Below are 144,179 nucleotides of genomic sequence, written 5' to 3'. Positions count from 1 at the left end.
AACTAACCCTCCAGTCACTAATAATAAAAGCATCCAGCTCTTACTGACCAACATAGAACTCTGGGATGTCGAGTACTTCTCTCCTTTCTAACATATCTTTTCTTTCTAGTTGAAATTTCAGAGGATCTGTTCTTCCTCTTGGAGGAATGAATTCAGGACTCAAGAATCTGCAGGAAAAAAAAATTTTAAGCAAACTTTAAAGGCCGTTATGAAAGAACCTGTTGCTTTCTTTAAAAAAAAGGAAAGATTATGATTTTGAATTGTTTTATTCTTCCTTCTCTAAATAAGAAAAATCGATGTTATTTCTAAAATTGTTGTCAGTGCTTTTGAAAATAGCTAATAATCCTGAGTACTCACCTGGCATTGTGTTAAAAGCTTTATTAAACATCTATAGCATAAATTAATCCTTACAGCAACCAGGTGGTTGGATGTCATTATCTCCTTTTCACAGATGAAGAAAATTAAGCTTGGAGAAGAGAAATAATTAACTTATTATTATATTAGCTATAAACTTATGAAGTCAAGATTTAAATGTCTGTCAGATTCCAAAGCCTATGATCATAACCATGGACCATATGTTGAACTGTACATGTTATAATAAATTATGTTGGAAAAAAAACTAAACAGAAATAATCAATTGCAAACTGACTTTAAAAATAATCATCCTAGTCTCTTTAACTGATTTAAAACTCATTATAAAATGTTCTGTCTACATAAAAGTATAAATGACATTACAATGCAAATTCACATCCCTAACACCCATCTCAAGAAATAAATTACCAATATGGCTGAAGCCCCTGTGTACCCCTCCCTACCCCTATAATTACTATAAAGTAATTAACTAAATTTGGTGACGATTATTCCTATGAATTTCTTCCTTTTTCTCAATTCCTTACTTTAAAAATGTTCAAATCTACCGAAAGTTGAAATAGTAATAGAATGAACACCCAAACATACTTCACCTAGTGTCACCTACTGCCAAGATTTTGCCGTATTTGCTTTACACAAATATACCATAATTTTTTACCCTGAACTACTTGAAAACAACAAGCAGCAAGGCATTTAATCCCACTAGACTCTGGAAGGTATCTGCTAAGAATAAGTCCATTCTCTTACATTTATCACAATTCCTTTATGACACCTTAGAATTCCAGCATTAATTCAATAATATAATCTAATATATAGTTCATATTTAAATGTACCTAACTGTCCTGGAAAAGGTCTCATAGCTGTTTGTTGTCCAATCCAAGCTACAATCAAGCTTCACACATTGTCTGGTTGTTAGTCTCTTAAACTAGAACTATACCCCATGTTTGTATTTTTATAACACTGACTTTTTTGAAGAGTCAAAGACTGTTGTCTTATAGACCATCCCTGGAATCTGGATTTATTATTTCCACCTGCCTCGACCTGGTAAAAATATTAGAGGTGATGATGTGATCTTATTTTGCCACATTAGGAGGCACGTAATGTCAGCTTGTAGAGTCATTGGGAAAGCTAGGTTTGATTGATCTGTGAAAGTGGAGAATTTCCCCTATATATTTTTTTATACCTTACATATGCATGTATGTCTAGGCAATATAAAAGTGCAATCATACCACATAAATTCTTCTGCAGGTTGCTTTTTTTCATATGTATTTGTTAAGTTCATCCATGCTGGCTCCAGTTCATTCACTTTTCACTGCTGTATAACAGTCCACCGGCTGATGGATATCTAGGCTGCTTATTTTTTGTTTGTTACAAACAATACTTTCGTGTGCATTCTTATACATATTTCCTCGTACGTACTTGTTAGTTCAAATTTATACCCTTCTGGGCGGAAAAGTATACACAACCTCAAACTTATTAAATTGTGTTAAATTGTTTTCCGAAGTTGTTATACAGTGTACACTCCACTTAACTGAATGACATTAAGTGCTGAGATTTGAGGGAGATATTCCTTTTCCACCTTAAAAAAACACTTGTGTAAGGAAATATTTTCTTAGTTACTAAGTTCCATAAATTCAACTTTATTTCAATTCAGAAGCACAGAATATTTGAAATGTTAAACATATATACACGCACGCACAAATAATCCTGGAGCCTCTTCAAGAAGCATATGATCAGATCACGTCCTTAGCCCCGCCCCCGCCCGCCACGTGGCTTGCTGATTAGGTCTACAGAGACACCAAGGCCTTCAAATGTGGGGAATCCGTATCTGAAGTTCTGATTTAATGGGACTGCGGAGAAAGTTCCGCTTAGTTTGTTAGAAGCGAGGAAGGCAACCCTGAGTTGGGTGTGCTTTACACATGCGGACTCCAAAACTCGGCCCCCGAGTTCGTGTGGCAGGAGTTTGGATTCCCGCTTCAGAGGCCGCCCGCAAAGCCACCACGACAGGTGCCGGGCCGCACAGACCCAAACAGTGAGAATCGCGCCAGGCCCGGGCCTCACCTGGCTTTCGGGCGCGGCGGCCGGCGCTTGTCCACGATGACAGGTTTCGGAGGCGGCTGGAACTCGCCGGACTGGGAAGGTCCAGTGCTCTGCTGCCGGCGCGGCCCCGCGCGGGCCCCTGCAGGAATAGTCAGCAGAGATCGAGGGTGCCCGAGCCCTGTCCCGACCTCCCGGGGAACCCTGTGATCTCCCCTTCCTCGAGGTCCTACAAGGGGCCTCCACCGAGGTCACCCCTGACTTCCACGCTCGCCTACTGCCAGCCTGGCCCTGCGCCCCTTCTGCGCCCCGGCTCTCAAGCTTCGCTGCACTTACGGCCGGCAGCAGAAGCCGGCACAGGGAGCAGCGCCCTGGCGACTCCAACGCTCCGGGTCAGGCCAGTTGCTGCTCCAAAACACCATCCGATGGAGGCCGCCATGCCAGCTCGCACAGGTAGAGACTACAACTCCCAGCAACCAGTGCGTTCAGGTCGCGGCCTCCTACGGCCCTATGGCAACTGCAGTGAGACAAAACAGCCAAGTGTCTGTGTGTCTCTGTCTCTGTCTTTCTGTGTGGGTCTCTTTCTACCTCTCTACCACCCGCCCCGCGCCCTCTTTCCCCACCTGGCCTGGAATTTTTTATGGAAAGTGAATATTTCTCTAGTTCCCTATAATGTACCAACGTATGTCCCTATACAGGGATGATTTCGCAGCCTAGAAAGCTTTTGTCCTTTGAATTAACTCAATCTTCACTTTCCAAGGCAAGTCTTTACGACGTCAAAACCCCATTATGGGCTCTCATCTCACTAGGTACCTTCTGTTAGCAGCTCTTCTATCATTTGCAATTTTAATGTTTAACTTAATTTTTAGTTATCTACGTAATTGTTGGATTAGTGTTTAACTATGTCATTATACTGTAAGGTCCGCAAGGGCGTGGATGAGGTCGTCTTTTGTTTACCATTTTATCCCATTACCTTACCTGGCTCTCACTCTTCATAGGATGCAAGGAGAATATAATAGATCCTGAAAGGACAGGTGCCACAAAGTCCCTGAGACGACAGAGAGCATTACCCCTTTGAGGAACTAAAATTGAGTTTGGGCTGGGAAACTGGGTGGAAATAAGGGACAGAGATGTAACTGAAAAAGGTAAATTAATTGTAAGCCTTGTTAAGAAATTTGGAATTGTACCCTTGGCAATGGTGAGCCCCCAGAAAGATTTCACACGGAGTGGCATGATTTATTATTATTACTTATTAGTTATTCCAGTTGAATTGATTTCCAAAAGCACCTGAAACTGAATATGTCCCCACTGAATGCATCATGTTCACCTCCAACCTTCTTTGCAGTATTGGCCATCTCAAGGAATGGCTTCAGCATCCAATCTGTTGCTTAAAGGTAAAAACCTCAGAACCATCCACGGTTCCTCCCTGTCTTTCTATCTAGGTAAAGTTCCTAAACCCTACATCTGGTACCAGATCAAGAACCCTAATACTTCCTCATCTTCTCATCCACAACTTTAATCTAGGTCACCATCATTTCTCCTCGGGATCACTGCAAAGCCCTGCAACTGTCTTCCCGTTGGCCTTCCTGTCCCCAGTTCCCTCCACTTCCTGCCAGTCCTTCACTCAGAAAGCTAAAAGGATGGTGTAGAATGCATACCTAGTCCTTGTCTTTTCCCAGTTTAAAGTTTTCTATAATTTTCTGTTAACCATGGCATAAAAATCAAGTGCTCAAAAAGTAACCAACCTCTGCAGCCTCCCCTCACACACTCTGCTTCACCATCCTGAAGATGCATGAACTGTTACATCAGTCTTAGAAAGAAAGCCATGTTTTGAGGACAGAAATCAAGGTATTGTGACTATATATATATATGTATATAGTCAGCAGCAAATTCTTTAAAATGTGTTACATATATCTTTATTACCCAAAACAGATCTTTATAATCTTTCCTAGATTGTTCCTCCTCCTGATTCTCAATTTTAGGAAACAGAAAATCAAACTCCCTGATTACCCTCCCAAAGAAGTCTGAAATTCTTCTTGTCCCCTATTTTCATAGCATTTAGAAAAGCATAGATATTCTTTCTGGGGTTCATTTCTTTTTCATTTGTGTCCTCCATCAAACTGAGATGGATGAAATCAGTGATCAATTCTGTAGTATTAATTTGCATTTAACCTGAGAAAATGAGGATGGAGAGGTGAACTAGGTCCAGGCATGAAGGGATTTGGAAGTTATAATAATGACTTCTTTCTTAGGAGGACATTGAGTATTCAGAGATTAAAACAAACAAACAAACACTAGCACATTCAGGATTACACTAAAAAGGTACTTGTCACTGCAGAGTGGAGAAAAGACTAGAGCTTCAGTTCAGGGAGAAAGGCAGTGATCCCCAGCAAGATATGACAGTGTCTTGGATTCAGGTGGACCTGGGAGCAAATAGAAGTGACAGTGATATTTAGGGCAAAGAATGAACAAGTTCTGCTGATTAACAGGGGATGAGGGAAGCTTCTGATTTCTTCCTGGGCTATTTGGTGGATGATGGCATCATCTGTTGAGATAGAGAACATAGGCAGAGGAGCAGATTTGTGGGAACAGGAGAGTGGGCTTTGAAACAGTTGAGCCTGGGGTGCATATGCCATATGTAAGCAGAAAAATCCACTAGAAAGCCAGAGGGGAGTCTGAAACTCCAGAAAGATGCCTGGATGAGGGCAGTAGTGACTGAAACCATTGGAATAAGGAGGCCACTTGGGAGGGGCTGAGATGTGAGACAGGAAGGGGGCCTAGGGAAGAGCCCTGCAGAAAAGCAACTTTTAAGGGACATGCAGATAAAAATGAACCATGAAGGATCCAGAGAAGGAGCAGCCAGAAAGAGAGGAAGGAAACCTGTATTTGTTGGTGAGCTGATGAAAAAGAGGAGGCAGAAGAGGAAGTGTCAATAAGTGCTGAAATGTCTGATATGGTTCCAGAGTTGAACGATCGCCTTAGTGAGCACTGTTCAGTGAGAAGCCACATTGATGGTATGTATGTATTATATATATACTTTTTAGAGTGTATGGGAGTTGAGGAATTGAAAACATTGAGTACAGATGTTACAAAGAAACTTGATGAGATGCAGCTAATTGGTCTTAGAGCTTCCTTCTCCCATTCCTATTCATAAGCAAGCCTCCTTTGTGTTTTTAAAGATGTGAGTTGGCCTCCCCTCCTTCTACCTCCAGTGAAGTCCAGAGCTTGTGGGTTTCAGGATCCTGAGGAGATTATAATTCTCACTGGGGAAAATAAAGTAAAAACCAAAATTTAGAGGTGAGGTTGAAGCCCCTGGACCTAGAGAGATTAGCAGAACCAGCTGCTACTGAAGAATGAAGTTGAGGGTTGGAGTAATGCATATTGTGTGGGCAAAGTCCAGTGCCCACTATCAGGTATGTAGAAGGTAGATGGAGAAATCACAGCAGGGTGCCAACCATGGATAGACATGGCTGCGGGAATCAGCCTCCAACTATCCAGAAGAATTATTTTTACTAGAAAAGTTAATTTTGCTGAGATTTGAGGAATACTAGCTGGAGAAATGTGTTTTCTTATCTGAAAGTAAATATTCTAAAAACCTTAACGATGTAGGCTCCCATTTTCTGTCTTTTAAGGTATTTGTTTATAGAAATATATCAATGCATTCTAATCAATGATACTTACAGAGTCATGGATGGAAAGTAGCAATTTCCTAGAGAAGGATCTTTTCTAATTTAATAATAATGATTGGTTTGCTATCAAAAAAGTACCTCACACTTGAAGGAACTGGGATTTGATTATATCCTACTTACAAATGAATAAGTTAGCCTGTTGTTGTTTCATGGACACTGGTAAAAGACATGAGACTCCTGGGTCAGAGACAAAGAACTTTATTACCCATAACACAGGAAACAGCATGAACATCAAAATGTTTGCAAAGTTTCCCTTTGCCCCCTAGCAGAACACTCACATTGAATCCTGAGCTCAGAACACTCCCTGCTCTTCAAGCTGTATCATATTTCAGAGCAATTTCTGTTGCTCCATCATGTGTTTATTAGTTATAATGAATTCATTTTATTAAACATGTATTGGGTTGTTAGCAGGCTGGGAACTCTGCTAGGCAATGAAAGCCCACACTTCTCCCACTCAGGAAACAAAACCTGAGGAAATCTTGGGCAAGTATTTTTAAACCAAGTGTTCACTATTATGGAAGTCAATGATGTTATGTGATTCTTTAAACAGGTAAATAAGATGCTATATAACAGCATGCAAAATTAAACCTGTAGGAAAAAACAATTGCTTGATCTTTGAATTTTGGGGAGGAAACTACAATATTTATATGCTTTGACATTATTAGCAACGATGCACTTGTGATTTTAAAAATGTAATAGAAAATGAATTATACAGAAAGTATACAAGAAAACATCAACAAAGCTCTTGGCAATCTTTTAAAAAGGAAGAAAATCCACAGATCGAACAGCTAAGTAAATAAACCAAGATGAGATCTGAGTAGGATGTGACTTCTCACTTTGCTGAGAGTAGAAGAGAACCACCATGCAGACGAGGACACAGGCCAGTCAGCAGTATGGTCTAGAAATAGCTCTCCGATGACACACATTAGGAATAATCCCTCACAGGGTAGTCATGTCACCTTTCCCCACCTGTGCAACACACTCTGCTGGCAAACACTTTGAAACAAGTTGTATTTTGTTTGTTATTTATTTTTACTTAAGAGAAAGGTAAAAATGCAACTGAAACACACACATAAAAAAGATTGTGCAGTATATGGAAGGTGCTGTGAGTGACTGGACGTGTCAAAAGTGGTTTGCAATGTTTTGCGATGGAGATTTCTCACTAGATGATGCTCCACAGTTGGGTAGACAGTTGAAGTTGATAGCAATCAAATCGAGACATTTATTAAGGACAATCAATGTCTGCTACAAAGGCGATAGCTGACATACTCAAAATATCCAAATCAATAAAGTTATTAGTGAAAATGAAAAATGTGTCTTTTATTTTATGGAAAAAACCATACGGACTTTTTGGCCAACCCAATACAAGTCAGACTTTAGCCTACAGCTCTAACATTCCTTAGATCAATTTATCAAAAAAGATGTGATTGTAGGAACATGTAGTGAGTAACTCTTGGAAGTGGCAGAAATCTAACTAAACAGTAATCAATTACAGTATTCCCTCACTTATCGTGGGTATTACATTCTAGACCCCCCCACGATAGGTGAAAATCCGCGAAGTAGGAACCTTACATTTATTTTAGAATTTATATATATTTTAATGCTTTATAAACCCTTCCCACACACTTATAAACCGTTCCCACTCCCTTATTAACCTTTTCCACACTTTTATAAACACTACTTCTGCTCTTAAACATATTCTACACTCTGAAACCTACGTAACTATAACAACATACATATACAGTACTGCAAAATCCCACGATATAGCAAAAAATCCACAATAAATAATTAAATATAATATTTTTAAAATCCCGCGATACAGTGAGGCCACGATAAGCGAACCGCGATATAGAGAGAGACTGCTGTAAACCTACTCCCTGCCCTTTCCTCTGATGGGCCCAGTACCAGCCAACTAAGGGGATACCTTCAGGTTAAGACTGTGCAAGTTATGGTCTGAAGGCTGGCTACTGACCAGTCCCTTTCAGCTGAGAGCAGCCTTCTGAGACTCCTTCCTCCTTAGAATCAGCGTTGCTGACACTTCCCTGCAAGGATTAAAAACAAGAATGTGATGTGCACGAAACAACAAGAATGGGATTAGAAGAACCCCTAGGTTTTTGTTGCAGGAAGAATTAGATGCAGCAATCTGTGAGTAAGGGGAATTTGAAGCTGTGTTTGTTGAGGACTTGATATGACATTGACAAAAATTATAATCTATATCAAATTTATCTTTCAATTGGACATAAGTAAGAGGGGTTTGTGGTTTCAATGCCTTCTCCCAGTCACCCTTGCACATGGGATAGAACTTGATTAGTTTTACTATCTTTCCTCCCCTTGCTGTTTTCTTGTGGAGTCACAGAAGCTATGAAGGTGCCACTGTTATTGAATTTGCACTTGCCCAGGCTTGGTTCAGCTCACAGCAGTCAGGGCCTCCTGTTGCTGGTGCAGCCAGGAGCCTGGAAGCATGCACACTGAAAGTCAGAGTCAGCCCACATTAGCTGGGGTGGATCCTCAAGGCCACAGGCAGGCTTCACTATGGAAGCATGGCTGGCCTCGAATTACTGGTGGTCTGTGTATGTTGCTGGGACATTTCCCACAAATACTCGTTATCCATATAGACATGTAGGCCACGAATGGGTCCCAAACCTGGCTGTTTCCTCTCTATCTGTGTGTGATTTTTTCTGTACCTATATCTTACACATCTAGAGGCTTAATTCCTGGTTCCTGGCAGGGTAGCCAACACAGGGACCTCAAACTCACTATGTTCCAAATTGAATAAATCATATTCTACCTACCCAGATCTGTGCCTGTATTTCTATCTTGATAGGTACAATCCTCAGTCACCCAGCTGCCCAAACTACAATCTTGGGAATTTTCACTGACTCCTCCCTCTTATTTACCATGGATCATCCAACCACAGCCGAGTCCTGTTGATTTTACTTCACAGTTATTCCTTATTCTCATCCCCTCCTCTGGCTCCTTTGCCACTACTCTTGTTCATGTCTTCATTATTTCTTTAACAGAATTGCATCAGTTTCCTTGCCATTATCTCTTTCAGGCTTTCTCAAAGGAGATGCTATGGCATTTGGGGAAAGACAATTGTGCATTTGTGAAAAAAGTTTCCAGCATCCTGTGATTTTTAGCATCTTGGCCTGCATGCATGAAATATCAGTCATGCTTCCAGTTGTAGGAACCAATCTCTCCTACAAGAAGTGGTGCTACACAGGAGTTAATGCTGATCAGAGAGTGGGTGATATCAAGGGGCAAAGCAGAACCTCAGGAACCATCAGGGGTGACCTGAGCCAAATCTGGAAGTAGGATCCTGTGCTCTTGATGGGGCTCCTATACCAGCCTCAGATAGAAATGCAGCTCTTCCAAGGAGCTTAGATGCAGCAGACATCACATCTCTAGTTGTATTTTCAGTCTCCTTTATTTTCCTTCTTACTCAATACAATATCCTCAGAAGCCTGATTTCACTTGCAAGCTCCAAATGTCCTGTAAATACCAGTTCCTCCCAAACTTGCATCCCTAGCCAGAATATCTCTTCTGACCTTGAAATCCTTGTATACATTGATATTCGTTATATGAAAAAGATGGCTATTCAAATTAGTTCAGAAAGAAAGGTAAACTATTCAACAGGTTCTATCCATACATACGGAAAAAGTTGAAACAGATCCTGAACAAATTAAAGAAATTAATATGGAAATTATAAACTGGTTTCGGTTCAAGATGATAACTGAACTCACTTCGTCCTAGAGACTCACCAAGTCCACAGCTACATATGAAACAATTTCCTCTGGGAAAACCTAAAGGCTTGCTGAGCTATGACTACGCATTGGGCAAACAAGAAGAAAAACACATTGAAGCTAATAGGAAAGGCTGGATCACAATCTTGTCATAAACCTCATATCCCGGTGTGGGAACCCACAGTCCAGAGAGAATCCAAAACCCAAATATTCTTACTGAGGGGAGAAGGATTTGAACCCCACATCAGGACCCCAAATTTTAAAATCTGCAGCAGAGACATGAGCTCTCAAAACATCAGTTTTGAAAACTAACAGGGGTCCCATCCACAAGACCCACAAAACTGTAGCAATCTGAGTAGTGTCTCTTCAAACTCACCCAACCCAAGACCCAGAGTAGAAGCAGCCAATGGAGCCCAGACTATAAGTAAAGAGGCTCATTTGCTTATGTAAAGTATTGGCCCTGGCTGGTGTGGCTCAGTGAATTGAGTGCTGGCCTGCAAACCCAAAGGTTGCTAGTTCAATTCCCAGTCAGGGCACATGCCAGGGTTGCAGGCCAGGTCCTCAGTTGGGTGCGTGCGAGAGGCAACCAATTGATGTATCTCTCACGCATCAATGTTTCTCTCCTTCTCTTTCTCCCTCCCTTCCCTTCTAAAAATAAATAAGATCTTTTAAAAAATTAAAAAATAAAATAAAGTATCAACCTGAGAGGCAGGTATCTAATTTAACACACACATCTAAGGGCCTCCTGGAACACTCTCCAGGATGTAGAGTCTGGTGGGCACCACCTTTGTACTCTAGCAGGTGGAGGGTGGGAGAGATGGGGGAAGGGGGTGGTCAAAAGGTACATACTTTTCCAGGATGCTGCTCAACCCACTAAGCCACGCCAGTCAGGGCAAGAGTTAAACCTTTAATTTACCTTTTTGAGAGTTTTGTTACAAAAAAACGCCCTTAATATTGCCATAAGAAATTGAAATAAAAGAATATAACCATATGTTACCCCTTCCCTTGACTGGAAAGGAAATAAACCATGAGAATGAAGAACAAAATTCAAGCATTTACATCAGAAAGGAATCCCTCAGTCTATGTCCTCTTTTAAGGAAGAAAAGAACAATTTTCAACGGAAAGCTGTAGGTCCACCAGGTGGCACCACTGGCCAGTTTCACACAGAAGAGAGCACTACAGCTCTCCGTCAGGGTTTCTGATGCCCTGGTGCTCTACCCTCTTCTTCAGAAACACTTCTCTGTTAACATACTGTTAAAAAAAAAAAAAAAAAAAAAGTCCCCGAAAATGTAGTCCCTCACCTGAGGATATGTTTTTTAATTGATTTTAGAGAGAAAGGGAGAGAAAGAGAGGGAGGGCAGGGTGGACAAGGGTAACAGTGGAGCATATCCAGTAGAGAGGAATATTTTATTACTGACATCATTTAGAATTGCTGGTGCATGGTGATAACAGAAAACAGACCAACTTTTAATTAGTTTTATTATTATTTAAAAAATTTTTAAATTCTCACCTAAGGACATCTTTTAAATTGCTTTTTTTAGAAAGAGAAGGAGGTAGGAAGAGAGAAAGAGAAGGAGAGAGAGAGAAACAGATGTGAGAGAGAAACATCAATTGGTTGATTAAACATGCAACCTGGTTATGTGCCCTGACAGAGTATCGAACCCATGATGTTTTGGTCTACAGGACAATACTCCAACCAGCTGAGCCACATAAGCCAGGACTATTATTGCTTTTAAATTCTTCACCAATAAGGCACTCCCTTATTGCTTGCACCCACTCCCACTCTCCATTATTCCCATAGCACACCACTGAAATGAGGAACCTATTATGAACATTGCGTTTGTCCAATATGGATGAGTTTGGGACAGGCAGAGAGAAGTCCAGAACTAGAAAGGAGAAATCTAAACTTATCTACATAATAAAGCAAGTTATTGATTCTTAAGGCATGTTTGAAGAGAGTCATATCTGACCTAAACAAAAAAACAGAAACTGAAAAGTAGATAATATTTAGAAGAGAACACCTAGAAATATGGTTCTATAAGCACTTTCCATCAGCCAGACCTTTGAAAGAAGCCTTGTGGATTGGTTTGAGGTTGGGGTAGATGGCAAATCATGAACATGGGGCAAAGAAAATAACAATCCATCATAAAACATAAACACAGTGATATCAAGAATTCTTGGTGATTTGGGACTCAGAGCCCTTCAGGAATCTGCAGGAATCTTGGAGAAGGCATCAACTTCACAACAGCATCACATAAGAGGCAGAGACTTATGGGTATCAGTGTAAGGGGACAGATATCCATATGTTCCCTCTTGACTTCAGTGTAGTAAGAGGGACAGAGAAGTGCACCCAGGTGGGCTCAAGAAAAGGAAGTGTGGAGCAGGCAACCCCACCTGGTCTCTATGCCTTTTGCTCATGGTAGACCAGACAAAGGGATCCAAACTGGAAGACTAACAGTGATACAGTGTGGATTTTACTGGTGGGTCCCACTGGATGAATTTCTTAAGAACTAAATCTGGTGGATGGACCAATAGAAAGCAATTTGGGATTTTGATTTCAAACATTACTCACGGTATGCCTTTAACAAAAGTTAATTGCATGAATTAAAAAGAAAATGAGAGAATCAGGACTTCTGGTCAAGATGGAAGGCATAGGTAGACACACTTCACCTCCTTGTACAACCATAAGAAGGATCAAAACTAACAAACAAAAAAACAAAACAAAAAAAAAAATGACCCAGAACTGCCAGAAAATCAAACTGTATGGAAGTCCAACAACCAAGGATTTAAAGAAGCCATAAGGAAGAAATAAGCATTCAACCAGAACAGAATGAAGAAACAAGAATTCAAAAAAAAAAAAAAAAAAATGAAGAGAGAATAAGAAGACTTTGGGACATTTCAAAAAGTGCCAACATCCAAATCATAGGGGTGCCAGAAGGAGAAGAGAAAGAGCAAGAAATTGAACTTATTTGAAAAAAAGAAAAGAAAGAAAACTTCCTTAATTTGGCAAAGGAAATAGACATGCAAGTCCAGGAAGCACAGAGTCCCAAACAAGCATAGAGAGACCCAAAGAGGACCACACCAAGACACATCATAATTAAAATGCCAAAAGTTAAAGATAAAGAGAGAATTTAAAAAGCAGAAAGAGAAAAGCAGAGAGTTACCTACAGGGGAGTTCCCATAAGACTGTCAGCTGATTTCTCAAAAGAATCTTTGCAGGCAAGAAGGAACTGGCAAGAAGTAGTCAAAGTGATGAAAAGCAAGGACCTACAACCAACATTACTCTATCCAGAAAAACTATCACTTAGAATGGAAGGGCAGATAAAGTGCTTCCAAGACAAAGTAAAGCTAAAGACGTTCATCATCACCAGGCCCTTATTATATGAAATGTTAAAGGGACTTATTTAAGAAAAAGAAGAAGATCAAAACCATGAACATTAAAATGAAAACAAACTCGTGACTATCAACAACTGAATCTAAAAAAACAAACAAACAAACAAACAAACAAACAAAAAACTGAACAAACAACTAGACCTGGAACAGAATCACAGATGTGGAGATCATTTTAGAAGGTTATCGGTGGGGAGGAAGAAGGGGGAGAATGGGGGGAAAAGGTACAGGGATTAAGTAGCAAAATTGGTAGGTACAAAACAGAGGGGGGGATGTTAAGAATAATATAGGAAATGGAGAAGCCAAAGAACTTACACACATGACCCATGGACATGAACTAAGGGGTGGTGGGAGGAGTTGCTGGAGCAAAGGGAGGGTACCAGGCAGAGGGGGGCAACAGGGAAAATTGGAACAACATTAATAGCATAATCAATAAAATATATTTTTTAAAAGAAAAAGAAAATGACCCAGAAAGAAGTGAAAAATGGTGAAAGGAAAGAAAGAAATGGGCATAGAAGCTCAAATTTACATAATTTAGTGGTGGATAGGTTTAGGCCCAAGTAGGTCTTGGAATAATTACTTTTGGAAATACAGCAAACACTTAGTGAGCACCTAATGGTGCCAAACATGCTAGGAACTGAAAATAAACAATTGAGGAAGACTAGTCCTCAGCCTCGTGGAAGTTCTGTTATATAGCACGTATTTCTGGAATGGAGTGAATCCTGCCTTTCTCTTCTGTACTTATGATTTCCTGACCATCCTTCAAGACTCAATTCAATTCTTACTTGCTCTATGAAACCCTATTCAACAACTCCATGTAAAAAAATAGCTCTTTTTCCTGTTTACTCCTAGAGCATTCTTTTAAATTTGTATTCTGTCATTTGTGCTTTATTGTTGCTATCTATTTCTGTATTTGTCTTCCTCAGGAGACTGTGCATAAGAGAAACATTTTGTATTGTCTAGATTGAAATCTGTTAGATGATGATGTTTATTAAAATGTGCACATTGACTCACAAGTGGATGGTGTAAACAGTAGATTATGAGCACTATATTTTAAAAATGGAAAAGAGAAACCATTAAAATGATCCCCGCATTATAAGGATGAGTAATGTTTCATAAAATTTGTTTCTGTTATTTATGTGGGTGTTCTGACTCACTATGTAAAACGTTCTTACTGAGGATTAGTTTTTAAAAATCAAACACTGGAAACTCAGTTACGTGCAGACCCCAGAAAGAAAGCCAAACCCAGAATCTCTCGGTTTGGAAAATAGCAGATCTATACCATGCACAGAGAACAATAGGTGAATTTACACAAGTTTATAGCTTAAAAAAGCAAATAAAATAACTACCATGTTATATAGGTTAGGGCAGAGGAAAAATTATATACAGGCCTCCCTCAGAGATATTTGGGGTTCAGTTCCAGGACACCATAATAAAGCAAGTATCACAATAAAGCAAGTCATAATATTTTTTGCTGGTGGAAAGTCTTGTATTCAATTTGTAAAAAATGCAACATTGTGAAGTGCAATAAAATGAGAAATTGGCTAACCATGGGTGGACTCATCAAGGCCCCAGATATCAAAGCATCAGAATACAGAAAAAGAAGGCACTGTTATTACACATGGCCATATAAAAATGGGGGGGGGGGCAGATCTGATTTGGCCCATAGGCTGGATTACCAACCAGTGGGCTAAGAAAACAACGGCAAAGTCAAATATTAAGGATGTAATCATTGTGAAAAATAAAGACTTTGTAGTGAATGGAGTAAATCAGGAAGCTTTTTGATCCTTGCTAGTAAACACTGAGGCAAGAAATTGTAATTTGTGATAATAAGAAACAACCTATGTCTATTTAAACTTAAGGAAGACCTTTTCCTAGTTGGTTGATGCATTCTGTTCATTCTGTTTCTGTTATGCTGAGGACGTAAACATTCCATAATCTGCTCACTCTTATCTTTATTTAGAAGAGCAATAGCCAGAACAGGACTTGGAATTCTAAAGTAGTTATCAACTTGATTATACCTTCACAAGCCCTCTAGTAAAATATTAGTATGATCTTTCATTTCACCTTTTTAACCAAGGCTAAATTAAAGTTTTGAAGCTCATAATCTAATCATAGCATGGTGAATCCCTTGAGGGCAAGGATGGAATTTTCCTTCTCATGTTACTTCCTTGTTCACGCCCTTTCACTGGCTTTGAATTGCAGTTAGGTGAAAACCCCAAGTCCTGTCTGTGGCTCTGCACCATCCCTGATCTGGTGCCTGCTCCTGCCTGTTCTAGGCACATCTCTTGACAAGTTCCCCCTTCTCAGTAGCCACAGAGATGGTCTCTACATCCACAAATGTGTCCGGCCTTTTTATTTGATGTTCCTCTGCCTGCAATAATTTCCATCCTTTCTTCATCTCATTCCTCATTCTGGAGGTCTTACCCATCTCATCTAAATCTTACCATCTTGCCTGCATGTCTTTCTCAGAGCTGCCCCTTCTTTCCTTTCACACCTTGCTTCTGTACAATTATCGCTGTAATCTCTTTTAATATTTCTTCTCTTCCATTAGGTCTCAGGTCCTAGAGGGCTGAGGGCCTGATATACGGTAGTTACTCAATAAACATTCACTGAGTGAATGAATGAATGAGTGAGCAAAATCAAATGCATAGCAGCTTGAGGAACAGTGAGATGTCATGAGTGCAGGGTGAGGAGTGATCACTGTGCTGTGTGCATGGCCTTGAGTATTCCTAGTGGCTTTGTAAACCTTCATTCACATTGGAGAGGTTATGAAGCAGCTGCAGTTCAGGAGAAAAGTGCATCACACACACTCTGAGAGAGAATTTTCAAGGAGAGGGGGAATTAGAAATTTAAGGCATTTAAGGATGATCGTCGTCGTCGTCGGCAGCCGTCCGTCTCGAGAGACGATGGTGTAGCTTCTTAAGAGTCTATCTGCACCGCCGAGAATGGTTGTGCAGTCCAACTCCGGAGTGACACGGTATCTGTCTCCTCCCGTGTTGAATCGACATCTTGCGATGACGCTGGAGTGTCCTCTCCAGTGGAGCTGAAGCTACAGAGCCTGGGCAGGGTGATATGGAGGGTCTGCTGTTGCCCATGCAGCAGACCCCCCCTCTCTTCGCAGCTGAAGGATCCAAGGGAAAGACGGAGTCAATACAGCTTGGCTTCAGGTGCGCCGCAGGAGTTGCCGGTGTTGACTACAACGTCAAACCGCCTTAGGGACTCCGGCTCCGGATTTTCTGTTGGGGTTTACTCCCTTAGCCTTTCCCCTGAAGAGGTATGCCGCAAGGCAGCGGAGGTTTTTTGGAGTCAGAGTTTTCCTTCTCTGATGTGCCCTGACTGGAAGATCGAACCAGCGACACTTAGCTCGCAGGCCGACGCTCAATCCACTGAGCCAAACCAGCCAGGGAATGATCATAAGCCAGGATGATCATAAGTGCACATATGGGGGTGGGCCAGGCCCCTCTGTGGTGCTCTGTGATTGTATGAAACAGGCAATCCTCAATTAATGTAGTCTGGCTAAAATTTGATATACTCTTTAGACACTTGCCTCAGCAGTAACCTCTTGTCACATTTGCCTCTCTATCACCCAAGCATCAATTGATGGCTTTACTAATATGCATAAGAACTCTGTTATTCTCCTGGATATTATGAGCTAGTGAGGAGTATTCACATTCGTTGGTAGACTTAGTGTCCCTCCTTTATTCTATTTTATTTTCAGCATGTTCTACAATATGTGTGTATTCCATTATCATTTGATAATGGAATATGAAATGGATGTGCATTTCATACTTAGCTCTTCTTTGCATCATGTGCTCTTCTTTGTATAGTGAGTGTTGCCTGGACAGCTGTGGCTAAGGTCAAGCATGTGGGCTCCAGAGTGATAGCACTAGGGTTTATATGTTGTGTTTTGTAATCTTGAGCACCTCCCCTAACCTCTCTGGGCCTCAGTTTCCTCATATAAAAATGGGGATAATAACAGCAACCTGTCTCCTATAGTTGTTATGAAGAATTAATGAGCAAATATACATACAATATCCAGAATGGAGTTTATAATATAGTAAGTAATAAAAGTAAATGCAAGCTCTCTTCACTACTATTTGTATATGAAGTTACAACGGAAAAAGAAAACATAGTGAGCCTAATTTGACACAACATGGTTATAAAACTGTTAGTAGAAACAGTACCCTCTGTGGTCCTGGGATCCGTGTCTTGCTTCAACGGAGTTTGGATGGAACAGACCTAGGGTCCGTTTTCTTTCCAAGTATCCTCCATCTTTTTTAGTCACCATCTTTGGAACCACCTCAGCGATCCTCAGCCTCCGAGACCAGCCAATACCATTTTTTTGGCCTTAAATCTTCATTGCCGAACGACCATGACCTCCCAAGTTCGTCAGAATTATTCCACCGAGGTGGAGGCCGCCGTCAACTGCTTGGACAACCTGCATCTGCGGGCCTCCTACACCTACCTCTCTCTGGGCTTCTTCTTCAGCCTGGACGATGTGGCTCTGCAGGGTGTGGGCCACTTTTTCTGAGAGTTGGCTGAGGAGAAGCGCGAGAGTGCCGAGCGTCTCTTAAAGCTGCAAAACCAGCACGGTGGCTGCACTCTCTTCCAGGACGTGGTGAAGCCTACCCAGGATGAGTGGGGTAAAACCCAGGATGCCATGGAAGCCACCTTGGCCTTGGAGAAGAACCTGAACCAGGCCCTTTTGGATCTTCATGCCCTGGGTTCTGCCTGCATAGACCCTCATCCCTATGACTTCCTGGAGAAGCATTTCCTGGATGAGGACGTGAAGATCATCAAGAAGATGGGCGACCACCTGACTAACATCCTACGGCTGGCCGGCCCCCAGGCTGGGATGGGCGAGTATCTCTTCGAAAGGCTCACCCTCAAGCGCGACTAGGAAGGAAGTCTTTGGAGCCCAGAGGCCTTTGAGGGGGCCCCTCTGCATTTCCCTGGCATCTGCATTTTGCCTGAGCCTCTCCCTGAAACGACTAGACACCCCCTTAACCGCCCTGGAGCCCTCTACCATGCATTGGACCAAATGGAAACAATAAAGCTTTTTGCAGCAAAAAAAAGCAAAAAACAAACAAACAAAAAAACTGTTAGTAGTATTGCAGTCATTTACAATACAGTTTAGAAGGATTTCTGTTCAAAATAATAAAAGTGAAACAGTTGTGTTGCTCAAAACTGTAGCTATGGGGAGAACCCAGTTCTCTAAGCCATGTCCGTCAGGGCTTTGGGACGCTGAGGGTTGGATCTGTTTAGACCTTGTACTACAGCTGCTGGCTAGAGAATCACCACATTCTCACTTAACACAACAAAACAAAAAAAAAAACATATACTGTACACACAACTCTTCCCTACCGCTTGAACAAAGTGATTTTTTTTTAACGAAACTTTCTGTCTCTTTAGTGAACAGCCAGAGAATGGGCTGGAAGAAGAAATAGTGCGGTATGGACGCTGGGTTCTAGTTGTCAGATGTGCCCCTGGGGAGGGCCACTGATCTCCATCATGCTCTGCTGTGCACAGAAGTGTTCGTCTAATCCTTACAGCAACTCTTGATAAGCACATTGATCCCCATTTTAATGATGAGGACACTGGAGGGCAATGGTGTACTCAACATCACATATCAATGTGTTGAGTCATTCATTTATTTAACGTGCAAAGTAGACCTGAGAACAAGGAGCTGAATCAGGCCCTCAAGAGGGTGCAGAGTATGCTATTGTGAAGTGCAATAAAATGAGGAATACCATATGGTGATGGCTGGGATGAATGGTGGGAGATCCCCAGTGAACTGGGTAACACTCAGAAATAGCATTTTATACAGATTTGGCAGGAAGTGTTCCCAGAAGTGGAGTGATTAAACTAAGTCTTGAAATAGGCACGGCATGTTACTAGGTGGCAAAAACTGGGGAATCCAGGCCTCCTGACCTTGTAAAATTTATCTTATAATAAAATACCTTGTAATTTATGTGTGATCCATGATAATCTAACTATAATACTATATATTTAATCTTTTGCTTTGATCAAGTTTACATTTTTTTAATTATTTCTTTTTTACAATTTGAGTTCGTTATTAAAACTTTTGAAAGTTACAGAAATAAGAAAAATAACAAATATTTTGGTTTACATATTTCAGATCATTTTTCTGCATGAAAAAACATTTATGTTTCAGCTTAACAAGCTGTCAGGAACATTCTACCATGTCAGAAAGCATGGACTTTTGACATAATTTTTTGTGTTTACGGAGTGTTAAATCCTGTGATTGCACCACAATTCATTTGGCTGATACCCTATTGATGGATATTAGGGCAATTTACTGAACAGCTCTGAAGCTATGCCAGGCTGAGCTGGAGAATGTGGCCTAGACAAATGCAGCTGGGGGCAAATCAGGTAATAATTATTCAGTGACCCACCCTTGCCTTCTTTGTAAGTTATTTGCCTTAGACTTAGCTGCAATTTTGAAGGCTAATCTGGGTGTTTTGCCAGAAAAACAAATAAGCAGAGGTGCCCTCTGGAGCTTTAGAAGTAGACGCAGTTTGTCTGCAGTGAGGTTTCAGAGCCTTGCTGGGGGCAGGAGAACAAGGGGGAACACAGGACTCTCCATCTTTCTGAGGATGAGTTCACTATGGGGGTAGATGCAATACAACCTTGAACAGAAAAACCATAGAACACTTTCCATGTCACTGAATCTTTCTTTGGAAATGAAATTTATATCCACAAAAATGTGTATTTATATCCTAATGGAGTTTCCTTGAAAAAGTCCTTGTAGTGTGACCTTGAAATCAACATACCTTGGTTGTTTTCCACTCTCTCAGAGTTTTATTTTATTTTTTATTTTTATTTTTTTGAGTGCCAACTTTGTTCCAGGTGCTTTGCGGACACTCAGGATACATAATGGAAGCAGGCAGACATTATTTGTGGGGTCCTTTTTCACAGTTCCTCAAGGCAGCAGGCTACAGAGACATCCTCCAGTGTGTGTGTGAGGGCGTGGAGCGGAGGTCTCACAGAGTGGCTGACGTTTGAGCTGAACCTTGCCAGGAGATGGGGGAAAGGCTTGTAAAAGGTTCTCAGGGTGAAATCACAAGCCCTATGTGTACAGAGAAATGTGCAAGGCACCTGCAGTGTTGGGGTCTCTACTGGAAGTGGGGCTGAGGTAGAGAGTGAGCACGGCTTTGTACCGCATGGAGAGAGAGCCGTCTAAGGATTCTTCATCAAGAAGTTACAGGAGTGGTCATGATCTTTCTTGGTTCCTTGCCTTCAAGCATACTCTACCTGGAAATTGCATTCCCAACCCCACCTTCCTTTTCATCTGGTGAACTTGGATGCATCCTTTAAGTTTCAGCTCAAATGCCACCCCTCCTTAAAGAATCTTTACACCCCGCCACCAGCAGGTTGATGGGGTGCCCTTCCCAGCACTCTTCTAGACTGCATCCCCTTTGGTCACTCACCACGTTCACTGGAGGTACATGTATAGCTATGAATGGATGACTTGTGGGCTGTGATCATCTGATTTGATTTTTACACCGCCAGTTCCTAGCACATAACCTGTGCTGAAAATAGGCATGTTTGTTTTAGGATCCTGTAGCTCCCTGCTTTGCATCACACTCTCCAACTCTTGCAAAGGACATATCCAGGATCACCTGTCAATTGGCTTCCTGTTGGGTTTGGCCCATGGGAAGCACAGGTGGGAGAGGGGAGGCCGGAATGTTTCTTTGCTTGGCTCTGCTCGGCTCTGCTCTGAACAGTACTACATACTGACAATAGCTGTAACTCCTCCCAGCCTCCAGCCCGCCGGACAACCCCTGTCTCCACAGTTCAAGTTCCTGCCATGTGGCCCTATCTTCTGAGCTCTGATAACAGACCTCCTCCTTTCATCCCTTCAACTTCAGGGACCTCCTGCTGCTTTTGCTAATTCTGAGTTGCTTCATTATTTTCTGCTTGCCTTTTCAGCTCATTCATTTTAACAAGTCCTCTGTATTCAGTTCCTTCTGTTGAACTCCCTGTCATGGACCCTGCACCTTGACAGGATGCTAATGCACAGAATGCCTGGCAGGGGTGCTCGATTAACACAGACTGGATGGATGCTCAAGAAGAACACTCTCCGATGAGTGGGGACCCAGACTGGTAGAAGAGGACTGATGCAAGGAGGTCATTTGGAGGTTATTGCAACTGTCTAAGCGGTGAGGTCTGAGCTGAAGCAGATGCAGCAGAAATTAAGAGGAAGGGAGAGAATCCCAAGACATTGATGAGAAATAATAGATGGTCTTTTGTTGTCTAGGAATGTCATGGCAGGCAAAAGAGATGGAAGCAGCAGGTACAATGACTCCCAAGTTTCTCGTTGGGATTCCAGGTATCCCAGTTCGGGCCACTCATAGGAACATGGAACATGGGACGAGAAGAGCCTCTGTGGGTTTAGGACACTTGGGAAAGGCATTTCATTCTCTCCTTCTCTGTGGCCTCATCTCTAAAATGGGAGTCATGCTGCATACAGCAGACCCCCTGCCCACTGTGCTGAGACCCATAAGAGTACTGTGGGCTGGAGTGGATAACTGAGAGAATGCTTAACAGCTGGGAAGTACAATAGTTGATGGATAAAGTTAGGCCTGGAGGAGACTTAACGAATGAAATGTTCTCCACCTCTCTAAGGTGGATCGATCAGAGCCAGAGACACTCCTTCTAGTTCTAATTCTGCTGCTACTCAGTACTTACATCATGGCCCATCTCAGTTGGGCCTCTGTCATCTATAAAATGAGGATCACAGGTAAGCACAGGACATGAGGAGAAAGGGGAGGGGGACTTCAGACAATATTTACTACTGACTGATCTGTCCCCAAAGTGTGGCAGCAGCAGGGAGGATGGGTATGGAGCCAGGTCAGAGTCTAAAAGGACTGGATGCTGGACAGAGGGACAGTCGTGGACAGATGCCAGACATGAGACTTGGGGGAGGAGTTGGTACCTTGCAGGTGGTTGGGGGATGGTGGTGGGGCAGGGAGAGCAGAGAACAGCTGTAATCTGGAAGAATCAGGGCATTTCATGCCCAGGATTGGCACTTCAGCCTTTTCCCAGGCACTGGAGAGCATTAACAGGTCTGGGGCAGCTCTGAGACAGCAGTGTACTCTGTGAATTAGACATGCCCTTGCCATGGAGTCCTCAGTGAAAAGAGGAAGAGAGAGAGAGAGAGAGAGAAAGACTCTGTGACCTCTGAACTCAAGGACACCCAGTCTGCGATGACCCTAGGCCGTGGACACTTGTGTTCTAAGTGTGTCAGTGGAGGCATGAGACTTTCCTCCAACATGACTGACTGGCAGGTCTTTGAGGGTAGGGGCTCCAGCTCCCCCTCCTCTCCTGTCCGGCACAGCCCCCGGGTGACATGGAAGGCACAGAGAGAGTGCTGTGTGGAGTTATTGCATGTGCCGCAGCCTGTGTGCTGAACAGACAAACCCAAGTGGGACATAGTCATAACATATTTGTTTTTGTTCTCCTACCATCTTTTAAAAAATTACTTGCCTATGACCTTTGACTTTTCTGTTCATACTCAGGTTTTTTAGTCACTTTTGTTGCAGTCTCACTCAAATAATTAAAAAGGCTATTTTGTGTAATAATAAGATACTTAGAATGGAAGTTGACATTTAGTCCTGTCCTCTCTTCTTAGCTGGGGCAGAAGATTGGTGAAAGCCCGCTGTCTGAGAGGCCTGTAGTCAGCTTCTCCCTTTCTCAGCTCATGTCTCCCCAGCTTGCTAAAGAAGGTTTGCTGTTGAGCTGGGGGTGAGTTAATCAGCGGGCAAGGAAAGGATCTCCTGTGGTGGGACCTGTGTCTGAAGCAGCCTCCTGATGACGCAGACATTGGGAACTGAGTCTTTCATTTGTGGTACATTCATGGGCTCTCAGAGACCCTTATTGTTCCCTCTGACCGCAGCCCCTGTGACATGGGTAGTTTGTTCTGTTCCTTTTTGCATCACTCCCCCGTGCCCCTAGTTCACTGATGGCCCACTCTCCAATGAATGTCACCTCTGGGGTCCCCTCGCCTCCTGGTTCTGCTCATAGGCAGGGCTTAAAACTCCTCCCACTGGGCTCTTTTGCCTCCTGGGGGTCTGGGAAGCTCAAACACCCTTGCTGAGGAATTCTGGGAGGGCAGCCCAGTTCCAGGGGCAGCCTCCTCTATCCCACAACCCAGGCTGCTTAGTGGTCCCAGCACTTCCTGTACCCCAGCCCCCAGGAACAAAAAGCAAGATCTTCATCTGCAACTGTGGAAGGCCCCTCATCAGTCTGGAGGGAAGGAGGTTGCCCCTCCACACTGTGCAAAGGCAAGTGGGGTCCTGGCAACAAGTGTCCTCCCAAGAAATCTTTTCCCTACACCTCCCCCTTCTCTCCTCTGTAGATACTGTACAGAGAGCCTTCTCACATTCTCAAGTAGGGGGTGAGCTCAAGGGTCATAGAGCCAGTTTAGGATGTTGCCTTTTTGAGTTAGGTACATTGTGAGCTGGCTCACACTCAGCTGTGGTCAGTGGCAGGTGAGCCTGAGACAGGAAAACTCTATCTAGCAGATCTGTTACGGGGTGGGTTGGTGTCAACTCAGAGATTCTCAAGTCATTCACTCAAAGGCTGGTGCCCTGGTCACTCCACTGCACCTGTCCTCTGTCAGGAAACTGGAAACACCCCAGGGACTGGATAACCATTCAATTTGGATGGTCTTTAAGTTACCAGTTAATTCTTAGGTAAGGCTTCTGACTGGGTCTCCATTCAACAAAGAATTTGGAAGTGATTAATACTGCTCCACAAATGTAGGCAGATGTCTCTCGTTTCTCCAATTTTATGGCACGTAATTTCATCTAACTAGTAGAAAGGCAACTTCTCCTTGAGGTCGCTTTTCTCACCTGTCCAAGGTCAGGTGTGAGGAAGAGAGCGCAAGAATAGCTGTGTCCGCCCCTGCCGCTGCCACACGGTGGCGCCGTTGAACAGTTCCTCCGCTTTCCACAAAGCCGCTTTTGTCCCTGTCCCTGAGCAGACTCTCAGGTTCTCCAAGGGCGGATGACTCCATTCCCCCAGGCAGTAACCTCAGCCAGGGGTGACCCCTCTGGAGCTCACGAGGTTGCCGCTCAGCTGAGTTGTGCTGCCACTTTTCTTTCACAGCCGCCGTGCAGGTGCCAGCTAGTCCCAGGAGCCCCAGGGCAGGCCAGGCTCCCAGAATCCCAGAGATCCTTTGTTTTCAGCTCGGAACACAGAGCGTCCTCTCATCACCTCCCCTTCCTGGATAACAAGGCTACCTGCTATCCATCTAGACCTCGGAGAAACGTACCCTCGGTAACTCTCTAGGGGATTCCAGATGCCCTACCTCCTCCCTTCCTGCTCTTCGCTGCAGGTTAGCAGCCCAGGAAGGCCGCGTTGGTTTTCTGTTGGAGTCTATGGACTAAGAAGTTGGCACTTTTCTCACTAAAGAAAGGGACTGCAAATGTAATCTTGTAATCTTTCACAGGCACTTTTCTTGTAAGTCACTCTCTCAAAGTAAAGGTGTGTCTAACAGGCTTGGAGATCTAGGACACCCTGACCTTCAGAGCAGACCTCTGGGAGCGCATGTGAAAACCACACAGCAGTCCGAGCCCTCTGACTTAAGGATGTGACTTCAGATTCCCAGGGCTTGTTCATGCATGGCCATTAGTTTTTAAAGCATCCAAGAGCAAAAAGGATAGGCTCCATGGAGATGCAGAGTGGGAACTCAGTGCTTTTGTTCCATCAATGGAATTCACGGAGTGCTGGATGCCACCAGGGTGACTAAGCCGCCTCTCACCTTTATTGGGTAGGAGCCAGGCACTGAGGGGAGCAGAGAGCTCCTGGGGTGAGACAATACACTCCACAATTCAGAGTAATAACAGTGGCCATCTTTGAACATGGGCTATATGCAAAGCATTTGGGGGAGCACTTTGCATGTGTTATTTCTAATCCTCCTGATCACTCTATTTGTAGATATTTATTATCCCCATTTTACAGATGAGGAAGTGTGGCTCAGAGAAGTTAAATAACCAGTCCAGTGTCACACAGCTAGCTATTAGTGAAGTTGGGATTCAAACCCAGATCTTAAGACCCTGCAATTCATTCTCTTCTCTTAAACCTATGTTATCTCTGGAGGATGGTGTTCCCCTTGGAAGAAGATGGCAAGCAGGTAGTTGGGGATGGATTTTTGTCATATTGCAGGTTACAAGTTTAGGCAAATGATACCTTTGCCTATGAGTCAGCCATAAAGAATGTTCTGATCTATAGTCCCCAGTGGAAAGAGAATTGGTGGGTGGGAGCAAAAGGCATAAAATAAATTTGACCATTTCTTTTCCTTAGCAGCGAGTGGGCTTCTTTTACATCTCTCTGCCTTTGCCCTGCTGCTCTCTTGCCTGGAGTTACCAAACCCCCCACCCCACCCCCACCTCTGCCTCCCGCTCCATTTGGGGAAAGTCTGACTGTCACTTCTGCACAAGAAGGCTTTCTTTCTCTGATGGCTCCTCTAACACACAAGTGGAGTTAGGCACTCTCTCATCTGTATTCCCATTGTTCTTGCCCAGGCACCAGAGTGTTATTCAACGCACAGTCATTGTTTGTTTAGGCCTGGGGCTGCCTGGTGGGAGGGGAGTTCACTTTTATCCAAAATAAAGCAGGTGCCAGGAATGATCAGAGCTCCAGTCATTCAAGAATGAAGATCTGAAGGGAGTCTGCAGAATCCCCAAACCAAAGGGGCCAGAGGGGTGATGCTGGGGGGGGGGGCGTTGGCCAGGAACCAGAAAGGCTAATGGGAGCAAGGACTAGCAGGTCAGGCCCCAAGGCACAGCATTTAGCATGGCCTCATACAGATGGTGGGTTCTCCTTGAGTGGGAGATGAATGGGGGAGGAATGGATGAAATATGATGAACAGCCTTTATTAAGCCAAAGCTGAGGCTGTATTTGTCACAGGCAGTTACCACAGTCTGGGTCGAAGTCATAATTCCCCTAAAAAACTCATCATGCTTCTGGAACTTCCCATGTGTTTCTCAAATGACTTCCCCACCAGTTGGACCAAAAATCTGGACCACTTGAATTGGTAACCGCACTGACCATCCTGGCCAGTCACACTCTGAGCAGCGCTTCCCTCTCCAGGCACCCGTGTGCAGAACTGGAAATAGCTGAGCTGTACGTGGTGGTACTCAACCCCCTCATTTGGAGGCCAGGCCCCACTCCAGGCCATGAATCTAACTGTGTCCAACATCTTCTTGTTTTTCTAACTGGATGTTGGTAATTTCCTTGGGTAAGCCTCCAGATCTTCCCTCTTTCCCGATTTTACGAGCTCATTTATTTTTCTTTTACACTTAATAGGTTTTAGGGCTGGTTAATGAGTGGGGGGTTCTCTTTAAGAGCCAAGTTGGGCTGAGCTCAGGGCACTTTTTTTGCCTTTTCTGGCTCTCTAGTCCTCAGTGTCTCCTGCAGTCTTTCCCCAACTCTGGCAGCTGCCCTTCCCATCTGTGGAAATTTCTGGAATGCAGCAACATGTAAGCCTCTGGGTTTTGTTTTGTTTTGTTTTTTCTTCATGCATCTTCCCTGGCACAGTTGCTTCAAGATCAGCTTGTGCTTTCTAGAGAATAGAAGCCATTGAAGCATCAGGAGAAGGGATCATCCATTTTTAAATACAGTTTCCTCTCTGACTTTTGTCAGAAGCTTTTGGTAGATTTGGGGGTGGGTAAATTCCAGGGAGACTTGCCAGAAGCTGTTTAAACCTCCTTTGTGTAAGGCTGTTGTAAAGAGCTGCCAGGAGGGAGCACTAATGGAAGGGAACTTGGAAGCCTTGATGTGGTGGTTGGCACTTGGGAAACTTTCAGCTGAAAGAGAATGGGAAAGAATGGAGTCCTCATGGCAAGAGCAGAAATCTGCAGACTCAGACTGACTCGGTTCCTAGAAGCTCCTTGAGGTAATGACTTCACAGATGCTTTATTGTATCAGGTACCACAGAAAGTTTATCCAAAAGAGTCTCCTGTGTGTTTGTCACCCGTCCATCTGTTTGTCCATCCATCCATCTGTTTGTCCATTCATTCATCCATCATCCACCCAGTAAACAAAGACTGAGCAGTTACTGTGAGGCAGGTGCTAGACCAGGTACTGGGGCTGCAGGAGAAATGGTTGGGCACTGCCCTAATGAATGCTCAGGTTCTCTCTACATATTTCCTAGAGTGAGGATTCCTGTGTGGTGGAGGCCAGCAGACAGTTGGGAGGCAGTAAAGGATAAGTCACAGAAACCTCAGCATGCCATGTTGAGTAGTTTGCAGAGCAGTTGTTAATTCTTTGTTTCCTGCTGAACCCCTGAAGCTTGGGCACAACACTCCCCTTCTGAGCTACATCCCCCACTGTGAAGCCACAGTCCTCAGCCTGCTTCTGCAGGGGACCAGGCTGTGGGTGGCAATTGGGAGCCAGAGGTGTTTCCATCCCAGGCGAGAGCCACAGCTCTTGGAGCCAGTGCCATTGTGACCGAAAACATTGTAGTGGTCTGACTCGCTACCCAACCCCAGTAAAGATCAGAGCGAGGGGCTCAGGTGGAGGGGCAGGCTGCCTTCAGCTATGTTGGGATATTAGTTTACCTGAGCTGCTGTAATAAGGTATCATAGATTGGGTGACTCAAACAACAGACATTTATTGCCTCACTTGTCTGGAAGGGAGAAATCCAAGATCAAGGTGTCAGGAGAGTTGGTTCCTTCTGAGAGCTGTGAGAGAGGATCTGTTCCAGGCCTCTCCCTCAGCTTCTGGTGGTTTTCTGGTAGTATTTGCTGTTTCCTGGCTTTTAGAAACTCCGTCCCAATCTCTGCCTTCATCTTCACACGGCATTCTCCCCACATGTGTCTCTATGTCGAAATTTTCCCTTTTCATAAGGACACCAGTCATAGTGGATAACAGCCCACTCTAATGACTTAACTAATTACATCTGCAACAACTGTTTCCAAATATGGTCATCCTTGAAGGTCCTGCGGGTTGGACTTCAATGTGTGAATTTTAGGAGGAGACAGAACAGCCCATACACCGTATTTCTGACTTAATCCTTCTCCTGCTGCCATAGTAGTGCCTATGAAGAGGAGGCCAGTGCGAGTCTACCTCAGGGGTAGTGCCCAGAGAGTATCAAAGAGAAACATCTGCTAGAAGGAGGCTTTTGTGCTAGAGAGAGGCATGGCACATGGGGGTCTTGTGGGCAGTGTCAGGAAGGAGGAGCAGTAGTTTGGTCTTCCTTGCCTTTGTGCTCAGAGCTGGCAGGAACCTGAAGGGGAGGAAAGTGCCAAGCAGCAGCCCTTCAGCCTGGGACAGAGTTGCCCGAGGAGAGCAGAGGGCAGGCTGTCCCTAGGATCTGGTGAGGTGACACCTGCCACTTGAGGGAATGGGGAGATCAGCGAGCAGGGTCCAGAATGCTAGGAGGCTTATGGGTAGTCTGTCGGGCAGGCAATCAGTGTACAAGAGTGCATGTGGGATGCCTGGGGCACCCTGGTTTTCATTACAGTAGCTACCGAGGCTTCGCTGAGACTCTCTTAACCACATCTTTTCTCAAAGACAGGAATTTGATTGAAAGCATAATTATAGTGGAACATTGTAGCAGAGCACTTGTAGACTTTGACAGATAATTTTGAAAAATAAAATAGGAGACATTTGCCTTAGCAAATATTGAAATTTAAAATGCATATTTAAAACAATGTGTTGTGATATGTGAATAAATAGCTCAATGGGATAGGCTAGATTTCAGGAATGGACACAGTATGTTTACATATTTAAAATTTGATCAAAGTGACATTTCAGTTCAGTGGGAACATTATGATTGATTCAAGAGATGGTGTTGACATAATTGGCTCTCAATCTGGGGGGAAAAAAGTGAGGTAGACACCAATTCTTACTATATCCAACAATCAATCCTAGATGGTTTGGGGTTTAATATCTAATTGTAAGTAAATAAATATGTACATAAAGTACTTAAAAATTTATTGTAAAATTTATTTTCTAAATTTATATAACTTTGAAGCAGAAGGGATATTTTTAATAATGGTGGAAATCCCAAAAACTGTGAAGGGAAAAAGAAAACAACATATGTTCCTACATTTTTTTTTTCAAATTTTAAGGAAAAAAGCAAAACAAAACACCAAACTACAGACTCAGGTAAACATTTTCAGCACATATGAAAGATATCCTTAATTTGCCCAGATCTTATATAAATCGGTAATAAAATGGAAAAAGGCAATGAGAACATAGGGAAAAAATATGAACAGGCAATTCCTAGAAGAGGAAATGAAGATTTAATGAAGTTGAGAAGCATCAGTCAGAGAAAATAAAATTTAATTATTTATTCATTAAATTGGCAACAATTAAAAAGACCAGGAACATCCTGTGCTGAGAGAATGCAGGGGAGCAAAGCACTTTTGTCCATTTTTCGTGGGAGTGTGAATGGCTGAAACCTCCAGGGAAGAATAATGTTTATTGAAGTTCAAAATGTGCACCATTGCCCGAGAAAGCCCATTTTGGCCCATCGTTTCAGTTGATATAAAAGCACCAGTACCTAAGAACATACAGACCAGGGTATTTACAGAGGCACTGTGTGCTATGACAAAATACTGGGCAATGCGTGATTGTCCATCAATAATAAAATGGCACCTCCAAGCTGTGGGATAGCATGTAACTGTCACAAAGAATGAAGCAGTTAGATCAACATATTCACATGGAGAGACACTAATATATTAAGTGCAAAAGTAAGTTGTGGAAAAATGTGTATATTATGGCCCCATTTTTGTAAAAAGTTGAGTAAGTAAATAACACCCAATATATATGTCCGTTCCCTGTTTGCATGTATTTACACAGCTTGAAGAAACAAGGCTTAACAGCACAGTTACCTCAGGGCATTGGGATGATAGGGAGTGATTTTTAACTTCTTGTATCTATTATATCCTTGACTTTTTTGCTTATTATAGGAATCATGTTTTTACTTTTTCTTAATTAAAAGCAATTGGGTAAAAACAATTTTGAAGGGGAAAGAATGACAAAGTGCCAAAAACACTTCTATGGCTCATTGGGCCCTCAGGATAAAGTGCACTCTCTTTAATGGACTTATAAAGGGGTCTGCATAAAGTACCAAACACTTTTCCTTTTGTTCCCCAGCTGTGCAGAACCAGGAGCACTCTTGACAGCTCTCTGTTGTGCCCATGGACCTGAACCTTTCCTCCCATGGCACTCCTGAGACTGGGAAAAGCACCTGCCCACCAATTCCTATAGCATCTTGTGCCTATGCCTCTGGCAGCACTGCTGGCCTTCCCTGTAGTCATCTGTTTACTTAGTTTTATTCCCTACTGGAGAGTAAATGCCAAGAAAGCAGGGGCAGCATTGCTCATGGTGTCACCAGTGCCTTGCCTAGCTCCCCGTAGATGCTAAATACATGTTTGTTGAATGAATTGAGAAAAGAGGAATGAAGTGAATGGAAACCAAACATTAGAGATACAAAGAAGAAAACACAGTTTGTGTCCTCAAAATGCTGTGGTGAACAGACAGGTATGTAAACAGTCCAGTTATGATACAAGAAGATACTTATCCTATGGGACAGAGGAAACATAAGCTACCCAGAATTGTCTGGGGAAAGATTCGAAGGATGAATTGTCACTTACCAGGAAAATAAGAGGGAGGAGTGATATTTATGGCACAAGGACCAGCCCCTGCAGAGGCACAGAAGCATGAAGGAGCATGACATAGTCTAAAAACCTCAAAAGATTTAGTTTTGCCTGAGCATAAACTTCAAGGTTAGGGAAAGGAGTACATGAAAGATGATAAATGGAAGCTGGTATAATGAACCCAAGTCATTCAGGTTATGCCCATGAGTTAGAGTTTACAGGGGGAACCTCCAAGGGAGGTTGTAAGTGGGAGTGTGACCTGAGGGGTTTAGCTCACAGTGGCAGAATGTGGAGGATGGGTCAGCCTGGGGACAGGAGAGGATATCAGATGGAAGGAGACTGGCAAAGTGTGCCAAATAGAAAGGTGGATACTACAATCTTTTATTGGAAGAGTTACCAGGGGCTGAACCAGGGCAGAGACTGGGCTCAGAGGAGGATTGGTGAAGTACAAAGGAGGTCAAGTTAACAACTATGAACATTAAAATGACAACAAACTAACAACTATCAACAACTGAATCTAAAAAAGAAATACAAAAACCTATTAAGCAAACAACCAGAATAGGAACAGAATTATAGGTATGGGGATCATTTGGAGGGTTAGCAGCAGGGAGGGGGAAGGGGTAGAAGAGGGGCAATGGTACAGGGATTAAGAAACACAATTGGTAGGTGCAAAACTGGGGATGTTAAGAATAGTGTAGGAAAGGGAGAAGCCAAAGAACTACACGCACGACCCATGGACATGAACTAAGAAGAGGGGGTATTGTTGGAGGGAAGGGGGGTACTGAGTGGAGGGGGGCAAAGGGAGGAAAATTGGGACAACTGTAACAGCATAATCAATAAAATACACCTAAAAAAATGTTAACATGACAGTGTTTGATGAGCTGGCATGGGAATGGGGAAGGAATCAAAGTGGACTCTCAGATTTCTGATTTGGCAACTTGTTTCATTTATTACAATAAGAGGTTCCAGAAGAGAAGCAAGCCTGAGATAGGCAGAAAAATGACAACCTCGATTTGGGTCACGTTGAGTGTCTTTGTTTCATAGGGTTGCTAAATTCCCAAACTTAATGGCTTAAAACAGAAATTTATTCTCTCACAGTTCTGGAGGTTGGAAGTCCAAAATCAAGGTGTCAGGAGGGCCGTGTCCCCTCTGAAACCTGGAGGGGCGAATCCTTCCTTCCTGGCCTTTTTCTAGCTTTTGTGATGGCCATCGGTCCTCAGCCTTCCTTGGCTTGCAGCTGTGCCGCTCTCATCACTCCCTCTGCCATCACATGACCTTCTCCCTGTGTGTCTCTGTCTTCAGAGGGCATTCTTCTCTTTTCATAAGAACACCATTCATATTGGGTTATGACCCACCCCAATGACCTCATCATAACTTGATTACATCTGCAAATTTTCCAAATAAGGTCACATTCACAGGTACTGGGGGCAGGACTTTTTTTTTTTTTTTTTGGAGGGACACAATTCAATCCCTTACACTGAGTCTGAAGAGCCATGGGACCTCGGGTGAAGATGCCCAGGAGGCCTCTGGATAGATGTGAGGGCTCAGGGGAGAGGCCTGAGCTGCGTATCTTTATGTGGAATCTGTCAGCGAAGAGACAACAGCATGGGGTGATCACACAAAGAAGGTGAGCAGCCTAAGAAGAGAAACCTTGAGGAAGGTCATGGTTAAGAAGCTGCTAGGGGTAGAGGGCCCGTTTAGGAGGTGGCTGAGAAGGAAGGGCCAGAGCATGTGTGTCTGTGAGGGACTCCGAGGGCATGGCCCTGATGGAGCTGGACAGCATCTATCCTTTGCTGAGAGCTGACTGTCACCCACCAGAGTGCTAGACTGTGTTTCCTGTTACCTGGTTTCTTCACATCTGAATCTCTCCCCCATGGGCAACATGGCCTTTTCCCCTTATTCGGGAAGCATTGGAACCCTGCAGCCATCTCCTGAAGGAGAAGGCAGAACTATTACAAGATGTTGGGGCACCCGCCTCCCTAAACCCAGCACTACAATACAGCATTGATCGAGCACACAAGGCCAGCTTGTTTGTGTTTTGCATTACTTCAGAAATGAGCTGGCAGTTCTGTAATAACATTGAGGAGTTACACTTTACTGCTTCACCAGAATACTCCCATACGGTCATAAAAGTGTTGTCCAGAGCAAATAGTCTTTCCCCTCCCATCACACAACCCCACCCCTAAGAGAGACTGCAAAGCAAGCTTTCAGGTACCATAAAAAGTTGCAGGTTCTAGAATGTGAGACTGAAGGTTATGTCAGACCAGAATGGCTCAGCCAAGGGACTTGGAAAGGAGAGCCTTTCAAATGTGGTAGAGCAATAGGATGTGCTCTCCACGAGGGTAGGGTCTTGGTTGCTTTGTTACTGCTGTAGCCTCAGCATCTGGTAGCCTTTAGGTAGTTGCTCAGCTAAGGCCCTGGGTGGCCTAGGAGGTGAGACTTTGCCCACACTGGAATCAGTAAATGCTTGACAAGTGACCATCACCTATGTGGCACACGCACTCCGATACTGGTGAGCAGGTGTGAGGTGCTCGCAGCAGTCATCTTTTGTTCCCCACTATCAGGAGGCCAGTGTCAGCAGCCAGGTCTACTGTAGTATGTCCTGGGCCTCACATTGCTCATCTAGCAAGACTCCTCTTCTGCCCTGGCTGGTGTGGCTCAGTGGCCTGAGCAACGACCTGTGAACCAAAGGGTCACTGATAGATTCCCCACTAGGGCACATGCCTGGGTGTCAGGTCAGGCTGTGCAAAAGGCAACCAATCGATGTTGGTCTCGCACATTAACGTCTCTCTCCCTTTCTTTCTCCCTCCCTTCCCTTCTCTCTAAAAATAAAAAAATAAATAAAATCTTTTTAAAAAATCCACCTTCACTGGTTCTGAAAATATACAACAAACAATGACTAAAGTGACTATTGCATTATGACAATAAAAACACTAAGAATATCAAGTGCTTCCTGTGGATCAGGGTCTGTGCTAAGTGCTTTACATACATTATCCCAACTCACCCTTGCAACAGCTCTATGAGGTAAGTGTATTTATATCACCATTTAAAAACAGAAAAGTAAAACTTTAAATGATGAAGTCATTTTACCCAATTCATCACAGCTAGAATGTAGTGTTGGGGTGTTTGGACCTGGATTCTCTGAAAATAGAGCCCACTCATTGAAGCCCTTCATTTTACTCCTGAGCTTTGCCCATATCGTATTTAAAATTTTGTCCATTCATTGGCATGTGTACCTTACGAATTATTGCCCAAGAGATGGGGTAAGAATGATGTGGAAGTGCCCAGGGTAGCTGCTCTTGGGTTCTGTGGATAAGGTTAATACTTTGGCTTTGGAGAGAAAAATAGTGAGTTTAGTGGGAAATACAGAGGATCCTGGATGCCCAGGGTCATCACTGGCCCATGAACTATACATGTCTCCCAGGCTGAATTTAGTTGTCACTACATGCAGCCCTACAAAGAGCAGAGACTCCCGGACTGAGCTTCTTTGTCAATCAGCATCAGAACCTGTGATTCATAGCGTTTGGGGATTGGCAGGGCCCTCAGAGATAATGCAATTTCACTCTTTGATTTCACAGGTGTGAGAAGCCTGAGGCCCAACGGGCAGAGCAAGGACTATGGCAGATTGAAGATGGGTGCAAATTCTTTACTACTTCTCCTATTGAGACTGAGAGCCATATCTCTCCCCTTGAATCTGGGCAGGCTCAGTAGCATTTAGCTAATAGAGAGCTGCCTGAGTGACACTGTGTTAGTTTCTGGGCGCAGGACTTAAGAGACTGGCAGCAGCCACTTTCTGCTCTGTGAACATGGACTCTTGGAACCCAGGCGCCGTGATGCAAGGAACCCGAAGTAGTCCCATAAAGACACACATGGAGAGGAATTAGGGTTCCTGGTCAACAGTCCCTGCTGACAGTCAGCATTTTGTGTCCTGCTTGGAAATAGATCTTCCAGGTCCAGTCGAGTGTCGCTTGCTGGAAACACTTGGAATAAGAACACCCATCTACAGGGCCCTGCCACAAATGTAGATTTATGAATAAATGAAATGTTCATTGCTATTTTAAGCCACTAACTTTTGGGATGGTTTGCTATGCAGCGGTAGATAATCAGAACAGGGACCAAGTAGTAGGTGTTATGGCCCTCAGCCAGGTTTCCTTTCACTCTAGTGCATTGGTCTCGGTGGCTCCCTTTGGGTCACCAAGGTCATTTGCCAGTCTCAGTGGTCTGTGAGGTTGCAAAGGCTGCATTACCAGCTGCATTACCTTTTATGAAGTCTGCGGAACTGAAACGTCTTCAGCAAAAGTCACTAAACTTAATAATTATGCGAATCCCTGGAGTCTGACGGTAAAGTATAAAGATTCTTGAAGTCCATTTCAGCCATGTATTGAATTAGAATCCTTAGGAATAAGACCCAGACATTTCTAAAATTTAAAGCTCCCTAGATAATCCTGATGATCAGCCAGCTTTGGAAACAATTGGTCATAAATTTTTTGTGAGCAATGGGAGAAATATCCTGGCATCACCTATATGCATAGATTATCCTCAACTGGATATTACTAAAATTTTTCTTTTTATGTTATGATTACTGGGCAAGATGAATTATTTCTACTTCCTGGTTAAGCCAACCTGAGGCTCCAAATTCTGAACATAACATGCCCTTCATTTAACATGGAGCTTGCCTGAGAATCTCAGTGTAGATGTCTCCAATGCCCCTGCACCAGGCTAATGTCACAGTCATTAGTTTTGTTTGCTAAATATTTATGCTTCTCTCCTCTTCTTGGCACATAATAAATATAATTATATTTCCTTTCCCCTGTGACTGGGTGGGACCATATACATAACTCTGATCAATGAGCAGAAGTGATCTGTGTTACTTCTGGGTCACAGCATTTTATTACAAATGCAAGACTCTCCAGAACCCTATCTTCTCTTTCCATCTGCATTGTTCTAACAACATGGGCTCCTGGTGAAAATTATGTACAGGACCTTCTTGATGACCTATAACAGACATAGGATATTAGCAAGAAAGAAGTTTTTATTGTTTGAAGCCACTGAAAGGATGTTTGTTGTTGTAGCATAATCTAGTTTAAGCTGACTGATACAGCCGATGATAGTAGGCTTATCACTATGAAGTCTCCTCTCTTGTCTGTTTCTACTGGGAAAGAGCATGCCTCCTAACCAATTTAAATTTTTATGGTTTTCCACTTTGAAGACTTATGAAGACTTATTAACCACAAAGTTCTATCCACATTCTTTTTTTTTTTTTTTTTAATCCTCACCCGAGGACATGAGAGAGAGGGGAAGAGAAGGAGAGAGTGAGAAGAGGAACATCAATGTGAAAGAGAAACATCAACTGGTTGCCTCTTGCACACACCTGGACTGGGGACTGAACTCACAACCTAGGTATGTGCTCTGACTGGGAATCGAACCTGCAACCTTTTGGTTTACAGGACCACACTCCAACAAACTGAGCCACACTGGCCAGGGCTGTTCCCATTCTTGCATGGAAGAACACTACTCCTCCCACCATTAAATTGGTCAGGGACCTATAAGTGTTCTCAGAACAGCCAGTAATTGTTGAGAACATGATATTATCAGTTGAAAGGCAATGGCTTTTGTTGGCCTATCACATGGGACTCTGATAATCATGAGTAGTGGGGTAGAAAGTACATTAAAAAAAATACTACTTGATTCCCAGTCAGGTCCCCAGTTGGGGGCGCAAGTGAGAGGCAACCACACAGTGATGTTTCTCTCCCTCTCTTTCTCCTTTCCCCTCTCTCTAAAAATAAATATATAAATAAACAAAACAACAAATAAACAAATAAGTAAATAAATTTTAAAAAATACTACTTAAATGTATAAAATACTTTGTGAAATAGTATCTTTCTAGAGACTGTCCTACAAGGCATGTTTCTGACTTTTTTGAAAGCAAGTGGTGAAATGAGTGTGGGTTTTCTACATTCAGCAAAGGTGAGTTCTACGTTAAGACTATTTTCAGAGATCATTTTTTTCTCTCATTTTGCAGTAGAAATGTTAAGAGCCCTGGTAGTCAAAGAGAGGAAGTGCTGTGTTGTCTCCTGAGCCAGGATGTGGTACTCTATACATGCAGCTGTGACTTGTCATTGATTATTATCGTTTTCCTTAAGAACATAAATTGAGTGGCTGCTTCCCTTTATCTTGTTTGTAAAATAGTCCCCAATGCTTTAAATTTATTTATTTATTCATTTATCTATCTATCTATCTATCTATCTATTTAACCGCGAGAGAGAAACAACAATTTGCTGTTCCATGCACTTATTCATTTATTGTTTACCCCCACTGGGGATCAAACCCACACTGTGGTGCATCAGGACAATGCTTCAACCAAGTGAGTTACCAATTTTTGGGGGTATCCTGGATGGTGGGTTTTCTTTATAATTAACAAGTAATTAACTATCTTTCTCCTTTATCTATATTTGAATTTATTTTCTGAATTTAGACACTTTAACCTTTTATTCAAGTAATATGTGTATGTATTCTGTTAATGATAATTCAAATATTGCAAATAATGCTGAAATCCCTCCTTGCCACCTCTCATTTCCCATTCTCCTCCCAAGAGTAAGTTGCTGTTATCAGTTATATGTGCACACATTTTTTATTTTAGCACAAATTTACATGCATATATGTACCTGTAAAATTACATAATATTTTTGTTTTAACTTTTTTACATATATGATATTTATTGTATATACAGTCCACAAATTGCTTTCTTTCCCTAATAACATACCTTACGGAGTTTTCCATGTAAGTATTGTATAAATACAGAAATCTCATTGTTTTCTCTTTGTTTTCTATAATATGCACACATCATAGTATATTTAATAATTTCCCTATTTGAAAACATTAAGGTTATTTCCAAGATTTAGTGGTACAACTAGTGTGGCCACAAATATTGTTACATATATAACTTTGTACACATATATCAATGTTTCTCTTGAGCTGATACAGAAAAATGTAATGGTCTTGTCAAGGGATCTGGAACTTTCATTTAATAGATGCTCCTCAATCTCTTTCCAAGTGGCTGGTTCATGACATAAGAGCAGCCATTTTCCTTTATTTTTGCCATCATTTTACATTAAAAAACTTATCTCAAAGGTGAAAGCAATATTTCATTTGCATTTCTCCACTTAATACTTAGATTAAACAGGTTTTATATTTTTATTTCTATAAATTACCTCTTTAGAATCTTTCTCATTTCCTATTGGATTGTATATATTTTTTCTTATGACTTTTTAGAGTTATTTATATATTCTGCATACTTGTCCTTTATTTGCCATATTCATTGCAATTATTTTCTGAGTAAGTCTTTTTAAGCTTCGTGTGTGTGTGTGTGTGTGTGTGTGTGTGTGTGTGTGTGTTTCTGGTTGCCTCATTACCTCTGTTGTCCATTGGTCAAGTTCTATTCCTTGAGTTTGGTGCTTCTTTTTAATAGTGTTAGCTTTCTTCAGATGTCTAATGATTTGTGACTGTGAGTAATTCTTTGTATTTGTTTTTCCCTGTTAACTGCTCTGCATGCATTACCTGCCTGCACACCTGCAAAGGACAAGGTGGGAGGTAGGAGAGAGGCTTTACATGCTGCTGTGCTTGTATGGTAGTGTGTATAGTGAGCCCAGGGGGAGCACATTGCTACTAGGTGTGTTACTTTGATAATTGGGCTCTTAGGCAGGAGAGTTCTTCATATTTGCAGGGGGTGGTAAGTTGCCCAAGGCAAGAGTCTGCTTCTTTTTCAAGCCCATGAGCTCATGGCTCATCTCTAGGCACAGACAGCACTGTTTGCTGCCAGGTCCACTTAGATAATAACTCTGTCAGTGAGTCCAAGGACCCTCCTCTCTACCCTCCTGGTAGGTTGTGCCCTGTCTTACTTCACCTTTTGTAGCTGCTCTCTGCTGTGTGCATTTTAGTTGTGGTTTTCTTTTTCACTCCAAGTTTATCTATATTCAATGTTTTTGTGATTTTTTCCCCCCCTGATTTCTAGTCCACTGAGGATACATCTTGATTTCCAGAGTAGATTATCCTTTCTAAGAATTTGGAATGAAGGGAGAGGTTGCCCTGTGAAATCTGTCAGCTGTCTTGAGTTAGGTCAGAAGTCATCCTTCCTGGTTCATGTTACACTATTCAGCCTCGTAGTTCTGGAATATTAGATGCATCTCTTGAGCAACAGAGAACAGAGGAAGATTAGAGGGTTTGCTTCATTAATGAAAACATTGTCATCTAGCTATAGTTGTGCTAACTATTTATATATGCTATAGTTGTGCTAACTATTTATATATGCTAAAGAGGATAAATAAAAGGAAGGAACCCAGACAGCATAAAAGAAATCTGTCTTCAAATTCATTTCTGACAGTTTTGTGTACTAGGATTTTCCCAAACGCCCTCTCCTGACTTATGAGCTGCATGTTCCAATTGTGTTAGAATATAATTTACATATTCATATCCTAGTCAGTTTTCAAGTTGCAACATTCCTGATACGTCCGCTGAGAACAAAACTGTCCTCTAACAAATGAAGTGAAAATGAACTAGCCATAAGTCACACAGAACAGCCTTGACTTGTGGCTTGTGGCTTGTGGCTTGTGGCTCAGGGCATAATTTTTATAAGTTGCTCACAACCATGACAAATATGTGCCCCTGAAAATTCTCCTTGAGTAGGCCTTGCACAGGTAGGCAGGAAAAATTCTGCTCATGGACCATGGGCCTTGGCAAGCAGTTCTTAATTTCTCTTTCTCACTCCCTCCCACCTATGAGAATGGGAAAAGATAAAGAAGATAAACTCTCTATTTCAGTGAATTTCCACATTATTCGATCCTAGGTTGATACCCCCTGGGTTTGGCCCCTCCCTACTAATATACATAATACCTTGGATAAATTTAGTTCGCATGTCACAGATGGGCCACTATAATAAAAAGTAGAACTGGCATCTACATTTACATAAACAGAGAAGGTGGCTGACCCCAGCTTCCCTTAATCTTATATCAGGAAATTTTCTCTGTGAAGGCTTTCCTACATGCTGTAAAAAAGAGAATTGGCAAGGCTCAATTTTACTCAGGACTCTACTTTTGGAGATACTTGAATTAGTTGAAGCAGAGAATTAAAGTTTATTTTATTTAATGTCGTCGGAAGAGGTTCACTGAATTTTTGTTCTCAGATCAAGAATTTTGGGATATAAATACACCTTGAGAGACCCCATTTATCAGGCTCTCAATGGCTCAGAGAATTTTACATGCTTGGTGAAATGACATTTGAAACTGCAGGGGGAAAAGTCGGGTACCTCTAATTTATTGAGGGAAGTCAAGGTATTCAAATTAAAACTGGACATATTTTCCTTTTTCAAACTGCCCTGAGTTCAGAGGGAATATGAATGTGTGGAAATTGTAGATAATTCATGGAAATGAATTGAAAGTATTAAAAGAGAGTTCTAGATTTGTTAGTGCATATGAACCATTCCTTAAGTTTCTGAAGCTCCTCTTGGAATGGAAAGTTTAGAAATATTCAGAACAGAATATCACATCTACCAGTGAGACTGCTGGGGTTAAAATTATATTGTATCCACTGGGAAGAAGCTATATTTCTGAAGTTGGGGAGGCAGGGATATGCATTGTAGACTAAGCTCTGAATATAATCCATAGGTTTGATAACAACTAAGCCTGTTGATATCAGTCCTACAATCAACAGGGAAAAAATTGAACTGAGCCCATAACAGGCATATAAATGTTTCATAGAAGCAACATCTATTAAAATGGTTTCTGACTGTTTGGGTATTAGAGCTAAACAGCCCATATTTCTGGCTTGCAGACAAGACTATCAGTAAAGCTTACATAGAGTCCACAAACACACATGGTTCATCAAGGGAAAGGCTAAATGCCCAGCCAGATGGGTGCCTTTGGAGGGGTACTAATTCCTGGCTGGTGTCTGCAGTAGTCAGTATTCTTAAATACGGCTGTGCAAGATGGGGAGAGGCACTGGTACCATTTGTCAGCTAGTTTTCCTTATGTCAATGAGATGATGCTCTCTTTCATCTTTGTGCATGAGATTCTGTTTTCATCCGTGTTCTGTAAGGAACCCTCCTGGAAAAGAAATGCCTGGCTCATCCAAGTGAATACTCTGTGATACAACGCACCCCCTCTCTACTTCATGTTTGGTGTGTTGCCTGTGGCATTTCAGCTCCCTGACTTAGATTTTCTCTGCTCTGTATTTGACAGTTGCATGAAGCATTTTTTGGTAATGAGACTTAAATCTTTGTTTTGGATAAATGCCATCCTTAAATATATGTTTTCCAACTTGGATTATTGCCACACTTATTTTATGAACATTTGTCTGCACTAAGATGTAATTTTGTTTTTTTGTCCAAGGTCTGTGACAGATTCTAATCCCTCCCCTTCTGGCTTTGTTTTTCATCTTTATATACAGGACACTCACAGCAGTTGAAACATCTTTGGCACACTCTTCAATCTTGATGGCTTTCTTGCCTCTAAGCCATTTGTGACTACTTGGAAGCACATAGACACTTTATTTTTTTTCCCCAGCTCTAATGGATTAAGCCATAGTTCATGTTTTTAAAAAAAAAATCCTTATGAGTTACTTTATGCTGTGCAATCTTCAGACTTTTATTCTCAGTACTTTAACTTTCTATGGTCAGGCAATGCCTTGGGGAGAGGAGAGAGACTGACCTCTAAACTGTTTACACATTAAACTAGCTCAAATCTTTTCATGGGTTTCTTTGATTATGAAAGTAATATATACATACCGACTAGGTAAAGCTAGAAAATAGAGAAAAAGACAACCCAATAGCCAGGGAAAATGTGTATTAGTTTTGAGTGTCTTTTTTTCTATTTGCTTAAATTGCATAATTGCTTAATAGCAGCTAGGGTTACAACTCAGATTTGTATCCAGCTTTTAAATTTCATATTACATCATAAACAGTTCCTCAAGTGAATATCAACTTCATAAACATTTGTAATTGCTTCAAGACATTAAATCGTAGACATGTAGCATAATTTAACAACATTTATATTGTTGAACATTTTTTTCCAAATTTCCTTGTGTGTGATGATGTAATGATTATCTTCGTGCATATGTCTTTTTAAAAATTATTTTCCTAGGTTGGTAGTTTACTGCCTATAATCAGATTCAAGACTTTAGCAGAAGTCTTACAAACATAAAGTTCAAATATTTAAAGAAGAAAAACAGGAAAATCTAGATAAACATTTACATAACCATGGTACACTTAACAAAACTAAGAAAATTGATACAGGCACCATAATTGACTCAAGTATATACTTCTTCCCAATTTCTCCAGTTTTTCACTGATATCTTTTTTCTGTTCTAGATGCAATGAAGAATACAATATTGCATTTAATATTAGACTTTTAGAACATGGTGATGGTAGCTTACTCAGAAAGGGAGCTGAGTCATGTGTTTTCTGGGTTGTAGCATAGCTAATGATGTCTTCCTCTCACCCTGACTCATAAATGGCAGCATTGCTGTGGGTGGGATTCTTGAGTCGCAATTCCCCTCCTTTAAATATCTGACTATACACTTCTGGTCAAGACGGCGGCATGGGCAGACATGGCTGGCCTCTTCACACAACCACATCAAAATTACAACTAAACTATAGAACACCCATCACTCAGAATCATCAGAAATTGAGCTGAATGCAAGTCTGACAACTATGGCATTAAAGAAACCACATCCATTCGGACTGGTAGGAGGGGCACAGATGTGCTACAGGCTAGTCTCTCAGCCACGTGTGGTGGATAAAAATCTGGGAGGGATGTCTCAAGAGTGAGGAGTTCCAGCCCCACACCAGGCCCCCCAGCCCAGGGTTCCAGTGCCAGGAAGATAAGTCCCCACAACTTCTAGCTGCAAAAATCTGTGGGGATTGAGTCAGTGGAAGAAACTTCTGGAGCCCCAAGCAGTTCCTCTTAAAAATCCCACACACAGATTCACCTGCTCTGACTCACTCCCTCTGAGCTCCAGCATGGGGGTAGCAGCTTGAAAGGCACCAGTGGTACACAGGGAGAAACTGAAGTGTCTGGCATCCAGGTGAGCAGAGGCCATTGTCCCTTTTCTAAACCCTCTCCCAACAGAGTTGGCAAGCTGGTGCCATACCTGAGACACCATGAACCTTGCTAACACCATTTGACCCACCTTGGATAGACCCAGAGACTCTTCCCCTCCCAACTTACGGGCCCACCCAACCTGCTTTTCTATTTGAATGGATCGTCTTTGCTCATACTTCTCAACTTCATGAATCCTCTTAAACAAGCAACAGCTGGCCTTAGTAAGCCCCATGCATGGCACTAGCAGCAGTCAGCCTATATTCACAGTTTGGCTTTGTCAGGGAATCTCCAAGCCGAGCACAGGTATAATAGCAGCCATCTTAGATTGCTTTATAGCTCAGGCAGGGAGTCCTCTGGCAAAACCTAGGTGAGGGCTGACCTTGGCCTGCACCACCTGGGAAACTCCAGGGCTAGTGCACCCACTGAACAGCTAAAGACCACATTGGAGCACCACCATCCTGCCCCTGCACAGCTTATCCTCCACAGAGGGTGGAGGCTGGTGGTCAATGGTCACAGCCAGTCCTTGTAGCTGACTAGCCTGGATAAATCCCTACCATTGATCTGCCAATAGCAACCAAGGCTAAACTACAGGAGGAGGGTATACTCAGTTCACAAAAAGGGCACACCTTAAGTACCCAGCTTGGGTGATAGGGGAGGCTGTGTCACTGGACTCTGTCGGACACTTACTACATTAGGCCACACCAAAGCAGCTCTACCTAATATATAGAAACAGATGCAGGGAAGCTGCCAAAACGAGGAGGCAAAGAAACATGGCCCAAATGAAAGAACAGGTCAAAACTCCAGGAAAAGAGCTAAATGAAATGGAGATAAGCAATCTATCAAATGCAGAGTTCAAAACATTGGTTAGAAGGATGCTCAGGAACTTAGTGAGGATCTCAACAGCATTAAAAAGGTCTAGTCAGAAACAACGCATACACTAATTGAGATAAATTTACAGGGAAACAATGGTAAAGTGGATGAAGGCGAGAATCAAATAAATAATTTGGAACATAAGGAAGCAAAAAAACCCAACCAATCAGAACAACCAGAAGAAAAAAGAATCCAAAAAAATTAGGATAGTATAAGCAACCTCTGGGACAACTTCAAGAGGTCCAACATGTGCATCATAGGGGCACTAGAAAGAGAAGAGAAAGAGCAAGGAATTGGAAATTATTTGAAAAAATAATGAAGGAAAACTTCCCTATTTTGGTGAAGAAAACAGACACTCAAGTCCAAGAGGCACAGAGAGTCCCAAACAAGATACGTTCAAAGAGGCCTACTCCTAGACATATCATAATTAAAATAACAAAGGTTAAAGATAAGAGAAAATCTTAAAAGCAGCAAGAGAGAAGAAGTTAGTTACCTACAGGTGAGTTCCTGTAAGACTGTTAGCTGATTTCTCAAAAGAAATTTTGCAGGCTAGAAGGGATTGGCAAGAAATAAAGTCATGAAAAGTAGGCACATAGAGCCAAGATTATTCTACCCAGAAAAGCTGTCACTTAAAATCAAAGGGCAGATAAAGAGCCTCCCAGACAAGAAAAAACTAAAGGAGTTCATCATCACCAAATCATTATTATATGGCATGTTAAAGGGACTTATTTAAGAAAAAGAAGATCTAAACTATGAACAATAAAATAGTAATAAATACATACCTGTCAACAATTGAATCTAAAAAAAAAAACTAATCAAATAAGAAGAACAGAGACAGAATCATGGATATGGAGAGTGTTTTGATGGTTGCCAGATGGGAGGAGGGTGGGGGTAAGTGAGTGATGAGGTGAGTGGATTAAGAAGTACACATAGGTAGTTACAGAAAAGCCATGGGGATGTAATGTACAGTATAGGAAATGGAGTAGCCAAAGAACTTATACCTGTGACCATGGACATGAACAATGGTGGGGGGATTGCCGGAGAAAGTGGGGGCTTCTGCGTGGGTGGGGGGACAAAGGGGGAAAATCAGGACAACTGCAATAGCATAACCAATAAAATATAATTAAATAATATCTGACTATAACTATGTTTCTTATACATTTCTTTTTCATCAGTCTAATCATTCTGAATCCCTTGAGTTTTTCTTCTATGATCTGGTTCCCCATGTGATCTGGCTTCTCATGCAGTGGTATTTGGCAAGGATTCACAACTCTGATGGCAAGCAGCTTGTCAGAACTGCACTGATGGTCTGCTGTCCACACCTGGGTCAATACTCAGGAGGTCTCACCATCACAGAGCACATCAGAATTTCCACTACTTCTACTTTCAACTCCTGACTGGGATAGACTTATTAATAGTTGTTTCAGACTAATTTTACTTAATTTAGGTTATTAAGTGATAAACAAAGAAAATCAGTCTGGGGCTCAGTAAATTTGCAAGGTCATATTTTTTTTAAAGGGTGGAGCTGACCTTCCAGGTTTGCCTAATTCCAAAACCATGTGAATGTTTATTACTATCTTTGGAGCATAAGGGTAAATTTCAAGCCAAAATGCATAGTATTATGCATGTTTCATTGACTGAAAACCCCTCAAAGCCTGGGAGGGAGCTCAGCATTACTACCAGCTGCTTCCATAGACTCCCTACATCATTAAGGAGAGCAAAGAGTAACATTTCCCAGGATCCCCTTATTTTTATGACCTTAGAGTAGTCAGTGAGAGGCATTTGCATGATATTGGAAGACAGTTGTATAGGAGGAACTACACTCTCTGGAAGCAGGTCTGAGGTTCTCAGCAGCTTCAGGGTACTCTCTAGTGCATGACACTCTCTGGTACTATACAGGCAGCTGAGATAGCCAGCAGTAGCCTTTAGGGTCTCTCACTTCAGAGTTGCTGGCTGAGGTGGATGGTTGAAATTTCTCATAGTTTTCAGATATGTGAAGCAGCTTTCAAGTAAGCTCTTCAGGACCTCTTATGATGGCGATGCAAGCTGAGATAATCACAAATGGCCTCCTTGACCTTTGATCCTAGTGCTGCAAACAAATGTAAAAGCCTCAAATATTTGTGTTTAGAGCCTTTAATAATTGGAGTAGATTGAGGAATGTGGTAGACAGCCTCCAAGATGCCTCCAGCCCCCATAATGACTTTCTCCTGGTATTCATGACTTTGTGGTGTCCCTTCCCAGAACTGAGTCAGGATGGCCCCGTGTAAGCCATAGAATAAAGTGGAACAGATGGCGTGTGACTTCTGAGGCTAGATCATAAGAGGCATTGTGGCTTCTGCCATGGCCTTTTGAAAGAAATGCTCTGTCTGGGGAAAGCTCGTTTTCAAGACATGAGCCCCTTGGAGAGGCCTACCTAATGAGGTACTGAGGCCTCCCACCAACAACCAGCACCAACTTGCCAGTGGTGTGAGTGAGCTGCCTTGAAGAGGACTCTCCAGTTCCAGGAAATTCTTTGGATGACTTAGACTTCAGTGAACCTCTTGAGAAACCTCAAGCTAGAATTTCTCAGTTGAGCCGCTTCTAAATTCCTGGCCCATAGAAACCATGACAGATAATAAACAATTATTGCTGTTATATGCCACTAAGTTTCTTCTGGAGGGGAGAGATTACTATACAGAAATAGATAATACAGTAGCTTCTATTTTCCTACTAAACCGCCATTAAAAACTTTTCATTCTTATTCTTTCCAAATTGCCTTGTGTATTTACATAGTCACTGAACAAAGGGAGTTAGACATATTGCCATTTTCTTGTCTGGAATTACTTGACAAGCCCAGGCAGCTTGTGTTTTTCAAACTGGCTGCCAATTTCCAGCTGGAAGAGTTGTTTATGTCTCCCAAGATTATCAGAATGCTTATTCTGATAAAAGCATCACTTATTCTCTTTGCAGAAAGATGGTGACAAGTTTGAGAGTGGTTAGAATGTAAGTAATTAAATCCCATTTCTGCTATTTTCTGGTTGTTTTATTTTGAGCAAATTCTAAAACTTTCTAAATTTTAGTTTTCTTGACTATTAAGTATGAATAACAGTACCTACCACACAGGTTCATAAGCAGGTTAAATTTTAAAAATATGTTAAAAACTTACAACACAGGATCTGGCACGTAGTTATCATTTATTAATTGTTTCCATGGTGATGATAATGATGATGGTGGTGGTGGTGATGATAACAATGACGAAGTGTAGACTTTGATATTTGGCCTTCAAAGCCGCCCACAAGTTCCTTCCTGTTCAATAATCTATTGTTGTATATCACTCCCAAAATTTGTGTCTAAGAGCAGGACCACTTTATTATCTCTTACAATTCTGTAAGTTGACTGGGATCAGTTGGGTGGATCTTCTGCTCCATATGGTATCAACTGCAATTATCTAGGGGCTTGACTGGGTAGGATTATGCAAGATGGCTAATTCACATGATGCTCTTAATACTGCTGACTGTTGGCTAAGAGCTCAGCTGCGGCTTTGATCAAAGAGCCTACACATGGCTTCTCCATATGGTTTGTGCTTCTTTCTCACAGCATGGTGGTTGGATTCAAAAGAGGCAAAGTCTCAAGACAAAAGTTCCAAGAAGCAGGAAGTGAAAGCTACTAATATTCTTAAAGGCTAGGTCCAAAACTGGCACAGTATTATTTCTGCTATGTTCTATTCATTAATCAGTCATAGAACAAGCCCAGATTCAAGAACAGAAGTAAAGTCATCTTCTTGATAGGAATAGTGACAAAGAATTTGCTGTCACCTTTAATCTACTACATTCCCCAATTTCCTTTCCAAATATTTCCCAAATTATCTCTAAGGGTATCCCATGAAACAAAGTAAGTCTGTTAGCTTTTCCAAAACATGCCTAGTCATTCCTTAACTCTGTCCAGAGCAAGCCTAACCCCCTCCATAAAGCTTTCCCTCCCAGACTACTAGGATTGACTGTCAGCATTGACCATTGATCAGTGCCTCCTGTCCAGTTACTTGACACTTTTGAGACTTGATTACTTATTTTGAATGTAGTTTTCCATTGAGTAGGTTTTCTATGTCTTGGCTTTCTGCATAAGCGTGGTACAGGTCTTACCACTAATCAGTGCTTAGTATTTTCTCATTTGAATAACACATGCACACTGTGGGAAAGCAGTGATGGAAGGGATTGGCATTTACTGAACACAGAGTCAAGCAAAATGCTCAGTTCACATGCATCATTTCATATTTTTTATGATCATCCTCCAAGTATTATCAGATAAGGAAACTGAGTACTTAATTTGCCTGACCTGACAGCTGGTAAGTGGAAGAACCAAAACAAAATGCAGGTATTGTTCCGCCTGAAACTCCCTTGAAAAGAAGCTATCTGGGAAAAGAGGGGAAACCTGTGTAACTGTGGACTGTGTTTTCTAGAACATTTGAACCATAAACTCCCCATGGAGAGGGCACGCTCACCTCAGCCTGGCTGCATGCAGGCATTTACCATCGCCTGAGACCAGAGCTAAACATTAACCCACTCGAGCTCTGCTTTATCTTTCCTTTCCAATTCTCAAGGCTCCTCCCAGTGACTTTGGTCACAGACCCTCTCCATTATTATTTCATTTTAAACAGCTTCTGGGCATCATGATGACATATTTGGAAACACCGTGGCATATTTGTGGTGATTAAACTTTACTAAAACATCTAGATCCTCTCCCCTTCTCCAGGCCTGTGGCTCCTGCATTGTCCGGGAACTCTACTTATGCCTCCATTTGAGAAATCTCGAGAGTGCTCATGGCTCCTTCTCCCCAGCCTCGGAGGGAAGCAAAATTGCTGGCCAGGCATTTCCAGAGGGTTTCAAGGGGATCAAAGAGAGAAAAGCAAACACTGAGGAAAAATGTGCTATGTATTCTTGGAACAAAGTTATACTGGCAGCTTTCTCCTCTCCAGTAATACTTGTTTTCCTGAAAGATTACACATGCATTTGCTTCCTCCCATAGGATTTAACCACTGCTCAACTCATGATCTGCCACTTCTCTCTCCTGCCCCCTTCCAATCAGGCTTTTGGTTTTCTCACAGGCTGGGCAAAAATTAGAGATTAAAATCATCCATGAGAGAAAATGGGTTAGAGCAGCTCCTGCAAATGCCTGCATCAGCAATCCAAGTCACCAGCTCAAACAAACTCAGCCATGTGAATGCATTCCTGGGCCTCAGAGGGGAGGATCCTTGGGGAAGGAAGGAGAAGGCTAAGGCTGGGTGAGGAGGGCTGCCAGGAGGAGGTGTCTCTTTGGGAGAGCAATTTCATTCATATTTTTTCATAGAACCTCAGTTTTTATTAAATAATTGGACAGACCCATTGAAGGCTATGCAGCAGAATGATTTACTGAGATATTCTTGTGTGTCAATTGTTCTCTTTGTTGTAGGTAATCGTCTCTCCTCTGGCTCAGAAGGTAGTAAGACCCTGGTGTACCCTTGTCTTTGGGGTTTTTTTTTTTGTTGTTGTTGCAGGGCTGAAAACAGACTTTCTAGAAGAAAACATACTTATTCCTCCTGCTTTTGTTTTAGCTGCCCACACTCATTGAGGGGAACGGTGTGCTGTACTATCTTGGGGTGGCAAAGGGGCTTTGGGTTTCCAGGGGTGCACAGCCTGACTGATGACTGAGTTCCCACAAAGGAAAGAAAGAGCAGGATCACTGGAGGTATTCAGGAGATATGAACACCTGGACCCACAACACCCACAACATGGGCAGGTGTGGGGGTAAGGTAGGAATGACTAAACATTAAGAGCTGCGGCCTTGAAAACCCTGAAGGAGAAAAAAAATCCCAAGGCTCAGGTCTCAGAAGAAACTGCCTCCTGGTTCCACGCAAGCTTGGACAGTAAGCCTGGATGAGGGTGCCAGTGTAGACACAGTCCGGGGGCCCTCTTTGCCTGCTCTGTATGGTACAAATCACCAGGGTCCTCCCCATGTACCTGAGGAGCAGGCATGTCCCAATAGTGACTGAGATTAAATTTTCAGGGAGAGTAGAGAGCTCAGTGCAAATTAAATTCAATTTAGAGATATAAACAAAGTGCGAGGTTTCTTGCATCCTAATCAGACAGTAGCACCTTCAGAGTTCCTGGCACTGCATCAAATTCAAAACAGATGAACAAGTACCTATTACCTTCATAGGACTCAGATCCAGGTAAGGTGACAGTACAGAGCTCAAAGTGAATACATGTCACAGATGCTGGGCACTGGGAGGGAGCACTGTCTCTATCTGGGGGCAGGGAAGACTTCCCAGAATTTCTCACCTTTGTTCTGAGCTTTAGAAGATGAACTGGAATTCTTCAGGGGAGAATGGGGGTGGAGTCAAGAACATTCTGTACAGAAGTGCAGAAGCATGAAATAGCATGGCATGTTAGGAAGACTATAGAGAGGTGGATACTCAAATCATAAGACAGGTTGTTACTGGGTGGGTGGTAGCAGCAGGCAGAAGCCCACCAGAAGGGCTATGCATCCCATACAAAGTAGTCTAGACTTTATCCTGTAAGAGACTGGCTGACCCCTGAAAAATTTTAGTGATGTGAACAGATGCCAAGCATTTAAGGAAGTTCACAGAGGAGGAATGATCACAACGGTGGGAGGGGATCTGGGAAATGGGGAGGTGCACAAGTGAAGAGAGGAGAGCTTGGGAAGACGGAGGAGGCCAACAATGAAAAACACTGCCAGAGGTCAACAACACGAGACCAAGAATAAAACACACTGCCAGAGGTCACCAACATGAGCTCAGGGGCAGCCACTGGATTTCGAAATTTGGAGGCTATCTGTGACTTCAGTGAGGGCAGTTTCAGTTGTGTGTTGGGAACAGAAACCAGACTATAGTAGGCTGAGGACTGAATGGAGATTAAGAAAATGATGATAATAAATACACCGATTTATTTGAGGTTTGGTTATGAAAAGAAATACAGGAAAATATCTATCAATGGGTATAGAATGTGGAAGATTTCTTTAATAGTAATTTATCAATGTGTCTTAAATGATGGGGCAGGTTTTGACATGTTCAAGGTTGAGGGGAAGGTGGCAATTGGAAGATCAAAGAAAGGACGGGGAAGCTGAGCAAGGAAGAAAAGTCCAACAAGCAGGGGCTTGAGGCACAGAGAATACCCCCTGACCTGACCACACTTACCATGTGCTCCAGGGGTAGGGAGGTTTGAGGTCACACCTCTGTGTGGAAGCTCTGTCACCTGTACATCTCATTACAGTAGTCCCCCCTTCTCCGTGGGGGATATGTTTCAAGACCCCCAGTGGAGGTCTGAAACCTCACATAGTACTAACACTATATATAGTTTTTTTTCCTATCCATACATACCTATGATAAAGTTCAATTTATAAATTAGGTACAGTATAAGATTAACAACAATAACTAATAACAATAATAATAAGACAGTTATAAAAATATACTGTAATAAAAGTTATGTGAATGAGGTCTCTCTCTCGAAATATCTTATTGCACTGTACTCACCTTTTCATTAAAAGAGCCCTTTATGGTTTCGCTTTTGCATATCTGGATTGCAGCATCACTGCTCTAGCACTTCAGGGCTATTATTAAGTAAAATAAGGGTTACCAACACTGAGATATTGAGACAGTCAATCTGAAAGCTTAGTGGTTAATGGGCAGGTAAGCATATAGAGCCTGGATATGCTGGGCAAAGTGATGATTCACATCCTGGGTGGGAAGGAGTGGGACTGGGTGAAATTTCATCACGCTGCTCAGTACAGCACACGTTGTTGGCCACGGGTAACTGAAACTATGAAGTGAAATCGTGGATAAGAGAAGACTACTGTACAAATAAACCCTATGCTTCTGAGAAGTATAGTAAATCATTAAAAATAAATCAAAAGCATTGTACTATAAATACATTCCTTATACCACCTAATTTAAAGGATTCCTAGTGTGGACCTTTTGGTGAAGCAAATGAATCAGACTTTCATTTATGACCTCTTCTCCTGTTAGGACCATAATCCTAGACTCCTTGCTCACATTCAAAGTAAATCCTCGCCCATCCCCACTCTCCAAGGAAAAAAACACAAGGTAGATCCCCAGCTCCCATCAGCTGTGTCCGGACACAGGCAGCTGACTGGTTGCTGGTGGTAGATACCAGTTTAGGAACAGAAATTACTCCAATTTGTGCACTGGGGAAACAAACAGATTGCCCTTCATTGAGCCTGATTAGATTTAACACACCTGTGCAGAAGGACACCATGTTCCAGAACATGCTACTATGAAATTTGTGAATCAGAGAACTGATTAAGTGAATGCTGTGTAGGATTTTCACAGCATTCACTTAAGTTTCACCCCCTGCTACAACCATCTGTTCTAGTTAGTGCACACCCTTCAAGGAAATGAATTGTTTAGTATGTTTTGTCTTCGGTTCTGTGTTTGCCCATTTATCTTTCAGAACAAACCTTTCTATTAATTTTTCAAGCTCACACCTTTTGAAGTTACAGGAAAGAAGTTGGAGAAATTTGGAAGGGTTGCGGGCAGCCTTGTAACGGAGGACCAAAACAGGGCTCAGTTATATGTTAGGTTGAGCTACCTTAATTCAAAGTTTACTTTTTATTTTGAACTCTAGTGTTTCTTATTCCTCTAAAAAATATGACTTTTAATATTTTGCTACTTGTGAAGTATAATTTTTAATAGGTCACGGATATCTTCATTTTAAGAGAATCATTGGTATTTTCAATATAAAAAGACATCTATCTAATACACAGCTATTTAGGGTCATATGTTGTGGTAGGGATCTAACTTGCATTTTCTTAAAGATCAACTATTAGTAATTTCACTGGGCATGTTTTACTGTTCTGTTGCCTCATTTTTTTTATGCTTGAAACCTCTCGTTTTTACAGTGGCTTCCTGTCGGTTATAACAGAGTATTTTGTGCAGATGATTTATTAAAGTGCTGTTCATGCTTATTTAACCTTGTTGGCCAAGATGAAAAAGTAGAGGAGGTGTCAGCCTAGGCATGAAACTCTCCCTGTGGAAAATGAAGGGGAAGAAAGAAGCAAAACTTACACTCAGCTATGTTTATAGTTTAACTGGGGAATATGTTTTTATTTAAAACCTGTCATTAATCAGAGGTGACTTTGTACTGGGCAGCAGCAACTGGCTAGAGAAATATTTTGATTTCTACTCTGTTACCCTGAGCAAGATAAAGTGGTTTAGCCAGGAGTATTTAAAACTCTAGTCTTCTGACTGGGGCCATGAGGAAATAATTCAATGAAAGATAAGCCTCCACTTTGCAGTAGATTGAAGACATACTTAATTGATCCTTGTTCCTCATTATCTCACCCCTTCCAGGCACACAGCATTTTAAGAAGGGTGGGGGAAGGTGATTAGAACACTGGGGGGACTGGTTCTGTGCTTATATTACCTGGGCTTTTTACTTCTATTAAAATCTCATTGAAGCAACTAAATAGTGCTCCCAGCATCCGCTCCCATTCCTTCACACAGGTAAAATATCACTCTCTGAAAAGGAAGAGAAGGGCTGATGAACATAGGCTTTATCATTTAGTTGTCTACATCTGGAAACTAGAACTTCAGAGGGGGCATAAGCATCAACACTTTTTTTTTTTGGTGATTAAAGGCATCTATTAGGCCTTGGAAAATGTTGGTGAAAGGTTGGACTGTACATGTGCGGTGCAGTACTCTTCGACCTTTGGTGTCCAGGAGGCGCTAGTAGCTAATACTATCAAATGACTAGCTTCATTTCAGCAGGGTCTTATGAAATAAATAAATTTAAATGCCACCTGGTTAATGGTTATCCATGGACCTGAACAGAAATCCCATCACTTGGCCAAGGAATGTAATGGCAAAAGTGAGAAAGCAGGTTATAAAAAGAAGAAAGCATGCAAGAACGAAAAAATAAATTGTCCTGCTTCCCCAAACTAATATTTTAAACAAGTACATATCTTCTTTTCAGGCTTACTTTTGCTAAGATGAATAAATATGAAATGACCATAGGGCAAAAACCTTTTTAAAAAGTCAGCCTCCTGGTTTTCCTAGTGACTTCATTAATGGTTACACATTGATATCTCTGTCTACACATCCATTAGCCTCTCACTGGGCCATAAGGCAACTTCCTTTGTCTTTCATTATTCGGTTTACATGACTGCCTTGCTCCGATGCTCCTGGGGAACATTTACTACTTCTGGAATTCATAAGCGCTGGATGTTTGAAGGCTTCTTGTAAATAGCAATGCCATAGGAGAAAGGGCAAGGATTCTGGTTTCAATCATTTGTACTTTCTGGGGATGGAACAAGATTTCCTATCCTTGACCATGTGGGGATGACCTCACTCACTCAAGGCTGAGATAAGTCCAGGAATTTTTGTCAGCTTGGCATTGTCTTAGCATGTTTTGAATGGGGAGCAATTTCGATGTTTTTCTTTTCCTGATGAATTTTGGAGATCACTACTAGACTGAGCTCCTTACTGTTTTGTAAACTTCTCATCTGTTAGGACCTAGGCTTTGTCTCTGCATTTCCTATAGATGTGGTTTTCAATCCTGACTGCTGTTTTAATTACCTGCAAAGGTTTTTATAAAAAGCCCCGCCCCCAGAGATTCTGATTCAATGGGTCCGGTCTGGAGCCCAACTTGTTATTTCAAAACACTCCACAGGTGAGGGTTAAGTGTAATGTGCAGGTTGCTTATGGTCCCTAGCTAGGACACTTAAGAAACTAGGGTTGCAAGGACAAACAGATCTTTACTCCATGATGTCTCAGTTTACTGATAAAATAAGAAAACAAAGTACCTAACTTGTCAGGATGCTGTGAGGATTATAGGAAATATTTGTGAAAAGGACTGGGATTTGGTAGCTAAGGGGGTCTGGATAAAAGTCAGCATGTGCACACACTTGTGCACACACACACATGCATCCATGAGGCAGGTAGCTTTGAGGAGTCCCTGTCCAAGGCTTAGCTATAGCCTGTGGTCCCCTGAGATAGCTTCTGGGAGCATCTGTTTCTGCAGGACCCTGGAATAGTCATTCCAAAACCCTTTCTTGAAGGTTGATCTCTACGCAAGGGTGCTTACTTTAGATAATAAATTGTGAGACCCCCCAGTGGGTCTCTCTGGCCACCTGTGTCCAGCTGCACAAGAGGCAGAGGTTGTTCTAGATGGCAGCTCATTTCCCTCCATGTTTGTGATTCCTGAAACCAGTTGGAGTGCAGGGGTCCAACAGTACCTTCATCATTAGAATGAAATGAGACAATGCTAAGCAAAGCATTTAGCAAAATGCCAGGTGTGTACTAAGCAGTCAACAAATGCTAGCAGTTCTTAATAGTAGTAGTTTTAAATCCAAAGCTTGATTCATGGGTCAGAGTGCTTCCAAATGTCCTTCCTCTGCTTTAGGGGGCAAATGCATAGGCCCTGGATTAGGGCCAGTCCATGGGAAGTCTATGCCACCTACTGGCACCTGTGCCCTATTTATTTATTCATTCATTTAGTACACATTATTGAGCACCAATTGTGTGTGTAGCCTTGGCACACAGTCCTTTGATCTCTGGTGTTTGTGCATGGCTGTGTACATGACTGGCACACAATAACACTACACCGGGAAAACCCTCTTCTCAACACCACCACTTCCTCTGCCTGCTGATAAATCTTGGGAGTTAGGGAAGCTCTGATGATGGCACTTTGCATCCCAGGGGGTAGAGTGTAAACTTAGTCAGATGTGTACTTTACAGATAAGGAAACTGAAGCCTTAGAGGAGAGTCATGGTTCAAGTTCAGATGACAATTTTGTGGCCATCTGAAGCTAGATTCTGGTTCCCTGATTAGGGAACGCCCTTTCCAGCTGACAGTTCCCTCTATTAGGGCTACAACTTGTCATTACATTTTCACCTAAACACGAGTTTCTTTTCCTTTCTGAAGAGCTGCATTTCCAGGTTAAAAGAAGAGCCCTTGCATAAATCTAGAACAGTGGTTATATTAGGTCATCTGGAAAGCATTTCCAAAATATTGATGTTGTAGCCCCACCCCAGACCAATTAAATAAGCATTTGTGGGGATGGAGCAGGGGCCTCATAGTGGTTTTTAAAGCTCTCCAGGTGTTTCTAATTTAGTCACTCTTATACAGTCAGTGGTGTAAAGAGCGGTGCTTCCAAAATGCTAATGAACATTTGAATCATCTGGGGGTTTGTTAAAATGTAGATTCTGATTCAGTAAAACAAGTGGAACTGAAAACTCTCCATATCTAACAAGCTCCCGGTTGATGTTAATATTACAGTCCCAGGACCACATTTGGAGTAGCAACTCCAGAGATGTTCTGGGATTCTTTTCATCCCCTGTCACTGTGAGCCTCTGGATTCTTGGTCACTATCTCTTATCAATTCTATCCCTCTGCTCCTTGCTGTTTCTACCCTCTCTTGATAGACTGGTTCAACATTAGCTTCCCTGTTTACCCACCATCACTTCCCATCCTGGATATGTTCTCTGCTAGACTCTTGAGGCTTTTTCATTCCTTCTTGCTTCTGCCCATGCTGTTTTTACTTGGCAGAAAAGTTCTTCAAGTCCTTGACCTATTACTTAAGTGACCACAGCATCCTTGGACCTCCCCTCTGCCAGCACTAATCACCTATGACGATTGTCTAGGGACAATATGCCCTTCTGGTTAGTTTCTGCCCAGCTCAGAGTCTATTAGGCTCTCAACAGTCCTTGAATTAACAAATAACAAAAAACAAAAACCCTGCTCTGAATGAGCAAGGCCAAAGACCTCAGCTGCTCTTCCAATCAAAATGCAAACTCCTTCGAGATTATGCATCAGCCTTTAAATTCTCCATTGGAAAAAAAAAAGTTGATCAAATTTAACAAAGTAAGTACTTATTTCCTGTCTGGGTTGAGTGGTTTTAATTCAGGCTCAAAGCAGGCAGCGGGACAGCAATGAGAGGATGGATGCTGGCAGGAGTTTAGAGGTCTGCTTTTAAATCTGGGCTCGTCCCAGCAGGGGGAAAGACCGGAGCAGCGAGACAGGGTGGGCACGGCCCACGTGGAGCCTTCCGGGCCCCCCGAGACGGTCGGAAGTGCGCGGGAGGGGGGGTGCGGGGGGCAAGCAGGAGGTTGGGAGCCTGAACTAACTAGGAGAGGAGGGAGGTGCCGCTCGCTGCAGCCGTTCAGGTTTCGTGTCTTCGGAGAGCCCACATGGGCCGCTGGCTTGGGGAAGGGGGCGGGGGAGAGGGAGGGCAGGTCCGGAGCAGAGGGGGCGGAGGAGTGGAGAGACCGAAGGAAATGAGACAACCTTTTCCTCCCACTGACTCGGGCTCCTTCAGCGTCTGCGGGGCTCTGCGCGATCGCCCGTGAGCGCCGAGGCCGGGAACCTGCTCTCCGCGCAGTCCCTGGGGGCTCCTCCACGGGGACTTCTTTCCGAGGCTCCAGCTTCGGCCCAGGCTCCAGGCACCGATTCGTCGAGTTCTCACCTCGGTGACCCGCTCCAGGTCCCCCCGCTCTGCCCCGCGCCCCCACCGCGCAGCCCCCGGAAGTGCGTGCGGGCGGCCCTGGAAAGGTAAGCGGCGCCTGAAAGCGCGCCCGGCATTCCAGCCCGCCCAGGCTTCCCAGGAGCGCCCCTCTGCGGAAACACCCAGAGCCCTTCTGACCTGAAGCCGCAGCGTCGTCCCGACCCCCTGGCCAGCTGTTGGAGGCTGCGTGCCCCTGGGAAGAGCGTCCTTTTTACCTTCTCTTCTTTCGACTCTCCTGTTGCTTCCTCCGCCCCCGCCCCCATCCCCGGTTTGTTTTTATCCAACAAGTCTCAGCTCCCTGCCTTAGCACCCTGGCTTCGGAGGGTGGGTGCTTTCCAAATCTCTGCGCTTCTCTGCCCCTCTGCCTTCTCGGGCCGCGACTGAGCCGGCCGCCCGGCGGCAGGGACTGGCCTCGACCCCGGGCCCAACGCTGCGGACCTGCCTGAAATTTCCGTGGCTCGGATCGAACTCATTTACCTGGCTCCTTTCGGAGGCGCCCACCTTGCCGCGCGCTGTTGGCGACTTCCAGAACCCCGACATAAGAGCGGATTAAGGAGCGCAAAGGCTGTTGGCGCCCCCTAAAGCCCCAGGGGGACGCTCTGCTGGTGGAGAGAGGAGCAGTCAGCGCCTTAACGCTCTGTTTCCCGACGGCTAGGTTGGGGCAGCAAGGGGGTAGCGGGAGTGGGTGGGCGGTGGTTGTGGTAATGGTAGTGTTGGTGTTGGTGAGTGTGTGTGTACAGGAGTCCTGGATAAGAGATGATCACGGAGCGTGGAGGTTAATAAGGATTGTCCCTAAGGGGACGGGGCCAGCCACATCGTGCTAGCTTGCCATTTTGCTTTTATTAACTCCTTCAGTTCTCACATTAAGTCTATAAGTGGAAACTTTTATTCCTGTATTTGCAAGTAGGCAAAGTGAGACACGTAGAGGTTATCTGGGAGCCCAGGGTCATCCAGGTGGGAAGGGGGCCAGCCAGGATTTGGGTACCAGCTGGTTTGTAGAATATATTTCACCTGGACCCGGCCCTACAGAGAGTTCCTCTGCCCAGTCTGAGCAGAAATCCCCCCACCTCCTGATGGTTTTTTCCTTTTTGATTCAATACATTTTGATTCTATTCAAATCCAAAGACTTATTTAGTGCCTCCTGTTCTCCTAGTTCAGTGACAAGCAAAGCTTTCACCTTTGAACCTCACTCTTCCATCCTCTTCTTGTCATCCAGTCTGTCACTAAGTGTATAATTCTGCTTTAGAAGTCTGGATTGAGTCTCTCTCCCTGAAAGACAGTCAAGCTGAGATGGCTAAGAGTGGGGGCCTGAGCCAGACAACCGGCATTTAAATCCTTGCTGAGGCCTTTCTGTGGCTGAATTTCCTCATCCACAAAATAGGAATGGGAGGATTTCAAGCAGTGGTTTTCCACTAGGGTTTTGATTTGCATCCCAGGTGACATCTGGCAATGTGTGGAGATGTTTTTGATTGTCAGAATGTAAGTGGGGGAGGATGCTATTCATCTGGTGGGCAGAGGCCTGGGATGCTGTTAAAATTCCTGTGATGCACAGGAGGGCACCCCTCCTCACCACCAACAAAGAATTGTCAGTCCCAAATGTTAATAGTGTTGAGGTTGAGAAACCCTGATATCATGTATCAGTTCATGAAGAGTACTATTCCTAAGTCTCATCCTCTTATCTGCTCCAGTTTGGCCAATTATGTTAGCTTCTGTCCCTAAATCTCCCTTCATTCCAGTGCCAGAATTCTGCTGTTAAAACCCCAGCAACCTGTGCTACTGTAGTCCATTAATACCCTTTTGGCCCCCAGAGCTAACAGCAGGGACGAGAATCTACACCTGTTTTACAAGCACGGAAGGTAGATCCTGTGCATATTACAGTTTGAGAATCACCGTCTTACAGAATAGAAATCTAACCTCTTATATTGGCACACATGGCTATTCATGACTGGCCTCAACTTACCTTCCCAGCCTAACTTTCTGCCATTTCCTGTGTGTGCCTGCCATACACCCAACTTACTAGTCTTTTGGTACTCTAGGTCCTGACGTTCTGGAATGCCCTTCCTCCTTGGCTGACAAATTCCTCATCATTCTTGGGGTCTAGAACTAAGTCTTCTTCTGGGTGGAGCATTTTTTAGGCCCTATAGACTGTTGCTCCCTGCTCCCCCAACCCCAGTTCTCCTCCCCTCTTTTTTCCTTTCAATAGACCTTTTGTAGTGTATACTCTATTGTATAGGGATCCCTAGTTCATCTCCTCACGGCTCTTTTGGTACTTAGGCTCTAGCACAGTGCCGTGCTCCCATGGTGCTTAAACCTGTGGGCCAAAGTCAGACTGCCTGAGTTCAGATCCCAGCTCTGCCACTTATTAACTCTGTTGCCTGGAGCAGGTTGACTCAGTCTCCCAAAGCCTTATTGGTAAAATATAAAGAAAGAGTCTGCCTTCTCTGCAAACTAGTGTGACTAACTAAAGAAATAATAATTGTTCATTTTAGTACTGAGTGCCTACTCTGTACGAGGACATGTCAGGTTTAGCATTTTATGCTTTTACTCATTTAATCCTCATAACAGTGCTTTAAAGTTAGTTCTGGCATTACCCTATTTTCCAGATAAAGAAACGGAGGCACAGAGAGGCTAAGCTGTTTGGCCAAAGTCACATAGTAAATGATGGGTAGGGCCAGGATTTACACAGACATCTGGACTGCAGAACACAGTCTTCACACTGTGACAGTAAAGGGCATAGCCCAATGCTTTGCATGTAGTAAGGGCTCAGTAAACGTGCATTGTGGTTATGTGCATGAATAAGAGCTGAAGTCCATTGGGTTTTCCACTTACTCCACACTTGTGATCTAAGACCATGCCATTATTTATACAATTCCTCTTCCTTTCCTGTCCCTCTTAGCTGCCCTCAGCCACAGAGGGACAGGATATTGGGGTCAGTCCACAGTGTCAGGTCAGCACCATGAACTTGATGCTAAATGGAGCCTTAAGCTTGCCTGCTCAGGGTTAGAACAGCATTAACACATTGGGGCCAGCGTTTGGAGTCAGCACACTTGCCTGAAGTCAGGAGTTACCTGACTTCAGCTTTGTCCTTTCCAAGCACATGACCCCTGCAATGTGCACCTAGCACATAAATATTGGAGAAATCAATCAGTGAATGTGGGTCGGATGGATGAATGCCACCAACTGAGTCTCCTACCTTATACTTGATCAGATGCAGAGTATGCCTTCTCTCCATGTTATGAGGAGCATTTGTATATATTAAAGGTAAACCTTGCTAAGAGAATTTAATGACCCATGTGGGGTTTTGGTGAACCAGGTTTGGAACCAGTCACTGACCCCCTGTATGAATTGTGTGTGACACCAGATACTAGGTTATGGTTGATCACTTAACCAATTTGGAATTTTTTATTTGCCTGAATGCAGCCCTGGGCTTTGAAAGCTGAGTTCCTCCTTGCCGGTTCCTTGGCCACTTACTTGGTTAGGCCAGACTACCTTACACAGATGCCTACACATTTGTGTACTCTGGCTTCCCCCACAGCTACAATCCTCTGAATTTGCTTATTTTGGCAGACTGTCCCCCAAAATTTCAGTGGGGTGAAGTTACCTGGTATGTGCAAGGCCTTGTGGTTTTGTTAGGGGTTTCTGAAATACTCTAGTAAGGCTGCTTTTGAGGGTGGACAGGGTGAGAACTTCCCTGACCAACAACACGTGAGAGACCCTTCAGACCCAGACTGTTGCTGCCTGCTGGCATTATCCTGGGTCTCCTGGGTCACCAGCTGCCTGATCTGAGAAACAGATTGCCCTGGGATGCTAATGCCTGGGCTAGAAGTCAGACCCAAGATCTTTGGGCATCAGTTACATTTTCACTGGTCCAGAAGATAATCTATCCCAGCAGGAAATATCAGGCCTGCTACCAGGTTTTCAGACCTCTGATGTTACACTTTGTTGGTTGCCATCTTAGGAAGCACCTCCTAACTGACCAGATTTTTTTTTTTTAATATTTTTTATTGATTATGCTGTTACAGTTGTCCCAATTTCTTTTCCCTCTGCTCCCCTCCACCCAGTGGCCCCCCCTCCCTCCAGTTGGGTTGTGCATATAGTTCTTCTCAACCTCCTCCTGTCTACTCCATTCCCTCCTACTATGCTTCTTAATTCCTGTACCATCTCCCTCCCTTTCCCTCTTCCCCCTCCCTGCTGACCTCCCCCCAATATGTTCCCCATATCTATAGTTCTTTTTCCACTCTTGTTGCCTACTTAGTTTGCCTTTAACTCCCTAGCTTCTGTTGTTGGTTGTTGTGATGCAGTTCTCATTATAATGTTCATAGTTTTGATCCTCCTTCTTCTAAACCAGTCCCTTTAACATCTCATAGTGGTTTGGATCTAATGAACTCCTTCAGCTTTACTTTGTCCTGGAAGCACTTTCTCTGCCCTTTTATTCTGAATGACAGCTTTGCTGGATAGAGTATTTGTGGCTGTAGGTTTTTGATTTTCATTACTTTGAATATTTCTTGCCAGTTCCTTCTTGCCTGCAGGGTCTCTTTTGAGAAATCCACTGATAGTCTAATTGGGACCCCTTTGTACATGATTCTTTTCTTCTCTCTTGCTTCTTTTAAGATTCTCTCTTTATCTTTAATTTTTGACAATTTGATTATAATGTGTCTTGGAGTGTTTTTCGCTGGGTCCAGTTTTTCTGGAACTCTCTGTGCTTCCTGGACCTGTACGTCTATTTCCTTCCCCAAGTTCGGGAAGTTCTGCTTCATTATTTTTTCACATAATTTTTCAATTTCTAGTTCTTCTTCTTCACCTTCTGGCAATCCTATTATCCGAATGTTCGATCTCTTATAGCTGTCCCAGAGGTTTCTGATCTTCTCACTTTCCTTACTTTTTGTTTCCTCTTTCTGCACTGGTTGTCTGTTTGTTCCTTCCCTATGTTCTGGTTTGTTGATTTGATCTTTGGATTTTATTTCCTCACCACTTGTCTTGTATGTGTTTTCGTTTGATTCAGTATGAGTAGCTTTCATTCCTTCCCTGTCTTGTTCCAAATTTTTGTTAATTCTGCAAGCCACCTTATAACTATAGCTCGGAACTGAGCCTCTGAAAGGTTTCCTATTTGTTTGTCAGGTTCCTCATCTGCTGCCTGGTGAGCTGCGTCATTGGGATTTGAATCGTTGTCTGCTTCATTCTAACAGATTTGTGTTTAGCTTTGCATCCCGGGCAGGCTATAGGGGGCGGATCCTGGTGCACTCGTTACTGCCTGGGGACAGGCAGCGATCCGCGACTGGTGGCAATGGGAGACCTTTTTCGCTGCTTTTCGGCACTTTGTGTGGGGGCGGGGGTCCAAGATGGATTCCTGCCGTTACTCTCCGTGCGGAGAGACCAGGAGGCTCTCCTTCTGCACAGCCTCACTGTCCAAGGCAATGAAGGGTCTGCCTTCCCCAGCGTTGGAATCGCGAGCTGCCGGGTCTCAACTGCAGCCAGGATTGCTCCCCTGGCATTTCTCACAGTCCCGCCGCTATTCCCGCTGCTACTGCGGACAGCTCAGCCCGACCCTTCCATCCCGATTCTGATCTCGCCCCTCCTACCTGTCTAGAGGAGCACCACTGGTTTATAACTTCATATGCTGGGCTTCCATGTAGTTTTATTTTCTGAAATTTCTAGTTATCTTTTGTTTTGAGGTAGTTGTATTCCTTCTTAGTTGTAGAGGGAGACCGAGCGTGTCAGTCTAAGCCTTCATCTTGGCCGAAAGTGACCAGATTCTTAATGAAGCTGGTTTTTGCTTGTGTGTGTGGTCCTAGGGAGAGACACCTCACCCTCTCAGATCTTGGGCTGTGTTCCCATGAAATGTACCCTGTTTTACTCGGTGTGAAATCCTGTTTGGTGCTGTAAGGAGCATTTGGTCTAGACCAGACTAGACTAGAGTGGTGACGGGATCTTGAGACACTAGGCTGTGCTTGGAATACATATGGGATGAGTAGCTCTGTGCTTGATGCCAGAGACACAAACATGAAGAAGACATGATCCTTATCATCACTGTCACAGTCCATGACATGTGATGGACATGTGAACAGGCCATCAGAGTGTGTTAAATGTAAAAGGAGAGATATGAGCAGAGAACCAGCAGCTCAAAGGAACCAGCCACTGTCTCTGCTAGAGAAGTTACGAAAGGCTTCAGAGAGATGAGGGTGGTTGAGCTGGGTTGTAATGTAGTAGCTTTCTGGGTTTGGGGAACTGGTGATTATGGCTGTTACAGAAAGGAAACTGCATGTATGCAGTGCAGAGCCAACAAAGGGCCTGCCAGATGTTGAGGTAATGGTGGGACTGGAGTGCTGGAAACGGGCCTGGGAAGTTGCTTTGACTTTTCAGCAATCCAAGAGCCTATTCCTGCCGTTAAGGGACAATGGGGTGGCCTTTAAAGCTCAGGTGTGCTGAGCTCTATGAATGGTAGTCCTGCCTCCTGTCTCTACTGGCTGACCTCGTTCCTCCTGGGGAAGTGGGACCAGAGCCCAGGGATCGGAAGAGAGACACTGTCTGCAGTAAGCAAAGAGAGTACAACCACAAACAAAGCTGTGCTCCATGATCGGGCATTGTTATTTGTTTTCTTCTCAAAGACATGGCTGATGAACTGTGATGGCTCCTTCTGAGTGTGGAGTTTTGAACATTACCTTTAGTTTAGAGCATGCAAAAGTCTGGATGAATTGCTATGTAATTGTTAAGTTTTTCAGAACTTAGAGGGAAGGAGGGAGAGAGGAAGTGAGAGGAAAAAGAGAGAGAGAGACATACAGAGAGAGAGAGACAGATAGATAGAGACAGATAGATATTGATCAAATCTGTCTTAAATAAACTCAGCATGGGACCCAGCAGGTAAGCTGTCAGGATGGACACCTTTCCTGGCAGTCAACTCACATTGCCGCTCTTCTTTTTGAACCCAAAGCCTTTGCATAGGTTTCACCACAGGTTATGGGCACATATGCTTATTGATTGGATGATCTATATATGTGTTTCTGTAGGTTGTCCCAGACTTCATTTACTCTCCACTCAGTGAGCTTTTGGTACCTAGGACATACTTAGTGAGTAACAAATGAGTGAATGAATGTTCTAGCATCAAAGTCACATTCTGATCCTCAAGGTGCCCATGGCCTGAACGGGGAGACAGACGAGAAAACAGACCAACACACAGCACAGTGGACTAGTGCCATGACAGAGAAGACATGGGCGCAGAGGAAGACCAATCCATCTGGGAGTCAAGAACAGAAATGAGGGAAGAGTGGTCACTTCTGATCATCCTCCCTCCAGGGAATGTGTTCCCATAGGTGGTCCCTAGTCTTCAGTTATAGTAGTGACACGTGAGGTAAGTGCTAGGCCCCATATTAGGGGCTTTATATGCCTATTTTGCATTGATCTGCACAGCCACCCTCTGAGGTCAGTATGAGAGGAGGAAAAAGGGTCCCACCCATAGCTAAAAGGCAGACCTGAGATCAGATTCAGGCCACTGGACGCTGAGCCCTTCACCGTTGCCCCAGAAAGTCTTGGGATGGTCACATTACCATCAAAGATGCTTTTAGAAAATGTCGTTTTCAGAAGGGAAAGTCCAGGTGTGTGGGCTGCTGAGGCCAGAGAGAGAACAGCCATTTCCTCCTGGCTTTCCCCATTTTCCCCCAGCTTTCCCCATTTCCCTCACCCCTGCCTAATGTCTGAGACCTTGCCCTGGGCAGTTGGAAGCTCCCAGCTCTGGGGTTCAGTACCTCTCCCTTCCTCCTCTCACCCCTCTTTGATCATCTGGGCAGCTTGCACTTTGTCCTCCACTATAAGAAGAGGCGGAAATGCCACTTAGCGGAGAAGTCACCATAAACCTGTGAGGAAAAGAGGGCTTTTGTAGAACACCTGCTGTAATTTAAGCCTCTCCCCTTTGCCCTGTGCCCTCCTGCCTATTTTACTCAGACAGGCAACTGCTGCAGGGAACAGATTTCAGGGGATCTTATTTCTGAGCAGAGACCCCGATCAAAGGCCTGCCTGAAGCCGTCTTGCACTGGGCACGGACGCAAACACGGGCTGGCTTGTCCTTTCACTGGCTCATCTTGTTAGGACAAGACAGGCCACAGTCATTCATGTGTGGGAGGGGGTGGGAAGGGCTATTATTGGAAGACACGTGTATTACCTTTCTGAAGCTCCTGCCCTGTGTGCCACATGGCTGAACAAAGTCTGACAGTAGCTCCCTCTTTCCTGCAGTGAGATGCAGCAGTGACCTGTGGGTGGGTAAGATGAGCGCTGGAAGGGGTGTCGGCGTTGCCGCTTACATGCTGAGAGGACTCGGTCCCTTCATCTCTCAGCAGGTCAGTTACATGGGCGGGATGGTTGGCCTGGAAATTCTCCAACATTAGAACCTGCTGTACGTCAAAGCAGCAGGGTGCAGATAACAATGACTTGGACATTTAGAGTCTGGAAAAACACACATGAAAGTGGAGTGTCCCTGTGGGTGGGCTTAAGTGTGGGCTCACAGAGATAGTTTGGTGGCCTTATGTGTCTGCTCAACTCAAGCTGTCAGCGTTTACTGACACGCTTGTGTGCCAAGCCCAATTCTAGGCCCTGGGGGCACAAAGGTGCACATCATACTCTCTCTACCCAAGAACCTTAGCAATCCGGCATGGAGACAAGGGAATCAGAGGTGGCAACCTAGCATTTTACTGTTCGTTTCTCTCATTAAAGTGAGTTGTCTGAAAGTCAGACATATGTCTTATTGATTCTGAAATCACTGGAGCCTATTGGAAACTCTGGCACATAGTAGGTGCTTGATCAATGAATGTTGCCCCACTCTAACATGCTGTCTTAGAGGCCATCTCAGAGTGCTGTGGGCATCCAGACAAGGGACACGTAACTGAACTCAGCTTGGACAGCAGGTGGGTCCAAGAGGATATGCATCTAGGAGGCCGAGAGGGAGGCATCCAGGCTGATAAGAGAAGGACGTCCCAAGCAGACGGACCAGCGAGAAGTACAGCATGGCTGGGTGAGCAGGCATGGTGTGCTCCAAAACAGGAAGGGAGAGAGGCTTGGTTGGAGAGAAGGGAGGCAGATCTGTAAATGGACAAAGTGGTCGCATTAGGAAGAACCTCGTGGAAGATCTTGTATTTTTCATTCTGCACTGGAGAGCTAATGTAGGATTTCACACAGAAGATAGACTAGGTCAGCGTTTCATTGTAAAAATAGACCTCTCTGGCAATAGAGTGGATATTGAAAAGGAGTAAGACTGGTGGCAAGATGACCAGTTAGGACAGTGTTGCAGTTAATAGGGTGGAGAAAGCTGATCTGAAGTCAGATGAACATCAGTCTGTATCCCAGCCCCACAATGTCTTTTTGTAATGTAAGCTATTAATTAAATATCTCTGAGCCTTTGTCTTGTCATCTGAAAACAGGGACTCTAATTCCACCTGCATGGATGGTATGGATGGTATGGACAGTGGTCAGAATTCTATATGAAGTATGTGAAGCCTCTACTATACTAATTGATCCACAATTGGCATGTGATAATAGTGGCGATTATTATTATTTAATCCTCACTCAAGGATATTTTCATTGATTTTAGAGAGAGGAAAAGAGAGAGAAAGAGAAACATTGATGTGAGAGAGAAACATCTTTCAGTTCCCTCCTGCATAAACGCAGACCAATGACCAAACCTGCAACCTCTTGGTGTATGAGACAATGCCTCAACCAACTGAGCCACCCAGCCAAGGCACCAATATTATTTTTTAATATTATGGTTGCTTATTATCATCCAGGTGAAAATAATGAGATTCTATCTAAGACACTAATAACAGAGGTGGAGAATTAGGCACAGACTCAAGAAATACTTTGGCAATAAAGTTGACATGATTTGGTGACTGATTGAGCAAGGGAGTAAGGGAGGGGCAGAAGTCTAGGATGACTCTGGGATTTTGGCTTGGGCAACCAAGAGGCAGGATAGTAGGGCTATTTGTTAGGAGAGGTAACTGAGGAGAAGGAGGAAGGGCAGCATTTACAGGAAAAAATGATGAGCTCAGTTTCAGACACACTGCTTTTGAAGCATCTCAGGAATGGCCAGGGAGACATGTCTAGTAGGTACATGGTTTTGTAAGCTTGACCTTAAGGAGAGAGGTCTTAAAGAAGATTTGCGTGCAGACTTCTGACGAGAGTAATGAAGTCATGATGTGGTGCAGTTGCTCAAGGACAGTGTAGAGCATGGGAAGAGGGATTATAATAGCTAATGCTAATTGAATGTGCACTGTGTGCTCTAAATACTTTATGTGTATTAAGCCTCTTAGTTTTCAAATGAACACACTGAGGCACAGGGATAGTAAGTAATTGCTCATGGTCATACAGTTAGATATAAGTAATGGGCCTGGGATTTTCACCCAGGCAGCTAGGACCCAGGGCCTGTGCTATCAATGTCTGTGCCAGACCGCCTCTGGGAGCGGGGGCCTAGGTTGCAACACTGACCTCTGAGGTGAGGGAAGGAGAGGACCTAGTGAAGGCAACAGGGGGAGAGGCTGGGCAGAGAAGGTAGAAGGAAATGGGAGACTGGCGTGCGGGAAAAGAGAGTTTCCAGGAGGGGAATCAACAGCATCAAGTGATATGGAAATTACTAAGAAAAGAAATAAAATATCCATGGATTTTGGAATTGAGCTATTGGTGACTGGGTGAGTGGAGTATGAAAGATGACATTGGCTGAGGAACAAATGTGGGGGAAGGAAATGGAGACAGCAGGCATAGGCAGTTGTTTCCAGAAGCTTGGCTATGGTAGTATCAGGAAGAGAAGATGGTAACTAGAGCTGTTAGGTAGGGGAAATATTTTGGAGATGGAAATAAATGGGGAGAGCCAGAGCCAGAGGAGGCCCCACAAAGTGGCCACAATACACTATGTGCACTGGGAAAAGGATCCCTGTGTTGGCTTTCCCCTTCCACACAAATTTGAAATATTTCTCCCCATGTTCTGGACAACTTCCATATTAATGGTTAGAAATCACTTCGAAGTCCCTGATAGGTGTTTGTGACTTTCAGTTTTTATTAGGTGGAGTAGGAAAAATTTCACAATATCCAATTGTGAATTATCACATGTTGTTAAGTCCAGACCATATCAGAGCAGCACGCAGTACATCCTCCTCTGAATTTGCCTTTGAAGTATTCTCTCAGAGGGCTCAGTGTGCTGGGGCTCCACATCTGCTCTGTAGACATAAGGATGGTAAGGGTAATGGGTGGCACAAAGACTTGAGAGAAAGGGACACAGCACAGTCGGGGGTGTGTTTTGAGTGGCTGGGGGAGGGGAGGGGACACTGGCTTTGAACTCAACATAAGACATCAGACTCTCTGAGCAAAGGGAAAGGTGACTGGGTGAAAGGTAAGTCTGTAGAAGGGGACAGTTGCCTGGATCTTATAGGAAATGGGAGACACATTATAAGGCGGTTTGCTGGGTGACAACCCTATGCTTGGTGTGACTCTAGATGCCTAGATGATTTGGCTGCTGCCATTTAAGTTCTTAATAATGGAAATGACTGACACTTCCTTATGAATGCTTTGTTACCAGGCTTAAAGGATACAGGTCCAATAGGCTCTGAGAAGATATTTATTTAGAGCCAAAGACCATCTCTGTGTTTTAATACCTAGGACTCTTTTGTTGTTCAAACCAGAGATAGATACCACAGAGGGTCAATGCTTGACTTAAACAAGTAACTCAGCTTTGCCTTGGTTCATGGTGCTGCCATTCCTGAGGCTCAGAGCTGCCAACTTCATAAACTTGCCTTGGTTGAAAAGGCATCTTTGCCCTTCCTGGACACATCTCGTGAAATGCATATACCTCTACAGAGGACCTTATGGATGGATCTCTCCTGAGAGACTCCAGAATCAGAAAACCCACATAGGAAATGGCCTTGGGATATATATATATAAAGAAGCAGGAACTCAGGTGAATTTTTTGCTTGATATTGAGCTTTGGATATATCAGAAAAAGTGAATAGTACATCTTTCAAGGGTCACATTTCAAGCTTGAAGTTTCCTTTGGGACTAGACACTGTGTGAACCAAGGGAGGATCATTCCTGCTTCATCTCTCCCCACCCCTTCTTGCCTCCCACCTGGATGTGAGCATGGTGCGGGGTGCCTTTGGCTAAGTGTGGGTGTGATGGACAGACAGAACACTCTCTTTAGGGACAGAGGGATGAAGCTGCAGGAATATTGCCTACCTTTCCTCAGCAGACAAGGAGTGGAAAATGTCCTCCAGGGCGGCATGGCTGGGATACTGTATGGTTCAGTGCAAACATGGACTCAATCCTATAATCTTACATGTGACTTTATTTCAGTTCCATGGGGTCTGAAATTGCTCTCATGGGAAAGGGCTATGTAAACATTCCACATTGATTTCAGGAATGGCTAGGGCTGTATACATGCTCCAATGGTGCTAATTCCTACCCAACCTTCTGGACCACGGGGCTACAAGAGGGTCTGAGAGGCAGATTTTGGCATGCTCAGAAAATAACAGCTTTGATACCTTAGCTTCTTTCATTTGCATTTGATTCATTCATAAAATCTTTTTTTCATTTATCCAACCATTTGTTCATTGAACAAACTGAGCAACTACTATGTGGCTGGCTCCAGACCAGGTGATGGTAATGTTGCGATGAATTCAACAGTCTTAGTTCCTGCCTTCTTGGGGTTCACAGTTTTAGGGAAAGACATTAAAGAAATACACATAGAAACACATGATTACGAACTGGTAGGTACTATGCTCAAAAAGAACGGGGTGCTCCAGGAGGGAATGGGAGAGAACAGGTTATAGTAAGGTTCTCTAGTGGGGAAGACATGTATGTAGACCCCTATCTACTGTATATGACATGCCTTTTGTTGGTTTGATGTTGCTTCTAAGGAGAGAGTTCCTAACCCTTGGATGGGGCTGAGGGGGAAGTTTTGGAAGGTTTTATAAAGGAAGGGATATTGAAGAAGAATCTTGAAGAATAGGTAGAAGTTTTCTGTGTGGAAATGGGTGTTTGTGTTCTAGGTTAAGGGAACCTGGTGTGTGTAGAGGACTCTCATTCAGTGAAGATGGAGTTTAGGCTGCACATAGAGGGTAGTGAGAAGTGAGCCAGGAAAGCTAGGCATGGGCTAAGGAACACAACTTAGGCTTTATCTTAGAGGCAACTCACCGGAGGGGGTGATGAGCTACCAAGGGGAGTGTTCTAAAACAAGTTATGAGGGGGCCAGCAAACTTTTTCTGTGAAAGACCAGATGATAAATATTTTTTATTTTATTTTTTTAAGAATGTTTATGATTTTAGAGAGAGAGGAAGAAAGAGAGGGAGAGAAACATTAATGTGAGAGAAATATCAACTGGTTGGTTGCCTCCCATTCGTGTCCCAACTGGGGATCTAACCCACAACTTAGGTACATACCCTGATCAGAAATCGAACCCACAGCCTTTTGGAGCATGGGACGACACTTATAACCAGCTGAGCCACACTGGCCAGAACAGGTGGTAAATCTTTTAAGCTTTGTTGGCGGTATCACAACTATTCAGTTCTGCCACTACAGTGCAAAAGCAGCCATGGAGAGCATGTAAATGAATGAGCGTGGCTCTGTTCCAATAAAACTTTATATATAAGAAACAGGCCATGGGCTAGACTCACCTGTGAGCTGTAGTTTATCAAGCCCTGCTCAAGAATGCAGTTGCTGGTGGCCCTGACTGGTGCGGCTCAGTGGGTTGGGTGTTGTCCTGCAAAGCAAAAGGTCAGCCAGTGCTATTCCCGGTCAGAGCACATGCCTGGGTTGCAGGCTGCACCTCCTGTTGAGGGTGTGTGAGAGGCAACCAATTGATATTTCTCTTGCACATTGATGATTCTCTCCCTTTCTTTCTCCCTTCCTCTCTAAAAATAAATAAATAAGATATTTAAAAAAGAAAAAAGGAATACTGATTCTGGTGGCTCTGTGGAGGTTGGATTGGAAGATGGGGAGAGAATGGAGGCAGGGAGGCCAGTTAGGAGACATTGCTTTACTTCAGGGAGAAATTGTGATATGCTTCGACATTAAAATGACAGGTCTACATGACCAATTTGATGGGAATGTGTCTAGTTGTTTCTTTAATGCTTAGTGGACTGATTTCTCCAGTGGGAAAAAAACTGTGGCTGTTCTGTAGGCATGACTCAGAACCATGCACACATCCCAGGAGGTCACCTGCTGGTCACAAGATGCCACGCTGGGTGCCTTACACAGATTACCTCATTGTTAAGCAGAATTCTTAAGGATATTAAGTTGCATTTGCTCTTTTCCAAACTGAAGTTGAGAAATGGTAAGCCGTTTGCCCGAAGTCACATACTTGTAAATGCTGGAACTGGGATTGAGAGCGGGGCTGCTGTCAAAGCCTGTGCCACTTCTGAAGTGTAGTCTCCTCCCTTCCTCGCCTGTGCAGCTCCTGCCTCTACCTTCCTGTTCTTGTTCAGACCCAGCTGACCTTTCATGGTTCTCAACAAGTCTATGGCATAGTAAGAGCTGAACCTGTGTTTTAGCTGTAAAAACAGTTAGGTGTGAATTATTCTGTTTGATGAAGGACATGCAGCCAAACCCAGGGCTGGACTTAGAGCTCTAACTGGACAATTTTGTTCATGTTACAACATGAGAACAGTGTGGTATTAGGTTATGGATTAGGAAATCCCCAAATTTAAGTACAATGCCTAGATTTAGAACATTGTCTATTCAGTGACTAATACAGAAGCACAGGAGATATTTGTCAAATTGAGATAATAATATCAGATATGGGAAAATTTATAGGTCAAGGTTAACGTCTGAAAGAACAAATCTAACAAGTTTCAAGGAAATCCATTCAGTTACCGTTCTTTCAGGTTGTCTAGTAACCGTACTGATCATTAATTTAGTGTCTGTCTAGGTTCAAATTGAGAATGCCTCTGTGCTGAGTGTTTTCAACAGGACTTTAGAGACATAGAAATATTCAAGAGCAACCTTGACTGGTGTGGTTCAGTAGGTTGAATGTCATCTGGCGAACTGAAAGGTGACTTGTTCGATTCCCGGTCAGAGCACATGCCTGGGTTGTGGGCCAGGTTCCTGGTTGAGAGTGTGCAAGAGGCAACTCATCCATGCTTCTCTCCCTGTCTTTCTCCCTCCTTTCTCTAGAAATAAATAAATCTTTTAAAATTTAATTAAAAATATTCAAGAACAACTGAATTATGTCATAGATGCAGAGGTCCTTTTTGTGAGACCTATTGGCCAGGATTGGGTGGTCATATGGTAAACAGAATGGCACAGAGACCCCCACAATTGCTGTGAATCACAGTGTGACCCTTGCCCTTGGCCAGGGAGGATGGACATACAGCAGAATTGGAGCTCGTCCAGCCCTGAGGAAGGGGAAGGCCTGTTGGAGAGGTGAATGTGTCTGCCATAATTGTTCTGTTTTGACTACCAGGATGTATTAGTTTCCTGGGGCTGCCATAACAAAGCTGGCTGGCTTAGAATAACTGAAGTGTATTGTCTCACAGTTCGGAGGGCTAGAAAAGGTATCCCTCTGAAGACACTAGAGAAGGATCTATTCCATGTTTCTCCTCTGGCTTCTGGTAGCCTTAGGCATTTTGTCTTCCCCAGGTGGCTCTTCACATAGTTTTCCCTCTACATGTGTCTGTGTCCATATTCCCCTTCTAATAAGGACATCAGTCATATTGGATGAGGGCCCACTCTACTGACCTCATCTTAACTTTGTTACATCTGAAAAGAACTTATTTCCAAATAAGGCCACATTCTGAGGTAGTCGAGGTTAGGACTTAAGCATATCTTTTCTGAGGGACATAATTCAACCTGTAGCATAGCTCTTTTCCCATGAAGAATTCAGACTGTTTCGTCAGACTGAGGTGACTAAGTTGGGCTCAGTCTAGGTCCTGCTTCAAAGTCTTTTCATCTGTGGTCATTTTTTCTCCACTTCCTCCATATGATCCTTGGAACATGGGGATTCTGTCTCTATTTATGCATGGTTTATCGTGTTTCAGATGGTTTCCTGTCCTAACTGCTCAGCCTTTGCATTGGCAGCATTCTCTGGGCACGCTCACTGCCTCTGTGCCCCCAGCCTCTCCTTTCCCTACTTTGTACTTTGCTCATTCACTTATTATATTAGTTCATAAAGCAATAAGTGTTGAGTTCCTGTGGCATTCCAGGCATACACTAAGCTCTGAGAATATAAAGACAAAAACAGGGGAAAAGAGAGTTCTTGCTCTCAGGGAGTTCTTGCGGGAGGCCATACAAGCAGACAGGGTGAAACAATGGAAAAGGGGAGTGTGTGTGCAGATTTTTATGTGCTGTTCTCAGCATAGCATCTCGCTTGGCTCCCTCATGCTGACAGTAGAGAGGTCCAGCAAGCAGAGCGCACCAGGCCGCTTCAGCAGCTTCTCTGGTCATCCCTTACCTTTCACTTTGTGCTATACCCATTTTTGATCTACTTGCTTGTTTCCCAACTCTACGGTTTTCTGCCTCAAATCTTGTCTTTCTGCGCTACTGCTCTTTTTGTTACAATGTGTTTCCCTTCGCTATCCTCAGGTACTATGTATCTACTTGATTAATTTGATTAATTCCCTTCTTCTTAGAAGCTCATCCCTGGGGCTGCTCCTCCAGGAGCTGTCTGTGCCGCCCACCCGCCCAATCCTCTTGGAGCTTCCCTATACTCCCCTCCCCCAAAGAGACACTGACCAAGGCTTGTTTATCTTCATAACTCCAGTATCTAGTGTTATGTCTGTGTTAATGGTGCTTAATCGATAAATGAGTAAATGAATGATTCCTAGTCGGTGCTCTGCTTCTGCTCCACAGGCTGTACTTTTCTGTAGGCCTCTTTCCCTCCAAATCACATGTCTGATTACCACGTTTTCTCTACCATTAATCCAGAGACCTTACTGCTCATGACAGTCTTTCTGTTATGCTGACACCTCAGCTGTGCTGGCTCTGACAGTCAGTCCACACGTGGTTACCACTGGCTGCCAGCTCTTCAGTCGTCCTCGCTTCACACTAAGAAAGCCCTGCTTCCTTACTTGTGGGAAGATGGTTCTCAGAGGAAAAGCAGAACTTCCTCTATGGCCTTCTCTGTTTCTCCATTGTTTCTCCATTTCCAAAGGTTCCCCCATCCCAATTCCAAGAGCAAGGGACACCATTTCTGCTTCAACACTGATTAATTCAACAAGCTTTTTTTTTTTTTTTGAGTACCAAGTTTCCACCTGGGGCTATGGTGAAGCACACTAACATATATCTTGTGTCTTCCTTTCTAACCACAAAAATATTTCTTTTTTTAAATCCTCACCTGAGGATATGTTTATTGATTTTAGACAGAGAGGAAGAGGGAGACAGACAGGGGTGGGGGTGGGAACACCAATGTAAGAGGCAAACATCAATCGGCTGTCTTCCATATGTGCCCCGACCAGGAATTGAACCTCCAACATTTTGGTGCATGGGACGACCCTCCAACCAACTGAGCCACCCGGCCAGGGCAAAAAGATGTTTCTTTTATCCTTTCTTACATTTCCCTTGTGTACTGAAAAACACAGTGATTTTCAATTTTGCAGCATTAAAACTCTTCAAATGAAATCTTATATGGAATACCAATAAGTAAAACAGAAGAAACAAATATTTTTGTATATATTATATTATTTGATAATTACAATTTATAACGTACAGTTAATTAATGAAAACAATGATGTTGTTATAGTGAATATAAAAATTTGAAATGGAGGGTTTGGGATGGCAGTCGCAGCCTCATAGCATCCTCACTCTTCATGCATCCCTGTATTTTATATATTGGTTGGGCAACCTTGAGAAAATTCTGACAGCTAGACACTGGAAGTGATAGCACTTTAAACAGGATACCTAGCAGCTTCAGGTTATTCTGACTAAAATGCTCCAGAAACTTGAAAGAGGAATATAGCAAAATTTGGTTAAAGTTGACTCACTAACACTATGTAATTGTTTGTATTCCTTAATTATAAAGCATCTAATTAAAAGGAATGGATGAACAGGTTCTTCAACCAAGTTATATCTTTGTTTGACAAAAATACTTCTCAAAAATATATTTGCCATTATGAGTTGTTAATTATATTATTAAAATCATTTTCAGAAACTTCAGTTCCTGTTTCTCTCTAGTAATCACTTAAAACCTTTAACGCAGTAAAAAAAAATCAGACATGTTGAGTTGAAACTCATCATAACATTTCATGGGTTATAGGAGGGATGGTAAAAGCATGGCCCTGCATTCTTGAGTTGTTCTTGTTTGGATTTTTAAACCCAACACTCATTGTTTTATGAACTAATAAGTGAGTGAGCAAAGTGCAAAGCAGGGAAAGGAGAGGCTGGGGACACAGATGCAGTGAGTGGGGCCAGGTCCTCTAAGGATAAAACAAGCACCAAAGCTGCCAATAATACTTAACCATTGTACCACATGTTATGTGGTCATTTATTACTGTACAGTTTATTACTATATCTTTACACAAGCATAGGTATTCCTGAGCCTTGCCTAGCATTCAGTTGAGCGTGGCACATGTGAGCCAGGGTGGTGGGAGTGCACTTGATCCTACAGTTTCACAGCATGAGAAGACTTGTATGGATCTGAATTGTTAAAAGACATTTTTGGAACTACAGCTTTCCTAATTAATGCCATACCTACATGTGTTCAAACATATTCGCAGCTCTGGCAAGAGAACCTTTATTTTGAAGTAGGTGTGAATATATTAACCTGTAGTTGATGGGTCTGTGATGGTTCACATGTGACATATCACACACTTGAGTGTGTCTGTCTACAGTTAAAAAAAATTTTTTTTAATGTTATTTAAATCCAACATTGGTAGAACCCTTGAAACAAATAGGTCGAACTTCCTTGTAAGACAATTGTGGTTTCAGGGAAGCTGCAGAGCTGGCTTGATGGGGCCTTCCTGTTAGGATCAGAAAAACATGTGTCCCACTTGGGGCTTTCACATCCCAGGTGCCCAGCAGTTTGGGTGAATTGACTAGAATTGGCACGGCACAGGTCCTGTGTAGCTGTGAGACTAGCTCCCTCTGGTGCGAAGGTTTCGGTGGAAGCTTCCTGCCTCCCCAGTGATCCACACAGTTCCCACCACAGAGGGCTTGTCCCCCGCAACCTAGAATTTCCCTTTCCTCTGGCTCCATTAGGGGCTTCCCTGGGCTTGGACTCCCTATAGTCAGGGCTTTTGATCCACCCTTCTGACTTCGTCAGGGTTCCTGTGCTTATGACCTGGTTTTTATAATTGTAATAGACTTAGAAGTCAGCTTGGGACTTGTAGGTCAAAGCACAAAAGCAGCTGATGATCTGGAATGCTTCTTGTTCCCGTGTGTGTGTTCTTTGGTTGGCATTATTTCTGTGACATACGTTTGCAGATGTCTCAAGTATGCTGGGCTTGGGGGGCCTCGCTGGTGGTAGACTGAAGCCTTTGCTTAAATACTGGTTAGGAATAAAATGGCAAGGGAATCGCCTTTTTAATGGCCTTGGTTAAGGGTCCACAAGTCTACCACCGTGTCCTGCCCTACTTGCAGTTCTAGAGAAAAAGCCACCCAGGATTTGGTCAGAATTATTCAGGCTGACCACAGGGCTGAAATTCTTTCCATGTCTGGTGTGGTACGAAGGCTGTGATTCTGTCGGCCCGCTTCCTGCCGATCTCCAGGACAGTTTCTTCCTTCTGCAGCTGACTGTGGCAGTCTGGTTTTCTCCAGGGTCCAGCCACAGGCCTTTTCCTTTATATTTGGTGTTCTCTGTCAGGGTTACCTCATTTATTTTCATACTTCAGATGATGACTCTGAAATGCCTTAATTATCACTCCAGGATCTCAGTATGACTCCAATCTTCCTTTCCAAAGCCCCCCACCCCCCAAACTTCTTTACTTCCTTTTCTATACATATCTTTCAGCCCCAGAATTGTAGCTCTTAGTTTCTTAGCACATTGGGGTAAAGGGTGGGACAAATTTCATCGCAGAAGCAGGTATTGGGTTTCAATCAACATCCAATTTTTTTCCTAATACTTTCCAGCTGGGTTGACTTCAGGCATGTGGCAGTCAAGTGTTACCGAAGCACCCAGAGGTCAAGTGTTACTGAAGCACCCAGTGAATTAAGCCAGCTGAGACTTGAACATGGGGACTTTGCTGGTGCACAGCTCTTGCCCTAGAGGTCAACTGCTCTGTTTCCTGGTTTAGCCACCTCTCTGTTTTCACCACACTACCTGTCTGTCTAACAAGCTGACCAAACTCGGTGTTCTTGGGTCTGCCTGTGCCTTCTCCATGAAGGAGAATCTGATGATGTAAGGCCCTTATTATCAAAGAGCTTACAGCCTAATACAAATATATGAAAAGCATATACTCTTACTGTCTGCAAAAGATGGGCACACAGGATTATAAAAGTACAAAGAAGATGGCAATTATGTGTGTAGGGGAGGACCAGAGAATGTTCTTGCAAGAGGGGATGTGACGTGGATCTTGAAGGATGGGTAGGACCCAAAAATGCAATCATGTAGAGAAAAACCCAGAGGCAGAACCAGGCTGGAAGTGTATGGGGAAGAGTGACTCCACTTGCCTGGACATTGGGCTGTGTTGGAAAGGTTGAGAAGAACCCATGAAGAGTCTTGATCTGCAGGCTCACATTGGAATTTTACACTGTAGGTGACAATATTAGAACAGAGCAGTGGCATTATTAGAACACTGTTTCTGAATGCTCCATCTGGCACCAGTATATGATATTGGGGTAGAGGGAGAAGACAAGGAAGGAACTCCTGAGTTGGGTGAGCGATAGTAGGAATGGAGAGTTTGAATAGATGTGAGAATTTTCAGGACAAGAGAGAGGAAGAGTTTGTGATGAGTGATTGAACCTGAGTGATTGGGAAGCTCAGGATATTATGAACAGTGTAGAGAAAAAGAGTAAGTGGATTGGTGGAGGGAATGAAGTTGGGGCACTTTGGGCTGAAGAGATCTCTGGGAAATCCAGGTAGAGTCTTCCATTTCCCCCTCATCCAACCTCAGTGTTCTGGACTCCCCTTTCAGGTCAGGACAGTATGGCTCCCTGTTCTAGTTCTTCCAGCTAGGACCAGCCCCACCTTATTCCCTAGGTTTATCTAGTTGAAGCAGTAAATTCTTGAGCCCTGACCCACTGGGCACAGATACCAGGGCTTTGGTCCCAATGGGCCAACACTAAGGCTAGTCATGAGAACCTTGTTGCCCATATCCAATCTTGTGTTTTGCTCCCAGGACCAGTTTTTCTTGTCTCCTTTTCAATTACATATCCCCTTTCTGATGTTCTCACTCATAGGGCCTTCCTGGGACAGAAACCCCTGCCCCCAGGCTGGTGCCAGGGCTCTGATACCCATGGACAGAACCCAGAGGCTAAAAGCTAGTCCACAGCTTCCCAGGTTTTCTGTCTGTTCCACCAACCTGGAGGACACCTATGGCTTCTACTCAATGATCATTGGAAGACCCGTAGAGTTGGCTCAGCTCTTGCCTTCAAGGCTCAGGTCCAGTGCCTGTATCATCCTCAAGGGTGGGCCTTAGCCTTGTCCTTATTCCCAGGTGCTACTTGAAGTCCAACACCAACACCTCACCATTAACTCCCAAGGAAGTGTGAGGTGTCCCACTGATGCACAGCAAACTGCACATTGCACTCACCTGTGACCTTTGATGAAAGCATGTTGCATCCTGCCTTCCAGGTTTTGAACATTCCTTTGGATTCTCACCCTCCTTCTGTCCATACCCTGGTGGTTCTTCCACACTGGACATGTGGCCTTCACGCTACACTGGAGGTTTTTGGACTGTGGTGAGGATGTTTCCTTTTTAGTTGTTTCTGCTGCTGGTTGCACTGTGGTGCTCACAGTGCCATCATCCAACTCCCTGGGAGCTTCCTTCGTGTTATGGTTTAGGGACTGCAGAAATAAACTGAAGCTGGGGAGACAGCCTGGAGCATCCAGAGCCTTTGTGATTTAGTCAAGCATCTTCAGCCACTTTCTTCTTGTTCTGAAGACTTCACGTTATTAAAACCATTCCTCGCCAACACTAAATACATTTTGCACATGCTGCTTGAAAAACTGGCTTTCTCGGAGATGTAATATTTCACTGAAACAGTTCCTCTGGGTAGGCTGAAGCCAGCAGCTATGGAAACTCAATATTTGCTTTATACTGTGAAATTTTAGGACTGGACTGCTTTTCACATTTCTCAGATATGCTGCCCATTTGAAAAATAAAAATAAAAATAAGGCATTCTTGGCAGAGTCCTGGTGGCATGATCCAAATATCCCAGCTTGTGTTTCTATGTATTTAGAGATAAAGCAATGAGGAAATGTGGTTCAAAATGCCCATGATATAACTTTGGCCCATAAAAGTTAGAATTACCGTTTACTGAGCACCTATTGTGTGCTAGGCATGTTACATATTCTGCATCTTCACAACCACCGTGAGCATGCCAGCCCTGGGTCTGTTTGCCTCTGACTCCTGCTCTGCTCTGGAGAGCCCAGGCTGACCTGGATTGGAGGCTACCTTTCTCAGGCTCCAGGGTGCTCTGGCTTCCTGCTAGATTGGGCCAATAGAGACACCAATGGCAGGCTAGGGGTAGAGAAGAGGAGGAAGCCAGAGTACATCTTCCCTCTTTCGCTTCATCAAGCCTCTCCTCCAGTAGTGACTGCATCTCCATGGCCCCATCTCCCACTATTTGAGCCCTCCATATTACCTGGTGATCCTGGCTCCTGGGTAACACTTCCTCCTCCCTTTGTCCCAGTGACCTTGACTCTCTGGTAACACTACCTCTTCCCTTTGTTCATTCAACTGCCTGCTGCTTGTTGTTGTTAATCTGTGGATCACCTCATGGTGCCATCTGTATGACCTTACTCCCACCAATTTCATCCTTTTAAAGTCATACCAATTTGATATCTTTAAACTATTGACTTTGTTGTCATTGCAGCAATCTGTACATCTCAGCTTCTCTACCACCTTCAACATGTACTTTTGTGTTTATCATTGCAATCAGTTCCCTGCATTGCATTCCTTCCGTTGCAAATACTTGAAGCGGTTTCTATTTCTCTGCTTGGATGCTGACTGATGTATTGAGGTAGACATCATAAACTTTGTTTTAAGATGAGGAAACAAAGGGTCAGAGTGTTAACTGACTTACACAGTCTTAAAATAGGAAATAGTGGAGCTTGGGTTTAAGCTCGGGCTGGATCAATTTTGAAGCTTGTGCCCTTTCCCACACCCAAACCTGTCTGTTTCTTGGTGCCACACAAACCAAGTATAACTTCTCCCATTTAATCCCTTCATATTTTGGAAAAAGAAAACTCATAATCTCCTTCACCAAGATTTCCCTAGATGAAATGTTCTTTTTCCTTCCCCTGTTCTTCATGAAAAAGAATTTTGATTTTCTCCTAATGTTCTGGTTGAGTCTTCTACATTGATGCTTCTTATACTTTAATGTGAGGGTTATGATTCAAGATGACTCAGGAGGTCATGCATAAATGTTTTTAATTAGACTTTTTGGAAGAGAGATGATTTCAGAGTTACATGCATTTGCAAGAAATAATACAGAGGTGCTATGTTCCGTTTAACCAGTTTCCCTAATGGTAATGTCTTGTAAAACTATAGTATAATTTTAAGCAGAATTTGACCTTGATATAGTCAAGATACAGCACACTTCTATCATCACAAAGATTCCTCTGCTGTCTTTTTATAGCTACACTCACTTCCCTTCTGGACCCCATTATTTCCTTAACCCCTAATTTGTTACCAAATTAGAAACAATTAATTTTTTCCATTTCTATAATTTTGATATTTCAAGAATAGTATATAAATGAAATCATACAATATGCAAACTTTTAGGATCTAGTTTCTTCACTCAGCATAATTTTTTAGAGATTCATTCATATTGTTGCATGTGTTAAAAGTGTTTCTTTTTTTCTTGTTGAGTAGTATACCATGGAATGGATGTACCACAGTTTGTTGAAACATTCATCCAGTGAAGGAAGTTTGGGTTGTTTCCAGTTTAGGGGTATTACCAATAAAGTTGATATAAATATCTCTGTGGGATTTTGTGTAATCATAAATCTTTATTCCTTGGGAAAATGCCTAGAAGTGCATTTGCTGGGTTGTCTAGTTTTTTTAGAAAATGCCAAATATTTCCACAGTAGCTGTTTTATTTTACATTTCCACAAGCAATGTATGAATGATACAGTTTTTCTACATCTCTGTCAACATTTGTTGGTGTTGGTTTTTAGTTTAGTCATTTTGATATATGTGTAGTGGTATCTCATTGTGGTTTTAAGTTGCATTTTCCTAGTGACTAATGATGTGTAATATCTTTTCATGTGCTTTTTTGCTATATGTATATCTTCTTCTGTGAACTGTTTCTTAATGACTTTGTTGCTGTTCTGAATAGATTGTTCACTTTTTAAAAATATATTTAAAAATTTTTTAAATTTTATTTTTGATTTTAGAGAGAAGGGATGGGAGGAAGAGAGGGAGAGAAACATCAAAGAAAGAGAGACACATCAATGGTAACCTTCCAGATGTGCTCTGACCCGGGACTCAACCTGCAACCCAGGCATGTGCCCTAACAGGAAATTGAACCAGTGATCTTTTGGTTTGCGGAATGATGCCCAACAAACTGAGCCACACTGGCCAAGGGATTGTCCACTTTTTTACTGTTGAGCTTTGACGGCTCTTTATATATTCTAGATACTGGTCCTTTTAGTAGGTATATGATTTGCAAATACCATAGTGGGCAAAAGTAGGTTTATTGTCGTTTGTGTGGATAAAGACATGCAGGTTATGATTATTACAATAGCTCTATTAACTGTGTTTTATGTACTCACAATTATAAACATACTTTCACCCACTCCTGTATTTTTTTCTATATCTTATCTTTTTTATCCTCTTAACACAAATGAAATGTTTTTAATTTTGATGAAGTCCAGATTATCAATATTTCCTCTGTTGGATTGTGATTTTGGTGTCAAGTCTAAGAATTCTTTGCCTAGCCCTAGGTCCCAAAGATTTTTTTCTAAAAGTTTCATAGTTTTACATTTTACATTTTGGTCTGTGATCCATTCTGAGTTAAATTTTATATAAGGTACGAGGCTTAGATTGAGCTTACTTTTTCACCTATGGATGCTCCAGCACCATTTGTTGAAAAGACTCTTTCCTCCATTGAATTGCTTTTGCACCTTTGTCAAAAATCAGTTGGCCATATTTGTGTAGATCTATTTCTGGGTTCTCTCTTCTCTTCCATTGATCTACATGTATGTCTCTGCAGTAACACACAGTCTTGATTAATATAGCTGAAGGGTAAGTCTTGAAATTGGATACTCATTTCTCCCTTTTTGAAATTTGTTTTAACCATTTTAGCTCCTTTGCATTCATAAAAATTTTAGCGTATCTTAACTATATGTACAAAAAATCTTGCTGGTGTTTTTAATATGAATTGTTTATGCTTGTTTATCAATTGGGGGATAATTAGCATCTTTTTAATGTTGAGGTTTTCAACTGACAGACATGGTATGTCCCTTCATCTGTTTAGATCTTTCCCTTCTCTTGTGTAGTTTCACTATTCAAGTTCTGTACATATTTTATTAGATTTCTATCAGTATTTCATTTTTTGAGCAGTTGTAAATGGTATTCTATTTTAAATTTCACTGTCCACATGTTCTTTGCCGTATATAGAAGTAAAGTTAATTTTTATATTTGTGTTTATCTTGCCTGTGACCTTGCTGAACTCACTTATTAGGGTTTTTTGGTTTGTTTTTCTTTCTGTAGATTCCTTGGGATGTTCCATGTAGACCACCATGGATGGCATCTGCAGATAGGCATAGTTTTATCTCTTCTTTTTGATCTCTATCTGATCTATAGCTAAGGGGTAATTTTTCTCAGACTGCTCTTAAGACTTTTTTCTTTGTTTTTGATTTTCAGGAGTTTAATTACCTTGTTTGGGATGTGCTCAATTTCTTGAATCTGTAGGTTTCTGTCTGTTGCCAAATTTGGGGATTTTACAGCTATTCTTTCTTTTTCTGTTTTTAAATCCTCACCTAAGGATATGTTTATTGATTTTAGAGGGAGAGAAAGGAAGAGAGAGAAGGGGTGGGGAGAGAGAAAGAGAAACATTGATGTGAGAGAGAAACATCGATCAGCTGCCTCTTATACATGCCCCAACAGGGATCAAACCCACAACCTAGGTATGTGCTCTAACAGGGAATCAAACCTGGAACGCTTTGGTACATGGGAGGACATTCCAACCAACCAGAGCAGCCATTATTTCTTTGATCACTTTTTCAGGTCTGCCTCTTTTCTCCTCCTCTTCTCGAACTCTGATAGTATGAATGTTAGATCTTTTATTATAGTCTCATAGACCCCTAAGGCCCTGTTTTATTTTAAAAAAAAATTTGTGTCTATTTTCACTCTGTTGTCCCACTGAATAAGTTCTATTGTTTGTGCTCTCTTCCAGTTTACCAGTTCTTTCCTTTGTCCCTTTCATTCTGCTATTTGAGCCCACTTAATAAAATTTTTTAAATTTTGATTATTATACTTTTTAATCCTACCCTGGCTGGTTTGGCTCAGTGGATTGAGTGTCGGCCTGCGAGCTAAGTGTCGCTGGTTCGATCTTCCAGTCAGGGCACATCAGAGAAGGAAAACTCTGACTCCAAAAAACCTCCGCTGCCTTGCGGCATACCTCTTCAGGGGAAAGGCTAAGGTAGTAAACCCCGACAGAAAATCCGGAGCCGGAGTCCCTAAGGCGGTTTGACATTGCAGTCAACACCGGCAACTCCTGCGGCGCACCTGAAACCAAGCTGTATTGATTCCGTCTTTCCCTTGGACCCTTCAGCTGCGAAGAGAGAGGGGGTCTGCTGCATGGGCAACAGCAGACCCTCCATATCACCCTGCCCAGGCTCTGTAGCTTCAGCTTCACTGGAGAGGACACTCCAGCGTCATCGCAAGATGTCGATTCAACATGGGAGGAGACAGATACTGTGTCACTCCCGAGTCGGACTGCACAACCATTCTCGGCGGTGCAGATAGACTCTTAAGAAGCTACACCATCGTCTCTCGAGACGGACGGCTGCCGCCGACGACGACTTTTTAATCCTAAAATTTTAACTTTATTCTTTGTATCTTGTATTTCTTTGTTGGGACATTTTATTTCTTTGCTAAGGATTCCCTTTTCCCCCATTTGTTCTAAGCACATTCGTAATTGCTCATTGAAGTATTCATATCATGGCTGCTTTGGCACCTTTGTCAGATTACTCTAATAGCTCTGTCAGGTATTGATAGGCTTCTCTTTACTGCTGGGTGAGAAGAGGAGTTCTGGATCTTATCTGTTCTCCACTGACATTGTGCTGGTGACAGTGGGGCTTGTAACCACTAGAGGTGGTGAAAGTGCTGACTCCGCACAAGGGCCCCTATCGACACTACCCCAGCAGGGAGGGGGAGGGGGAGGAGCACCTAGTTACTGCTGGGTGGGGATGGAAGTCCAGGCTTCCCATGTGGTCTCCACTGACCCTGCCAGGAAGGGTGGTAGCTCATGACCAGCTGTCTGGGATTCCCATGTTCCTACTTGACTTTTGCTGACACCAGGCCAGTGTCTACCCCTTTGCTGCCTACCGCTTTCCTCCAGACATGCCGTATACTGTAAGTCATGTTCTTCCTTCTCTCTCCAGTGCCTTTCTTTACTCTGGGGACATTGGGGTGCCTTGTTATAGCCTCTCAAAGGTAGAAGCCTAGGCTTATCACTCAGCCTTTGCTTGAGTGGGTGTAGGTGGGGCCACGATGTTTTGATAGTGTTTGGCTGAAGGAGAGTGGTTATTATCTCGCTAAGCTGTTCTTTTCCTGGTCCTCTGTCTAGAGGGCAGGCATTTGCTGTTGTTGTTGTTTTGGTCTGTACCTGTTGGGTTGGTTTACCAGGGCTAACTCAGTAGTCCAGGTAAAGAATAAATGTTCAAAACTAATATCCAGTTGTCACAGCACTGTTTGTCAGAAAGACTGTCCTTTCTCCATTGTATCGCCATATTTATTCTGTTCTAAAGCCTGTGTCTGGCCACCTTAGCCCCACTCACTTTAGTCCTTGACTCTCATCTTTGTGACAGAACTCATTTTAAAGAATTCGTGTGCCAGCTACTATGCTAGCCAGCATGAACGGAAAAGGATATGAAATCACCAACAGCCAAGAGCTTGTGGTCTCCATCCTGGATGGAACTTGTGCTAGAGGCGCAGGCCTGATGGTCCCATCATGCCCACTTACCAACAGATACTTTGGTAGATGGGCTGGATGTGAAGCCAGGCATCTGTGGGTCAAGGACTGAATGGTGGTAAAGAGATGGAGATAGGAAATTTAAGTTTCAGTGAAGATGTATGTCTAGGAAGGGAAGGAGAGTGAGTGTCAGGGACCTAGAATGGTGGCTGAGCAAAGGGAAGATCTTTAAGGATAGGAGCAATTAAGCAAGTTTCTTGTAGGTAAGGAATAGATAAGACCAGAAAACCAAAAGAGAGAGGTTTCTAGAGTACTTGGAAAAGAATTTAAAAATGCTTGAAAGAAAAAATAGACGTACATATATACACATAGATATATACATGTGTGTACGTGTGTACATGTATGTTTATGCATATACACACCTGTGTATATATGTACATGTGTGCTATGTATTTCACATATATACAGAAAGAGGGAAAGAAGGGGAAAAGGAAGGGAGAGATTGAAAGGTCGAGAAAGAATTATATACATAATTTCTCTCTCTCTTTCTCTTTCTATATGTCTACCTGTTGCTATAGAGAGATGGAGATCAATCAATAAAGGGAAGGTGAAAGAAGGATGAATCATTGATGAAATGAAATCTTATAAGAAGAAGGAATGTCAGCCTGTGGGCAGGAAAGCAGGCAGGTGAGGACTGGGGTGGTCCCGTGGTTAGGCCTGCAGGTGGTGGGAGGGCAACAGAACTGGGTAAGAGCTGAGTGTCATGCAAGTACAGTAGCCCTGCTGTGTAGAGAAAAGTGACTGTAGAATGAGACTTGTGTACTGGGTGACCTGGAAAGTATAAGAAGCCAGAGGTCTCAGAGGTTGGGCACTATGCTTTCTTTGATTCCACGAATGAGAGAGGCAGAAGGATAAAGATCCTGGTTTGAGAGTGGTATTTCTGAATGTGAGTCATTCATCTGACTGTCACTCAATGTCAGCTTTGTGCTGTGGGAAACTCTGGGAACAAAGAGAAGAACAAAATCATAATCTCTGTCCTTAAGAGGTTCACAGCCCAAATTTCAGAGTCAGCGCTTTGCAGGTGATGACAAGGTCCAGGATGCATCCCTGGCAATGATTTGCTGCAGTGGGTCGGAGAGTCTGGTTGGCCAAGCAAAGGCAGCTGAGCAGCTGGCCGGCCAGCATGTTGGATGTGTCATCCACACATCAGTCCTACAGAGAAAATCAAGTTTGTCTCTGCTCAGTCATTTGTCAGGGGCCACGTGTATCCTCTTTCCATCCTGTAATGTGGGAGCTATCTTTCCATTGAAGCCTTTGCATCTCAAACTCTGTGACCACTCTGGGGTCCATTCTTAGGGCGATTTTCATGAGTATAGAGTGGAGGGTGAGAGCATCTCAGAGAGCTGCTTCCACACTTCGGTGCACAAATCTCTAAAGAACTATCAGTCGTGGGCTTGCTTAAAGTTTCCTTCTTTAATTTTTTCACCAGTAAAATGGAGATAGGAAGGTGCCACAAATGCTTGCGAGGCAGAGGGAGCTGGGACAAGTATCTACAAAGACGTAAATAAACCAGCAGCAGCAGCAGCCGGTGCTGCAGGAGGCAGCAGGAGGCAGTGATGACGAATGAGTGTGTCTGCATGGAGCAGGGGGACTGCTCAGGGCGCTGTGAGCTCTGTGACAAATTTCATTCTTTCCACGCACCTCTAATCGAAGCCGGCAACTTAAAGGAGCTGTGTAGGATCCAGGCCTTCCAGAGGCCCCCGCTGGCTTCCCTAGCTGAGTGAACAGAGAGGCCTTGAGACTTCTGGATGAGAGGGACAGGCTATGGGAATCCACACATCAGCATTTCCAGTTTTTTTATGTCCACACAGACTTCAGGAGATCATTTCATAGCCCATCTGGGCATTGCTGTCTGGGAACCGAATCTCCTCCTTTCCTGTTTCAGAGAGGCTGGCCTGCAAACTTCACTGATGAGGGGTCATGTGGACACATCCCACTCTCAATGTTTCGTGGGTTTTGGCTGACAGCAGGGAAGAGGAAGCATGTGTCTTTGATCTTGTACCCTTTACTTCCCTTTCTGCTGTGACCTTGGAAGGTCAGTGTCTGGCTGTCTGGTTTGAATTCCAGATTAAACTCTGGCAGGGGGCTTTGCCCTTCAGGGGATGGTATTCCATCTTTTTAGGGGTCTAGACAAACATCATCAAGGCTGCTCCTCTCAGTGGCTCATGATGACAGCAGGTGTAATACATGATGTGATATCCTGGGCATGCGATGCTTTCTGATTGTGCTTGTGCCATTTCTTTTTTTCTTTTAGAGCCTGAGAAGCCAACTGGGGCCAGCCAAGTTTTGGGAGCTGTGCTACTTGATACTAACGTCACCAGGGATGAACTGTTCTTACCAGAGATTCTTCTGTTCCTGACAGCATACCTCTCCCCAGGTAGCTAAGGGAATAATGAGATTTTTTACCACCCTCTGCTCACTATGTAAGAAGAAGCCCTTGCATGGGGACTTACATACCAGGGATGCTCACTGCTGTTACTGCAATTTAAAATGAAATACATCATCGGCAGGCACATTTCATTTTATACATTCAGTGATTATGCTAGGTATAAATGGGTTCCAGAGAAGATGAATTCACAGAGCTGGAAATGAGGTTACCTTTAAAATGAAAAATAACATACAATGCATGCAAATAGCCATTTAAGCTAAGAGGTGGTACTCATAACACAGGTTGTAATCTTTATCAAGAGACGAGCATGTCTTCAGGAAGGCAGAATTCTGAGATGTAAATCATAAAAAGGAGCTCTCTCTTTTCAATCATATTACACTTTGTCAGTAATTAGGTGAAGGAGCTTTGCATCTTAGGTGAAAGAAAGCTGTCATAGGGTAAGATTTATAAGCATGGGTAAGTTCTGTCCAAAGAGAGCATGCTGTGATGCTGGTTCACTGGCCCTAGAGTGTTCCCTAGACGTGATTTTCCCCTAGAAGAGTGTGGGGTTAATGTAATGGGGCACCACTGGAAGAAAACCCCGGCTTTGAAAATGTGCAGCTCCTTAGTCCTAATTTTGTCCTTGCCAGGATAATCTCTGGGGTCACTGTCTGCAGGAGGACCTGATCTAGATTTTCAGCAGGTGGCAGGGTCAGTGGAGATCACATGGGAAGCCTGGACTTCCATCCCCACCCAGCAGTAACTAGATGCCCCTCCCCAGTCCCCTCCCTGCTGGGGTAGTGTCGATAGGGGCCCTTGTGCAGAGTTTACCAATTCTTTCCTTTGTCCCTTTCATTCTGCTATTTGAACCCACTTAATAAAATTTTCTAAATTTTGATTATTTTACTTTCTAATCCTAAAATTTTAACTTTATTCTTTGTATCTTGTATTTCTTTGTTGGGACATTTTATTTCTTTGCTGAGGATTCCCTTTTCCCCCATTTGTTCTAAGCACATTCGTAATTGCTCATTGAAGTATTCATATCATGGCTGCTTTGGCACCTTTGTCAGATTACTCTAATAGCTCTGTCAGGTATTGATAGGCTTCTCATTACTGCTGGGTGAGAAAAGGAGTTCTGGATCTTATCTGTTCTCCACTGACATTGTGCTGGTGACAGTGGAACTTGTAACCACTAGAGGTGATGAAAGTGCTGACTCCTCACAAGGGCCCCTATCGACACTACCCCAGTAGGGAGGGGGAGGGGGAGGAGCACCTAGTTACTGCTGGGTGGGGATGGAAGTCCAGGCTTCCCATGTGGTCTCCACTGACCCTGCCAGGAAGGGTGGTAGCTCATGACCAGCTGTCTGGGATTCCCATGTTCCTACTTGACTTTTGCTGACACCAGGCCAGTGTCTACCCCTTTGCTGCCTACCCCTTTCCTCCAGACATGCCGTATACTGTAAGTCATGTTCTTCCTTCTCTCTCCAGTGCCTTTCTTTACTCTGGGGACATTTCCTATCTCCATCTCTTTACCACCATTCAGTCCTTGACCCACATATGTCTGGCTTCACATCCAGCCCATCTACTAAAGTATTTGTTGGTAAGTGGGCATTATGGGTGGCTTATTCAATTGTAAGTTAATAAACTGGTATTGGCTGATGTTATGTTCTCTTGAGGGCTTGGTGAATGTGAACTGTTCTCCTAGACCTATTCACTTCTGGTCACTGGGAACATAGAGTTGTTGGCCCAGGGCTTGGATTTGTGTTGTTCTGATCAAAGCTCTGAGAGCTGTCAAGCAGCCTGTCTCTCTGACACATTTCTGATTGTGCTGGTCATGTGCATGAGGGTCACAAACACTGAGAGTCACTTACACTGGTCAATGAAGGAATGATGTTTGTTCTACAACAGGATTTCTTAACCTTAAGACATTAATATCTTGGGCCAAATAGCTCTTTGTTGAGGGTGGGGCTATTGTGTATTTTAGGATGTTTAGAAGTCTCCTTGCTCCCTACACACTAGAGGCCATATCAACCCCCAATGCAACTGTGACAGCCAAAAATATATCCAGACATTGTCAAATGTCCCCTGGGGAGCACACTGCCCAAAGTTGAGAATCACTGTTCACTGGTCTATAGAAGGTAGCCAGGGATAAGGAGCCTCCTTGAGGAACAGAGCTCAAAACTACACTTTGGGGTGGATGAGTGCTTCATGCCTTTATATTGGTTGGTATATAGTGTTCCCCAGAGAAACAGAACCCATAGGATGGAGATTTTTATATCTATATTTATATCATCTACATCTATATCATCTATCTATATGTAGATTTATTATTAGGAAGTGACTCATGTGATCGTGGATGCTGAGAAGTCCCAGAACCTGCCATCTGCAAGCTGGAGACCTGAAAATCTGGTAGTATAATTCAGTCCGAGTCTGCAGGCCTGAGACCCAGGGGAGATAATGGTATAAAACCCAATCTGATGGCCAGAGAAGATGAGATGAGATGGGATGTGTCAGGTAGCCTTGCTCTGAGAAATCACCGGGAGACCATTCTAGGATTAAACAATGGGTTTATTGAGAGAAAAAGGGGGAGGGGCTGGAGGAAAGAGGAAACTTCCAGACCAACTTGAGGGCCCATTGGAGCAAGGGGAGAGGGGGAAAAGGGAAAGGGAGAGGAGGGAAGGAAGGGAGAGTGGAGACTCCCAGTCACCCATGCGGTAGGAATCCCCTGCCTGTGCATCTGCAGGCACTGTCTCCACATTTTGCCAAACACACATTTCATTTAGGGTGAGCCCGCCCATCAACACATTCAGCAGGTCATTTATATCTCCCTGCTTTCCCCCAAACAGGCCAGTCAACATATCAGGCTAGGTCCCTCAACGTTTCCTATGGTAATGAGCAAAGTCCATTTTCATTTGCTATGTGAGGGGCTAGGTCCAGATTAATTTGCCTACAGTTCATTTGCATACATCAAAAGTTCAGGTGGGCATTCCAGCTGCCTCCATGATCTGACAGGATGTCTCAGCTCAAACAGTGAGGCAGGAAAAAAAGAGCAAATTCCTTCTTCCTCTGCTTTGTGATCTATGCAGGCCCTCAGCAGATTGGGTGATGCCCGCCCACACTGGGGAGGGAATCTATGAGTCCATTAATTCAAATCCCAATCTCATCTGGAAAACCTGCACAGACACATTCAGAAAGAATATTTAATCTGGACGTCCCATGACCAGTCAAGTTAACTCATAAAATTAACCATCATAGTAGGAGATGTGGTAATTTTTAAATTAGAGGGCTAACGGCCAGTGAAAAATGTCCAGAGCTACCTGGAGCTGTTCCATCACTATTAAGGGAGGGCTTGGAGAGAAGGGTTGTGGTGTAGAGTTTGGCTGTGAGGTTCATTACTTCTCTGACTTCTGCAGACCTTGTCTCATTGGCAGCTGTGCCGAACAGGATGTCCTCTGCCCAAGTCCTGCTCTCAGTCCTGGTGTTCTCACTGAGGTGCTCTGAACCACTTGGAGCACTGACTGTGCAGCAGGGCCAGCGAGGATGCTCTCCTTCCCTAGATCACAATGATAAAGGAGGCACTAAGTGATACTCCACCCGGGCCTGTGCTATTATAGCATCTTAGTGCTCAGGCTGAAACAGATCACAGGTCTGCTGAGCAAAACTTTCCTTGGCATCTTGTAAGCTGAGATTTTTGATTCCAAAGATCTTGGGTGGTTCCTAAGATTATGTGGATCTAACAAGCTCCCAAGTGATGTCAATGCTGCTGGTCCTTGAACCATACTTTGAGGAGTAAGAACTAGGCCAGAGGCCTGGAAACTATGGTCCATTGACCTAACTAGGTCCACCACTTATTTTCAAAAATAAAGTTTTATTGGAACACAGCCACATGTTCATTTACATATTGTCTATGGTGGCTTTGGTACCACAATCGCAAAGTTGAGTAGTTGAGGCAGAATATATGGTCCTGAAAGCTTGAAATGCTTATTCACTGGTCCTTATAGTAAGGATGTCTTGACCACTGCTCAAGGCTGACTTGTGTGATGTGAACAATGGAGGGTCTTCCTGGTTGCTTTTTAGGATCGACCATCCCAAGGTTGTCTTTCTTCACCCTTAGCCTGCCTTCTCTGTCCCTCTTCCTCTTGCCTCTGGCTCTTGCAGTCCTCTCAGTTAGCACCTGGGGCTTGAGGAGAGATGCAGGAAGAATTTCTGTGCCACAGTAAAACTTCCATCCTGTTCGAGGTCCTCTCGCAGTCCTGAGGAAGTGCTGTGCTTAACGCCCCACTCAGAGCCAGTCAGCTTGGTATTCTTTCAGACTTCTAGGTGGCTCACCCTCACACTTGTTCAGAAGTACCCTCTGAGACTTAAGCATACAAAGCTCATGCCTAATTGCTCTTTTTGTTTTCCAGCCAGCCAGTCAGCCAGCAGTTACTTAGAACTTCATTTTCTTAGGCATCAAATTAGGTGCTTGGATAACAGATTTATAAGATGCCTCTTCCATAGGTACAATATTAGAAGACCATTTGGATACTTTGATAGCCAAAGAGTATGGAGGATTTGGAGCTTCACTGCTGTAGACTTCTTTTAAATTATGAATTTTTATTAAATTTTACACAAACATTTTTGCATTTAATGATGTAACGTGTTTTTTCTGTTAATCTATAAATATGACAGATTACAATTATTTACCAATATTTGATAAATGAGATAATATCTTTTACTAAAAATCAGGCCATATTCATAGTGTGATATAAATAATAATTTTACTGACTTCAATTGCAATGTCACTACAAGATAAGTCTGTTGCCATTCCTGTTAACAACAAAATTTGATTTCAGGATTTTCTATATTAAGTAACATTCAAAATTTCCTGTGGTACCTCATCAACACCTTATTTTTTATCATTATTAATTTGAAAAATTATAGTAAAATACAAAACATAAATTTCACCATCTTAACCATTTTTAAGTATATAGTTCAGTTGCGTTAAGCACATTTACACTGTTGTGCAACCACCATCCATCTCCAGAATACTTTTCTTCTTGCAAAACTGAAACTTTGTACCCATTAAATAGTAACTTCCCACAGCCACAGACAACCACCATTCTACTTTCTGTCTCTATGAATTTGATTATTCTAGTTACCTCATGTAAGTGGAACCATACGGTACTTACTCATTTGTGACTGGCTTATTTCACTTAGCATAATGTCCTCAAGGTTCATCCGTGTTGTAGCCTGTGTCAGAATTTCCTTCCTTTTTTAGGCTATGTATGAGTAACATTTCATTGTATTTATAGCATGTTTTATTTATTCATTCATTGTGGCTAGACACTTTGATTCTATTTTTAGCTACTGTGAATAGTGCTTCATAAAAATTGGCACACAAATATCTGTTTGAGTGCCTGTTTTCAATTCTTTTGGGTATATACCCTGAAGTGGAATTGCTGGATCATATGGTAATTCTATTTTTAATTTTTTGAGAAATTGCCATACTGTTTTCTATAGTACCCTTTCATCAACAATATTAGGAGTCATATTTCTTCACAACCACTCCAACACTTGTTATTTTCTATTTTTTTGTTTGTTTGGTAGTAGCCATCCTAATGGGTGTGAGGTGGTATCCATTATGGTTTTGATTTGGATTTCCATAATGATTAGTAATGTTGAGCATCTTTTCATGTGCTTACTGATCACTTGTATATCTCCTTTGGAGAAATATCTATTGAAGTTCTTTGTCCATTTTTTAAAAATGAGGTTCTTTGTTTTTGTTGTTGCTAAGTTGTAGGAGTCCTTCATGTAATCTGGATATTAATGCCTTATCAGATATATGATTAACAAATGTATTCTCTCATTCCATGTGTTGCATTTTCACTCTGTTGATTGTGGTTTTTAATGTACAGCAATTTTAAGTTTTGATATTTATGTATTTTTACTTTTGTTGCCTTGCATATCTAAGAAATTTTTGCCAAATCCAGTGTCATGAAGCTTTGCTCTATGTTTTCGTCTAAGAGTTTTATAGTTTCACCTCTTATGTTTAACTCCTTCATCCATTTTTACTTTTTTAAATATGGTGTAAGGTAAGGACTCAACTTCATTCGATTGCATGTGGGTATTCAGTTTTCTTGACAACATTTGTTGAAAAGGCTGTTCTTTCCTTATTGGGACTGTTCTTTCTTTATTTTCACCTTGTTGAAAATCACTTGACGACATACTTAAGGGTTTATTTCCAGGTTCTTTATTCCATTGGACGATGTGTCTATGTCTGTCTACACCAGTACTACACTGTTTTGATTACTGTAGCTTTTTATTTTTTTAATCCTCACTTGGGGATACATTTATTGATTTTAGAGAGGGAACAGGGAGGAAGGGAGGGAGGGAGAGAAAGCAAAACATTGATGTGGGAAAGAAATATCTATTGGTTGCCTCCCGCATGTGCCCCAACCAGGGGCTGAACCCACAATCTAGGTACGTGCCCTGACGGGGAATCAAACTGATGACATTTTAGTGCATAGGATGCTCCAATCAACTGAGCCACACTAGCCAGGGTTGATTGCTGTAGCTTTGAAATAAGTTGTTTTTTTTTTTTTTTTTTTACTTTTCTTTCTTTTTTTTTAATTTTGTTTTTTTAAGTATATTTTATTGATTATGTTGTTGATTATGTTGTTACAGTAGTTCCAGTTTTTTACCCCTTTGCTCCCCTCTGCCCAGTACCCCCTTCCCTCCAGTAATCCCGCCCCCCTTAGTTCATGTCCATGGGTCGTGCATATAAGTTCTTTGGCTTCACCCTTTCCAATATTATTCTTAACATCCCCATCTATTTTGTACCAACCGATTATGCTTCTTAGTCCCTGCACCATTTCCCCATTTCTTCCCCTCCCCCTCCCAGCTGATAACCCTCCAAATGATCCCCATACCTATGATTCTGTTCCTATTCTCGTTTGCTTAGTTGGATTTCATTTTTATTTTTTAGATTCAATTATTGATAGTTGTGAGTTTGTTGTCATTTTAGTGTTCATAGTTTTGATCTTCTTTTTCTTAAGTAAATCTCTTTGACATTTCATATAATAATGGCTTGGTGATGATGAACTCCTTTAGCTTCACCTTGTCTGGGAAGCACTTCATCTACCCTTCCATTCCAAATGATACCCTTGCTGGATAGAGTAATCCTGGTTGCAGGTTGCTTTTCATCACATTGAATACTGCTTGCCAGTCCCTTCCTGCCTGCAAAGTGTCCTCTGAGAAGTCAGCTGATAGTCCTGTAGGCACCCCCCATAGGCAACTCTCCGCCTCTCTCTTGCTGCCCCCATGACTCTGTCTTTATCTTTCACCTTTGGCATCTCAGTCATGATGCATCCTGGTGTTGTCCCCTCTGGGTCCAGCTCGCCCGGACCCTGTGTGCTTCCCGAACCTATATGTCCATCTCCTTTGAAAAATTTGGGAAGTTTTCCTCATCTTTTTCAATTCTTGCTTCCTCATTCTGCACTGGTTGACTGTCTTTTTCTTCCTTATGTTCCAAATCATTGATTTGAACCTCGGTTTTCTTCCCTTCACCATTGGTTTTGTGTGGATTTTCCTTCGTTTCACTTAGCATAGCCTTCACTTCTTATCTTATGCGTTTGCCATACACAAGCATATCTGTCAAGCCTGTGAGCATTTTTATCACCAGTGTTTTGAATTCTGCATCTGTTAGGTTGACTATCTCCTCATCTGTTAGGTTGGCTGTCTCCTCATCTGTTAGGTTGGCTATCTCCTCGTCGCTTAGTTCTCCCACTGGAACCTTGATCCGTTTCCCCTTTTGGGCCGAACTTCTCTATCTCCTCATTCTGACAGGCTCCTGTGTTTGTTTGCCTCCATGTCCCAGGTAGAGCTGTCACTCCTCTTATGTTGGAAGGGGTGGAGCCTTAGGGATTGGTCAGTACAGTGTGACTTGTTTCACCATGTTGTGGGGGAGGGGTCCGAGAGGGAACAATGCTGCCTGCCCTGGACTCACCCCTTTCCAGGCACCTCTCCCACTTTTGCACTGGACTAGCTCCCCTCTAGCTGCTGCCCTGGCCGTCGTGCCCAGAGTGGGTGGGTCTGTGGAAGCTCTAGGACCATGGGTTCCTTTAAACAAGCGGACTCTGCTGAGACTGGCAGTTTCTGCCTCCACCTCAACCCCCACTGATCTGCACAGTCAGAAGCAATGAGGCTTGATTTTCCCTGGTGCTGGCACCATGAGCTTCGAGGTCCAGTGAGGGGCTGTGAGTGCTCCCCAGGTGTCTCTCCTGACTTTTAAAAATGTTTGGCTGCGCTTTCTGCCAGCCTGCCACTGCTGCCGCTGCTGCTGCCGCTGCTGCTGCCTCTGCTGCCACCATCACACCACGTCCTCTCTGTCCCAGCTCCACCCCTCCTACCTGTCTGGATGAGTATTTCTTCTTTATATCTTTGTTTGCTGGACTTCCATGCAGTTTGATTTTCTGGAACTTCTGGTTGTTTCTAGTTTTGAGGTAGTTGTATTCCTTCTTAGTTGTGGAGGGAGATACAGCGTGTCTGTCTATGCCTCCATCTTGGCCAGAAGTCCTGAAATAAGTTTTGATATCAGTAACTGTGACACTTTTAACTTAGTTCCTTTTCTATATTATTTTGGCTATTTGGGATTCCTGAAGATTCCATATGAATTCTAGAATGGATTTTCTATTTCTGCAAAAGAAGTCATTCGGATTTGAGGACTGCCATAGGACTTTTAAATTCTCTCTTAAAGAAAACATTTGCCAGACAGGTAAGGAGAAGTGGGCATTCTAGGCAAAAGGAAGAGCATGATCAAATGCATGAAAGATAAAGGAGCTTGGTTTATTTGGGGAAACTAAAAATAATCTGATATTGTTGGAGCATTAGGCATGCTCGTATCTCTTTGTATAGGTGTGTGAGTGTAGACTCATGTAGGAGATGAATTAGGAACTGAGGTAGGGATCAGATTTTTTGGAAGTGGACGTGTGTTGTATTAAGAAGTTTAATAGATTAATTGAAGGGTTAGGCTGTGGAGTAGAGTGATCAGATTTGTGCTTCATAAATATTTCCCTGTTGATGACAGGGTGTGCTAGATTGAACAAGAAGTAGGTGTTAACAGAAAGACTAGGGAGGAGACTGTTACAAAACTCTTAGAAATAAAATTATGAGAATTGCTCTACGATAGAATTAGTGGGGATAGATAGGAGGAAATGGATCTGAAATGGCCTTGTCCCACTACGTACACAAACATGTTCCAATGGCTTCACTCCCTTCTTGTGTCCTACAGTCCTCAGACCTGCAGAAAAGTCTGAACTCAGGGCATGATTCCAACTATTCACTCAAATGGTTGTTGAAGGAAACCCTGTGTTCTTGCACAGAGTAGCCATCTCAGGGCTGCCAAGCTCCCATTCCTTATCCTGCCACTCTCAGGGCCCCTGGCTGCTCTAAGGACCTTGTGGTTGTTGCTCTCTTACCTACAAGTTGGCTTGTCTTTCCTTTTGGTCTCTCCTAGCACACTGGAATCTGCCAGAGTGAGAGCTGGCTTTTCTGTTGTGACCTATTCCACCTATCTATGGAATTGCAGCTCTCAGGCCCCTAAGTGAGGCCCTTGTAACTGATGTTGGTGATCCACCCGAGAACCTGTTTCTTCCACAAGGATTGGAGCCTTCTGCTTCTCCAGCTTTCTCCATCCTCACATCCTGTGACTCAGTTCCCTGACCTCAGCTCAGAGCATCATTGAATAAATGTCATTAAGAGTCTTTCCTGATGTGGCTCAGTTGGTTGGGTGACTTCCTGCCAAGCCAAAGGTCGCCAGTTTGACTCAATCAATGTTTCTCTCTCTCTCTTTCTCTTCCCTTCCACTCTCTCTAAAAAACAAATCTTAAAAAAAAGAAGATTCTTTCCCCTTCTATCCTTTAAGTGTTCTATGAGGGCTTCTCTGAGTGAAGCGAATAATGATTATGCCGCAGCTGGGAAGTAATGGGCTCCTGCCGCCAGACTCCGGGCCCCTGACACTGAGGTCCCAAGTGCCTACTCTGAGCCCTGGTGGGCAGGCTCCGCTGATGAACAGTCTGTGGCCCATCACAGTCTCAGGTGGAATCATGAAGCTGTGGGCAGGGAGCAGGCTCAAGCTCCCCAGTTCTTGGGGACATTTTAGAATGGGAACTACTTCAGCAGGTCTGGAGTAGCCAGCTCACACCCATTGCCAAGGACACTCATTTGGCGACCTGTGGGATGAGGCAAACTGATGAAAGTCCACAGGTGCCGTCAGTGCAGGGGAAGCAGAGCCAGGCAGACAGCCAGCTGGGCTTGGGGTTACAATGCAGTGATTAAAGTGAAGGTGGGCTGTGCTTCTAAGGCAAATGGGGAGAATACAATAAAAGTACCAGAAAAGGTGAGGTCCAAGTGCTAAAATGGGAAGTTGGGAGGACACGGGGAAAAGAAAGGAAAGAGGCCAAGAAAGACATATGCAAGGGGGTGTTCCTTCATTGAAAGCCAAGAAGCTTGCTAGAGCACAGAAGACAAGACTTCAGATCCCTGGCTGGAGAGGCTAGTTGGTATTTAGCAGACTGGCTCTTTGTTTTGAGCCTAGGCCTTGTGTTTGGAACAGAGCCTCAGAAAAGCGGAATGTGCTCTCATCATTCACTTTGTGTTCCCAAACAGAAGAGAAGGAGGGGCCACGTTGACCCAGTGGAAGCATCTCCAGGAGGTGCCTCTGGATGCCACGTGGAGGCTGCCCTTCCACCCAGCACAGAGCCTCTGACTGCCCAGCGTGTGGACATGGCTTTACTTAGCAATATCCTAGCGGCCTATTCCTTTGTCTCAGGTAGGTTGTCGGGTCTCTGCTCAGCCAGGGCTGAGAACCAAGGCTGGGGCCGGGACATGTTCCAGAGAGAAATGCTATGCAGTCAGAGCAGAGGAGCTCTGCTGTGCTGAGTTTTGAGATTCAAGGTCTTCTGGTTTTGAGAGTTAAGCATGGCATTCTCTAATTTGGCAGCTGGGGGTGGTGTGAGGAGGCATTGCTAAGAGTTTTATCTTACTGAAAATGTTTGGTTTCCTTTTGGGCTTAAAAGAGTAAATGAAGTAGCCTGGGGCTGTTGTCTACTGTCATTATGCATTTAACTGCTGTGAGAGACCTGGATGGAGTGTCCTCAGCCTGGCTATTTCTGTGCAGTGATTCTCAACCCTATTCTGTGTGTGTGTGTGTGTGTGTGTGTATGAGAGAGAGACACCTGTGTTGGGAACTGTGTGCTCTGGGAGGTGTTTGATAACCTCTGGGAGACATGGAGACAGAAGGTATGTGAGTTTAGGAGGGTCTGTTCTTTGCTCCATCCTTGGGTCAAAGTTGTACTCTTTTAGGATGATGGCTGACTTTCTCCTCAAAACCATTGCTTGAGAACAGATGCTCTTCACATAAGAGAAGCCATCTAAAAATACACCTGAATCAAGCTGAAATTTAAGAAAAATATATACATATGCTTCCTGGTTGGAATAACCAAACTGATTTTATACTGCTTGAATGAGTTTTTAATTTTTTTGGTAGTTTGTTTTTAGTTTGTTTTGTTTCACCTGATGTCTTTGGATTTTGTAAAAAAAAGAAGGGACTGAAGTTCTGACTAGATATCCTTTGGGCAAGGGTTGGTTTTGCTTTCTAGTTCTCTGGCCAGGGTTATATGGTGAATTAAGAGTTCTGGTGCAAAACCTGACATTTCTATTTACAATGGAAAATCTGAGCCAGGGTTGAGGATAAAGGAGGCCCATGTCTTCTCTTCATGAGATGATCTTGGATGACGTGCAATCTGATTTTAGAAAGGAAGACTTCTCAGGGCATACGGGGCTGTCTCCTTTGTATTTGGCAGGATGCAACAGGTAGTGTGCATGTGCCTCAAGTCTAGGCTTCTTCTTTCTTGGGTCAGCAAAGGCCCCAGGTCCTTAGTCAACTCTCACCTCCCTGAGGAAGCCCAGTGCCTGGGATCTCCTTCTCCTGATACCCACACATCAAAGGAATCTCAGCTTTGCTTTCTTTGAGGTTGTTCTTGGGAAGAAGGACACTGGAGCTGGAAAAGAGGTTTTGAAACTCTGGTATCATGTGTTCAGAAGCAATTGAATGATGTTCCCTCAAGTCTGTAGTGAATACACCCCAAAAAGGAAGTGAGTGCCAGAGAGGGTCTGGAGTTTTTAAGGCCTCAAAGGAAACTTGCAAATCAGCTGTTGCAAGAAAATATCTATGGCAAGAGCAAACAGGGTACTGGACTTTGGAACTCTAGTCAGCACAGGAAGTACCTGGCAGTTTTCCATTTTGGCCAGCATGACCTTGAGTTATGACCATCGAGCGTGGTAACTCATTGAATGGACTGATGTTGACTGGGTGTCTTGTGATCTAGTTAAGGCTGCATGGTGCATGGCTCTGTTTTTCTCTCTCCAACTTTTCTCCTTCCCACCCCATATTCTGGAATTAAATATTGCCTGGGACACAGGAAGACAATGCTTCTTTTAAGTAAGTATAGGCTAAGATAAAAAGAATGTAAGGAAATGGAAAGCTGAGTGGCAAAAATGTGTTCGATCCAATTGTTAGACTTGATGGCTGAAAATTGATTCTGAGTGCAGTGGAGAACAACTGCCTGACTATAAAGGAAATGAATAAAGAAACTATAAAATATGAAGGCAAATATAAAATATACAAATACTTGTTGTTTTAAAAGAAGAAAATAGAATAATGGATCAGAAGCAATGAGACAATTTGATAGAGGAAAATTGTAGAAAATTTCCTAATCTTACAGCTCTCTCATGTTCTCATTCTGCTGTGTCTGGTTTTCAACTACAGGGAGCCCCTGACCCTTCCCAGCATATCAGTTGCCTCTTATCTTGTCCCATGTGCCCCAATTATTTCAGCAACACATGTCTAATACACATAACTCTCTTATTCCTTTGTCCAGCTTCTGATTAAATCAAGCAAATACAAACTCTAAAAGAATCTTACTTTCTTTACTTTCTCCCCCTGCACACAAATAACCAAAGGCTGCTACAACTTTGCAGATTGAAGTCATTAGAAATTCATGCTATTCAACCTCAGCTGAGCCATTCAAATAGGGCTCAGTCTCTATTTGCTTTTGGCTACATCCTGTTCCCCTTCTTCACAATAGTCAGTTCTAGCCATGAGTATTCCAATCATTTTAAATATTTTTTAAGATATGATCAAAACATACCTTAAAATTAAATGGGAAATGCAAACTAAGAAAAAAAAAAGTAGCATTGATGAAGGGTTAAAGTTTATAACACATAAAGAGCCCTTACAAATCAATAAAAGGTAAGTAGACCAAAAAGAAAAGTGGACAAAGAATAAGAATCAGCAGTTTGCCATAGAAAAAATACAAATTGCTGATAAAACAGAAACAGCTGAAATTCTAGGAATTATACAAATGTAAAATGAAAACATCAATGAGGTTAACATTTTATTCTCAAAATTCTCAAAGATTTGTGTGATTAAGTACTTAACTTCAGTTTGCGGGAAAATATAGGGAGATGAGTACTCGCTTGTAGTGTTGATGGGATTGTAAATTGCTACAGTCTCTCTAGAGAATGATTTAGGAGCATCTGTCAAAAACCTTAAAAATACATATACCACACAGCAAGCAATTCCATATCTAGGAGTTTATCTTAAGGAAATACATAATTAGGGATATGGGCAAAAATTGTACTGAGAACAATTGATCTCAGAACTGTTTATAACAGTAAAAACAAATCAGAAAAATGGGTGACTATTAATTGAAGTAGAAAGATGGTTATGATATGCTGTTAAGTGAATAAGGCCTGTTACCATTCAGCATTTGCAGTATAATATTATTTATATGTGTGTACTTATATGCATATGTGACCACATTTTACTGTAAATTATACCTGGATGCTGGGGTTGTATGAGTATCTGTATTTTTAAATTTTCTTTTTTTAAGATATATTTTAAGTATTCCATATTTCATTGATACTACTTTTATAGTAAGTAACATTATTTTATTGGCATTTAAAAATTTGAAATCTATCATACTTATATTTTAAAAATTATTACTATATTACTCTTTTCTGATTTTCAAGATGTGTATCTAAATGCCTTTAACATTACCACCTGTATGTGCCATAAACATTTCAAAATTAACATAGCCTAGAATGGAACATTGTTCTTCTCTTTAAACATGCTCCTTCTTTTGTGTACCATCTAGGGTATCACCTACATCAGAAATATAAATTTTAACCTTTGACACATCTTCTTCACTACCCATATCCAATTGCTTAGGGTTGGGCCATTTTGCCTCTCAGTGTTCCTCAGATGTGTCTCCTCTACTTTATTCCCCCCACCACTGAGATGGTTCAAGCCCTATCACATATTTTTTGGCCTTACCGTAATGGCATTTTCTATGGTACTCACCTTCAATCTTGTTTCATAGACAGTATTTTGTAGCAAAGTGATCTTTCCAAAATGTAGTTGTGAAGATCCAATTATTTTTATTTCTTAGAATCCTTTAGTGGATACTATCTCTGGCATAAAATCCAAAAACTTTTGTATGATTTCACAGTTAAAATGATTTTCAGCTGCAAATAATAGAAAACCTCGACTTGGTGGCCTAAACACACAGGAGTTACCTTAACCACAAAACAAGAAGCCTGGAAGTAGGTGCTTGCTAGCATTAGTCCATGGGCTTAAAAATGTAGGGGCCAACATCTTTGTGATTCTCGTGGCCTTTCTTTTATGCTTGTCATCTCATGGCTGCAAAGTGGCTGCTATTGTTCTTATCTTTATTCAAGATTTTTTTTAAAGGCAGTAAAAGGAAGAATATTCCAGTAGATCTACTCTTATATTTCATTGGCCAGAACTGTGTTACATGGCTATTTCTAGCTGCAGGGGAGGCAGGAAAAATGGGAATTTTAGTATTTTTAACCTCCAAACCAGTGGTTCATAACCAGGAGTGATTTTTCGATACAGGGGGATTTTCAGGGAATGTCTGGAGACATTGTTGTTTGTCATAACTAGAGCAGGGATGGGTGGCTGCTACTGATATCTAGCAGGTAGAAAAACATTATACAATGCACAGGACAACACCCCACAACAAAGAATTAACTGGTTCCAGATATCAGTGGTGCCAAAGTTGAACATGCTGTAGAGTAGAGGCAAGCAAGGGAGAAGGGACTTGGAGATGGTTTGAGGTACTCCAATCTGCAATTTCTTATGTGCCTTCCCAGAGCTTTTAGTGCCTGCCCTTGACATTTCCATGCCCTTAATTATTTATGTCACTCTAGTCTTTTTAAACCGCTTGTGAGACCTTTTCTCACTTCTCTGGTTTTTTACAGTTATTTTCTTTTCCAATAATCCTTCCCTCCAGGTCTGGACTGGCTAACTTACTCCCAGTTTTTAGAACTCTCAGTGCCATCTTCTCCCTTCAGTCACTACCCTGGCTTAGGTGTTCATCTATGTTCTCCCCACAAATGTTTTGTTTCCCTCTGTCTTAACACTTGGGTTGTAGGAGTTAGCATTTCTTGTTTTAACTATTTCCAAGCAATCCCCTGGGATCATAAAATACCAATTCATAATGAGAGTGATAATCTCATTAATAACAACCCCCAAAATAACTTTAATAGACTTGTTAGAAAGATTAAATGGAATCTTTTTAATTTAATGTTTTGAATTGATAATACATTCTCTAGGCTCACTTTTTTTCCCATTTATTTATTGTTGTTCTATTACAGTTGTCCCATTTTTTCTGCCATTGCTCATCCCTGTCCTGCCCACCTCCCCCATCTCCCACAGTTACTCCCCACCCTGTTGTCCATGTCCATGGGTCATTTATACTAGTTCCTTGACTAGTCCCTTCCCCTTCTTTCCCCCTTTTCCCCCCACCACCCTCTGGTCACTTGTCAGCCTATTCCTTGTTTCCATACCTCTGGTTCTATTTTCCTCATTTGTTTGTTTTGTTCATTAGGTTCCTGTATTAGGTGAGGTCATATGGTATTTTTCTTTTGCCACCTGGCTTATTTCACTAAGCATAATACTCTCCAGTTCTATCCATGTTGTTGCAAAAGGTAGGAGTTTCTTCTTTCTTTCTGCTGCATAGTATTCCATCATGTAAATGTACCACAGTTTTTTGATCCACTCATCCACTGATGGGCACTTAGGCTATTTCCAGCACTCGGCTATTGTAAAAAGCACTGCTATGAACATAGGGATGCACAGGTTCTCCTGAACTGGTGTTTCAGGATTCTTCAGGTATAAGCTAGCAGTGGAATCACTGGATCAAAAGGCAGTTCCATTTTTAGTTTTTTGAGGTAATTCCATACTGTTTTCCACAGTGACTGTGCCAGTCTGCATTCCCACCAACAGTGCATTAGAGTTCTCTTTTCTCCACATCCTCGCCAACACGTGTTGTTTTTTGATTTGTTAATGCTGGCCATTCTGACTGGTGTGAGGTGGTATCCCATTGTGGTTTTAATTTGCATCTATCTGATAGCTAGTAATGTTGAGCATCCTTTCATATGCCTATGGGCCCTCTGTATATTCTCCTTGGAGAAGTGTCTGTTCAGGTCCTTTGCCCATTTTTTAATTGGATTGTCTGGCCTTTATTGTGTTGAGGTATGCTCCCTCTATTCCCAGTTTTCTGAGTGTTTTTATCATAAATCGTTGCTGAACTTTATCAAATGCTTTTTCAGCATCTATTGATACAATCATATAATTTTTGTCTTTCATTTTGTTTATGTGGTATATTACATTTATTGATTTGCTAATATTATACCACCCTTGTATCCCTGGGATGAATCCCACTTGATCGTGGTATATGATCTCTTCAGTGTATTGCTGGATCCAGTTTGCCAATATTTTGTTGAGGATTTTAGCATCTGTGTTCATCAGCAATATTGGCCTGTAGTTTTCTTTCTTTCTTGTGTCTTGATCTGGTTTTGGAATAAGGGTAATACTGACCTCACAGAAAGAGTTTGGGAATCTTCCCTCTTCTTGGATTTTTTGAAATAGTTTGAGAAAGATAGGAGTTAGTTCTTCCCTCAATGTTTTGTAAAATTTATCTGTGAAGATGGTCCAGGGCTTTTGTGTGCCGGGAGTGTTTTTATCACTGCTTTTATTTCACTAGTTGTTGTCAATGTATTCAGGTTTTCTGCTTCTTCTTGATTCAGTTTTGGAAGATTATATGTTTCCAGGAATTTTTCCATTTCCCCTAAGTTGTCAAATTTCTTGTCATATAGTTGTTCGTCCCAGGCTCACTCTTCCGTTTCCTTTATATTTTTCCTTAAAAGTCACTTTTTTGGCAAGCTCTACTCTTGTCACTCTGTCTACCTCCTCCCCTCCAGCAAACATTCAGCACTTCATACCCACTTTACCCATTATCTCCTTATTACCACCTAACATACTACCTATTTTATTTATTTATCTTGGTTATTATCTATCTCCTCTGTTAGAGTGTAAGTTCCCAGGAGCACAGAGATTTTTCTTTCTTTTGTTGACTGCTGTATTCTCATATCTAGAAGAGTGCCTGGCACTTATTACATGCTCATCACATCAGTACATGAACATGGGTCAATGATCAAACAATGTAAACAGTGTGAAATCTTTCCCTAGAATTGCCCCCTCCATCCAGTTCCCAAGTTTCACTCATCTCCAAGTTTCTCTGCTTCCTTCCAGAGTTCTTTCTGCAGAGGTCAGAAAATATGAACATATAATCTCATTCTCTTCCCTTTTATGCACAGGTAGCATAGCAGACATACCATTGTGCACTTTGCTTTTTTCACTGAACAATGTATTGTGAAGATATGTCATATCAGTGTATAGAGGTCTTCCACATTCATTTAGGCAACTATATAATGTTCCATTGTATATATGAACCATAGTTTAACCAGTCTGTTATTGATAGCTGGTGGGAATAATTCAGATCTTTTCAAACAGGGCAACAGAGTTTTTGGCAATAAATAACTGTTGCATATATACACATTCAAGTACTTCTGAAGACTTTTCCAAAAATGGAATTGCTGGATCAAGTTGTATGTAAATTAAGATAAATATTACCAAGCTGCAATTTAAAGCATTTTATCAGTTTACTCTTTATAAGAAGTATGAGAAGGTTCAGCAACAGTATTTTCAAACTTTTGGATTTTTTGAACATCTAATAGATGGAAAATAACATCCAAATGTCATTTAATTTCTGTGTTTCTAGGTCATGGGTCAGCAAACGTTTTCTATCAGGGGTCAGATAGTAAATATTTTCAGCTTTGCAGGCCATCCAGTCTCTGTACTAACTTTTCAGCTCTGCAGTGTAGCTTGAGGATGACACAGACAAATCATAAGCAAATGTGCATGACTCTGTGCCAACAATAAAACAGTAGCTGGCCAGGTTTGACTTGTGAGTCATGGTGTGCCAATCCCTGCTGTAGGTGAGCACCTTTTCATATGTTTAAGTACCATTTGTATCTATTATTCTGTGAACTATTCATATCTTTTATTTATTTTATTTATTGGTTGTTGGTCTTTTTCTTTATGCTCTTTCTAGGTGTTTTTTATATATTAGTCTTTTGTCTCTGTTACACATTTCAAATATTTTTCCTATTTGTCCATTGTCTTTTGATTTTGCTTACAGTAATTTTTTTCAATGCAGAAGTTTTTGGGGACAATTTATTTTTTTAAGTAACCAATATACTTTGCAAGTACAACACTGTGTACTTTGTAGCAGTTAGCCAGAAAATGAATCACTTTTTCTATGAGCCTATCATAAATGATCTCTCATCAGCAAGGGATTCTAACCAACCGTAACTCAATTGATAGTCACAAATTTGAGTATTTTAGAAAGTACTGTTGTTTCTGTTTTTGTTATTCCATTTATACTGGAAATCTTGTGAGGGCTGAGAACCTTTCTGTCCCCAGCCCCTAAGGCAATGTAGACTCACAGTAAATTTTTCTGGAATAAATAAAGTAACTATTTATTGATCTATAAAATTTGAAAAAAAAAATTAACAGTTGGACTATCCTCTCCTGGAGGGAGTTTGGTTAAAGTGGTACTTTCATACACAACCGATGGCAAGATAAATTAAGGTACCGCTTTTGAAAAGTCACCTGGCAATATATATCCAGAGGCATAAAAATATGTATCCCCTATGACACAGAGATTCCTTTTCTGAGAATCATTATAAGGCAGTAAATAAAAGAAATAAACAAATAAATTGGAAGTAGTGTTAAGCACAAAAATATTTCTTCCGTTATTATTTTTAATTTAAAAAAGTAACAACCTAAATATCCTAAGGTAGAAAACCCTTTTTGTAACTTGTAGTGCATTCCCTGGATAGAATGCTATGTAGCTATTTTTAGGCCTGATTGAGGGGAAGATGATGGACAGAAAGATGCATGAAATGTGTATCCTTGAGGAGAGGGATGAATAGATAGAGCACAGAAGATTTTTAGGGCAGTGAAAACACTGTATGACACTGTCATGGTTGATGCATGTCACTATACATTTCTCCAAACCCATAGAATGTACAACACCAAAAGTAAACCTTAGTGTATACTATGAACATTGAGCGATTATGATGTGTCACTTTAGGTTCATCAGTTACAATAAATGTACCAGTCTGGCAGGGGATGTTGATAATGGGAGAGGCTATGCATGTGTGGGGCTGGGAATATATGGGAAATCTCTTCACCTTCTTAATTTTTCTGTGAACGTAAAACTGCTATAAAAATACTCTTAAAAACAGACAAAAGCATATATCCAGATAAAAATATATACAATTGTATATATATGTGTATGTGTGTGTATATATATATAATACACTCTGACTATAAGTAAATATGAATAAATATGTATTTATATGAGAGAAAATAGAAAAAAAGAAAATTTACTTCACTACATATTTAGTTTGTGGGATTATGGTGATTTTATAAATGTTTTCCATTCTCTACTTTTAATGTTGTACTATTATATATATAATATATATGCATACACAGATGTACACATACATATATCTATATACATATTTATTCACATATAATGAATTGATCAATTGAACTTCAAAATTGTGTATCATTCATGATTTAATTTAATAATTAAAGAGACACACACCATAAGCAAGGCACTGTGCTGGATGCCGTGGAAATCTGAAGTAACTCATGGATGTTGCCTTCAAATTTCTTACTGTCTATGTGGGGGAAATAATGGTTACATAACTATTATAATACAGCTACATAAAGCGCTGCCTAGTTTAGAGAGGCTAATTAATCACACTCTTCCGCCCTTTCAGACTTAAAGGAGCCAGAAAAAGGACAGAATACAGTATGAACTTCTGCAACAGTTAAGCCAGTTCAGAGAATCGGTCAGGGCTTCTACCTAGCTTCCCTTGAGTACTAGAGCTCAAGGGTTGTCCCACTGCAGGTGAAGAAAAGTGGGTGCGATGGGTTAGGACAATGGCAGGGCAATGGATGGCCTCTTCTGGGGTCCTTATTATGGGGGTGGGGGTGGGGGTGGGGAATAAGGGAAGAAAGGGGAGGATAGAAGAGGTGAAAGTAAAGGAACATACACCAGAGCCCGCCTGGTGGGGACGGTGATTCTCCAGTACACCTTCTTCCTGAGAAAGAACAAGTCAGGGATAGAAGGAAAGAAGGAAGGAAGGAAGGAAGCAAGCAAGCAAGTAAGCCTCCCTGGCATTTCAGAGAGGGTGGAAGTGTTAGTGGGAGTCTTCACTTTTCTATGGGGAGGGGCAGAATCCCCTAAAGAGACATCCTGCATTCCCTTAAAAATTTAGAGAAAGGATTATGCTGAATAGTCCCTGATTCCACACAAATCTCAATTATTGTCTTTAAGGACTATTTTTAACACTTCTTCTTTTCCACTGAAGGAATTACAAGCTTTGGGGCCAACAAGGAAGTTTCAGGTCGGGGAAAAGATTTCACTTGTAGGGAGACCAGCGATCTGGCCTGGACTGGTGTTGCTCTCTGTCCTGTAGACCCTGCAGGGAATAATCTGACCTCCAAAGGTGCAAATGAAGTTAGCCCCAGGACCTCCACATACAGCCTCTTCCTGCCCAGGAAAGCAATCACCCTGCAGGAAGCAAGATATAGCAATACATTTATTTTTATTTATTGAGGGAAAACAACTGACAATAGCCCTCCCCACTCTGCTTCCTGGGCAGTTAACCGCTGTCTGGATCTGCTCAAGACCAGGGTAGATCACTGGCCAAGAGGAAGTGACCTAGAATGAGGGGATAAAAAACAACCACGAGAGAGCTACAGTTTTGATTTTTGCAGAAAAATGCTGAAGAGGAACAACATAATTTATATCAGCTCCATAAATCAACCCTGAGTCACCACTCAGAAGCCAGGGAAGTCCAATAAACTCCTTTGCCCTCTCTGGTTGCTTTTACTAGGCTTCTCTCAGAATCTATGTCTGAGATTGCTGTAGGCAAAAGAGGTTGTTTTCTGATCAGGTAGCAGGACAGGATAGACTAGTTAAACTAGAGGGACAACAATGATTTCCAAGGTTCAGTTCTGTAACCACCTTCAAAGTTAACCTGAAGTGAGGACAGGGTATGAAAGAGACAGAGACAGACACTCTGAGGGACAAGAGGATGGATTGAGAAAAGGAAGAAAGGAAGTAGAAACTGAAAGGGAGGAGAACAGGTAGGCTAAATAGATGGATGGACGGGGGATTAGATAGATGATAGGTAGATAAAGAGAAAAGGAAAGAAAGAGTGAAAAAAAGAGAAAGAGGGAGAGAAAGGAAAGAAAGAAAGAAAGGAAGAGGAAGAAAGAAAAGCAGGAGGAAAGGAAGGAAGAAAGGAGGGAAGGAAGGAAGGGAGGGAAAGGAAGAAAAAAAGGAGGAAGGGAAGAAAGAAAACAGAATGAGCTATCATTTATGTAATGGGTCTGGGATAATCCCTTTAAACTGTAGTACCTGAGATGAGATAATCCCATTTTTGCAGTACCTTTAATTTTTACCACAATTTAGCAGAGTAGGTAGGTAATGTTATCTTTGTTTAAAACATGAGGAAGAGATGAGGCTTCAAATGCAGGTGTGCCTGAAGGGTTTCCACTCTGGTAAAGCATTGGTTTGCAAATCTTTTCTAGAGAGCCCTCTCAGATCTCCCTATCTCAACTTTGCTTTTCTACTCACCTTTGTGTTTCCAGAGAGCCCTCTTCCTTTAGTACTCAGCTTCCCTTCTGGAATGTTAAGCTCCTTGAGCAAGAGATCTCTCAATTCTCCCAGTGTTTGCTGGATATCAACTGGACAGAGTCATTTTCAGCCTCCTTCACTGTATTCATTTATTTGTCCTTATTGACATCTAATTTACATATAATGTATAGATCTACAGTGAAGACCTGTTGATTTTATACATTTATATATCGCAATATGAATATCATTATCACATTAGCTAAAACCTCTATCATGTCACATAATTATTATCACTGTTCTGTGGTGAGAACAATTAAGATCTACTTTCTTAGCAACTTTGAAGTCTATTACAATATTGTTGTCTATTATCACTATGGTGTGCATTATCTCTCCAGGACTTATTTATCTACTAGTTCCAAATGTGTACCCTTAAGTCCCCTGGCCCCAGCCCCTGGTAATCAACAGTCTACTCTGTTTTTATGAGTTCAATATTTTTAGGTTTCACATATTAGTGATATGATACAGTATTTGTATTTGCTAATTTATCTCAATTCAAGATAATGCTCCAAAATCCATCCATGTTTTCACAAATGGCAGGACTTTTTTTTTTTTTTATGGCTGAATTTTCATGTGTGTGTGTGTGTGTGTGTGTGTGTGTTTCACATTTACTTTATTCATTCATCTGTTGATGAGTACTTAGGTTGTTTCCATGTGTTGGTTATTGTAATGCTGCCATGAATATGGGAATACAGGTATCTCTTTGAGGCAGTGATTTCATCTCCTTCTTTGTCCTTAATCATCTTGTTACAGAAACAGGGGTGTTCCAAAAAAAACCCCAGAGTTTGCAGCTGGGGGATGGGGAGAAGGAAGCAGCTTTTCAGAATGCCTCCGCATGCCTGAGGCCAGTGGCTAGTGTCTTTTTTTATGCAAAATGGCTTTAATGCATCCAAAGCCTCAGGTAGATGGGAGGAGTCTTGAACCGGGGGACGGTATGGAAAGCACACAGAGCCTACGTAAGGGTCTGTGAATGGTCAGAACGGTTTGCAACGCCCACTGCGTCAGATGACGCAGTCAGGGATATATAAGCAGCTGTGGACATTTTATCTTTTTTTTTCACGCTCACGCGCTCGGTCTGGGGCTCTCGCTCTCTCGCTCTCTTGTGTGCTCCCTCCACGTGGCTTGGTAAAGAGGCCTTCTCCATGTGACTCGGAGAAGGGGTCTCCAGGCTGCTTTAAGAGGCTCTTGCCATGCGGTTTTGAGGAGAGGAGATCCATGCGATTTGCAGGAAGAAGGCAGTTTGCAAGGAGGCTGAGAATCCAGGCGGTCCTGCATTGAGAGCTGGAGGGCACCACAGCACAGAAAGGACCTCCCCAATCAGAATTGAGTGATTGGCAGCTGCTGGTAAAGCTGAACTGTGTTTGGAAAGTAGGGAAGCGGTTTCTCTAACTTTTCTAAAACTAGCCTGGTTTGGAAGTAGGGGAGGCAAGGATATGTGTTTGTGGGTATTTTAAAGAGCATAAGACTTAACAACAGAAATCTGCAAATAACTAAATCTATATAACTGTTAAATAAACAATTCTTTTTCTTTTCACCAAACTCTGGTATTGAGAGTTATAATTTTGGCGGCGGGCAATCGGGCCCCTAACTAAAGAGCCCGTGGGTTTGTTTTCAACTGGAGTAGCCCAGGGGTTCTGTAACAATCTCAATAGATGCAGAAAAAGCATTTGACAAACTAGAACACCCTTTAATGATAAACCCTTAACAAATTTCATATAAAAGGAAATTACTGCAATATAATAAAAGTCATACATGACAAATCCACAGCTGGCATCATACACATTCGTGAAAGATTGAAAGCTTTCAATTACATACAAAAGGTCCACCCTTTTACTTCCCTCTTTACATTTTTTTTTTTTTTTTTTTGGTTTTTCAATTACAGTTGTCCCCTTTTCCCCCAATTTCTCTCCCCCACCCAACCCACCCCCCCTCCCACAATCATATCCCTCCCCGTTGTCCATGTCCATGAGTCATTCATATACGTTCCTTGACTAGACCCTTCCTTTACTTATCCCCCTTCTCTCCCTCCCCCCTCCCCACTACTGACTACTATTCTAGTCTTTGCCTATTTAGTTCGTTTGTTTGTGTTGCTCTTTAGTTTCCTGTATTGGATGATATCATATGTTATTTTGCTTTCTTTGCCTGGCTTATTTCACTAAGCATAATTCTCTCTAGTTCCATCCATGTTGTCGCAAATGGCAGGAGTTCCTTCATTTCTTTCTGCTACATACTATTCCATTGTGTAAATTTACCACAGTTTTTTGATCCACTCATCTACAGATGGGCACTTAGGCTGTTTCCAGCACTTAGCTATTGTAAACAGTGCTGCAATGAACATAGGGGTGCATAAGTTCTTTTGAATTGGTATTTCAAGATTCTTCGGGTATAATCCTAGTAGTGGAGTCGCTGGTTCAAAAGGCAGTTCCATTTTTAATCTTTTGAGGTAATTCCATACTGTTTTCCATAGTGGCTGCACCAGTCTGCAGTCCCACCAACAGTGCAGTAGGGTTCCCATTTCTCCACATCCTTGCCACCACTTGTTGTTTGTTGATTTGTTGATGATGGCCATTCTGACTGGTGTAAAATGGTATCTCATTGTGGTTTTTATTTCCATCTCCCTGATGGCTAATGATGTTGAGCATTTTTTCATGTGTCTTTGGACCTTCTGTATATCCTCTTCGGAGAAGTGTTTGTCCAGGTCCTTTGCCTATTTTTTAATTGGATTGTTTGTTTTCTTGATGTTGAGTCGTATAAGCTCTTTATATATTTTGGAAATCAGCCCCCTGTCTGTGATGTCATTGGCAAATATGTTTTCCCATATGGTTGGTTTCCTTTTCATCTTGCTGATGTTTTCTTTTGCTGAGCAGAAACTCTTTAGTTTGATGTAATCCCATTTATTTATTTTTTCCTTTATTTCTCTTGCTTTAGGAGATGTATCCGTGAAGAGATTGTTACGTGAGATATCTGATATTTTCTTGCCTATGTTTTCCTCTAGGACTTTTATGGTGTCACGGCTTACATTTAAGTCTTTGATCCATCTTGAGTTTATTCTCGTGTGTGGTGTAAGTTGGTGGTCTAGTTTCATTTTTCTGCAGGTCCCTATCCAGTTCTCCCAGCACCATTTGTTAAAGAGGCTCTTCTCACTCCATTTTATCTTCCTTCCCCCTTTATCAAATATTAGTTGACCATAGAGGCCTGGGTTTATTTCTGGACTCTCTATTCTGTTGCACTGATCTATATGTCTGTTCTTATGCCAGTACCAGACTGTTTTGATTACAGTGGCTTTGTAGTATTGTTTGATGTCTGGTATTGTGATTCCTCCTGCTGTGTTCTTCTGTCTCAAAATTGCTTTTGCTATTCGGGGTCTCTTTTGGTTCCGTATGAATTTATGGAGTATTTGTTCTCGGTCTGTGAAATATGTCATTGGTATTTTAATAGGGATTGCATTGAATTTGTAATTTGCTTTGGGTAGTATGGCCATTTTGATGATGTTGATTCTTCCCATCCAAGAACATGGTATTTGCTTCCATTTATTTGTATCTTCCTTAATTTCTTTCTTCAATGTTATGTAATTTTCAGAGTACAGGTCTTTTATCTCTTTGGTTAAGTTTACTCCTAGGTACTTTATTTTTCTTGTTGCTATAGTAAATGGTATTTTCTTTTTTGTCTCTGTCAATGCTATTTTATCGTTGGTGTACAAAAATGCCTTAGATTTCTGTATATTTATTTTGTACCCTGCGATTTTGCCAAATTCACTTATTATATCGAGTAGTCTTTTAGTGGAGTTTATAGGGTTTTCTAGGTATACTAATCATGTCATCTGCATATAATGATAGTTTTACTTCTTCTTTCCCAATTTGGATGCCTTTTATTTCTTTGTCTTGTCTGATTACTGTGGCTAGGACTTCCAACACTCTGTTGAATAGAAGAGGAGAGAGTGGACAGCCTTGTCTAGTTCCTGATTTCAGGGGGAATGCTTTCAGTTTTTGTCCATTGAGTATGATGTTGGCCTAAGGCTTCTCATATATAGCCTTAATTATGTTAAGGTATGCTCCCTCTATTCCCATTTTGCTGAGTGTTTTCATCATAAATGGTGTTGTACTTTATCAAATGCTTTTTGTGCATCTATTGATATGATCATGTGATTTTTGTCTTTCATTTTGTTTAGGTGATGTATTATATTTATTGATTTGTGAATATTAAACCATCCTTGCATCCCTGGAATGAAGCCCACTTGATCATAATGTATGATCTTTTTGATGTATTGTTGGATCCTGTTTGCCAATATTTTATTGAGGATTTTAGCATCTATGTTCATCAGTGATATTGGCCTGTAGTTTTCTTTCTTTGCTGTGTCTTGACCTGGTTTGGGGATTAGGATAATACTGGCTTCATAAAAAGTTTGGGATTTTCCCCTCTTCTTGGATTTTTTGGAACAGTTTGAAGAGGATAGGAGTTAGTTCTTCCCTGAATGTTTTGTAGAATTCGCCTGTGAAGCCATCCGGTCCAGGGCTTTTGTGTGCAGGGAGATTTTGGATTACTGTTTCAATTTCCTTCTTTGTTATTGGTCTGTTGAGACTTTCTACTTCTTCTTGATTCAGTTTTGGAAGGTTGTATGTTTCTAGAAATTTGTCCATTTCTTCTAGATTGTCAAATTTCTTGCCATACAGTTGTCTGTAGTAATTTCTAACTATCATTTGTATTTCTGTGGTATCAGTCGTGATTTCTCCTCTTTCATTTCTGATTTTGTTTATTTGTGTCTTCTCTCTTTTTTTCTTGATTAGACTGGCTAGAGGCTTGTCGATTTTGTTGATTTTTTCGAAGAACAAGATCCTAGTTTTGTTGATCTTTTGGATTGTTTGTTTAGTCTCTATGTCATTTAGTTCTGCTCTGATCTTGATGATTTCATTTCTTCTTCTTGCCCTAGGCTTTGTTTGTTGTTGTTGTTCTAGTTCTTGTAGCTTTATGGTTAGGTTTTTTATTTGAGATTCTTCCATCCTTTTCAGATATGCCTGTATTGCTATGAACTTCCCTCTCAGGACTGCTTTTGCTGTGTCCCACAGGTTTTGGCTGTTGTGTGCTCATTATCATTAGTTTCTAGAAATTTCTTGATTTCTTTTTTGATGTCATTGTTAATCCATTCATTATTTAATAGCATGTTATGCAATCTCCATGAGTTTGGGTGTTTTTGATATTTTTCTCTGAAGTTGATTTCTAGTTTCAAGGCATTGTGATCTGAAAAGATGCTTGATATGATTTCAATTTTCTTGAATTTGTTGAGGCTTGTTTTGTATCCTATCATGTAGTCTATCTTTGAAAATGTCCCATGTGCATTTGAAAAGAATGTATATTTTGCTTCTTTGGGGTGGAAAGTTCTATATATATCAGTTAGGTCCATGTGCTTTAGTGTGTTGTTTAATGCCTGTATATCCTTGGTGTTTCTTTGCTTGGATGATCTGTCTATTGTTGATAATGGAGTGTTGAAGTCCCCTACTATGAGTGTGTTGTTGTTAATATCCTTCTTGTGTTCTTCTAGTATTTGCTTTATGTATTTGGGTGCTCCTATGTTGGGTGCATATATGTTTATCAGTGTTATATCTTCTTGATGAATCGTTCCTTTAAGTATTATGAAATGTCCTTCTTTGTCTCTTTTTATTGCCCTTGCTTTGAAATCCGTTTTGTCTGATATGAGGACTGCTACCCCGGCTTTTTTTTCCGGTCCGTTTGCTTGGAATATTTTTTTATATCCCTTTACTTTCAGTCTATGTAAATCTTTTGTTTTCAGGTGTGTTTCTTGTAGACAGCAAATATGTGGGTCCTGTTTTCTTATCCATTCCGTTACCCTATGTCTTTTAATTGGAGCATTTAATCCATTTACATTTAAGGTTATTATTGATGTGTATTTATTCATTGCCCTTTGTACCTCTGTTCGTCTTCTCTCTTGTTCTTCTTTTTTTTTTTTTAGGACACTCCCTTTCGCATCTCTTGCAATGCTGGTTTGGTGGAGATGTATTCTTTCAGTCTTCCTTTGTCTGAGAAACTCCTTATTTCACCTTCTCTTTTGAATGAGAGCCTTGCTGGGTACAGTATTCTTGGTTGTAGGCCTTTGTTTTTCATTGCTTGAAATATTTTTGACCATTTCTTTCTGGCTTGTAATGTTTCTGTTGAGAAATCAGTTGATAGCCTTATCGGAGCTCCCTTGTATGTTTTTTGCTGTTTTTCTCTTGATGCTTTTAGGATTCTCTCTTTGTCTTGGAATGTTGCCATTTTAATTATGATGTGCCTTGGACTGGGTTTTTGGGGGTTCCTCTTCATTGGAACTCTCTGTGCTTCCTGAACTTGTATAACTTTTTCTCTCATCAGGTTCGGAAAATTTTCTGTCACTATTTCTCCTATCAGTTTTTCTATTCCATGGTCCTTTTCTTCTCCCTCTCTAATTCCGATGATCCTGATATTATTTCTTATCATGCTGTCCTGTAATTCCCTTACATCTTATTCATATTTTTTCAATCTTTTTTTATTTTGCTGTATTGTCTGGGAGTTTTTCTCTCCATTATCTTTTAACTCACTAATCCGATCCTCTGCTTCGTTTAGTCTGCTTTTGACTGATTCTACTGTGTTTTTCAGTTCAGAGATTGAATTCTTCAATTCTTTCTGGTTCTTGTTAGCAGTTTCTATGTCTTTTTTTATGCTGGTGTAGTTCTCTGCAAGTTCCCTGTAATTTTCTTGGAGCTGCTGGTAACTTCCTTGGAGGTTGTCATAGTTGTTTTTAAGGATGTCAAGTATATTGAGCTTTACCACCATTGTTTTGAATTCCATGTCTGATATTTGGGCTATGTCTATTTCATCTATCTCTCTTTCTGAGGATTCCTCTTTTCTTTTCATTGAGGGGTTATTTTTGTGTCTTACCATGTTGGATTCTTTTTGTTTGTTTTTATTTATTTGTGTTTTGTGGGGGGATGGCCTGCTTTGACTTCCCTCCTTTGTGGTGTGAGATTCTTTATGGGAGATCTGGGGGTTTCAGTGTTGCAATCTCTTTGATATCCTGAGCCTGCTGTTCTTGAGTTACCCTTGATGTCGTTTGTTTATGCTGTCTGGTTATATTTCAGATGTTCTTTGGTAGGATCTTCCTTCTGGCTAGTTGGTTGAGAGTCACTCTATCCACTTTGTCTTGAGTTCTTTTGTGGATATGCTGTTAAAAACATAAACACACAGCCCAGGCAGGAGACCCACACCTCAGTTTAGCCTTGGTGTGTCGTCTTCTTTTTCTGCGTCCGTAGCTGGTCTAGTGTGGCAGTTCAGAGGTTCTTGTTTCTTGCAGCAATGGTGTGCGCCCGCGGTTGCTGGCAGGGCGCACTCCCTTGCTGCCCGCTGGAGTCAGCTGAGGTGTCCTTGTGCGCGCGCCCCTGCACGGGTGGGGCGGCCGAGAGCTTGCCCCACGATTGGCGCCTATTGTTGCCAGGCCGAGGTGTTTCTGCGTTCGAGCCGCGCCGAGGTGTCCCCGAGCGCGTCCCTGCTTGTGCGGGCGGCCCGAGAGCTTACCCCGCGATTGGCGCCTATTGTCCCCGGGCTGAGGTGATTTCGTGCGTGCCCGTGCCGTTAGTCCCGCTGAACCGAGCTCCGGGAGTTGGTCTCTTGCCTCTTAGGGCGGGGCCGCGGACACTTGTGCTCAGTGGAAGTGAGCATCTGTGAGTCGCTGCTGCCCACTGTTCTGGCGCCGCAGCCGCCTGCCTTCCCTCACCCATCTGGGCAGGCATGAGCAGAGCCTGCGCTAGTGGTCTGCTTTCCGGCTTGGGGCCCGACGCCCATGGGAGCTGGCTAGGGGTATCTGCGCACGGTCCTCTCCGTGTTCAGTGGGCCCTCCCTGTGCCTGTTGGGACACTGATCTCATGTCCGTTGGGGAGTGTCCAAGGGACGCCTGGACTCACCTGGGCCAATGAGTGAGAGCACTTCCCTATGCGCGCCCCCGCGACCCAAGGGTAGGGTTGGGGAGTGGAGGAGCGCGCCTCTGCACCTGCGCTCCTCAAGAACGGCCTACCACCCCCAAACTTTCCACCCCTCTCCACCATCCACTAGAGAAAAATATAAAGGAGAGTTATGTTCTCACTTTCCCGGCAACACGCTGTCTCCCGTCTTCCAGCGCCAATGCCACTTGGTTGAGTCCCGTCTCTGCCAGCGGGCAGAGATCCGCTCTCCTCCCGACTCCTCTCTGGGGCAGCCTGTGGTCGCCAAAAAGCCTTTGTGTACTTCCCGCCGCAGCTCGGGCAGCCACCCCAGTCAGGAATCCCGTTTCGTCCCCTTTTCCTCCACTACCCTCACTAAACAGGTCGTTCCCAGATGGTTTTCTCTAATCCAGCAGTGCCATGGCTCGATTCCTGCCAGTGTCCAGCTGCTCACTGAGATGTTCTGTCTGCCATTAGCCCAAACTGCAGACGGGTCTCGGGAGCCTGAAAGCGCAGCCTCCCCTCACTCCTCCGCCATCTTCCTTCTCCCCTCTTTACATTTTTGATGTCACAATTTACCTCTTTGTTTGTATTTATTAACAGCTTATAGTAATTAGACATATTTTCAGTACTCTTTTAACCTTTATCCTATAGTTAAATGTTGAACACACTATCCTATTACAGAACTAGAGTTTTCTAAGACTGATTGTAGATTTATCTTCACCAATGTATTATATACTTTCATATATTTTCATGTCACTTATTAGCATCTTTTCATTTCTGCTTGAAGAACTCCTTTCAGCATTTTTTATAAGACATGTATAGTAGTGATGAACTCCCTCAGCTTTTGTTTCTCTGGAAAAGTATTTCTCCTTCATATCTGGATAATTTTCCAAATAGAGTATTCTCAGCTAGGAATTTTTTTCTTTCGATACTTTGAATATGTCATTCCACTCTCTTGGCTTGTTTGGTTTCTGTTGAGAAATATGCTGGTAGCCTAATGGGGGTTTCTCTGGAGCTTTCAACATTTTCTTAGCTGCTTTTAGGATTCTTTTTCTTTCCTTTGATTTTTGATAGTTTCATTATAATGTGTCTTGGAGAAGGCCTTTTTGCATTGAGATAAAGGAGTGATCTATTAGCTTCATGAGCTTGGATGTCTGAGTCTCTCTCCAGGTTTGGGAAGTTCTCAGCTATTACTTCTTTAAAGAAACTTTCTGAACCCTTCCTCCTCTTTTCTCTTTTTGGAACACTGATTATGCTAAATTTGTATATTTGATTGAATCCCATAGATCTCCATGTATGAAGGTAGGGAGGAGGCTGAGAAAGGCAGGTAAAAATACCAAAGAGCATTAAAGTGACAGGGTTACTGCTGACTACACTCAGGAGTTCAGCAGGAAGTTCACCCAGGAGCCTCTGGGAGACTTCAGTGAGGGATCTCTCCACCAGCTGGCAGGTACCCCCAAAACCCCAAGTACTAAACCCATATCTGTCCCCACTTGGCAGTGGCTCCTTCCACACTCTCCAAAATTGGCACCAAGTAAGTTTGGTAAACGGAATGCTTTCTTTACTTTTTTCCATTCTTTTTTCTCTATTCACCTCTAATTGGGTTATTTCAAGATTCCTATCATCTAGGTTGGTTATTCTGTCTTCCATTTCATCTACCCTACTGCAAATTCCCTGTATTGAAATTTTTAGTTCCAGAATTATATTTTGTTCTTTTTTATAGTTTCTATCTCTTTGCTAAACTTATCATTTGTTTGTATATTTTTTCCTGATTTGTTGAATTGTCTTTTGTATTTCCTTTCATTATTTCCTCAAAACAGCTATTTTTAATTTTTTATCTGCTAGATTGCAAGATTCTGTGCCTTTGAGCTCAGTTATCTGAAGGATTATTATTTTTTGGTGATGACATTATTTTTTTTTTTTTTTTTTTTTGGATTCCTCATGTTCCTTAGATTTACATTGTAGATTTTGCCTTTGATGTAGTGGACACCTCCTTAAATCTTTACTAGTTGCCTTCACATGGGGCATGCTGCTGATCCTGTTATATCTGGGGTACTTTCTGATCTTGTATTTACATACCTGCTCTGAACTTCTTTTTTTGCAGAATTCTTAAGCTTTTATGTCTTTTTTTACTTATTGATTTTTTTAAGAGAGGAAACGAGAGAGGGGAACATTGATTTGTTGTTCCATTTATTTATGCATTCATTGTTTGGCTCCTGCATGTGCCCTCTTTTCTGGTTTTTCCAACTCACCTGGGTGATTGCTGAAAACCTTTCTTTTGTTTTCCAGAAGATGGTGCTATAGATCAAGTTTGTGGTTTCTCTCTTGCCCACAGATCCTTTTCTGTTTTTGTGGTAGCACTCCATTTACCAAACTTACTTGGTGCCAATTTTGGAGAGTGTGGAAGGAGCCACCGCCGAGTGGGGGCAGATGTGGGTTTAGTACTTGGGGTTTTGGGGGTACCTGCCAGCTGGTGGAGAGATCCCTCACTGAAGTCTCCCAGAGGCTCCTGGGTGAACTTCCTGCTGAACTCCTGAGTGTAGTCAGCAGTAACCCTGTCACTTTAATGCCCTTTGGTATTTTTACCTACCTTTCTCAGCCTCCTCCCTACCTTCAGTCATGGAGATCCTGCTTCAGTACTTGGTTGTTGCTGGTGAGAAATGGGTTTGTCTTGCAGCATCCAGCACAGCTGGGGTAGCTGGGCACTCACAAACCGCTCTCCTCTTCCCCCTGTGGAGAGGTTTCCATGCAATAGTCAGTCCTGTGCTTTGTCACTTGGGGGGAGGTATTGGAAGTTTCTCTTCCCCTTTTTACTGAATCCCAACTCAGTTTGTTTGCTCCAATGGTGTGCTAGAATCACCCCTTTGGAAGGATGGATTTACATATTCTGTCTCTCTGAGGGTATCTGCCCAAGTCAGCACTCTCCAGGTTTCCCCCAACTGCTCTGGGTGGTTGGGGCAGGTTTGCTGGCTCTGCTGGTTCTGCAGCTCAAACTGAGGTCTGTCTGCCTATTACCAGATGAACAGGTGGGCGAGACTCCTGGGCCCCTTGGCACATGTTGTTGGAATACACAGTTCTGCAGAGAAACTTCTGTTTGTGGATGGATGCCTAATCAGTTGTTAAAAAAGGGCGGGGACAAAAAGTATAGATGGCTTACATGCCATAATGCTGATGTCACTGCCCTTTCACTGCATTTACATTGCTTGTTGACTGTTCCTGTATTGAATATTAGTGTTTTTTATGTTCTTCTCTACTCTTCTCTTTGTACCTATAATTTCTATTTATTTTATTCATACCCCTGTCATTTTGGTGGGGTTTCAGAGAGAAGAGGGATCATAAACACCTATGTTCAATATGCTGTGTTTAGACTGATAGAGACTTTTGGGGTAGAATTTAGAATGCACAAAACTTCAAAATGCCTATGCCCTTGATGCAGCTATTTCTAGATAACTAACCTATATAAATAATTCCGCTTGTGCATAAAGAGATGTATATAAGAACATTAACTCTAGCATTGACCGTAATAATGAGAAATTTGGAAACAATTTATATGCTATCAATAAGGAAATGGTTAAATGAACTTGATAGGTCTCTACTACAGAACACTAGGCAGCAGGCAAAAACAATGCAGTTGACGTATCTGGAAATCTGTCTAAGAAATATTCTTAATTTAAAAAGCAAATGTGAAAATTTACATTCATCAATAACCTTTGGGTGAAAAGTAAATAAAAATATTTTTTCTACCAAATAAAAAAAGGGAATGTGTATCATATGATCCCAATTATAGTCTTTAAAAACACAAAACAATGTATATTTTGATTCATACTTACCAGTAAATATAGATTATAGAAAACTAAATTGCTTGTGTCAATTGTAGGTCCTGTGAAATTGCCCTGTGACTCAAGACCAGCCATGTCCCATGCTCTCACACTTATGTAGGAAGCATGCCATACAGTGATCATCACTGGGCACACTAAGCATATTGCTTATCTATAGAATGATTACTTTCTTCTCTTACCAAGCAAGAGCTCAACTACCTCTTCTGCAAATTAACCTATGAGGTCATTTCAAAATGCCTACACTGGCTTTCATGGCCCTGGCTGGTTTAGCTCAGTGGATTGAGCGTCGGCCTGCGAGCTAAGTGTCGCTGGTTTGATCTTCCAGTCAGGGTACATCAGAGAAGGAAAACTCTGACTCCAAAAAACCTCCGCTGCCTTGTGGCATACCTCTTCAGGGGAAAGGCTAAGGGAGTAAACCCTGACAGAAAATCCGGAGCCGGAGTCCCTAAGGCGGTTTGACGTTGTAGTCAACACCGGCAACTCCTGCGGCGCACCTGAAGCCAAGCTGTATTGACTCCGTCTTTCCCTTGGATCCTTCAGCTGCGAAGAGAGGGGGGGTCTGCTGCATGGGCAACAGCAGACCCTCCATATTACCCTGCCCAGGCTCTGTAGCTTCAGCGTCATCACAAGATGTCGATTCAACACGGGAGGAGACAGATACCATGTCACTCCTGAGTCGGACTGCACAGCCATTCTCGGCGGTGCAGATAGACTCTTAAGAAGCTACACCATCGTCTCTCGAGACGGACGGCTGCCGACGACGACGACACTGGCTTTCAGTATGTGATTGTATAAATTACCTATTGCTACATAGCAAACTACCTCAAAAATTAGTGACTTAAAGCAACATACACTTATTTTCTTTCTGTCTTGGGTCAGAGATCTGGGTTTGGCTTGTCTGGGTTCTCTGATTTACAATCTCTCACAAAGTTGCTGCAAGGACAGTGCTGTGGTCACCTCAAGGCTTCCACCAGGGAGATTCAATTCCAAGTTCAATGACAAGGCAGTTGACATGATTCAGTTCTTTGCAGGCTGTTAGCCCAAGGCCATGCTTAGTTCTTTTCTATATGGACCTCTCAGTAGGGCAGCTCGCAGTATGGCAGCTAGCTTCATCAGAGTGAGCAAGTGAGAAAATCCAGAGCACATGAGCAAGTTGGAAGTTAGTCTTATGTCACCTAAGCTTAGACTCATCCATCACCTTTGCCATATGCTATTTGTTAGAAGTGAGTCACTGGGTCTATCCCACTAGGTCCAGCCATCCTCAAAGGGAGGTGCTTGCATCTAAGAGTGTGAATACCAAGAGGTGGGGGGGGGGGCACCTTAGGAGCTGCCTACATTTGTTGACAAGGCCTATGATGGTATATTTAGAATAAAGGAGACCGTTTGTCCTTGGCTTTAATTATAAATTTGTTGTCCAAAAAAGAAGAAAGAGGAGAAGGAAGAAGGAGAAGAAAAAGAAGAGGAAGAAGCAGCAGCTGCCTACAAATGTTGTTAATAGGTTATTCAATGAGCCGCAGAAGCAAATTCAGAAGCAGCGATTTTTCTAATTAAAGCTAAAATAAGCTTTAGACAGATTCAATCAGATGCCATCTTAGCACAGTAGCTTGCTTATAATAGGTGCTAAATATTTTTCTTTCTTTTAAATTTTCATTTGGAAATAATTTCACATCTCAAGTTTCAAGAATAGTTAAAGAATCTCATACACCCTTTACCCAGATTCACCACTGGTGGATAATTATATTTTGAATACATTATGCAACTTGTCACTATATTTGTAATTATAAAAGCTTTGGGGACTGGTGAGAGGTGTATGGGGTGGACTGGAGTTGTCATCTCTCAAGTGCTCTCTTCTTTCTCCTCCAGAAAACCCTGAGCGAGCAGCTCTGTACTTTGTCTCCGGCGTGTGCATCGGGCTGGTCCTCACCCTGGCTGCCCTGGTGATGAGGATCTCTTGCCACATGGACTGCCAGCGGCGTCCCCGGAAGAAGTTCCTGCAGGACCAAGAAAGCAGCAGTGACAGCAGCGACAGCGAGGATGGCAGCTCGGACACGGCGTCCGACATCTCGGTCAGGAGACACCGTCGCTTTGAGAAGACTTTGAACAAGAACGTCTTCACATCAGCGGAGGAGCTGGAGCGCGCTCAGCGGCTGGAGGAGCGGGAGCGCATCCTCAGGGAGATCTGGCTGAACGGCCAGCCTGAGGTGCCTGGGACCAGGAGTCTGAACCGCTACTACTAGGGGCAGGAGCAGGCCCCCGCACTGCTGGAAGCCGCCCGGAGAGAGAAGGGTTGTGGGAAGGGTGGGCACAAAGAGCTGAACGTCGTTCTGCTACGATTACTGCGGAGCCAGAGATAAGCAGTACACCGCGTTTTCTATTCAGGAGGACCGATTTCTCCTTTTGCCTAAATTATGGAGAAGTAGAAAAACCAAGTCGGTTCATCAACCTTTCCAGGTCTTGGAATGGTGCTCAAGAACTTTCTCCAACAATGTGGATGGAGATTAGAGAAACAAGCCTGTGGTTTCTCTTGATTTCTGAGGATCTCAGAAGTTTCTGCAAGCTTCATAGCTATGTGTTATTCCTTTATAAAAGGAGAAGTTATCATAGTGTGAGGGCTAGGAACATCAGGGTGCACTTAACCCAGTAAACCCAATTTTCTAAATAACTTCATGCTATGGAGGTGATTCTAATCCAGATAGCATGAACTATGCTTGCTATTTAAGGCTGATTTTTTTATATCATGTGTTGCAACGGCAACCTCGTCCATTTTAACTGGCACCTCAGGGATTAAAATCCTATTTTTTAGTGTAGTTCCCACTTCATTCATGAAAATGAATAGAATTGATGTATTATGGGAGATGTGTCAGTGACCTAGACAATGCGAATAACCTCAAAGGATGAAGGGTTTTATTTTGAATAGTTTATTAAAAATATATATTAACATGGATATTTGAAAATGCTGCATAAGAATTAAAACTGTGTCTCCCCCCTATTTTGGAGAGAAGGAAATTTTGTTATGACTCTAGATAATCATGATTTTAAACATTTTGTTAAAAAAATGGTTGGATTTCTAAGAAAAGAATTGCAATGGGAGGTGAGGAATAAAGTCAAAATTAGGATGAGATAAAAAAAATAAATGTTACATAAAATTTTTTTTGTTTCATGTCTGCCTCTGTGGTTATCTTAAATAGCAGCCCATTTATATAGGGGGATTTGTATTTTACCAGGCCCCTCAAATCTGAAGAATTGGTAAAAATGGAGAAATAGCCCCTGTGTGACTTAAGTGCATTTCACTTTACATATATTGTATTATGGTTATAATATAGTTGAGTAATTGTTAAGCAGATAGAAAAACTAGATTTACCTAAGGCTAGAAATAAGATGGTAGCCCCCTATGGAGAGGAAAAGTTGGTAGGGAAGGAAGAGAGGCAGGGATGTGCCACATTTAGAAATGGATTACAGAGGAAGAAGCAGCCTCCTCCAGCCTGATAGAAACAGTGAATTCTGTCTGTCCACTCCCTTCTCTTGACATGCAATGGGTTCCATAGCTCATCTGGATGCTTCAGAGCCTTCAACTGGGAGGATCTCCCATGTCCATTGGCTTTATCACTATCCCTGGGAGGATGGTCAGGAGACTTACTCCACTGAAGCCTCTACTGCTTTAGCAGCCTACTCTCTGAGATAGGGACTTGGAGGGCTGTCTTAAGAAGTGATCAATCACAGCTGTCTCTTTGCCAAGGGGGCAATACAGTTTGCTTGAAACCCTCAATGGCTGACCCATTTATGTCATTTGGGTGTCCTCATTGGCTAGTAACAATTGCCCCAAATCCACTGGGCTTTAGATGAATATTATCTATATCAGTTTCTGGCTTGTAGAAAAATTAAACAATGGGGACCTGGCTCCAACCCCCAGATGCATCTAAAGCTGGCAATGTGGGAGTGGGGGGGTGGGTTACAATCCTTGTAAGGCAGGGGCTACTGGGATGCAGTGTTGGAGGCTTTTGTGGAGGCTCTGGGGCATCTAGCTTTCCAAGTTCTCCAATATCCTGATGCCTTTCTACCAAGTTCATGAAGTTTCCATTTTTAGGGTGGTGCGGACCTTGCCTGGGGAAAAATACACTAGATAACAGTTCAGCCAGCTGCTTTACTTCTATATACCAGTGATTCCAACGTCTCAGCCAAAGACAGGGAAGTTTCCACTGTTATCTTCCATATCTTGATTCAAGCAGTTTCACAATTTACATCTGTCACTCACTCCTTCCAGTTTCTGTATCAGGACGCTTTAATTTGCAACAGGAAGATACCCAACTTAAGAGCATTTTTATATAACTGGGAAGGGCAGCACTGAATCTGGCTTCAGGAATGACTGGGTCCTAAGGCTCAAATACTGTCAAAAGGCTAGTCTTTATCATCTCTCATTGCTTCTCTTTGTTGCTGGTTTCATTTTCTTCTACTTCAGATGAAGTAGTAACACACATGTACCAGTATACTGTGTTGCATTGCTTGCTACTTGTCCAACTCCCACACAACTCACAGGTTCTGCGTGTGTGTGTGTGTGTTTGGCACAGATTCACAGCTTACCTACCTCAGAAGACAGCATGGAAGGGATGCTTTCAGTGCAACTTCCCTTGTTATCTTCCGTGGTTCTACAGAGAAGCACTAGCTAACAGTTACACATCTGAGAAGATGTTAGGTGGTGTAGGTGCCTCAGAAAGCCCTCACCAACTTCCCAGAAAAGCATTTTCCTGTGCTGAAGCTTTTCAGTCTGGTGTAGTCCCACTTGTTTCTTTTTGCCTTTGTAGCTTATGCTTTTGGTGTCAGATCCAAAACATCATTGCCAAGACCCATGACATGTTTCTCCTACTTTTTTTTTTTCTATGAGATTTACTACTTCAGGTCTTACATTTATGTCTTTAATTCATTTCGAGTTGATTTTTGTGAGTTGTGCAAGATAGGCACTCAATTTCACTCTTTTGCATGTGAATATCCAATTTTACCAACACCATTAATTGAAGAGACTATTCTCTCCCTGTTGAGTAGTCTTGACTTCCTTTTCAAATGTTACTTAACTATATATGCATTTTTTTTAAATTATTTGTTTGTTTATTTTATTTTTAGAGAGAGGGGAAAGGAGAAAGAGAGGAAGAGAAACATTACTGTGGTTGCCTCTCACTTGTGCCCCCAACTGGGGGCCTGACATGCAACCTAGTCATGTGCCCTGACTGGGAGTCGAACCAGCGACACTTGGCTCGCAGGCCAATGACCAATCCACTGAACCTCAGCAGCCAGGTGCATGTTTTTTTTTAAGGTTCTTGATTCTGTTCCATTGGCCTTATGCCAGTACCATACTGTTTTGATTACTATAGCTTTGTAATATAATTTGAAACCAAGAGGTGTGAATTCTCCAGCTTTTATCTTGACTATTTGGGGTCTTCTGTGGTTTGACATGAATTTTAGTATTTTTTTCTATTTTTGTGAAAGTGCCATTGGAATTTTCATAGAGATTGCATTAAATTTATAGATGACTTTGGGTAGTATGGATATTTTTAACATTTTTCAATCTATGAACACAGGCTATTTTTTATTTATTTGTGTTTCCTTCAGTTTCTTTAATCGAAGTTACAGTTTTCCATGTACAGATTTTTTTTTACCTTCTTGGGTAAACTTTGTCCTAAATATTCTACCACTTCTGCTATAAAGTGCTAATATAAATGGGATATAGTTCTTTCTTTCTTTTTCAAAATAGAGTTGTTAGTGCATAGAAATACAATGGATTTTTGTATTTTAATTTTGTATCCTGCAACTTTACTGAATTAATCAGTTCTGAGAGATTTTTTTGTGAAATCTTTAGGATTTTTTATGTATCAGATCATGTCATTCTTTCATTTCTATTTGGATGCCTTTTATTCTTTTTTTCTTTTCTAATTTCTTTGGCTAGGATAGTACAGTACTGTTTTGAATGTGAGTGGTAAAATTGGTAAAATTAGGCATCCTTGTCTTGTTCCTGATCTTGGAGAAAAAGTTTACAGCCTTTCGACATTGAGTATGATTGATGATGAACTGTGGGCGTGTCATATATGGCCTTTATTATATATTTGTTGAGAGTTTTAATCATAAAAGGCTATTTTTAAGTTTTTATGCTTCTTGGAGTTACTTTATGTTCATTAAGGATATTTGTCCATCTCCCTTTGCAATGATTCATATCAGATTCATAGTTGATATGTTCCTTGACTTTTCTCTCTGCATGCTAAATATTTTCAGATTTATTTACATGTTTATCATGGTGCTTCTTCCTTTGTATCCTCATATTTTAATTACATGTAAACATTTCTTATATTCACTTTGTTGAAGTAAAATGTGTCAGGCAATACAACCTTCCTTTTGTTATAGCTTTCAAAAAGCTTCAGCATTATTCTTATCAGAATGGCAGTTCTGATAAAACCAGTTAAACTTATTCTTCCAATCCACTTTGGGCTGAGAAAAATTAGCCTAATTTTTTGTCTTTTCTCATTTCAATCTGTTTTTAGATTGCACAAGTTGAAAAATGGACTCCTCTTTAAAATAGGGATCAGAAAAGGGGTCAAAGAGTATTAGTCTTCTATTGTGTGCCAACCAAAATCAGTCTTTATAGATAAGGATACCTTATTTCCTTGCCCTAAATATTGGATTTAACATTTAAAAAAAATTAACATTAGTGGTATCAGCCTGCAAGGTGATAATCTCAAGTTTTCTTGAAAATCTGCATCATGACTTTATTACTAATTATGATTTTAAAATACACGGTTTTTAAAGTTTTGAATTAAGTAACAAGACCCAGAGAATGAGAAATAAGGCCTATTGCAGTGTACTGTTCTATAGAGCCTCAAAGCATTAATTGTTTGTGACAGAGATGATTTTAAGTTCATGAAGGTCTGCTTTATTTGCTTTTATTTATTGTTTTCTCTACTGTTAATCATTTTCTTGTCTCTTTCAACTTTAGAGTCTCATCTTTTTCTACATTAATTCATAGATCATATGGTGTGGCTATCAGTGTACTTTTTCATATTTAATTCAGCATTGAGAATCTTACAAACTTCTTACAGGTTTATAAGGAATGGATGTTCCCTCTTGAAATTACAGTAGTTATTCTTAATCTCATTGCTGATCAATTTTCTAGTCCCTCAGGCTTGAAGAAGTAACAGGAAAGTTTTAAAGCTTAACCACTGGGAGTGCACTTCTTGTGACTCCAAAATAGTATCATGATATATCCTTCATTATTACTACTTTCAAGATCATCTTAGTTTCACTTGATCAGAGGCACTTGACCCTCAAATGCATTTAAAATCTCCTTTCTATTGGAAAAACAGTCATTCAGTCACTGCAAGAGGGGATTGCCAGATGAAAGAAAGTCTGTTTTCCTGGCCATCTAGTCCTTTTTGTTTTCTTTCTTTCAGCAGTAGAATGAGATCTGGGCCTAACAGTGACAACAATAAAATTAAAAATGACCTTTATTTTCAATTCCCATTTGAAAATCACAAGGAACTCTGAGGCTCTAAGAAGAAAGATTTCTCTGGGCCCGAAGCCAGGCTCCATATTTGGGAGTCCAGACCCAGAATTGTGCAACCAGCTCAATTGTGGTGACGAACTAAAAATTTTCCTTTGGATTCCTGATAATTTACATTTTATATTCATAGTCTCTGGTCTTTTCATGGAGAGCATCTGATGCCTTATACTGTGTTATATATGTCTTTGGATAGGAAAAACTGTTCCCACAACATGCAATATCTGTAAATTTGCTAGTGAATTCCTTGAATTAAAAAAACAATGCATTTCTGATTTAGGAACTTTTGATAGAGAGGAGACATGCATGAACAGAAGTACATTTTTTTAATGATGTTATTGTTACTTTGCAGAGTTAGACTTTTGCATATTCAGGACTCAAGAGGCTGTTCTGGATTTTTCTGATACTTCTCCAAGTGACTAATTCATCAATATGTATGACAGTCACCAGCATACCTGTAAATGACAAAGGAGATTTAGTTGAATGGCATGAGCTTCTAAGAAAGTATTTTATAAGAGACTGGAGAGCGAATTTGGCAAACTATAGTCCATGGGCCAAATCCAGCCCACCACTTATTTATGTACCACTTGCAAGCTAAGAATTGTTTTCACATCTTAAAATAATTACATTTAAAATGGTTACACACCTACATAATAGCCTTGATTTTGCCTCAGGGCCTACAAAGCCTAAAACACTATCTGGCCCTGTATGGAAAAAGTTTGCATCAGCAAACTGTTGTAGAGTAATGGCCTGGAAATAGCAATAGAAAATAGGATTAGGAGTGACTTCCGGCCAAGATGGAGGCTTAGACGGACATGCTTGGCCTCCCTCTACAACTAGAGAGGAATACAACTACTTCAAAACAAAAGATAACTAGAAATTCCAGAAAATAAAACTACACGGAAGCCCAACGTGTGAAGTTATAAACCAGCGGCGCCCTTTGGGCAGGTAGGAAGAGCGAAAGTGGGTGGTGCCGTTTGTGGTCGCACCAGGGACAGCGGCAGGGAGAACAATCCCGGCTGCAGTCAAACCCTGGCGGCTCGCGACCCCAACGCTGGGAGAAGCAGCCACCACATCGCCTCGAACAGTGAGGCCCAGGGGGCAGGAGGACAGATCCTGGTCTCCTAGCGGAATAACTGTGTGAATCCATCTTGGACCCCCGCCCCCACACAAAGCGCCACAGGGCTGTGAAATAGGTTGCGGACAGGCACCGGTCGCTGGGCAGTGACGACAAAGCGCCGGCGAGAAAGGTTGTGGATCGGCGTGATTGCTCAGTTGTGATGAGTACACAGGCACTGCCCCCTAAAGCTGGCCCAAGAAAACAAAACGCATCTGTCAAAATGAGGCAGACAACTATAGAAATCCCGGTGGCGCAGCTCACCAGGCAACAGATGAAGAACCTGACAGATGAACAAATAAGAAACCTGTCAGAGGCTCAGTTCAGGGCCATTGTTATCAGGTGGCTTACAGAATTAACAAAAGATCTGGAAAAAGATGAGAAAGAATCGAAAAACACTCATACTGAAAGGAACAAAACCACGTACGAGACAGATGGTGAGGAAATAAAATCCAGAGTTCAAATCAACAAACCAGAACACAAAGAAGGAACAAACAGTCAACCAGTGCAGAGAGAGAAAAAACAGGAAGCAAGGAAAATGATGAGAGGATCAGAAACCTCTGGGACAGCTATAAAAGGCCCAACATAAGAATCATTGGTTTGCCAGAGGGCAAAGAAGATGAACTAAAAATTGAAAAATTAAGTGAAAATATAATAAAGCAGAACTTCCCAAACTTGGGGCAGGAAATAGACTTACAGGTCTAGGAAGCACAGAGAATTCCAAAAAAACTGGACCCAGGGAGAACCACTCCAAGACACATTATAATCAAAATGTCAAAAGTTAAAGATAAAGAGAGAATCTTAAAAGCAGCAAGAGAGAAGAAAAGAATCATGTACAAAGGGGTCCCAATTAAACTATCAGCTGACTTCTCAAGGGAGACCCTGCAGGCAAGAAGGGACTGGCAAGAAATATTCAAAGTAATGAAAATCCAAAACCTACAACCACGAATACTCTATCCAGCGAAATTGTCATTCAGAATAGAAGGGCAGAGAAAGTGTTTCCAGGACAAAATAAAACTGAAAGAGTTCATTAGATCCAAACCACTGTTATATGAGATGTTAAAGGGACTGGTTTAGGAAAAGGAGGATCAAAACTATGAACACTAAAATGAAAACTGCATCACAAGAAACAACAACAGAAGCTAGGGAATTGAAACAAAGGCAAACTAAACAGGCAACGAGAGTGGAAAAAGAACTATAGGTATGGGAAACATATTGGGGGGAGGTCAGCAGGGAGGGGGAAGGGGGAGAGGAAGGGAGATGATATAGGAATTAAGGAGCATGGTAGGAGGGAATGGAATAGACAGAGAGAGGTTGAGAAGAACTATATGCACAACTAATGGACATAGTCTAAAAGGGGGGGACAACTGGAGGGAGGGGGGCCACCGGGTGGAGGGGAGAAGAGGGAAGGGAAATTGGGACAAATGTAACATTATAATCAATAAAACACATTAAAAAAAAAAAAAGAAAATAGGATTAGTGCAGAATTCTATCCCCTCCCCAACTGTGGAAGGCTGAATAGCAACCCCAAAGATGTCTGTTCATGTTCAGATCCTTGGAACCTGTGACTGTATTACCTTATTTGGCAAAAGGGACTTTACAGGTATGATCAGTAAGGATCTTGAGATGTGAGATTATTTTGAGTTATCTGGGTAAAGCCAATGTAATCACAGGGGTCCTTATAAGAGGGAATCAGAAGGGTCAGAACCAGAGTGGATATGTGATAACAGAAGCCGAGGTTTCAGTGATGCCACCATGAGGCAAGAAACTCGAGTAGCCTCTGGAAGCTGGAAAAAGCAAGGAAACAGAGTTTTCCCTTGATTTTAGCCACATAAGACTCATTTTGGACTTCTGAACTCCAGAACTATAAAACAATAAATCTGTGTTGCTTTAAGGCACCAAGTTTGTGGTAATTTGTCATAGTAGCCATAGGAAACCTATACATATATCAGCCCTGTGCTTCTTGGGTTGTAGAAGAATCATAGGCTTCACCATAATGAATTCCTACAGGCAAACTGAGTAAGAGGGAGGAGTAAAGTTGTGAGAGGAAGATTAGAATGTAGGACATGTAGCTAATTGCAGATTGATGGGTTAGAGAGCATCTAGAAAATGCACCCAAGGAAGAGCTCAATTGTAATCTGTTAGGGAAGAAAGAACTACCTAAGGAAATATGGCTGAAAGTCAAGGGGAGGTAAATGATTGATAGATGTGGAAGATGAGACATAGTTGCATTAACTAGACTCAGGTTTTGAGTGGACTCCACCCAGATATCTATTTGAATGCTAATGATGTCCCCATTGGAAGAAGAGTAAAAAGGAAGAAAGCTCTTAGAGTTATAAGGGTGTGTTTTTGTCAGCCATATATATCCTGTGATGTTCTCTTCCAATCAGAATATTTATCTCCACTTGCCTCTTACATTCAGATGAATTTTTCCCCCTCCAACTAAGAATCCATCTGTTCATTGTGTTTTCTGTTATTTTCACACAGTGGTATCCTTGGCAAATAGCATTTGTTGCAGATACAGCCCTTAGAGTTAAAAATTATGTCCTTATTCTGGAAACTATTTACTCAATAGACCAATATCTCTTCAGACAACATCTCTCAAATTATATCCTGCAGATCACCAATTGCCTTTCCTCAGAACCAGGAGTTCATAGAATACAGTTTGGGAAGAACCTCCTTAAATTATTAAAACTGAATGCAAAACCCAGGTTGAAAGTGAAATTTGGAGTGAGTTTCTGCTTGTGTTCCAGACCTTGGAAGAGATACCAGTACATGGGATTCCTGAGGCTTTTTCAGAAATTTTGGTCTATATTGGAATAGATCCTACAATTCAAATTATTTGTGAAGAATTTGAATATATTATAAATGCATGAAAATACAAAGCTTCTTTTGGAGGTTCTCTGCAAATATCTGAGTAGTTTTTAAACTTTCCAAGCCAACTTGCATATGGTTGCAATAACCCACAATGTCCCTTTTCCCAGGAGGACTGCGGCCCACAATCACCAGTTCCTTGTAGGTGATGGGGACCATAGTCAAGACTTCTCTAGGGACCAGGAAGGCAGCAGATGCCACTAAAGGTCTCCTTGATATGCTGAATGCCCAACACTGCCCATTTTTGCCTAACTCTGAAAGTGTGAAAGATTGTAAGAATGCTGGCGTTTTCTCATTGGGTATAAAACAGAGCACCAAGAATCAACCTTGACATATTGCAAGTAGAGAGGCATGCAATTTGAGTTTAACTGTTTTATATACCCAGTGCATAAGGGGTATTTGGCAGATAATTTCTTATTTAATTGTCTGTCTCCTTGAGTAGATTCTAAATTCTATGTGGTCAATAAATTATCAAAGTCCTTTGTGGCTAAATAAGGTGTTCTCAGATATGAGAGAATCTGGATCAGAAAGGGTAGTTTTGTGGGGAGGCATTTAGGTAGAAGGCTTTTGCAATAGTTTTGTTATAGAATCAAGATCTGACAACTAATTAAATGCTGATGGGAGACAATGGGGAGGAAGGTGAAGTCAAAGAGGGGTGGAGGTGTTAAAGTCTGAATTATTTAAACTTGTGATATCATTAAACTAGTAGTAGTAAGATTAATAACATTTGAGGATATAGTTTAGTGTACATCCTGTTTTACATACATTATATCATTTAACAAACAAGTAAATCAGTGGGGAAACTTATTTTGGGGGAGATGGATTGTAATTAATATATGTTTCTTTTGCTATTCAGTATACTTTCTCCTTTTCCTCAGTTTTTCTAGAGAGCTAATGTTTATGTGATTAAAGTTAATTCATAGCTTCCAAGTATCAATAATTAACAAGAGAAGAGATTCAATTTCAGACAACACCATTTGAGTTTCTGGAGTGAGCTCAGGACTCATGGTTACAGAGGGAAATATTTCTCATCCCCCACTTAAGCTGCTTTTGGATTTTTCATTTGCAATACAAAATACAGTGATGATGAGTTTGACTTCAAACATATAGAATCTCAGTTTCCAGAATGATATTTTGGTGGACTATAACTCAGAAGAGAAGTTATAACCAGGGATAAATATTTGAGACTTATTTACATGAAAATGATACTAAATCTCAGGTAGTGACTGACGTCCCAAAGAGAAAGAATGTAGTGAAAGATAGGAGAAAACAGAATCGGGAAAATGCTTAGTCATAAAAACTAAAAGAGGCAATTGGAGAGAAGAAAGAAGTGGTCCTTAGGATTAAGAAGAGGTCAAATAGAATGAAGACAGCCACTGGGTTGGCAACTGGAAGTTGCTGGTTATCACTGAAGTAATGATTTGTAGTCATGGTCTTAAAAAATGATTATAAGAGGGTAAGACTTGGATCTCGCCCTCTATAGCACTTTATTCTCCATTGGCATTCGAATTAAGACATTATCATCTTAATCATCTTTAACACTTTGTGTCTGGTAATCAATAAGTGCTGGGTAAATAAATTAATAAAATGTAGATGTATGTACAGAATATTTTATTGTGAAAATGAATTTTGTCAGAGGAAACATGTTATTTACAATGTGCTTCAGGTTGAAATATGAGAGTATGCCTCTAGTATAATAACATCCATGATTTAAGACCAGTAGTCAGGCTTAATCAGTCTAGGTAGCTGCAGAGCCCAGTAAACATGAATAGGTCAAAAAATATTGGAGAGTTTAGTTACAAACTCAAACATACAGAATAAACATTGCAAAGGGATGGAACTATTTTGTATTTATGACAAGAAAAGGGAAGAAGACAGTTGATCCTGCATCATTAGGTTCTTAAATGAGGGTGAGTAAAAGCTGGTCCCTAGATCCTTCTCTATTTTACATTTTTCTTCTTGCTTTAGAAAGGAAGGCATTTTTGGAACAGGATGGAAAATAGGCCTGATGAAACAGGTTGACACCAGCCAAATGGCAGCAATGGCCTGAAATCCTGAGAGGATGGTATGGCTCCATGGAAAATAATTGATGGATCTGATTGATTATTGATGCCTGCCATGGACAAGAAAAAGGAAAGATTTCTAATTTCATTCAGATCTTTGCTCACATAACACCTCAGAGGGGTCTTCATTGATTATCTAAAATTATCTTCTTATTTTCCTTTATAATGCTCAGCATGATCTAATATTACAGCATGTATACATGTTATATTGTCTGTTTTCTCTTCACTGGAATATAAGACCCACAAGGAGTTCAGTGCTACATTACCAGTCTCTAAAACTGAGCCTCCTCAGAAAACATTTGTTGAATGAATGAATGACTTTCATGATCTATATTAGTCAAACTGGGTTAAGATAAAATTTATCTTTGAGACCAGAGAGCTCACAGGACAGTACAGCAGAAAGTTATACCCCTTTCAAAAATTTTTACTGTGTTTTAGTGAAAGAAAAGGAGAGTAGAATCCCTATAACCCACATGTACAAGTACCAACATCCACTGAAAATTAAGCTTTAGGAAAGGATAAACAAGCATAACTTCCCTACCCTCTTCTTCTGAGGCTGTATTTGGAACACACGGCTGGACCACCCACAGATCTGAGGGTTTGGGCTGACACGTGTGTTCTGTTCTGGCTCTTCCATCTTAATGGAAGAGCTGCTTTAAAAAAACAACAAGAATCTTGAGAGAGTTAGAGCAATGAATCATAAAATTGCAGTTACACTAATTTAAGATTCAAAGGTTTTTGGGAGGCACAGCTGTCAAACAGCAGGATGAGCATTGCTGGGTTTGAAAGCCTTAGTTATGAATGAGTGAGCACACATTTACCAAGCAGCAGGAAGACAGAAATACACAAAGGGAGATCTTAGTTCAGTGATTTCATTGCTTGGGTTTGGGAGCCAGGATGTAAGAATCCTTGAACTAAGTTCCACTTCCGTGCCCCCAAACTGAACGCTTGATTTCCCTTGGGGAATCCTTTGTGGAAAGAAAGATGACTGTGATCCCATTCAGGTGAACCAAGTGCCAAGATCAGGAGACAGAGTAAGTCATCATAGGCAGGAAGAATGCTGAACACTAAACTCAGGGGTCAGGGCAGGGGTGGGAGCTGAAGCAAGGCCAGCAAGTGGAAATGAAGGAGAAAATGAAAGAAATGAGAGGTTCCAAGAGTATGTTGGTGCCTGCAGTGACTAGTAACAAAGGATTAAAGTGGAGATCGGGGAAAGGCCAAAGGAAGAGGCAGTGTTTACATGGCAATGTGGCTAGTCATTGGAGAGTTAAGAGATTTCTGGGTGGGAGAAAATAGACACATGTGTTCTATTTATTCATAATTTATATCTGCATAAAACTTCCAAAAATTTTAAGGCAGCTTTCAAGAATAGAAACAATTGCAGTACAGCTATTAGAAATACAAATATATATGTTTTAAAACAAGGAGAAGAAACAGGAAACAAATTTACAAAATGCCTAGAAAAATCTGGTTATTTTAATTGGACATTGACTTTAGCTCTGAATTTTCTAGTAGCTAAGGGGGGAAAAAACAGGACAATTTTTCATTGCTGGCAGTCAAAGAAAAGAGAGCAGAAGGATTAAATATCAGTTTTCTAAAAATTATTCAAAATTCAGACAAGGGAACATGCCTCTAGGCAGAGATGAAGCACCAAGATGAAAAGCAAAGGGGAAACTGAGCACTGGAGTGAGCAGAACCACAGCACACTGACACCTCTCTCCCTCTGACACTGGCTCCACACTCACGCTTATTTCTGGCCATAAAGCTTTCGCCCATGGTCTGTCTTCTTTCCACCCGTCTAGCTGCTGGCTGCATTATGGGAATGTAAACTTCTTACAACCTCCTTTCTGCTGTGCTCTGAGCAAGCCCACCTCCGATTTTTGCCTTGGCTTTTACTGCTTGTCACTCTGGGTGAGGCTTCAAATGCCACAGAGACTGACTGGGAAAGTGGCCACCTCTTGCTGACACTGAAACATAAATGGTCCCAGATTTCTGTCCTCATTGTCATTCAGTGGATGGTGTACAGCTCTCCACACCCTTTTGTGTTTTGCTGTTATTCCCATGGGGGTGGGGGTGCCCAGTCCACCTCCCACCTTGCTTGTCCTCTGAGTCTTCTTGGGTCTAACAGAGTGTGGGCTCCCACAGGTTTGTAGTAGGGCGAGGTGGGGGCATCTGCACCTGAATGATAAATATAGGGGTATTAGACATTTCCCTCTCTTGAGTGGCCTAATTTAGACTCACTGCCACAAACCCTAATATTATTCTCACCACTCTTTATCATAATCAGAGAAGGAAAACTCTGACTCCAAAAAACCTCCGCTGCCTTGCGGCATACCTCTTCAGGGGAAAGGCTAAGGGAGTAAACCCCGACAGAAAATCCGGAGCCGGAGTCCCTAAGGCGGTTCGACGTTGTAGTCAACACCGGCAACTCCTGCGGCGCACCTGAAGCCAAGCTGTATTGACTCCGTCTTTCCCTTGGACCCTTCAGCTGCGAAGAGAGGGGGGGTCTGCTGCATGGGCAACAGCAGACCCTCCATATCACCCTGCCCAGGCTCTGTAGCTTCAGCTTCACTGGAGAGGACACTCCAGCGTCATCGCAAGATGTCGATTCAACACGGGAGGAGACAGATACCGTGTCACTCCCGAGTCGGACTGCACAGCCATTCTCGGCGGTGCAGATAGACTCTTAAGAAGCTACACCATCGTCTCTCGAGACGGACGGATGCCGACTGACGACTTTATCATAATACACTTCACAGTTTCTTATAATTGCTTGTTTCGTCTGCCAAGTCTGCTGTTCCCAACTAAGCTCCCCCAAATACCCAAGGCCATGATTCAAATGGGCCAACCTGGTTTGTGGAGGAGCCCCAGCATGTAGGCCAGTGCCTGGCACAATGTGAGCATTCAAAAAACATTTTTATTTAACAAATATTTATTGAGCAACTACTATGTGAGTATCCGTCTAAGAATTTGGGATATATCAGTGAACAAAATAGACATGCCCTCTTTTCCTTGTAGATCTTACATTCTCATGGCTTTTGGTAAGTGAATGACTGAAGTTCATGGAAGAAATAAGGAACAATCTGTTAAGGAGAAAAGACGGCAGTAAAACATTCCAGCAGTGATCCTCAAACTGGAATGTGACTGAGAGCATGTGGGCACTGGGTAAGCATGCCCAGCTGAGCACCAGGAGTGGGGTCTCTCTCCACACTTGGAGAAATCTGGCCTGGCCTCCTGGCCAGGGAAGACTAAGAGGAGGGTATTGATGAACGGGGTCAGACTTCACATTCAGGTCAAAAGTGACATTCTTGACACAATACTGAGCTGTAGAATGACTTAAAAACAATAATGAAGTCAGGTCCTTCGGTCACCAATGAAAAGGGTCTGGCTGACTTTTGCCCTAACTCACCTCAGGAACTCCCACCCTGAGTGCTGACCAAAGCCCAGACTGACAGAGCCGCCCGTGCAGCACAAACAGCCTGGAGCAGAGAAGGCTCTGTGAGGACGCACAAGAAGGCCTGTGCCGTACTTTATTGAGAGGTCAGGGCCCTCCTACCAATTTCTGGCTCAGATCTCCCACTTTCTATTCCCACATACATGGCAGTGGGGCAAGAGCAAATGTGTTCTTGAGCTGTTTCCTTTCTTTGGAGCTTGAGGCATATGGATGGGTGGCCCAAAGCACCGATTTCCCTGGTGCTTTCCCTACCCTGCACAACTTTCCAGTCTCACTCTCAGTCCTTCATGCAGTTCTCAGTGAGAACATACACACATTGGCAATGATGGAGAGAAACATCCTCTACCTCCTACCCTCTCGCCCCTCCCCATTGAGCCCTAGTCAGCCCATACCTCAGCATCTGCGGCCCAGATGCCAGCACTCTGGAGTCTTAGCCCAAACTAGCCAGGACAAGCCCAGGGCATCTGCAGGGCAGGCACCTCTCCACCCCCACCAAACGCCTCCAGTGCTGCTGAGGCAAGCCCTCTGTTGGGCCAGCCTGTCCTGGCCGCTGGATCCCATGCAGCCCTTGCTTGCTTTCCTTTCTCCTTTCCAAACCCTGCTATTATGCCCTATGGAAGCCCCATTGTAAAGTAAAAAATAATTTATCCTATATTATCAACCTCTTTCTTTAGGGTTTCTTGCATATCTGTTGGAATAGAAACCAAATTTTTCTCTGGGGTGCCTCTTCTCCCTGCAGTCCCTGGATGGAAGCTGCCTAGCCTCCCAGTTTCAGGAAGCACAGGACTGGGGAGAGGTTTGCCTTCTCCAAGGTCTTCGTGGTTTCTCTCAAATCATTCTCCATGCTTGGGTCAAAGACCCATCTTCTTTGAAGTATATGCCATCTGATTGTGTGCTGGCCTGGAGAAACCCAACTGCTTACCATTTTTGTTCTAACATATAGACCACTCATTAAAAACAAAAATTACCCAAGTGTGCATACTGGTGCTTCTGCAATTCTTCAAACTCCCACTCTTCAGCATGCCCCACAATTTTCTCAAACGGACTAGTGAGATCTCTCTCTCTCTCTCCTCTTCAATCTCATTTAAAACACCTTCCAGGTTGCTTAACCTGCTAACTAACCTGCCTCACTTCACTCTCAGCAGATGACTTTATGTTCTACTATGAGCCAGAGACTGGAGTCTAACAAGAGCAGGTAGAGACCAGAAATAGGAGCTGCCTGGGTCGAACCGGGACCTCTCCCTTCCACTTCTTGACTGTTTAACTCTGGACATTTTTGTGTTTGTTTGTTTGTTTCTCTGTGCTTTAGTTTCCTTCCATAAAATGAAGATGATACCATTTATTTTGTAGGGCTATTATAAGATTCAAATGAGGTAATGCTTAGGAAGGTAAAAATAGAGTCTGAAAAATTATATAAAGTCAACCTTGTTTCTCATCATTTTTAGTATTTCCAGGACTCCTCTTCTCCCCAAAAGTGTGGATTTACAGATGTAGAAGAGGCTTCCAGGTGGAGGGCAGAGATGGCTTATGTTTGCCAAATACTAGGAAGCTTTGGCTATGCCTTCATTTGTCATGCACTTGTCATGAACAGGCCATGTGACACCTCAAATCCAAGCCAAAGGACACTTGCACAAAAGTTGGTGTAGCTAAAAACCTCCCTCCCCATTGCATCATCTCTTTCCAGTTTAACCCTTTTCCAACACTGATGTCCCTTAATAAGCAAAGAGAAGTTTTTAGAAAAAAATGGGAAGTGTGTCTACACACACAGTCGTTTGATTCACAATTGCTCCCCATCATTCTGTAGCATACGGGGCCTGCTCATGAGCTTTGGGAAACCCACTGGGTGGGTCCAGGGGATTCTAACATCTCTGCACCAAGGAGATTCTTTCCCCAATGTCCAGGAAATACTTAGCAAGATGTATCCAGGTCACAAGAGGAGATCATGGTGCATGACAAATAAAGGCTCTATTCTAAAGGGCAGAGGGGTGCACTCCTAGGCTGGTATGAGCTATCAACTGCAGCAGCTTTGGCTCTGCAGTTGAGTACCTAGTCCAGTTTATCTTCACTTCAAGTGCATTTACACTTTCTAGATATCTTCCTAACATTGGTATACTTTATTTTCATATGAAAGGTTTTATATTGCACATCGAAGTGCAATAAATTCCAAGCAGTCCAAGGAAGACCAAAGTGATCCACTGTGAGGCACAGATGATGGAGCCCAGCTCTGGGGACAGTGCTGGCTCTGCCAAAGGCACCAGCTGATCCCACAGGCTGCCTCACACAGACACGCAAGGACAGACACCCGAAAGAAAATAAACCTGACGCTCCCATGAGGAGGAATACCAGCAGGACCCAAAGTGTCTGATCTGCCCAAGGAGCCCCTAATCTCTTAATAAAAAGCAGTAGAAAAAAATAAATAAATAAGGAAAAAGTGTTATTTTTAAAAAATCCTTCCTTACCACTTTTCTTTCCACATAATCTCAAATATTTTGCCATTGCTCCCCTTTGGTTGCAGGCAGCATAGATCCACTCTTCTTCCCCATCTCCTTAGACCGGGTTTATTGCCTCTCCCAATATCTCGTTCCCATCCTTTTTCCAGGTAACAGTTAACAACATCGGAAGCTTCCAGGCCCTTATCTGCATCCACTGGAGTTTTCATCCCATCAGTAAGGAAGATTGGAAGGGTGTATATTGGGTGCAGTAGGACAGAGGTTGAGAACCCCAGACAGTGGTTCCAGTGGGAGTCTCAACTTCATCAGGGGTGACCAAGGTTTGCCAAGGATTTTCCTGGTTTTATTACCAAAACCCTCCAGTTTCAGGCACATCAGGACAGTTAGTCGCCTGGGAACTTTATAAAAACCACTGATGTACAGGGCCCTCTCCGGACATTATCTTTTAATTGGCCTATGGTCGAGCGGGCATCAGTGTTGTTTAACAGTCCCCACTCCCCACCCCAGGCATTTCTGATGCTCAACGAAGGCTGAAGACCATGCCTTTAAAAGAAAATTAAGCAGCTTGTGTCAGGCCAGTGACAAAAAGAATTCTCTTAGGACTTGATGTGTCCTCTGATAGATTTCTCACCTGACCCCAATTCCTCAGAGGTCTTTGGGATATGCAGGTACTTATGGTTACACACTCTCCCTGTCCTCAAAAGAAAAAAAAGACCCAAACAAGGAAATAAGAAAATCCAATGAAATAAAACGTCTAAAGTCATCACAGTGATATACCTGACACAGCACTTAGGTAATGGCCCAGGTGATTAGATGTGAATGATTTTTAGGAGACTATGTAGTTTATACACTATGATCTGGTCTCTCAAGAATCCAATGCCAATCCAATCCAATTGGATTAATTTTTAATCCAATTAAAAATTCAAACTGAAAACGCATCACCTAGGCTCAGCTGATGCCTCAGGGGTGTGTACCTTCCCCTGATCACTACACCCCCCAGCCACTGACCCAAATCCCTCTTGTATTCAGAGATCCCTCAATACATACAAAACAACTCCAACAACCCTTGGCAAAATCCAAAGATGCTTTTCAAGGAGATAAATCAAACCAAATTAAAAATTAAAAATAAAAGACAAATGCAACAAAACCAAACAAAAAGTGAAGAGACAAAATTATACTTTAGTATTTCTCCATAAATTTTAGTGCAGCTTGGGTGAATTTTTCTCTGATTTTCAGCTCACTGTCTTAGAAACCCAGTGGGAACCAACATGAGGCCATGGGAAAGGTGCTCACTCTGGTTTGCCTCTCCAGACAGCAAGAGACGCTGCTGGTGTCTGATTCAGCCAATGCCCAGGGCTCAAGTTGTGCATGAAGGTTTGGGCTCAGGTCAACACTGAAGTGTTCCTTGGCCTGACACTGTCCTCTGTACACTCATGGATACCTCATCAGCAGGGCTAGGAGGGAACAATGTAAGCATGTTCTATGCAGACTCTGGGTCCCAACCTCCTCTTAATCTTAAGTGTGGAGACTCATCCTCTTTGACCCAGCTATGAGAAGGGACTAGTTGCAAGCTGTATATAATGAGACTGGAAAATCATTAGATCAAGGCAAGAGAGTAATGTAGGTTATTACAGACACCGAGAATTAAGATTTATTATGGAAGACTAGCTATAAGTAACAAATTTCTATTTAAAATAGTATTACTTGTTAGGACTATGGTATTTGTGCTTGATCTTGAACTAGAGTGGAAAATTTTTGCAAAACCCCCATGGTGACAGTTGTCCCCAAACAAGTACAGAATGTTAGTTTTTTTGGTTGCAGACCCCGTGGGGACAGTTGTCTCCAAACAAGTCATGTATCAGCCAAGCATAGGTAGCAACTACCCCACCCCTGCTTCACAACAGTTGTGTTGTGCTACTACCCCAGCTAGCAACCCAGGATATAGGTTTATGCTATATAAGCAGCTTTGCACTGAGGCTCGGGGCTACTCACTTGAAGCCCTGCGTGGAGTGAGAATGGGTAGTCGCTGGCCAGCTAATAAAGGCTCTTTACATTCTAATTTGGTTGTCTCCAACCATTTGGTTCTTGCACTTGGCCCACAACAGTATTCAGTATGAAATTCTGTGGATACATGCATCAGAGTTACTTGGAGAATGGAAGGTATATGGATTCTGTGCCCACAAGTCTACAAATCTCAGATGAATAATCTGGTGTTGGTGTGGTCAGAAATTCAGTTCTTCTTGCCTGCGCAGTAGAGAATTACAGACCAGCATGTCAAGAAGTATGCAAGCAGGGTTTATTAGTACATCCTCAAGGAAGAGGACGGGCATTGCTGATGGTGGTGAGAGAGCCATAGGTGCCTTGTCCTATAAACAGTAATACCTTGGCTAATGAAGATAATTGGTCCCAGGATCACATTCATTAGCTGAAATCTTGGTTAGCTGGAATGTGATTTTCTGGAGGTTTCTATAGAAAATCATTTAATTTGTTCTGAATGCTACCCAGTATTTAAAGATAAGTTTTATAAAATAATAAAAAGCACACTATAAAAGGGCAAAAACTCACCAAAAGTTGAGACGAAGAGCTACCCAAGTGGATGAAGGAGAATGGAATGTAGAATGAAAAACTGACAGCCTTTACACTACTACAGTATATCGTCATCAAATCTGAAGCAGCTTATGTTATCAGGCATCTCACTTCTCACTGTCTCAAATGTAAACAACCCAGTCGGGTTGGTGGGTCTCCCCTATGTGATGTGGCCAGCTCAT

At 42.4% G+C, this 144,179-nt stretch overlaps 2 protein-coding genes, 1 long non-coding RNA gene and 1 pseudogene across 6 annotated transcripts in view; 2 read left to right on the top strand and 2 right to left on the bottom strand.

Annotated features, from left to right (window-relative positions):
- The window catches only part of MRPL19 (mitochondrial ribosomal protein L19), a 6,984-nt gene extending 4,106 nt beyond the window's left edge, over positions 1 to 2,878 (bottom strand). The window contains exons 1-3 of the mRNA XM_090281605.1: positions 2,743 to 2,878; positions 2,431 to 2,548; positions 49 to 167 (exon numbers count right to left, since the gene is read on the bottom strand). Of these exons, the coding sequence (XP_090137731.1) occupies positions 49 to 167; positions 2,431 to 2,548; positions 2,743 to 2,845 (340 nt within the window). The 5' untranslated portion in view covers positions 2,846 to 2,878. The remainder of the gene's footprint in view (positions 1 to 48; positions 168 to 2,430; positions 2,549 to 2,742) is intronic.
- Positions 2,879 to 17,469: 14,591 nt separating this feature from the next.
- On the top strand, positions 17,470 to 18,225 carry LOC150006272 (ferritin light chain-like; annotated as a pseudogene).
- Positions 18,226 to 51,316: 33,091 nt separating this feature from the next.
- LOC150006271 (uncharacterized) lies at positions 51,317 to 57,857 on the bottom strand. The gene is made up of 3 exons (XR_016511737.1): positions 57,797 to 57,857; positions 57,103 to 57,512; positions 51,317 to 51,410 (listed from the first exon to the last, which is right to left on the bottom strand). It is a non-coding gene; the product is annotated as an uncharacterized LOC150006271 (long non-coding RNA).
- Positions 56,545 to 125,065, top strand: EVA1A (eva-1 homolog A, regulator of programmed cell death). 4 transcript variants are annotated; one of them, XM_090280301.1, is made up of 5 exons: positions 57,068 to 57,366; positions 64,443 to 64,664; positions 87,831 to 87,953; positions 98,592 to 98,754; positions 123,780 to 125,065. In XM_090280301.1, exons 4-5 carry the CDS (start codon positions 98,709 to 98,711, stop codon positions 124,151 to 124,153), a joined length of 420 nt encoding a protein of 139 aa, XP_090136427.1. In that variant the 5' UTR covers positions 57,068 to 57,366; positions 64,443 to 64,664; positions 87,831 to 87,953; positions 98,592 to 98,708; the 3' UTR covers positions 124,154 to 125,065. The 4 variants fall into 4 exon arrangements, with proteins under 4 accessions (XP_090136428.1, XP_090136427.1, XP_090136425.1 ...); XM_090280302.1 differs by lacking the exons at positions 57,068 to 57,366; positions 64,443 to 64,664 and adding an exon at positions 56,545 to 56,679; XM_090280299.1 differs by lacking the exon at positions 64,443 to 64,664.
- The last annotated feature ends 19,114 nt before the right edge of the window (positions 125,066 to 144,179 follow it).

The sequence above is a fragment of the Furipterus horrens genome, unplaced genomic scaffold (assembly GCF_987537825.1).
Source record: "Furipterus horrens unplaced genomic scaffold, mFurHor1.1.pri manual_scaffold_6, whole genome shotgun sequence".
NCBI lineage: Eukaryota > Metazoa > Chordata > Mammalia > Chiroptera > Furipteridae > Furipterus > Furipterus horrens.
This window is presented reverse-complemented; position numbering and strand designations above follow the sequence as displayed.

Excerpts from the sequence above, each read along its gene's own strand:
- EVA1A (XM_090280302.1), top strand. The coding sequence starts at position 98,709 with ATGGCTTTACTTAGCAATATCCTAGCGGCCTATTCCTTTGTCTCAG. Across the intron at positions 98,755-123,779 it reads GGCCTATTCCTTTGTCTCAG|AAAACCCTGAGCGAGCAGCT; the intron begins GTAGGTTGTCGG and ends TTTCTCCTCCAG.